This window comes from Cricetulus griseus, chromosome 8 (assembly GCF_003668045.3).
Source record: "Cricetulus griseus strain 17A/GY chromosome 8, alternate assembly CriGri-PICRH-1.0, whole genome shotgun sequence".
Taxonomy (NCBI): domain Eukaryota; kingdom Metazoa; phylum Chordata; class Mammalia; order Rodentia; family Cricetidae; genus Cricetulus; species Cricetulus griseus.
In genome coordinates this window covers 75,837,133-75,981,311 of record NC_048601.1, presented here as the reverse complement: position 1 = coordinate 75,981,311, position 144,179 = coordinate 75,837,133, and the positions used below count along the sequence as shown (strand labels likewise).

At 40.6% G+C, this 144,179-nt stretch overlaps 2 protein-coding genes and 1 pseudogene across 6 annotated transcripts; 2 read left to right on the top strand and 1 right to left on the bottom strand.

Annotated features, from left to right (window-relative positions):
• Positions 1–36,476: 36,476 nt before the first annotated feature.
• Positions 36,477–52,747, top strand: Serbp1 (SERPINE1 mRNA binding protein 1). 4 transcript variants are annotated; one of them, XM_027430238.2, is made up of 8 exons: positions 36,477–36,898; positions 40,310–40,460; positions 41,005–41,145; positions 41,273–41,344; positions 41,988–42,062; positions 45,614–45,791; positions 48,643–48,816; positions 49,932–52,747. In XM_027430238.2, the coding sequence occupies exons 1-8, from the start codon at positions 36,586–36,588 to the stop codon at positions 49,986–49,988; spliced, it is 1,161 nt and encodes a 386-aa protein (XP_027286039.1). In that variant the 5' UTR covers positions 36,477–36,585; the 3' UTR covers positions 49,989–52,747. The 4 variants fall into 4 exon arrangements, with proteins under 4 accessions (XP_027286039.1, XP_027286037.1, XP_027286036.1 ...); XM_027430236.2 differs by having other exon boundaries at positions 41,943–42,062; XM_027430235.2 differs by having other exon boundaries at positions 41,255–41,344; positions 41,943–42,062.
• Positions 52,748–58,866: 6,119 nt separating this feature from the next.
• Il12rb2 (interleukin 12 receptor subunit beta 2) lies at positions 58,867–118,298 on the bottom strand. 2 transcript variants are annotated; one of them, XM_027430232.2, is made up of 15 exons: positions 118,223–118,298; positions 116,310–116,594; positions 114,888–115,002; positions 113,824–114,008; positions 112,678–112,820; positions 110,257–110,407; positions 102,548–102,627; positions 87,365–87,581; positions 77,999–78,199; positions 72,560–72,658; positions 72,316–72,474; positions 67,358–67,495; positions 66,795–66,885; positions 63,342–63,441; positions 58,867–59,403 (listed from the first exon to the last, which is right to left on the bottom strand). In XM_027430232.2, exons 1-15 carry the CDS (start codon positions 118,296–118,298, stop codon positions 58,867–58,869), a joined length of 2,577 nt encoding a protein of 858 aa, XP_027286033.1. The 2 variants fall into 2 exon arrangements, with proteins under 2 accessions (XP_027286033.1, XP_027286035.1); XM_027430234.2 differs by lacking the exons at positions 72,316–72,474; positions 72,560–72,658.
• Positions 88,297–88,763, top strand: LOC107977833 (annotated as a pseudogene).
• Positions 118,299–144,179: the final 25,881 nt, after the last annotated feature.

The window sequence follows — 144,179 nt, the reverse complement described above, 5'->3', positions numbered from 1 at the left end:
CTATGCAAAAGGATAGATGGCTCCCTGAATCCCAGTCATCTCACCTGACTTTGTCTTTCTGCATAGGTCTAGTTACCACCGTCTGTCATATTTACATTGTCAGGCTTATTCTCTGCTCTGCCCTCACAATACAAAGACTATAAGGAAGGATTTTGTTTCCTCTCTATCCTCGGGGTCTAACACTGTGCCTGATGCATGGAGGGCATTTATGAGTGAGTGACCATGAATGGTCCTGTGAATGAGGTAGCATTGATGCCATTTTGTTGTATCAAATGCAAGGTTTGAGATGTGCTCATGGACATACATGTGACTGAGCTGCACTAGAAAGTCTAACACTGACCTCAAGCCCTCTGCCTTCAGGGAAGATCATGGAGATGATACTTGACAGCCATGGTGTGTTTCTTAGAAGAGTTGTGGTGGCAATGGGGAACGGATAAAGGCCACAGCTGTGTCTAAAGCATCAGACAATCGGGACCGAGTAAGTATATTCCAGTAAATTGTCCTTTTCTTCCCTTCTGATAAAAGTGGTCGCCATATTCAAGATGGACTGTATATATGTGTGCATGAAATGGAAAAAAACTATTCCAAGCAACAAAACAAAAGGTATCCCAGCTAACTTTCTTATTAGTTCTTACTAGGTAAGGAACATCAGGGCTCCAGCCTTCTATAACTTCTGTATTCACTTGCAGATGTCCAGTAAGGAGAACTAAGATAGGCAGCTTTACTCTTATCCCCACTACTCACTGGTGGAGCTACCAGCAGCAAGTACTTTTTTTTAAAACATTACTTTTTAAAAATAATTTACTTTTATTTCATTTGCATTGGTATTTTGCCTGCAGGTATGTCTGTGTGAGGTTGTCAGATCTTGGAGTTACTGAAAGGTTCAGGCAGATACCTAAGCAGCTTAAAGGGCCCTGTGTTGTGTGGCCACGTCATGGTCATGGCTACCTCACTCATTATAGGGCTGGGCTGCGTAGGGACTCTGTGCCCGTGTGCAAACTCCCCCTTTTAAACCTGTACCATTATTCTCCCCCCTCTCTCTTTCCACTGGTCGACCTCTCTCTCTCTCTCTCTCTCTCTCTCTCTCTCTCTGTCTCTCTCTTCCTTTTCTTCACTTTTGCTCTCTCTTACTCTCTGTTCTTCCATTTTCTTCCATTTCTCTCTCCCTCTCTCGCTCTTCCGCCCTATAATAAACTGGTTAATGTGCTCTCTATACTCATGTCCATCTCTCAAATTTCTAATTTAAGCAAAAGAAAAACAGTTACAGACAGGTGTGAGCTGCCATGTGGGTGCTGGGGATTGAACCCCGGTTCTAAGGACAGCCAGGGCTCTTAACCACTGGCTGTCCAGCCCCAACAAGTATTTTTTAGAAAATTTATTCTTTGTGTCTTTCGCATCATGTATCCCCATCCCACCCATCTGCTGTCCCCTCAAACCCACCCTCTGCCCCTGAAACCCCCCTCAAGAATAAAACAAAATAAAATTTAAGAGAAAAAAAAAATAAAAGGGAGAAAGGGGAGCTTTCTGCCTGCATGTATCGAGTAGTGCTCTTAACCCCTGAGCCATCTCTCCAGCCCGGAAAGGGGAAATTTCATCATGGAAACTGCAGTGTGACACAGTGAGTCACACAGGAATCCCCTTTATCCATTTTTCTTTTACGTTCAACGCAAAGAATCATTGGTTTTGTTCATGGTCCCTGGTCTCTGCTACACTATCCACACTGGCCCTCAGTGGAACTCTTCCTGGACATCTTGTTGCTGACCTGTGTGGTGATGGAGATCCTGTAGCCCTGGGTCCACAGGACCGTCCCTACCCCACCCCGGTGCTCCGGCAGAAAACAAATGGGGTGGATTTGGGGGTGGGCCAACACTTAACCCTGGTTCTGGGCCGGGGTAATTGTAGGGTTGGCCACCCCGCCAGCCCTCCCTTCTTCGCCCCCAGGGAGAACTCTCCAGCGTTGTGCTGGCTAGTTCACACCTCGCAGCGATAAGCAAGGGGTGGGTCAGTTCTCCTCCTTTCACCTTCGCAGGGTCTGTTCTTCCATCCCTTCAGGGCCAAGCCCTACCGTTTTGCCCAGGTGTAGGGGCCACTACTCTCCCGAGTGGGCGCAAGGATTTAAAACTGAAAGTTTGAAGAAAACTAATAATCAAGAGGTCAAATATCTGCTTCCTCTTCAACATTTTGTCCTACGATGATTCTCCTTGTGGGAAAAGAGCAGCGTTCAGGGCCAGTTTTTCTCAGTCCTCAAGGCTGAGAGGGGAGGAGGTCCTTGCCTAGGGAAGAAGGTTCTCTGCTAAAAGAAATTATCCTAGGAATGTGGTCGAGTCAGCATGAGAAAGGGACACTCTGGAAGTCAGAAGGGCAGGTAGTGAGGGAAAGCAATAGCAAATGCGCAGGTGTGTGTGCTGCTCCGGGAACACTGCTGTATGCCTGCAAATGAAAACCTGGGTTTGTAGGTAACATTTACCTTTCTCTATAGCAAGGGAGCTAACAAATAAAAAACGGCCAATGAAGCCTGGCAGTGGTGGCGCACGCCTTTAATCCCAACACTGGAGAGGCAGAGAGAGCCAATCACACCAGTAACTGAACAAAGCAGATGCAGTGGCCCACCGCCAAGCACTGGGCTGAGCTCCTAGAGTTCAGTTGAAGAGAGGGAGGAGGGATCATATGAGCAAAGGGAGTCAAGAGTACGATGGGGAAAACCACAGAGACAGCTCACCCGAGCTAGTGGGAGCTCACAGACTCTGGACTGAAAGCTGGGAAACCTGCATGGGACCGAACAAGACTCTCTAAATGTGGGTGGCAGTTCTGTGATTTGTTTTTTTGTTTTTTGTTTTGGGTGTGAGGGTGTTGAGATAGAGTTTCTCCATAGCTTTGGATGCTGTCCTCGAACTTGCTCAGTAGACTAGGCTGGCCTCGAACTCACAGAGATCCACCTGCCTCTGACCCTGGAGTCCTGGGAATAAATAAAGGTGTGCAACACCACTGCCCGGCTGCGACTTGTTCTGCTGGTGGGGGAGGGTTGGCAGTAACTCAGGTGCATAAACTGGCTTTTTGGAGCTCATTCCCTGTGGTGGGATACCTTGCTCAGCCTTCATACAGGGGGAGGGGCTTGGTCCTGCCTCAATTTGGTATGCCAGAGTTTGTTGACTCCCCAAGGAAGGCCTTACCCCCTATGAGGAGTGGATGGGGGTAGAGGGGGCGAGGCGGGCTGCCAGAAGGAGATTAGGAGGGAGAGGGAACTGGTTTTGGTATGTAAAATGAGAAATAAATTTTTTTAAAGAAAAAAAAATGGTCAATGAAGAAACCACGATGGGCAAGGCACACAACCACAAACAACTTAGGAAAGCCCAAATTTCATTTCTAAATTGCTATATATCTTTAAATGATGGTAAACATTTAAAGTCATAAAGTTTAATTTAACTATACTTAAAATATAAGCTAACTCTATATAACTTAAATTTAACTCATGTATCTTTAAATGATGAGAATCATCATAAAGGTCTATTTCAAATTAACAAAATATTTATACCCCTCAGTTCATCCTGTAAGCCATTTACAAAGGTGCAGCTTTTTATTACAAAAAGGGATTTTTCTCTAACTAAAGGCAAATATTTAACTAAACAGATACTAAACAGACAGTCCTCAAGTGCTCAGAGATCTAAAGAACATGACATTTAAAATGTTTTGTTGAAAAGCTTTTTATAACAGATAGATAGGCCAGCTGCTGGCTCCACCCCATTTCCTCCAAGAAGACTGATGGGCACTGAAGAAACTTCATCTCTAGTCAATGACAACACTGGTCACTGAGCAACCCTGCCCTTCACTTCAACTGCTACAAAGTATTCCAGACTGTGGACAAGTGGACAGTGGAATCGACTTTCCCCACGTTGCTTGGGCCAACAGTAGGCAAGTCTTCCTATAGTCTGTAATCCACAGGTCACATGCTATCAGCAAGAAGGCAGGTGTCCTGCAGCCCGCTACTATGGCTGGAGGACCTTGAGGATGGCTGTCCATGCAGCCTGCTGGCAAGTCTCTGTTATTCTTTAATCATTGATTCAGGTAAAATCTTATCCTTCTCAAGGACTCTGATGCTTTTGACGACTGGTAGTCTTGCCAGCTTAAAGCAAAACAGATTTCAGGAACAGGTATTTTGGGGTTTATCTATGTGAAGATAGAAAACTAAGGTGTATGGATGTAAGGTATGAAGGTCTGGGAATGTAGTCATGAAGGTCTGAGAAGTAGTTACAAAGTTCTGAGAATGGAAAGGTCTAACATGGTGGATAAATGCAAGTTATGAAGGTCTGAGAATGGAAGGTATAAAAGTCTGTGAATGAAAGGTATAAGATAGTAATGTAAGGTGTATGAATTAAAGTTATGAAGATCTGAGGATAGAAAGGCTTAAGTGATGATAAAGTGAGTTTTGAGACATTAAAAAGAATGAAATATGATCCTGATTTCTCTATTTCTCATGCTACTTATCATAGTCAGTTCTACAATACCACTGTATGATCATAACTACTAGGTCAAGATTAAGATGCTCTTCATTGTCTTAAAAAAAAAATCTGTCAATTTTAAAAAGTTAATGCTTTCAGCCAAGTTGCTTCTAACAAGAATATGCTGCTAATGTGTCTAATACTTATGCTTCCACAAACTCTAAGGATTCTTGTAAGTTCCAGGGAGCTGAATTGGATCCAAACAAACAGGTCTAAGAGGCACCAGGGAGTTTTGTACAGCCTGGACTGCAATGAGACAACCAGCTACCCCAGGACGTGGCAGCACCCCAACCTTCTCAGGTCCCCCAAAGATGGTCAATGCCCCCCACGTCAGCAGGAAGGAGTCTTGAGAATTCGACGCCCTTATACCTTAACCTGCCATGTCTAACACCCCACCTTTTTAAATAATAAGTAGAGGTGGGAATAAAAGGTTCAGGCTCTAATACTGATCAGCAATATCTCTTTAAGAGACAGACCCTGGCTCCTGACAACAGTCAGGGCACGCACAGGAAAACGTGCTATGTCATCACCACGTCACCCACCACGCATTACGGCCTGCTGAGGACTCTGGGCATGCATGGAACCTCAGTGCACATGCGCAGTCTTCCCTTTAAAAGTCCCAACTTCCCTGCTGCTCACTATCTTTACTCTTTTCTATCTCTGCTGTTTCTTCTTGGCTCTCTCTCACCTACGAGCTCTCTCTGCCTCTCTATGGTGACTGGCCATGGCGGTCAGCCATTACCTCAGTTCCTCTTCTTTTTTAGTCTCCCTACTGTGCCGGGCCCTATAATAAACTGAATATGTCTCATCTGCCTCTTTTTCTCTTTTTCTTAATATCTAATTTAAACAAAAACATAACAGATGGAAGGTAGAAAGAAAGAGAAGGTTGCTGTGACCCTAGGCAAGACCGTTTATTCACTGCAAGGGGGCACTTTTGTCACCCACACATGTGGATGGGATGCTTTTCTCCTTGTGGGAAAAACACCTACAGAAGAAGATGCGATACACCGCCTTATAGGCATGGAAATGATTTCCATAAACCACAAAGGAAGTTGGGAAATGTAGTCTTTTAGCAGGAAACAATCATTCCTAACTCTGAGAGGATATATAAAAATGCAGGGTCAGGGTGTTATAGTTCTTTTCTGTTGATTCTATGTCAGAGGGTGTAGTTCTGGGTCCACTGAAGGGGGTGTCCTCTGGTTATGTAGAAAGGGAAGAATCCTAATTTAATCAGCTGTGATGGCCTAGGCAATTGCTGCCCTGTATTCTTGAAGAGACTTGGAAATAATTATTAGAAGCAAATGATTTGACTGCAAAAAGTAGAACTGAGAGATTTTCTGGGAAGGGTAGAGGAGGGGGAGCAGTGGAGCTGGGAGAAACAAAGTAGGCGAGTGATAGACAGTGGTCATAGAGCTGACTCAAAGTGTCAATGACTGATCCCATGGCCAGAACTGCTGCATAGATATGAGCTAGCAGGAGTAGCAGAGAGCTGCAGAGCATCAAGGGAAGGGAACAGGATAAAATAGAGGACTAATGTAAAGAAGCAGATCTGACCTTCAGTGAAAAGGATGGAGGCTCCATCAGCATCTCCACAGCATCTAAAAGGTGTTTGCACATGTATTGAGAACAACTGGAGGGAGCTGTTGTAGGTTGAAAGCTATTCAGAGAGCTTATGTGGAACATTTTGTTTGGATATAGGGTGAAGTTCTGTAAGTAAAATATTTAAAGGACAGGGTAAAAGCATAATTATGAGGATAATAAAAAAGAAAGGAATGATCCATGGAAGACCCAGAGAGGTAGAGAAACAGAAGCCCATGCACAGGAGGAAATTGTGGTTGAATTTTTGTCTGGCTCATGTCTCAAGTCACCATCTCAAACCAGTTAGGATTTGTTGGGATGGAAGCCATATTGTTCAAGGAGAAGAGTGAAAATCTTAGAGTCAAGGAGTTGAGCTGGTCCTGAAGGATGTTAAGCAGATCTGAGCTGATGAGACAGAAAAGTTAGCTGACACTTCAGTACATCCAGATGTTTTAGTTCTGAGTCCCCCAAATAATGTCTAGAGTGCCTATAAGTGGGTTGAGTTGGATGACCGATGGCCCATTAGTCACTTGAACTGCTTTTGGGGGTCATTGATCTCTCAATAACTGCTTCAAGACTGACAGAAGAGTGACCTGGGGACAGCAGTTAGAGTACATCAGAAGAGAGTCCATCCAGGAGGCCATGAAAAAGCTTAGCAGTTGACAAAGATCCAGAACATAAGTAATAATGTACAGCTTTGTGTGGAATGTTAATAGATGAAATTACATGAGGAAAACATCTATATCAACATTAAGGTGGGTTAAACGCAATTGTCCAACTAGCTGGGCCATGCACCAGAGCTGGTCAGGCCCACACAGCCAGAAATGGGCAGGCCTACACAGCCAGGAATGGGCAGGCCTACACAACCAGAGGCAGAAATAGCAGACTTATGGGAGGTCTTATTTCTCATGCAACTGTGTCCTGTAATGAGGTTAACATGAAATTTACTCTAGTGGGATGGTGCTGCATCCAAAAGAACTACTTGAGCCTGGGGGTTGCCTATTATGCAAGTGTATTGTAAATTTAACCCATTTTACTCAGGCATTCAATTTTTCATAACCAGTTTTTTTATATATCTCATTTTTAATATTACTCTACAGTAAACAAAGTTTACTTTAAACTTGCCTTTGAGTTACTTGCTTTGACAACATATTCAGAAGGCTGTATAATGGTAGATATAAATTGGTCTAACCCTCTAAATTTGTCTCTGTAAATAAATTACATTTGTTTTCGAGACACGGTTTCTCTGTTGCTTTGGAGGCTGTCCTGGAACTAGCTCTTGTAGACCAGGTTAGTCTTGAACTCACAGAGATCCACCTGCCTCTGAGTGCTGGGATTAAAGGCATGCACCAACAATGCCCTGCTATAAATTATATTTGTACTTAGCATGGTTTTCCATTAACTTGTATATCTTAATTATCTTTAACAGTTTTCAACATTTTACAAGATTAGGATTTTGCACTTTTATCCCTGGTAAATTTGAGCCTTAAATATTACAATTCTTGAATTAAACATCCTTTAGTATTAAAATAAATTTTAACCATTAATACAATTCACAGAGAGACTAGGAATCTCATTTTTATGATCCTTTTATAGTGTATTTTTACAAAATGTCAATTTTTTATGACTTATTTTCTCCAAGTAACTAAAACTTAACAGAGATAGCAAAAATATCCATTTTTTATGACTCAGTTTTACCAAATAGCTAAAGCTTAACAAGGAGCAAAAATATCATAGTTTTCCTATATGACTCAGTCTCATCAAATAGCTAAAGCTTAACAAAGATACCATAAAGAAAAAAAATCACAGTTTTTATATGAACCAGTTCTAAAACAAACCATCTGGGCATAGAAGAGAAGTGTAGAGATACCATGTGATCATCTTAACCAAGATGGTGGTAAAGTTATATGGCCTGTTTCCATCCTGATGTGGCCATCAGCCAAAACAGTGACAAGCCACATGGTTGCTGCTCCGTCAGCCAAGATGGTACCCCAAGGTCAGCCCACCAGGCACATACCATTTCTTAAACAAGAGCCGATTCCAAGTTCCATATATGGTATTTATAGCAAACTTAAATTATCATTTAATCCTTTTAAAAAACATACTCAATGAGCTTACAAATCCTAAAATACAGAAGGCTAAAGTTTCACACAAGTTTTCAAGATAGTAAACAAAACCAAGGAAAAGTGGGGGAAAATTCAGAGTTAAGCACCTTGTCATTTGTAACCTCGATGAGAAATATTTGACTTTTTGCTTGTTCTCAAGCACAAAGTGTCTTTCCCTGATCATTCTGTTTTGCTCTCACCCTCCCTGTCATAGAGTCAGGTGGCCAGACTGACCCAAACTTTGAAGGAAATTTTTAAACAAGCATGCTTGGGCCTGGAGCAGACAGGCCAAATTCCCACTCCTGAGCCAGCCTTTTCAGTAAAGTAGAATAGTTTTTCAATATTATCCATACCACAAAGACATTTAAATCTCTGTAAACCTGAACTCAGTGATTGACATATCTATAAACAGTTTGTGTTCGTTTCTACAGATAGGAGCCAACAATCTGTAATATATTTACCTCTTGTCTGTTAAAGATACAAGCAGGATTTTCCAGACCTGGAGAGGCAGACACACAAATAGGCCAAAAGCATAAGGCAAAAGAGGCACAAAGAAAAAAGTGTTCTATATTTCCTCAGTTAGAAATAATTGCAAAGGTTCAAGTTTAGAGGCCCAGCAAAAAAGATGGGCATTCTGGCTCTGGGTGAGAAAGATTAATGTGAACTGTGAGTCACGTGGGGGGAGGGTTCTCAACCATATTAGCATTCCTTCTTGTGGAGTTACCTACATCAATTTAATTATTAAAAATCAAAGCTCAGAATTTGGGCAAGGGGTGGCCATTTGTCCAATATATATATATTAAGGCCTGTTTGGACTGAGACCTGAACAAATGAGCATCCCCAAGCCATTACAATTCCGGGGTTAATAAGCCACAGGGCCAGCGGAAGGTTCTCAGGACTTCTGGCTAGTGAAAATATAAGACATCAGAGAATTCCCAGAATTAGGATTCTCAGCCAAACTCTCTCACATTGTTGAGTGGTATTCACCAGAGAAGACTTCTTGGACATGGGTTTAAGCCAAAAGAAAATCTTTATTAGCGGGCTGGCAACTTGATATTTGGGATCCCAGTGTAGCCCTGAGCCTTCCTCAGGATGTGCTTTTAAGCACACAAAATGATTGAAGGAAACTTTTAAACAAGCATGCTTGGGCCTGGAGCAGACAGGCCAAATTCCCACTCCATATCTTGGGTTGACCTAACTCAGTTAACAAGAACAGTTAGCCAGAGTCAGAACTACAGAAGCCAAAAAGCAAGGTTAATACATTTAACGATTTCTCCGTAACTATAGACTTTTATAGATTAGGTCTTTGTTTTGTTTTGGCAGTGTCTACATGCTGAGTTTTACAGCCTGAATGGTACTTCTATCATGGAGTAAGTTGTGCAGGTCTGGAGTTCTTTTACTGCAGCCAATGGGAAGTCTCCAGTGCTGTCAACTGAGATAGTCTTAAGAAAGAAAGAGAACAGCTCTAGTGGGCTTCCAGACCTAACTAGAGTGCCTTTGCATTGGGCCTAATGTATTCCCTGGCATTTTGCTGTGTGCATATGTGTTCTGGTTGAAGGCAGCATAGTATTGCACCTTGAAAGTCTGAATGTGTCAGTGTAAGGCAGTACAATGAGAAAGAAAGGGCAGGGAAAGAGAGTGGAAAGTCAACTTAAGAGAAATGGGTGACCCTGCCTCAACTTCTCAGGGTGGGGCCAGGTCTCATATGAGAGCCAGGGAAGTTTTCCATGGGTGGGCTTGAACCCCTAGTAGGCTCAGATTTCCCATCCTGGGTTTCAGCACCATATGCTAGTTTATTTTAAAGCAGCTGCAGAAATGTAAGGTGGAAAGCAAAGGTTGGTCTGATCTTAGGCAGGACCATGTTTATTCATGGCAAGAGTGCACTTTCTTCATCCATGTGTACAGATGGCCAAAATGCCTACAGAAGATGGGATGTTGTTCCTTACAGGGGCAGAAATGACTTCCATAGTCTATAAAGGAAGCTGGGAAGTAGTCTTTCAACAGGAAACTATCACCTATAGATGCTGGGGAAATTCAGCTAAGACCCTTATGATATCTTATTCTGGACCACCTTTGTGGCTAAGGCCTGACTTTTGTCTACCTTCTCTCAGAGCATAGAGAAGTCCAGGTCATGTGTGAGCTTGCTTGCGCACACTCACACACATACACCTGTGGTATTAAGTGGATTTATGTTGGGAGGCCCTCTTGGTCAGAAGTTGCAGTCTACCATGGCCTGGCAGCTCTCTCTGAGCCAGGTAACATAGAGGACTCCCTCCCTGCAGCAGAGGGCTTCTGATCTCTATCTGACCTTATTTGAAGGATGTCTCTATCCCCCCACCCCCACCCCCATGTCTGCTTACCTCTAGTGTGACCCTTGACACAGTTCCCTGAAGACGCTTTCCCCCTGCTGCCCATATGGTAATCAGACATCATGTTAGGAGCTTTATGATAGGACCCTGCTGCTTATGATAGTTTCGTGCTGTTGAATGCAAATTAAGTGATGCTCCAGCCACTGTCCCCAGCCTTTGTGTCTTCCCTCACTCTGGAATAAAGCTGAGCTGTAAAGCTGAAGCAGTCTCCCAGAAGGCTATTTCCATTGTGCTCACAGGCCAGACAAGGGCCCGCCTGCTGTGTCTGCTCCCTTTGCCCCCATTGCCCTATGGCCAATGAACCATGGGGAAAGAGGGGAACTGCAGATTTAAGAAATATTTTTGTTAAAGTTTTGTAAAAGTAGTACATGAAACAATTTGATGATTGCTTTGTTAACCCATAATATGAATTGGTTCTGCATTACAGGAGGTGTAGAGCACAAGTTTCAAACTGCATGATGAATAAGAACTTCCTGTAAGACTTAAGGACAAATATACAGACTCACTTGAGAGCATGCCAAAAGTCTGCCAAGGAGGCCAGGCCCCTGGGCAGTCTTTGACGGCTCTCATTCTAGCCTCTAAGTGGGGCTGCCCAGTAATCTTTCGCTTTGTTGTCCTAAAGCTAATCTAGCAACTTCACAGAATTCTACTAAAGCTATCCAAAGCTGATTCCTTCAAGCATAGGCTTTCTTTGTAGTATATATTTCTAGTGCTCAACTTATATTATTCATATTGACAATGATGCTAAAGCAAGGGCGTCTACAGTTCAAGGTCAGTTTTAGCTGTATAAGACCATATTACAGAAATCAAGGGTTAGGAGTGCAGTTCGGTGGCAGAGCATTTGAAAGGAAAAAAAATTAGTCTGTTGGGGAAAAGGCCATCTTCTGGACCAGGTGGGGCTTAAAGACTCTCCTGATGCCTAAAGTCCCTTTCCTTGTAGGTAGGCTTTTTTGCCTCTCACTGCAACTGTTCCCTTGATAAAGGAGCCACTTGTCTTGGATCTCTGGGGATTGGATATAGGCAATTAGCTTCAGACTTTTTGATGAACTACTTTACGGTCATCCCATATGGGAAGTGATTATTACTGTTAGCAAACTGCAGAGTACCTTCATTCAAATCGACTCTTCATTCTACTGGGCTAGGGAGTTCACTAAATTTAGGGTGTTCTTATTATGTAGGAATAACAAGAACAATCCCACAAAACTGTTGCAGATACCCTGGACTAGAAAAATGGTAAAAGCAGCATTTCTATGGAAAAGCCCCTTTGATCAAACACCTAACAAGAGGAGTTTGTCTCAGTGGACTATTCCTTCCAACTTTTACAGTGTTTATAAGTGTTGAAAAACTTAAAATAGAGACCTTGGAAATCTATGGGACCTCTTGGAGTGGATCAGTACTTATCCCTAGCATAGGAATGGACTTTGGGAGTCCATCCCACCTGGAGGGATACAAGGGGGTTGGCCTAGGCCCTATTCCAAAGAATAAGACAGACTTTGAAGACCCCCATGGAAGGCCTCACCCTCCCTTGGGAGCAGATGGGGGGTGGGTAGGGGAGAAGGGGAGGGAAAGGGACCTGGGATTGACATGTAAAATAATTTTCTTTCTAATTAAACAAAAAACAGTTTTGAATGTATTTTTGTAAAACTACACATACATATATTTATAAAAGGGAAGGTTAAACAGGAGATAAAGAGAAGTGTATTTGTTTTGAGCATATTGTGGATGTTTTTCTTTTAAGAATGAGAATTAAAGATAATATTTAAGTAAAAAAAAAAGAAAGAAAAACTTAAAATTAGCTGGGGGTGGTGGTGGTGGTGGTGGTGGTGGTGGTAGTGGTACATGCCTTTAATCTCAGCACTCAGGAGGCAGAGGCAGTGGATCTCTGAGTTAGAGGCCAGCCTGGTCTACAAATTGAGTTACGGGACAGCTAAACTCTGTCTCAGAAAAAAAAAAAAAAAAAAAGGAAGAAAGACAGACAGACAGACAGACTTAAAATACAAAACACCTAAGCCAGGAACAGCATTTTTTCTTTTCCTCAGTGAATTCATAGTTTTTGGTAGATGCCTTGAAATGTGTGGCAACTTCAATGGTAAAAAGAAATATGGCCAAGCATGTACATGTCTAGAATCCCAGCACTGTGGAGACTAGCAGGCAGGATGATCATGAGTTTGAGGCCAGACTGCACTACATGGTAAGACACTGTCTCAACAAAAACAGAAAGAAGGAAGGAAGGAGGAAAGGAAGGAAGGAAAGGGAAAGAAGGAAGTCAGGCAAACAAGCAGAGAAAGAAGGTCACTGGTTAAGAACATTTGCTGTGCAAGCATGAGAACCTGAGTTCAAACCCAGCACCCATATAGAAAGCTGGATTTGACTGTGCACACACCTATAACCCCAAGGTTGTGGTGGGCTGAGACAGGGAATCACTGTTGTTTAATGGCCTAACTCCAGATTCAGCGACAAGCCCTGACTCAAAGTAAAGTGATAGTGCAGGACAATTTACAGTCTCCTCTGTTCTCTAACATATGTATAGGTACATGCACACACATCATAGATACACACACACACACACACACACACACACACACACACACACACACACACACACAAAGAAGATAAAGAAACTAATTCAAAGAATATTTTCTTTGGGTGCTCTGTTGTTAGAGTAGAAAGAAATTCCTGGTCAAGAGATTAGAATCACTGGCCTGGGTGGAGACCTAACATTCCAGTTGTGCTGGTTCAACCACTTTTGCTAAGGGACTACCCCTAGAAAGGTGGGCTTAATTTAAGCTAAAGAGATAGATGGAATAATTAGCTCCTTAATGAGATACTGTACTGTTCCTTCCCAGAATCCCCACCTGTAGTACAGGATCTTATGGGCCACAGCCACATAGGGTCATGAATATGCCTGCTTTTCTGAACTATTCAGAAAAGCCTAGTGTTTCTTTTTCTTTGATCTATGAAATTTCTAAGCATGCGTCTTACTTAGGCTTCTATTGCTGTGATAAACACCTTGACCAAAGCAGCGTGGGGTGGAAAGGTTTATTTGGCCTCCATATCCTGAGTCACAGTTCATTGAGGGAAGCCAACACAGAATTTAAGACAGGAATCCAGAGGCAGGAAGTCATGGAGGAAAGCTGTTTACTGGCTTGCTCCCATGGCTTGTTTAGCCTGCATTCTTACACCACCCAGGACCATCACCGTCAGCCCAAAAAAGGCTCCACCCACAGTGTGCTGGACACTCCCACATCAGTCATTAATCAAGAAAATGCCCTACAGAGTTGCCAACTGGCAATATGATGGAGTTCATTTTCTCAATTGACGTTCTTCTTTCCAAATAACTCTAGTTTGAAAAAAAAAAAAAAAAGACAGCATATTTTCCTGGACACTTTGGGCTTTCCTCCAAATTTTAGGCTTCCTTGCTCTCTCTGAAGCTTCTCTCCCAGTCCTCTGGCTGCTTGTCAACCATGTGTCTGATCTGTATGGTAGCTAGGATGGCATGTCTTTCCCCTGCATTCTCCTTGGGACAGAATCTTAGATTTTAGAGTTTGCCTACCCTGTAGGTTTTCTTTCAAACTCTAATAAAATTACATTGATATTTGAGTCCATTTTCAAATTTTGTTATTAGTGAGTCTAAGACTCCAAGAGGAGACTTGTTTCCCCTGTATCATTGTGTCTTCCATAATTTATTCTCAATGAATAAACTTTGTTATCAATATTTGCTCCTTTAGTAATTCACAACCTATTCTATCATGCTTTTTTTCTGAACAGTTTATCACTGAGTCTTATGATTCTATAGCTTGATTTGTCCTGGAGAGTTCTCACTCCAGGTCTCTTGAGTCCTTTTAATCAGTCTACTTAGGCCAGGGCTGGTTTCATGATCCATGACCTAGGCCATACACAGGGCCCTCTGTTTAGTAGGGTCTCAGGCCTGGCTCAGAGCTCTGCTCTTTCTGTCTTGCATTGCTTCAAATTTTTAATGCCAGATCTGTTACTTTTTTTTTTTTTTTTTTTTTTGCTGGGCCATGTAATTACACTGCTGGTCTCTGCTGCAGCTGTTCTCTCTGAAAGTCTGACTACTCTGTGCTTCCAAGATGTCCCATTCACACAAGTGGCAGATAAGGCTAACTATTGCCCCGAACCTCACTGTGGTTGCCATCTGGAGTCAATGCTCATGACTTGTCTGTGTCACTTAGGTTTATCAGAAAGACTATCTCAAGATTAAGTGGCTGGAGAATCACAGGAGAAGCTGAGCTGCTTCCCATGCGCCTTCTCAGGAGACCCAGAAAGTCACTCACAACACATTCTATGGATATGGAAATCTCTGAGGACCAACCCAGGTTCTAAGTTAAGAATATTAGGCTTTATTATTGTCTTTAAACTTTAAAATTTTATATTACTGAAGTGTGTGTGTGTGTGTGTGTGTGTGTGTGTGTGTGTGTGTGTGTGTGTGGACAGCTTGTGGGATTTGGGTCTCTCTTCCTACCATTTGGCACCTGGGGGGTCAAACTCAGCTTGTCGAGCTTGGCGGCCATCACCTCAACCTGCTGACCCACTTGCTTGCATTCTACTTCAGTTTTTAAAAAGACAAATAAAATGGACACACAATTATGATGTTCAGTATTTTGATATACATACATTGTGTAACACTAAATTTAGCCAGATATCCCATTTCTTACTTCACTTACTTATTTTTTATTCATTTACATTTTTTTGGTTTATTTTTATTTATGTGTGTGTATTCATGCACATGTAAGGACAGATATCCTCAAAAGCAAAACCTCAAAAGAGGGTGTCAGAACCGTAGAAAATGGAGTTATAAGTGACTGTAAGCCACCTAATGTCGGTGTTGGGAATTGAACTCCAGTCCTCTACAAGAACAGCAAGCTCCCTAACCACTCAGTCATCACTTCAGCTTCCTTACTTCCTTTCTGATTCTCTGCCCAATCTGGAGGTGGAGGCATCGATTGCCATATGTGGATGAACAAAACAAGCTTCAGACTATTCGCCCCATCTTTTGATTTCTTTCTACTATGATTAAAAATAAGTCTTGATCAGAATCTCTTCAGACTAAGCATGTGCCTGGTAGAAGTATCACTCTGATCTCCAGCTGGGGCCATTAAGCATTGAGGGGCATTACTTTTTGAACCCTTCCTACCACTTCACATTGAGGAAAATACTAAATTCTCTTAGATTAAATGGCTAGTTCCTGGAGATTTCTTCTCTGCAATGTCATGAAAGCATATTTGGAGTTTGATTCTAGGAATAAATCCCAGCTCTACTACTTACTTTAAGCCTCTGAAGCCTTCAGTTTATTTATTTTTACAGTGGGAAGAGTGACCAGACATAATGGCACATGCCTGTGATACTTGGAAGGTAGAGGTGGAAGCACTGCTGTGAGTTCAAAAGCAACCAGGGCTACACAATGGGCCTTTCAGGGCTACCCGTCCCCAAAAGCAACAAGAAAACAAAACAAAATGAGCATGCAAACAAAACAAGTGGTGGAGATGGAACTCCCATGTGGTTTTTGTGATGACTCCTTGGGTAATAGTGGTGTTCAGAAGGTGACAGGTATCAATAACATATCACATGCTGTTAATTCAACTTATTTACTTTCACGGATTAACTCTTGCTCTCCTCCCAAAACCTTATGGTTGAGTACTGAACCTGCCCAGATTCTCTGGAACAAGTTTGTGTTGCAGACATCATGGAAACCATCCAAGGATGGCATACTCCAGAAATTTGTGTACTAGAAATGGAGACGGTGTTGTTTCCTCCTATAGACATAAAGATCATGCAGCACTCTTCATAGTGATAACTAATACTTGAGCAGATTACTTCAATGTATTAGTGACATTTTAATTATTCTAGTTATTTATTTTTATTTTGGACATCCAATCTCAGGCCTTGGGCATGACAAGCTACCTACCATGAAATATACCCCAGCCAGGAACTTTTGATGGTTCTCCCTTTGTGCATTGAGGATTGTTTCATTCTCTCTCTCTCTCTCTCTCTCTCTCTCTCTCTCTCTCTCTTTCTGTGTGTATGTGTGTGTGTGTGTGTGTGTGTGTGTGTGTGTGTGCACGCCCATGCAGGTGTGCTCACCCTATGTATAGTTCTGGAGGCCAGAAGTTGATATTGGATGTCTTCCTCTATTGCTCTCTACTATTTTTGCTTTTTTAAGACAGGGTTTCTCTGTGTAGTCTTGGGTGTCTTGGAACTCACTCTGTAGACCAGGCTTCAAACTCACAGAGATCTGCCTACCTCAGCTTCCCTAATGCTGGGATTAAAGGAGTGCACCGCCGTGCCCGGCCTCTACTTTATTTTTTATTTTTATTTTTTTACTTTTTATTTATTTATTTTACTTTTTTTTACTTTATTTTTTTAATCGGAAGCTTGCTGTTTCAACCAGATGGGCTGGCTAGGATGCCCTGAGTTGTGTTATAGATGCTTGCCACCCCACCCACTTGGCTTTTACTATAGGTACCAAGGATCCAAATTCAGGACTTCATACTTGCACAGAAAACACTTAACTCAATGAGTCATCTTCCTATCACCCATTTCTAATTTTAATGACAAAATATACAGTCTACGGATGTAACTCATTGCTAAAGTACTTTGCTTAGCATGGATAAGTCTCTCACCACAAAATAATAAATATAGTAGCTGGATGAATTTGAGCAATTTGTACAAAAACTTCAAGGTGGTAAATTATGCCCAGAATCTAAATTGAAATCTCTTTGGCTCAAGAGGAGAAAGAAAAGAACATGATGACTGAGAAAACAGGGTCCTTAAAATAGTTCACAGAATTCAGAATGCCAGATGGGGATAGTGGCACATGCTTGTACTCATAGCACTTGGGAAACAGAGGTAGGATTGCTACAGTTTGAGCCAACCAGGGCTGCATAGCAAGACTATGTCTGAAACTAACAAATAAACAACAAAACAAAACAAAATAACAAAATGTCCTTAAAATAGATTAAAATTTTTTTTGTTTTGGTTTTGTTTTTTCTTTGACAGGGTTTCTCTGTGTAGCCTTAGCTGTTCTTGGCTGTCTTGAAATTCAATCTGTAGATCAGGCGGGCCTTGAACACATAGAGGTCTGCCTGCCTCTGTCTCCAAAGCGCTGGGATTAAAGGCGTGCACCATCAATTCTAATTTTTTAAGATGCTTAAATTCCTCAAAAAAGGGTGTTCTGTTCTCTGTGTAGTCATGCATCTCTTGATGACTTGGGGGAGGCTTCCACTTGCTTATGTGGTGTCCTCAACATTTCCTTTAAGTGTTTCTAACTGAATCCCCCCATTCACTGAAGAAAAGCTGAACTGGCTCACTCTCAGACTTTCTCTTCCCTTGCAATCATTTTGAAAAGGTGATGGAAGCTAATCACAAACTAATAATAGGATGTCTTGACTCTTGTTAACCTTTCAAAGGGGAAAAACAGTTTACGTCTCCCTTCCTTTCTCCCTCTCTTTCTTTTTTACATTAAATATATGCCCCAGTTTTTTCTTAATTATTAATTATTTATTTTATTTTTATGTGTATGGGTTATTTTGTTTGTTAGGTTGGTTTGGTTTTTTCAAAACAGGGTCTCCCTGTGTAGCCCTGGATGTTCTGGAATTCACTCTGTAAGATCAGACTGCCTTCAAACTCAGAGATCTGTCTGCCTCTGCCTCCTGAGTGCTGGGATTAAAGACATGAACATGACCACTACCTGACATATATGATGGTTTGCCTGCATGTGTTGGTATGGGGAATCCCACCAGAGATGACCAGCCAAGCACAGTTTATTGAAAATACTTATTCCAATTGGCTGGGACTATATTCAAGTGTTCAGGACCCAAGTGTAGCCCTGAGCATTTAGACCACGGGGCTTTAAAAGGTAAAAAACATACCCTGAAATCTAGCTCAGCAGCTGTAGGAGGAGGTTTGCATAAGCAAGCAGTTTAACAGAAGTTAAGATAAGTTAGCAGGGGTATCTTGACCTCCGTTTCCTAGAACAGAATTGAATAATTTTCCATGGGATTCTCCATCAAGGATATCAAATTCCAGTTAAACCTGAAATGGCCTCAGCTAGAATATAGGATGGAGGGACCTCTGCATTGTCTTGACCTGACACATTCCCCCACTGGTTCTATGTGCATGAATCAACTTGTTGATTTGTTCTGTTTTACTGGGGTATAGTTGGTCCTAAGGACCAGCAGCTTAGTTGGTCATGCAGTCGAAGATGCCGGGTCCCACCATTAGTCCAATCAGAATAAGGATCGAATAAGGATCAAAATCTAGCTAATGCTGACAGCCATGGGTACCAGATAAACAGAGACTGATACCAGTTATCTGATATATGTATCCTTTCTTTCCTTCCTTTGAGGTTTCCTCTGACCATGCAAGGTTTTCTCTAATTACCACTGACTGGTTGGTGTAGAAACAAGTCTCTCTCAAGGCCATACAAAGTCCTTCCTGTAGGACCACCTTTGTGAGGGAGTTAACTTGACTCTCCAGTCTGGAAATAGAATTCCTTAAATGGCCAAACTCTATCTAGAAACTGAGTTGCCTAAGTTTTGCTTCCCCAACAATCCAGGTTGAGGTGGCTATGGCAGTTGTATTGTCTATTCCTCTCCTACTAGGATCAAGACCAGAATTGGGGCCCATTTGACCTTAATATTTAGTCAAGGCTAATATGAACTCTCCCCTCTTCTCCATTATAAGCATATGCTTGGGGGATAATGTAGACCTATATACATGGAGTGGACTTTCCAGTGTGTCAGAGGGGGCACATTTAGTCAAATAGTTAATTAGTACAAGCAAACTAGTAATTTGAGAATATGATGATGATGCAGGTACCTTATCCTTGTCAGGATGATCCACCATTGTCAGGGCATGCATAAAATCTTAATCCCTGAAGGCCTTTTTCTAGACTGTCTTCTTCACAGCCTGAGTTATTGAGCTCTGTCCTTGTCCTAGACCTATAAATTGTTCCATCTCTGGAAGAGACATAAGAGAGTTACTCAATCCTGGTTTTTCTGAATGCTCAGGTTTGGAGTGGATGGGAATTGTATATCCTAAGTTAGTAAACGCTGGTCAGTCTTACTCTTAAGGGGGCCAAGGTCTGGGGTCTGGGGTCCAAAGTCCAAGTTATGGTTCATCTGTCATCTTCTTCAGTGGCCTTTATCAAGGAATGAGAGCAGCTACTTTGACAGCAGTTGGAGTGGTGAGTTTGACTTGTTAGGTCCCTTCCAGACAGGTTCCAGAGTCCAGGCAGGGATCATCTTTATTCAAACCAACTCTTCTGGATAGTGGGTGGATTTGGAATAGGAGATGACAGGATTCCCTTTACAGTCTGATCAATGGCCTGGCATGCTTCCTGCAAAGCTTGTAAGGACCAGAGAATGGAGTAATTAGACATTTCTGTCTTGGGACTATCTTGGATTTGGGGGAGGATGGTTTCAAAAGAGGAAACTCTTCCCAGTAAGGAGTATATCAGGCCCTGAGCATTGCAAAGGGGAGGAGGTTGACCCAATTTTTTACGTTTCCAGTACCAATTTGGTCAGGATCTCTTTAAGAGTTCTATTCATCATTTCTATATGTCCTGAGCTCTGTGGCCTATATGCACATTATAATTTCCAATTCATATTTAATATCTTTGTCATATTTTGAGACACTTTGGCTATGAAGGCCAGGCTATTGTCAGACCCCAAAGGTAAGGGCAGTCCAACCCTAGGAATTATTTCCTGAAGAAGTTTCTTAGTAACTGTTGGAACAGTCCCTATTCGGATGGGATAGATCTTCACCCATTCTGAGACAGTATCTACAAACTCCAGCATATATTTATAGCCAAAACCAATAAACCTGATTTCAGTAAAGTTCAACCCCAATGTCCCCAGGCCCATTTCCTGCAATCCAACTGCAATCTCTTGTGGGATTTTCCTTCACACTTAGGGGTTTACCTGAGCACATCAAATTTGGAACATAATACCTGGGTATGAACAATTCAGCACTTTCCTTGGCCCCTAGGTGGGTGGCTTGGTAGAGATCCGTAACCACTTGCCTTCCCAGGCCTGCAGGAAGGATTGGTCTGCCATCAGGCACCATCCACCATCCTTGTTTATCCTGTTTGGCTAGTTCTTGTTTTGCCCAGTCAATTTTATCCCAGGCAGACCAATAAGCTGGGCTTCAGCAGGGCTACTGAGGATTGGAGAAGTCCCACTAGCATCAAAGCCACTTCCCATGTGGTCAAGTCAGCGGCACTGTTGCCTCTGGCTTTGGAGAGTCCCCTTTTTGGTGTCCTTTGCAATGGACAATAGCCACCCTCTTGTGTAACCAAATAGTTTCCAGTAGGGCTAAGATTTCTTCCACTGAGCTTAGCAATCTTCCCCTGTATATACCTCATGGACATGGTTCATGGTGAGAGCATATTGGCTATTCAGTATATATAATGAAATCCTTGTCTTTCCCCCAGCAGAATGCTTGAGTCAAAGCTAAAAGCTCAGCTTATTGAGATGAAATTGTCCTGCTTAAAAATAAGATAGTCTTATCTGGGGTCACTACCACTGCCCCTGCATACCTAACCCTGTCTTGGGTGAAACTACTCCCACCTATGAACAACACCTTGTCTGGTGTCACCAATGGGATGTCAGTCAGATCAAGGCCTGAGAGACTGGATCAGGTCAGTTACTTCAAGTCATGCAGAGGACCCAGGTGTTTGTCATCTGGCAAGAGACTGGTGTGATTGGGGGTTGATATTCTATGGAACTGAGTGCAGGGTTGATCCAGAAGCAGAGGTTGGTATTGGGTTCCTTGGGCATTAGACATCTATCTCTCAGGTGCTCCCCTCAAAGAACCTCAATAGAGCATGGTACTGTCAAGAATAGTTTGTGCCCTAATGTTATTTTGTCAACTTCTTTTACAAGCAGGGCAATAACATCTATGGCTCTTTACATGCTGGCCATATAGCTGTGAGCAGGTCGAGTCTCTTGGACAGATATGTCACTGGCCTTTTCCAAGGTTCCAGGCTTGTGTGACCCCTGAGCAATGCCTCTGGCCTCATCCACGCACACATGGAAGTGGAATGGAATTCTCTTGGAGGCTAGGACTGGGCAGACGCCAGGGCCTTTTCAAGGCCCTGAAAGTCCTTTGCTCAGCCTCAATCTATTCCAAAGGCTGCATACCCCTGGGGATGGCATAAAGGTGCCTGGCCATCTCAGCAAATCCCAGTATCCATCGCTGGCAGTACCCTATCACCGCTAGGAATTCCCATGCCTTTTTTTTTTTTTTTTTTTTTTTTTCCTGATATGGGAATGGGGATTTGCAGGATGTCTGAAATATGGTCTAGGCAGTAACCTAGGTATGTAAACTGAGGAAGGCACAGCTGAGCCTTCTTGGTTGAGACTCTGTACCTCAGGGCTCAGAGGGCTTCTAATAGGCTTTCTGCTTCTCGTCCACATTCCTCTTAAGTGGTCAGAAAGATGAGGAGGCCATCTACATATACACTAGAGGAGGGTGATTTGTGAGTATTTTTGTCTAAATTCAAATGATACTGGTGAGTGTCTGAACCCCTTCTCCTGGTCTATTTCCCTTGTTTCCTCTCTTGTCTGTTTACCCAAGGACAGCAGTCACTACATGGCAGAATTTCTTTCTTTTTCAGTCTTCAGCTGAATCTCAGCTGTTGTAAACTTTCTGAATTATTTCCAAAAGTTGGGACCTAATCAACTCTTCAAATCCCTCTAAATTCCTGGAGCTTTCTTCTTATATCTGGGGCCAGCTGCATGACAAGGGCAATAGGCTGGTTTTGGTGGCATCTGGATCTATGGGAGTAAATACCCAATATATATCACAGAGCTTTTACAGAAACCCAGTGGGCAATTCACCAGGTCACTGAGTAACCTCACATACCTTGTATATGTTTTCTGATGGCCTCTTTTAATCCTCCCAATGTTTGGTGAAAAAAGTGTCTAGTGCCCTCTTACCATAAAACCGTTTCCAACAGGCTGATAAGGGCCTGCAGCTTCTCTGAAATGGAGGATTTGGGAGGTCTTCCAATTATACAAGTCACTGGTAGTAAAAGAAAACAAGCCATGAGTGAGTAAGGAGTTACTTCCACTCCCCACCCCTCCCCAGTCTGGATATCCTAATTGTCTAATGCCTTACAGTCCATAGGTCATGCTCTCTGCACTTGTATTTTTTTTTTTTGATACAGGGTTTCTCTGTGTAGCTTTGGAGCCTGTTCTGGAACTCATTCTGTAGACCAGGCTGGCCTCGAACTCACAGAGATCCTCCTGCCTCTGCCTCCCGAGTGCTGGGATTAAAGGCGTGTGCCACCAACACCCGGCTGCACCTGAATTTTTAAAAACATATATGACACCAAGACAATGATAGTCAAAATTGTCCTCTGGTCTCTATATGCATATACATGAGCCCATGTGTATGTGCACCCTCCACCAAAGGCTCCTGTAGAAGGTTGAAAGGATTTTATTCATTAATTTCATCACTTGACAATCAAAGACTCATGGGTGATGTGGAATAATTTTAGGGGTGTTAGGAACCAAAGAACTTTGTTTGAATTGCAGCCTTGCAGATCACTTGCCCAAGGTTACAAAACTTAAAAACTTATTATTTCTACTTTCTGTGTCTCAGATCCCATAAATAAAAAAAAATAAGAAATGATAATGTTGTCCTCACATAGTCATTATGAGTTTTATAACCATGTGAAATATGTAACAACATGGTTGGCATTCTAAAATTTTAGTGAGCCAATATTTAGGAACAAGAAAGAAGCTCAGAAGAAAAAGGACAGTCTAGTTTCCACTAGGAACCTTGGTTCAACAGTAGACACTTCTATATACTAAGCACTAGAAGATGGGAATATAATAGCTAGACAACACTGCCAGTATTTATAAAGTGCTGAAAGAGTCCAATAGAAAACCAAAGAACAGCAATGCAGTATAATAAGTAGTGTAAGTGAGGTTGGCATCTGGTAATTGGGCAGACAAGGGCGGCTTATCACAAGAAGCTTTCCCTCTACAGATGATGTGATAAAAAATAATACTAGCTAGATGAGATCTAGAGTCACTGCTCCAGTTCCATAACACTCCCGTTGAAACTTTAAAGGTCTTCATTGGAATGTTGACCTCAGTGATGGAAAAATGATGTGTAGAAGACAAGAGAGTTATTGGACTGTAATGATTAGTTAAAGCTAGCTTTGGAAGGGCAGTAATATCCTAACTTCTGGAGTTGGGAAAATAGTCCAGCAGTTAGGAGTGCTTGCTTCATTTGTAGAGGAACTGAGTTCAGTTTCCAGCACCCACATCAGACAGCTTACAACTGCCTACAACTCCAGCTCCAGGGCATCTGACACGTTTGAACTTTCATGGATACACACACACACACAGCAAAACTAATCTTATTTATTTATTTATTTATTTATTTATTTATTTATTTATTTTAGTCTTGACTAGCCTCAAGCTTGCTATATAGACAAGGCTACCTCAAACTCATAGAGATCTGCCTGCTTCTGCTTCCTGAGTTCTGGCACAAAGATGTGTGCCATCATGCCAGATCATACTGTTTTTTATTTGTTTTTTCTCTTAATGTCTTCATCTCTCCCTTCCTCCCTCCCTCCCTTCTTCCCTCCCTCCCTCCCTCCCTCCCTCTCTCCCTCCCTTCCTCCCTCCCTCCCTCCCTTCTCTTTTTGTGTGTGTGTTATCTGTGTCTGTATCAAGTTAGCCTTGATCTCCAGCCTCTACCAGTCAACTACACCACCATGCCTGGCTAAATATGGGCCCTAATTGCTCTCTGTAATCTCAGATTTTTACTGCTTCCAGAGGAACTAAGTAAACGTAAGTGAGACAAACTCTATGGATGACATTCACAGTGGAGATTGTCTCTGGAAACTTTGGAGCACATCATGTGCATATCAAAGATGTCAGGTCAGGGGTCTAGATTACAAGGTTTACTGCACATCCCACATGCGTCCTGCACTGTGTGTTCTTCCTTTGGAGTCAATTCTATAGAGACTGGGTTTGAATTTACTAAGCATAATTTAATCTGAGGTCACATATCCTAAGTCGTGAATATTTTCAAGAAAGAAATCACTTTCATCAAAGCAGCAGAAGAATCTCAGAGCAAGCTTACAGACAAAAAGTAGCTTAAGCAGGGCATCTTGATGCACACTTGTAATCTCTTCACTTAGGCAAAGGCAGGATGGGTATGTTGGCATATGCCTTTAATCCCAACACTCAAGAGATCTCTGAATTCAAGGTCAACCTGGTCTACAGAGCAAATTGCAGGACAGCCAGGGCTACACAGAGAAACCCTGTCTCAAAAAACAAACAAAAAAACAACAATAGCAACAAAAACAAAACAAAACCCAAACAAACAAAAAAGAAGGCAGAGACATTATCAGGAGTTCAAGTCCAGGAGTGTTTACCTGCATTACCTAACTAGACCCTGCTTTTAAGTTGTTAATCTTAGGGGATAAAATAAAATAAGTAAAAGGAAGGCAGGAGGGAGAAAGATGGAAGGGAGAGAGGGAAGAATGAAGAAGAGATGGAAAAGGGAAAAAGTGGGGAAGACAGAAAAAGAGAAGGGGCATTGGGGAAATGATGGAGATTGCTAAAAAGGTATGGGATTCTTTTAAGGGCAAACAAATGTTCTAAAATTAGAACCTAGTGATGGTTGCGCAAGCCCATGAGTACATGGAAAATCACTGAACTATAAACTCAATTTTGGTGAATTCCATGCTATATGGTTTCTATCTTGATTAAAAATTTATTGTAGTATTTAATATAGTCAAAAGACAAAAAGCCATCTGCTATCTAGAATTAATTCTGACTAGGCATATTTTCTTTTTTTAGTTTTCATGTTTTTGTGCAGACAACAAACTTCATAGTTTGTTATGACTGTTGATTAACTATATGTAAAGTGCCTAATACAGTGCCTGACACATACTAAACATTCATAGTGTGGTATTTTTGAATGTTCTGAGATTAGAAAATAAATGTTGGCACCAAGGTTGAAGGGACAGGTCAAAAAGAAAGTGGGAAGAATGTAAGAGCTGAAGGAGGAGTAGGAGTGTTTCAAAATGCAACTTTCTGTACTTGACATGGCTATAGCACTCTGACACTCACACCAGCTGGGGTTCTTGCATAACATCAATCTGGCCAAAACTCCAGCACAGATGGGGTAGATGATTCCAAGCCTCATCCATTACAGAGGAGCTACTGACAGTTGATAGCTTCTGTGGGAGGGAGAAATTCACACCTGTAAACTTCTCAGATGGCTAAGAACTTGGGATTAAATAGGCCATTTTTACTATATTGATCCTACATATCCATGAGCATGGGAGATCTTCCCATTTTCTGATATCCTCTTCAATTTCATTCTTTAAAGACTTAAAGTTTTTGTCACAAAGATCTTTCACTTGTTTGGTTAGAGTTACTCCAAGATATTTTACATTGTTTATGGGCTATTGTGAAAGGTGGCATTTCCCTGATTTCTTTCTCATCCTGTTTATCATTTGTATATTGGAGGGCTACTGACTTTGAGTTACTCTTGTATCCTACTACATTACTGAAGGTGTTTATCAGGCATAAGAGTTCCCTGGTAGAATTTTTGGGGTCTCTTTTGTATACTATCACATCATCAGGGAGTATCAAAGTTTGACTTCTTCGTTTCCAATTTGTATCCACTTGATCTCCTTTTGTTGCTAGAATTTCGAGTACTATATTGAATAGATATGGAGAGAGTGGGCAGCCTTGTCTTCTTCTGGATTTTAGTGGAATCACTTTGAGTTTTTCTTCATTTAGTTTGATGTTGGCTGTTGGCTTGCTGTATATTGCCTTTATTATGTTAGGAATGTTCCTTGTATCCTTGATTTCTCCAAGACTTTTATCATGAAGAGGTGCTGGATTTTGTCAAAGGCCTTTTCAAAATCTAATGAAATGATAGTGTAGTTTTTTTCCTTTCAGTTTATTTATACGGTAGGTTACATTGACAGATTTTCATATGTTGAACCATTGCTGCGTCTCTGGATGGAGCCAACTTGATCATGGTGGATGATTTTTCTGATGTGTTCTTGGATTTAATTTGCCAGTATTTTTATTGAATATCTTTGTATCAATGTTCATAAGGGAGATTGCTCTGTAATTCTCTTTTTGAGTTTCATCTTCGTGTGGTTTGGGTACTGTTATGTTTTTGAAGAAAAAGAGGAGAGCGGCACAAGATGAGACACATTGATTAGTTTATTATAGGCCGGGCAGAGTAGGGAAACTAAGAGAGAAGAGGAACAGGGCTAATGGCTGACCGCCATGGCCGGTCACCACAGAGAGGCAGAGACAGTGTGTAGGTGGGAGAAGAGAGAGTGAAGCAGAAGTAGTGAGAGGGTAGAGAGTAAAGACAGCAAGCAGCAGGGAAGTTGGGAACTTTTAAAGGGAAGACTGCATATGCGCACCGAGGTTCCACAGGTGCCCAGAGTCCTCACGCAGGCTGTAATGTGTGGCGGGTGATATGGAGATGACGTAGCACATTTTCCTGTACATGCCCTGACTGTTGTCAGGGGGCAGGGTCTGTCTCTTAAAGAGGTAGAGCCCATCAACATTAAAGCCTGAACCTTTTAGGTACCAGAGTAATTGCCGCCTCATAAAAAGAGTTTGGTAATGTCCCTTCTGTTTCTATTGTGTAGAACTATTTGAGGAGTATTAGCTCTTTTTCTTTTCTTTTTTTGGTTTTTCGAGACAGGGTTTCTCTGTGTAACTTTGGAGCCTATCCTGGCGCTCTGGAGACCAGGCTGGCCTCGAACTCACAGAGATCCGCCTGCCTCTGCCTCCTGTATGCTGGGGATTAAAGGTGTGCGTCACCAACACCTGGCAGTATTAGCTCTTCTTTGAATTTCTGGTAAAATTCTGCACTGAAACCATCTGGCCCTGAGCTTTTTTCATTTAGTGTCATGAACTTTCCTCTTAGCACTGTTTCAGTATATCCCATAAGTTTGCATATGTTGTGCAGTTATTTTCATTGAATTTTAGGAAGTCTAGTTTTTGTCTTAATTTCTTCTTTGACCCAGTGGTGTTTCAGTTAAACATTGTTCAATTTTCATGTGTTTGTGGGCTTTCTGAAACTAGTGTTGCTGTTAAGTTTTAACTTTAAGCAAAGGTGATCCAATAAGATACAGGGGTTTATTCAATTTTTTTTTTTTTTTTTTGTATCTGTTGAGGTTTGCTTTGTTACCAAGTATTGGTCATTTTTTGAGAAGGCTCCATGAGGTTCTGAGAAGAAGGTATATTCTTTTGTGTTTGGGTGGAATGTTCTGTAGATGTCTGTTAAGTCCTTTTGAGTTATAGTATCTGTTAGTTCCCTTATTTCACTATCAAGTTTCAGTCTGGTCGACCTGTCCAGTGGTGACAGAGGTGTTGAAGTCTCCCATTACGAGTGTGTGGGGTGTAATGTGTGATTTAAGCTTTAGTAATGTTTGTTACAAATATGGGAGTCATTGTGTTTGGGGCATAGATGTTTAGAATTGAGATTTTCTCTTGATGGATCTTTCCTGTGAAAAATATGAAATGTCCTTCTTTTCTCTTTTGATTTTTAGTTTGAAGTCTATTTTGTTAGATATTTGGATAGCTACACCAGCTTATTTCTTAGGTCCATTTTATTGGGAAAATTTTCCCAACCCTTTACTGTGAGGTAATGTCTGTCTTTGAGGTTGAGGTGTGTTTCATGTACGCAGCAGAAGAATGGATTGTTTTCCTATCTAATTTATTACTCTGTGTCTTTTTATAGGCAAACCAAGTTCATTTGTATTAAGGGATATTAATGACCGGTGATTGCTAGTTCCTGTTCTTTTTGTTTTTATCATTGGTGGTGGCGATGTGTGTGTATTTCCCTTCTTTGGGATTTGCTCCTGTGAGATCATCTACTGCCTGTGCTTTTGTGGATGTGGATGACTTCCTTGGTTTGGAGTTTCTCTTCTAGTACTTTCTGTAGGGCTGGGTTTGTGTATAGGTATTATTTAAATCTGGTTTTGCCATGAATATCTTGTTTTCAATGTCTATGGAGATTGAAAGTTTTGCTGGGTATATTAGCCTGGGCTGACATCTGTGGTCTCTTAGTGTCTGCATAGTGACTGTCCAGGACCTTGTAACTTTCATTATTTCAATTGAGAAGTTGGTTATAATTCTGATAGGTCTGCCTTTATATGTTACTTGGTCTTTTTTCCTTTGCACCTCTTAATATTTTATTGTGTATGTTTAATGTTTAGATTATTATGTGGTGAAGGAACTTTTTTTTGGTACAGTCAGTCTATTTGGTGTTCTGTAAGCTTCTTATACTTTCATAGACATGTTCTTATTTAGGTTGGGAAAGTTTTCTATGATTTTGTTGAATACATTTTCTGTGCCTTTGAGATCAACTTCTTCCCTCCTTCTGTTCTTTTTTTTTTTTTTTTTCTTGAGACAGGTTTCTCTGTGTAGCCTTGGAGCCTATCCTGGCACTCACTCTGGAGACCTCACTCTGGCTGGCCTCGAACTCACAGAGATCTGCTGCTGGGATTAAAGGTGTGTGCCACCAATGCCCCGGCTGGTTTTTGTTTTCTTTATTGCCTCTGTTTCAGTTTTCAAGTCTAGAATCATCTCCTTCACTGTTTGATTGCTTTTCCTTAAGGGATTTGTTGATTTCTTCCAATTTTTTGTCTTTTCCTTTATTTATTTAAAGGAATTTTTCATTTCCTTTTTAAGGGCCTCAATCGTCTTCATAAAGTTATTTTTAATGTCATTTTCTTCTGTTTCATCCACATTGGGATCTTCAGGTCTTGCTGTAGAAGAACCACTAGTCACTGGTGGTGCTTTATTGCTCTTTATGTTGTTGAGTGTATTCTTACTTTATTGTCTACCCATCTCTTCCTTCAATTGGTATATGTAGACCCTGTACTTCATGGGGGCCCTCTTCCTCCAATTGGTGTAGGTGAGGGCTGTGGCTCTGTGCAGGCAGAGCAGATCCTCCAGTTATTGCTCCTCCAGATGCAAGGGGGCCCAAGGTCGCTCCTTGAGGTGCAGGTGGGACCACAGCTCTAGTGGTGCTCCTCCAAGTGGAGGTGGGGCCACAGTTCTGGTAATGGCTCCTCTAGGTGTAGGTGGGGCTGAGGTTCTGGTGGTCACTGCAGCAGCGGGGTATCTTGGACCAAGAAATGGCTTTGGATGCTGGCTGGGACACAGGTGCTCTTTCCCAGAGGAACTTCTTTCAATAGCTTCTGGAATCCACTGCTGGAAGCCACTGCTGTCCTCCCTCCCAGCAATTGCTGGCCTCTGACGCTCCCGGGTAGATCCCTTGGGCCTCTCCTGCTAACCCTACCAATGCTCGATCCTGTCCCCAGACTGCATCCTCAGATTGCTTAGACTACACCTACTACTCCACTACTACATATTTTCAAATGTAGTAGAATTCTAAACACAAATATCCAGTTTTAATACAGAAAGTAAATCTATACCGAGTAGTGGTGGCACCTGCTTGTAATCCTAGCACATGGGAGGTGGAGGCGGAGGCGGAGGCGGAGACGGCAGAGGCAGAGGAGGCGGAGGAGGCGGAGGCTCTCTGTGAGTTTGTGGCCTGGTCTACAATGAGTTTCAGGATAGTCAGAGCTATACAGAGAAATCCTGTTTCGGAAAACGAAACAAAAATGACAAACCACTGGGTGGTGGTGGCACACACCTTTAATCTCAGCACTTGGGAGGCAGAGGCAGGCAGATCTCTGTAAATTTGAGGCCAGCCTGATCTGCAGAGCAAGTTCCAGGACAGGCTCCAAAGCAATGCAGAAAAACCCTGTCTCAAAAAAAGAAAAAGAAAGAAAGAAGTAAATCTAAGGATATCCAATTTTGTGGCCAGTCTTGTTGTCAGAGGACAATTTGTCAGAGTCAGTTGTCTCTTTTCTTGTGGGTCCTGGAAATCAAACTCAAGTTGTAAATTTTGACAGTAATGCCTTTACCCATCTTTTTAGCCCTTGAATAATTTGAAAAAATAGAGAAAAGAAAGTAAAAAATCAGTGCATAGAACAGGAGAAAACGTTCGCAGATATTATATCTGACAAGACAATCATCTAAAGCATATGAAGAAGTCCTACAACACAATAATAAAAAGATAAACATAGAAATTAATAAAAGGCAAATAATCTGAGCAGACATTTCCCAAAGAACATGTAAGATGGGCTAATAAGGAGGAGCAAAGGTACTCAGTTCCATAAGCTAATAAGGGAAGTGCAACCTAAGATACACAGAGCCTGTGTCGTCATATCCAGTAGATTGGCCATTACCAAAGACAGAACAAGCCACTGCAAGGGCATGAAGGTCTGGGCTTCCTTCATTGTTGGTGGATCATTAAGTTGAGTGGCCTTTTGGGAAAATAGTTGAGCACAGTGTTACTATATGATTAGAAATTCTAATCTGGTATATCCAGTGACAAATCCCAGAGAACTGAATACATACAGTCACACAAAAATCTGTAAACCAACACTTATACAGCATTACTTGTAAATGTCAAGAAGTGAAAATACCTCAATTTTTGCCAACTTGAAGAAGAGATAAAGTTAAGTCTGTTCTTGCAGTGGAACATTATTCAGTCAGAAGTAATAGAGTATTGATTCATGCTGCAAGTGTAAACCTTGAAAACATTACATAAGTGAGAGAAGGCAGCCAGTGATGAAAAGACACACATTGTATATGATTCATGTATATGTAGAAAATGAACACACACAAAGAAAAGCACCGTATTAATTGCCTAAGGCTGGGGATGGATGGTCTTAGTGATATGAATACACTAAATATACATGTAACAACTGCACAACAGTACCCATTAGAGGAATGGATTTTATGGTCAATGAATTATATCTCAGTAAAGTTGTTTTCTGTTTCTCTTTGTTGTTTTATTCTTTTGAGACAAAGTCTCACCATGCAGCTCAGGCTGGCCTTGAACTCATGGCAGCACCCCTACCTTAACCTCCCGAGTGCTGGGACTGCCTGAGACTAGAACACTAACTTTGTGGATTTTGTCAACAATATAATTTTTTTAAAGAGCATAATGGAGGACAAAAAGAACTAAAGCTTAAACTCAAAAAGCTTATCCTTCAAAGTAAGTTTAAGATAGCAAAATAGGGAGTACAATGTTTCTGTTTTTACCTCCTATGATAGTCCCTAATTTAACCAGAACTCAGGCCTGCAATATTATGCTGAAAGCATTCCATCTTCATATACAGAAGATTGGTCCTTTTCTTAAGAACCATCTTTAATGTGTTTGTTTTTTAAAAAATGAATTATACATTAGGCAAACACTAAAATGTATCAATCTCCTATTCAGTTTTATGTGATGCCTGTTTCCATGTGTTCCATTAAAATAGAATTACAGTTTTATTTTGGTACCTGTGGTAGCAATGTAAACACAGACTTTTTCCTGGTCTATGGCCCTCATAGTAATAAAGGTTGGGCTACTACCAAGGTGTAAGATCAGACTGCTTGGGGTTGGAGAGATGACTCAGCAAATTAAGGGCGCTTGCTGTCTTCTAAGAGACAGGATTTAGTTCCCAGCACATTCCTTGTCTCACAACATTTGTAATTCCAGTTCCAAGGGTTCCAGTGCCCTCTTCTAGCCTCTAGGTACACATGTGATGCACATGCATACATCCAGGCAAACATCAATACACATAAAATAAAAATAAATAAACCTAAAAAAAGATCAGACTGCTTGGGCTCTTTGTCAATGTGAATTATGGAAGTACTTAAACTCAGTTTCACTAAACATAAAAGAAGGGGAGAGGGGCTGGAGACATGGTTCAGCAGTTAAGAGCACTCGCTGCTCTTCCAGAGGAGGGGTATATATGTAGTCAATTCCTAGCAAGCACATGAAGGCTCACAAACTTCAGAAACTACAGTACTAGGGGATCTGATACTGTCTTCTGGCCTACAAAGGCACCAGACACACAGCTGGTGCCGAGGCATACATGCAGGTAAAACACATATACATGTAAAATAAATTAAAAATTTCTTAATTTTTAAAAAAAAGATAGAGGTAGCAGTACTATTTAATGTTATTCTGATAACTAAAGGAAACGAGGCATATAACTACTTAGCACAGTGCCTAGAACACAGTGAATGCTAATGTAATAGCTGTTGTAACATGGGATTGCGGTTATTAAGATATGTGTGTCAATAAAGTGCTTGCCACAAAAGCATGAGGACCTGAATTCAATCACAAGCACCTCTGTAGAAGTTGGGTGTACTCTTACTCCAGCATCGAAAAGGAAGAGGAAAGCAGATCCTCTGGGGCTTGTTAGCCAGCCAGTGTAGCCAATCAGTGAGCCTCAGTTTCAGTGAGAGATCTTATCTCAAAAAATAAGGTGGAGTAGCAAATGAGGAAAATTCCCAACATCAACCTCTGCCCCCACTTGTGCATGCATGAAGGCACATGCACACATGTACACACACACAAAAAAAAAAATGGGTGGAAACAAGATTGTAGTGTGGCTGAGAATTGAGTACTAGCATCAGAAAAAAAAAACAGCAAGTTTTTTCTGTGTTTTACTATTAGGCCAGTGTTCAACAAATATACTGTATATTTAGTCATGGTATTTGGATAGTTTTCACATTTATCGACAGAATAATCTTGAGAAGCTTGCTATGCATTAACTGTGATGCTGCATGAGTAGAGACCATAATGTGGCTCAAATAATGCTGCAGACCTGGAATTTGAATGGGAATGTTGCAGAGTCTCCTGTTCTTCTTGTGAAGATTATCCACCAATATTCTTAGGGATACTAGCAACCATTCTTTTTAGAAGTTTTCTTTTTAGAATATTTTTATTGTGGTGTGTGTGTATGTACCACAGGAGTGTGGAGAATAGAGAACAGTGGGGGATTCACTTTTCTACTTCCATCCTGTGGCTGGCTACAGAAGACTGAAGTCAGATTGTCATGCTTGGTGGCAAACACCTTTGTCTGCTGAGTAATCTTGCCAGCTCAGTATTTTAATATTTTAAAGTCTATATATGTGTATGCTTTGTGGATGTGTGGTGTTGGGAATGAAACCTAGCATCTTCTACATGCTAACTTAATGTTCCATCACTAAGCTAGCTATATTCTTGGTTCTAAAGATCACTTTAATTTCTTAGGATAAAGGCAAAATTGGTACTAATAGTTATGAAATAATAACTCTTTAGTACATTTTAAGATGCAAAAGATTGAACACCCTGGGCTTTATTTATATACTTTAAAAATGGGCTTTAAACTTTTCTTGGATTAACCAAATTCTAGATTTACAAGTTCTTTGAAGACTGTTCTCTCAAATGTTTATTCCTAACATTTGAAGTTACTACAACAGGTAAATTCTCTGGAGTAGGTTGGTCTTATAGATTTCTAGGTAGAAATTTCTATATATAATCTATATTCTTAGGATAAACAATGGCATCTGTGAAAATCTGTTTGCTGAAACTAATGAACTGTCAATGAAAAATGACCAAGCAGAGGTCCTCTCCATTTCCTATACTAGGGTATAGGAGAGTAACTTAAAATCACTGTGCTTCATTTTCTTCAGCTTTCTCCTCCCCCACGTTCCTCTAGGAACTGAAATATCTCACACCTCCTAGTGCTCTACCACTGAGCTACATCCCCAGCCTTCATTTTCTTTACTGTAATACTTACAGAGCCAATGAGGAGTAAATGGGGTCCCATATATAAAATGCATTAGGAACATAATACAATACTGTTTTAGTTATTAAAATTGTTATTGTAGCAGTAGTCAGAAAAAAGATCAGTTTCTGGAGATGCCTCACAACTACAGATAGTTACTATACTTGTTGGAGAGAAAGCATTTTTTAGAGTACGACCTTGTAAATTGTACTTGAGCTATTTCAAAGGGTGGAAAGAGTTGTGGGGTATTTGCCAGAGAAGACTGATCAGATATGGGGTAAGCCAATAGAAAGTCTCTATTAGCAGCCTGGCACTACCCTGAGTGTTTGGGATCCCAGCGTAGCCCTGAACCTTTCTCAGGATGAGCTTTTAAGCACAAAAACCATATTCTGGGTTGACATAGTTCAGTTAGCAAGAACAATTAGCCAGAAGTGGACCTACAGAAGCTAAGAAGCAAGGTTAGTACATTTTGAGACTTTCCAAGAACTATATGGGCTTTGATGGATTGGATCTTCGTTTCAGTTCTGGCAGGTGGTGCTGTCTGTCTACATGCTGAGTTTTACAGCCTGAATGTATTTCCCTCATGGAGTCAGTTGTGTGAAGGTGGGGGGAGGGTGGGGGGCGGGACAACACACCTGTTATAAAGAGTATGTCTAAGAGCAGCTTGTTTAGTATTGGTTAAGAGCCATAGGCTGTGGGAGAGAGAGGTGTGGATGTGTGGGGAAATGAAACAATGGGGAAATAAATAATTCTGAGGCATTAAAGAGGATAGAACATAAGAAAAGCAAGAGGCATGCTACTAATGCCTGTAATAGAACACTGTATTCTAATTTCAAGGCATTGTCTAAAAATATGCTCAGAAATTATTACCTTCAACCATGTTGTTTAAACTTGAATAGTTATCAAAATTTCAACACTTGTCTTAACTTCTAGCAAGACGAGATTGGTTTACAGAATTGATGTGGGCAGTCTAGGTGCCACTACCATTTAACATAAGTGAGAACTTGGTAAGTCATATCACTTCTGACATGATTTCATCGCTTGTGAAAAGGGGACAATTGTTTTCCTAAAAAGATGTGAGGGTCAAGCATTCCTAGCACCTGCTACTTGAGAGATACACTTTCTAGTACACTCTGTGTCAACGGGAATGGTTTAAAAACTATACTATGTATTGGCACTGGATTGTCTTAATGTCAATGTTTTCAAGTCTTTACTAATTACCTAAATTAATTTTCCTTCCTTCATACATAATACTCAATGTAGTATACAATATTTCTTCTTGAGCACATCTTTTTTTGGGGGGGGTGGGGGGCTTCAAGACAGGGTTTCACTGTGTAGCCCCTGCTTTCCCTGAACTTGCTCTGTAGACCAGACTGCCCTCGATTCGCCTCCGGAATGCTGGGATTCAAGGCATGCGCCACCACCTCATGGTTCTTGAGCACATTTTTACCAACACTACAGCCTCAAAAGCCTTGGGTGGCCAGATAATGATGGATCAGTTAATCCGATTGATTCTAGAAAGCGTTTCCAAACACTGCCTTTTGGAGGCTTGCCTGGCGTCCAGTGCTGCAGTCAGGAGTTAACAGCTCTGAAAGCATGGTCGCAATGACCGGAAAAGGCGCGCAACCCAGACAGTCAACTCGTCTTTTTGATTCGTTCTGCCACCCAATGTCTCGGTGCGAGCAACCCCGGAATCCCGTTCCACTTTGAACCGAAGTGCCTCGATTCGCTGCGAAGGGTGGAGGGCAGCTCCAGAAACCCACCCGCTAGGGATGTGCAGCCGAGCGGCCACAATCTGCAGCCTACCGGAGGTTAAGTGTGGCACCTCACCCCCACCCCCACCCCCGGAAGTTTTTGAGGCTTCAGTTACTAGGTCTGGGAGTCACCTTGACCCTCTCAGAAAGGTGGAGAAAGTCCTCGGCCGGAGACGGGGTGGGCGAAACCACAAAGACAGAACACTTTCGTGAGCCGAAGACAACCTCACGTTTCCCTGGTTTTCAGGGGGTAGCTAAAGACCGAGAGTTTAAGGGTGACAAGAGCAGGTGGCCGAACTCCGCCCAGCACACGCTTCTCCACCTTCGGCGAGCACGCTTCACTCTCTCCGGGAGATCCCGCCTCTGAGGCGCGCGCGAAGAGGTGCTGCGCGGCGCACGCTGGGAGTTGTGGTTCAGGAGTGGGCCGCTGCTTCAGGATGATCCGCTGTGGCCTACATACCCCATGGTGCTGTGCGGCGCAGGCCACTCCCGGATGTGTGCCTGGCGCCGGAAGAGAAGGCGGCCCCCCTTTCTCGGCCCGGCCATCTTGTGGGAAGAGCTGAAGCAGGCGCTTTTGGCTCGGCGCGGTCCGCTGCAATCCGTGGAGGAACGCGCCGCCGAGCCACCATCATGCCCGGGCACCTACAGGAAGGGTTCGGCTGCGTGGTCACCAACCGATTCGACCAGCTATTTGACGACGAATCGGACCCTTTCGAGGTACTGAAGGCAGCAGAGAACAAGAAAAAAGAAGCCGGCGGGGGCGGCGTTGGTGGCCCTGGGGCCAAGAGCGCCGCTCAGGCCGCGGCCCAGACCAACTCCAACGCGGCGGGCAAACAGTTGCGTAAAGAGTCCCAGAAAGATCGCAAGAACCCGCTGCCCCCCAGCGTCGGCGTGGCTGACAAAAAGGAGGAGACGCAGCCGCCGGTGGCGCTTAAGAAAGAAGGTAAAGCCGGGCGAGGCGGTGGGGAGCCCCGGGCTGGCGGGCAGGACGGGGGCGTGCGCGGCCGCTCGCTGGTGCAGCCGGAGGGGGCGCGGCGTGCGCGGAGCCCCGCACGGTGCGCGAGCGTGGCTGGCACCGAGTCCACGCCGCTCGCAGGCTCGGCGGGAGCCTTCCCGCCTCGGGCTGACTGAGCGTGCTCCGAGAGGGCGGCCCGGGCGTTCCCGCCGATTCGGGCCGGGTGTTGGGCGCCGCCTGGCTCTCGGTGCCCGGGAGCAGCGAGCGGGCACGTTTCCTGCCCGGCGTGCTCAAATGTGTGCCGCTGCCCGCCCTGGGCTCCTGCCCTGCCATCTTGTCCCACAATGGCGCGGACCCTCGAGGAAAGGCCGGGGCTCGGAGTTTCCACCTGGGCTGCGGTCTGTTCGGGGCCACTGTTTAGAGAGTGGAGGAAGGGGCTGTTTGGGTCCCGCATGTGCAACAAAAAAAGTTGCACCCTTTTGCTCCTGTGTTCAACTTAACTGTAACTTAGTGGCGGGGATGAAGCTGTTGGAAAGGGGAGGAATTCGGAGCCCCCACTCGTTTTCGAGGGAGTTTCTGAATGGAGACTGGTTATCAGCAGAACCTTTCTCATGTCGCGAGCCCTTCTTCAATACCTTGAAGCCCCCCCCCCCCCCCCCAGGTGGATTGGGCTTTTCCTGTTTTGGGCTTCATGGGTCGAATGAGTGCCCAGCCTGTCACGTCCCCGGCAGCAGAGTTCTTTGGAGTCTGCAGCCTTTCCTCCGCACGTGCGTGAAGCATGGTCAGGTCCTCATTGGCGGTTAGTAGACTTCCAGGGCGCTGGAAGTTTCCTAGTTGTTTTTTGATTTTAGCATTCTAAAATACTGGCTTATTGTGGGTGAAAAAGCAAAGCAATTAAGGGTTAAGAAGGTTTAAAGTCAATAGTAGGTCGGTTTAGAATCTAAACTGTGAGTCTTTAAAGTTACCATTATATGTAAAGTTGCCTCTTAGTGCCACGTGCTCATGAAAGGAATTGTTTGGGTTTTGGTTTAAGGTATCTTTTTGGGGGGGTGTCTTTTTTTGTATGGCTTGGAGTAAACATCCAGTACCTAGTTGACTGAATAAAAGATTTCTCGTGCTAAAAATGATAGATTTGGAAGGGCAGCATAGTCTGGATTGTTAGAAAACATCATTTGGGCAAAAGTACTCAGCACATTAAGCTTGACATCGTACAGTCGAATAAGGCATTTAATTCTTGTGTAAAGGAACTCTGGTTGGTGTATTTTAAACTGTTTACCTCTTTGATGACACTAATTAAAGAAAATACATGAATAAGTTGTCTAAAACATACGATGTAGATGCACTCACTCATTAAATGTTCAAATCATGAAGCTTAATTTAAATTACTCAGTTTTCACCAGGAATCCTATCTATGATCTTACCTGGAAAGTAACATTGTAAGTCATAAGTGTGGGCAATTTTATTTACAGCCCGGATTCTTTGTCATTTACTTAAGTCATTAGGAAAACTTTTTCACATTGCTTATCGACATTTTCCCTTAGTATTTCAGAAATCTTTTTTTGTTGGTATCGGGGATTGAACTCAGGACCCTTAAATCACTCTAAAACCAGAGTTGCTTAAAACAAAGTTATACATAAGGAGAAATTTGGAATAAAAATGTCAGTTGTCCTCTGTATTGGATGGTACCTCTAAGAAAGGAAAGAATTGTTCATTTATGGTGTGTCCTGTGTCTCGATAACACAATACTGGAATGTAATGGTGTCCTTACATCACTTTTGTAACTTTTGTCTATTTGAAGAACTTGAGAGTTGGTAAAATGTTAAGTGTAGACTAGGTTTTTGGATTAAACAAACACCTGAATTCTACTGCAGTTGGCAATTCAAGTATAGGTAAGTACATGAAAAGAAGCTTATGCTTTAAAAAGTATCAACCATTTTTCATTAGATGAGTTTACTTTTTGTGGTGGGTGATATTGGTAGAGCCCAGCATTTTGCCCACTAGGCTTAAGTATAAAGTAGCACTCACTGAGCAACATTCCCAGCCCCATGATGAGTTTATTAAGTTTTTTTTTCTTGTTATGTAGGACTCATTGAGTATTGGGTGGGGAAGCAAGCCATTGTTCCTTGGGTGTGTTTAGCTTGGTTATCATTACAAGGACTGAACTGGTTCCATAGCTCCACCCTAACACACTGTACCTCTGATGAAATTTATGTAAATGTGTTGGCATAAGGTCTACATTTAGGGCTTGTCCTGAGAATTTACAAAGAATGAGATTTAAGTATTAAAGAGTTTTGTCTTTATGACTAGTTAGAGGTATCTTAATAATTGGTATATCCTGATGATCTTCCATTTCCTTAAACTAAGTCACATTACTTGATTTTACAAAAACAATTTCTGAACTGTTCATTGACTGTGGTTTGGTAATTAGAGCATACTTGAAATGGTAGGCATATATTTAACTATCAACTTGTCCTTAAGACTATGAATTGAATTCATAGTGATTTCTTTTTTTTTTTTTGAGTTTCCTGTATTATCAAAAGAAATGAAAGCAGAAAAATTAGTTTATTTTAAATGTCACTTAGTGCCATGAGTTTTCTATTTTCTTTTTTGAGGGTGGGTGCTGTGACTGAACTCAGGGCTTTGCATGTTACTAACATTCTGGACAGTCACAGCCTTCTTAGTACACAATTGCCGAATGAGGACCTTTCTGTGTGTGGTTTCTGTGTGTGATTTGTGAAGATGCTTTGGAAACATATTTGCAAGAGCAGACCTAGAAAAAGCTTTCTATTCATGCTTTCTATTCCTAATGGTTACATAATAGTGTTAAACGTTAGACTATGGAATATGTAGAGAGATGTATATGCATACTTGGATTTTGAATGTTAATGAGGAAGGTGGTAACTTTCTGGTTAAATAGCTCTGTTTGCTTATTTGGGGTGGAGTTGGGACATAGTCTCTGTAATCCAGATTGTCCTTGAATTTCCAAACCTGCCTTACCTTAGTCTTTTCCAGTGTTAGTGTTGTAGGCACCATTTAAAATAGCTATCGTGAATCTCACTGTTTTTTGAAGGGCATATTTAGTGAATACTCAGTGCTTGGTTATTAATGAATGGCTACTGGTATTAGCTTTAACGTCTTTAAAGCAAAAAAAAATGTCACTTGACTGAAATATTTGTAAGATTAAAATTTTGTGGGAGGAGACTTTGACTTCTTAGAAAGTAAAGTGTGATGGTGCCCAGTGATTTCCAAGTATAGCTTGTAGATGAAGTGTGAGATGTTTACTGTTGAATATGAATGTCGTAAAGCCCCACATGGGTGATATGCCTACCAGCCTTAATAGTGTAGCCTAAACTTTTGTATTGTAAAAATGATTTGCTTATGCTAGTTATTTGTTATAAGGAATAAGGCGAGTTGGAAGAAGACCTGATCAACAACTTCAGGGTGAAGGGAAAATAATTGATAGGAGACCAGAAAGGCGACCACCTCGGGAAAGAAGATTTGAAAAGCCACTTGAAGAAAAGGGTGAAGGAGGTGAATTTTCAGTTGATAGGTAAGCATTAAACAAGATTTTCTTGCTTTGTCCCCTTAAAGCTGTAAATTGGGCATAATTGCCAGGTAGCAGTTGGGGGTGATTATTTAGGTATATCTCAGAAAAATGAATATGTGTTGTTGCATTTGTGTTTATGGATAACATGTTCTAAGTTAGATCTTCTAATAGTAAATATTTTAATTGAGTCAGTGACCAGTCAGTGACCAGTTACTTCTTCCTTTGTCCAGATAGTGAATTTAGAAGGACAGTGGTATTATCTGTCATTCATCATGCAGGCTAGATATGATTACTGCAGTATGACTGATTCAGTGAGTCAGTAAGTTACAAAGCGTGTATTAGCAGCAATGCTTTAAAGAATAGCAAAAAGTTTCTATTTCTAATTCTACCCTTTATATATGAGTAGAAATAAACTTGGAATTTTCTATACCATATATTTAGTTGTTGGGTGTGAGCCAGTAAGCATATTCTAAATTTTTGAGCCTTGTAGTAGATTTTTCCTGTTTCTGGAAACATCAGAGGTACAATTTTAAAATTTGTTTTGTAGACCAATTATTGAACGGCCTATCCGAGGCCGAGGTGGTCTTGGAAGGGGTCGAGGAGGCCGTGGTCGTGGAATGGGCCGAGGCGATGGATTTGATTCTCGTGGCAAACGTGAATTTGATAGGCATAGTGGAAGTGATAGATCGTAAGTATTACTGATTGTTGTATGTTTTAGATTTGAATGTGCTTGTTTAATAAAAAGTAAATTTGAATTTCTAGAACTAAAGAGTATAATGTTAACTCAGTTTTGTTAGTTCTTTTTCACATTACAGTGGCCTGAAGCATGAGGACAAACGTGGAGGTAGCGGATCTCACAACTGGGGAACTGTCAAAGATGAATTAACGTTGGTATTCTGATTTTTTTTAAGTTAAATAATTTGAAACCAAAACTCTTAATAAATATATGACTTATCAATATTTAATGCTTTTTCCTGAGATAAGAATGGATGTTCTGTCTCAAATTGATAATCTTATGATATCTTAATGGGATGTTTATATTTTAAAAAATAGTTAAATAAATTAATAGTTTTATTTTTCTGATGGATGTGTGTAGCTTTTCCTGAAGCCCTGTGATGAAGATACTGGGAGTATTGTAACTTTAATAGTTTGAAGTCTATTGTAATCTTGTCTTTACAAAATCTGATAAGCCCCACCCCCTTTGTTTTTTGTTTTAATTTTGAGATGGGTCTTACGTAGTCTAGGATAGCCTTGAACTTGTAATTAATTACAGCTATCCACTACTGTGTCTGACTTAGAAAGCCTTGTTTTAAAAGTGTGTAATTCAATAATTTGTTTTCTCTTAGAGGTCTACTGGAGAGTAAAATGGATAGAAATAGATAAAATTAGTAGAAATACATAAAGAATGTAAACGTTTTTACCTTGTTATGAAGGACTTTTGCTACATGTAAATGGACCTAGATGCCTTTCTTTTTCTTTCCTTAGAGAGTCTCCCAAATACATTCAGAAACAAATATCTTATAATTGCAGTGATTTGGATCAATCAAATGTGACCGAGGAAACACCTGAAGGTGAAGAGCACCCAGTGGCAGACACTGAAAATAAGTAAGTGGTTTTGTGTGAGGATGTACTGCTGCAACAGGGAAATATGTCTGGGTTTACTAATAAAGTGATTGATACAATGGCAGTTATTTGATGGCACAGATATGAGACCATCTTGTTGTGAGACATTGTCTTGCTGTGTAGTTCCAGATGGCCTGGAACTCAGAATTCTCTAGTCTAAGTCCTGCGAGTACCATACCTGATATAGTGTTGTTGATTAATTTTACTGTTTTCATACAACTTAGAAAGGTTAAGGAATATCTGTATTTTAAGTAAAATCATTAAGCCCTACTTACTCACTAAAATAACATGTTGTTACGCAGGGATGAAGGAAAGGAACAAAGTACCTTGCATTTGAACTTTAGGAAGGATAATTCTAGTGACAGCTGTCCTATTCTGAGATTCTGAATGGGTGTAGTGTGCTTAAAATGAACCAAGCTGGACAGTGGTGGTGTGCAGTCAGAGGAAGGTAGATCTCTGAGTTCAGGGCCAGCCTGGGCTACAAAGTGAGTTTTAGAGCTACACAGAAACTGTCTTGAAAACAAACAAAATTAACCCCTGAAAAAAACCAACTGGGTCAAATTGTTGCTATAAGAGTTATTTAGTCATGTGTTAAGTCATGGTTCAAAGTAATCTCAACATTATCAGTTATAAATACCGAAACTAGACAGAACTTGAGAAACAACTTTGAAAAAATTAGCTTCAAACCATGAAAAGGAATGAAGAGTGTTTGCCTCCCTGTGTGTTAGGTGCACTGCATTCATGCAGTGTCTACAGAGACCAGAAGAGGTATTGGATCCCTTGGAACTGGGCTGTTAACTAATGCTTCAGTAAACAACAGGGTGTGGGTGTATTTTTGGCGTACTGATTTTATTTCCTTTGGGTATGTTGTGGAGCACAATCTACTGGGCATGCATGACATGAGTATTGCTGTCTTGAAATCATGGCAATAACCATTCACCCATGCTCCTATAAATAGCTAAGGAAACTCACTGGTCCACCAAGCAGGTGGAATGATTTTCACCCCCCCCCCCCTTTTTTTTAAAGTCAGATGATGTTTTTTGTTTGTTTTTGTTTTTTGGCTGTTGGGCTGTTTGCATTTGTTACTTTCTACTTTCTATTAGTCATTTGATGAATGGGTTACAGGTATTTTTCATCTGTGCATATTGACTTTTAGTTTCATGTAATCCCATTAGTCAGATCTTGCTTTTATTTCTTTGCCTTTGGGGGTTCTTTGGCCAGATCAATTCCCTGAAGTATTCCTTCCATGTAAACTTCGTTAATTTTAACCTCATGTCTATGGATGTTTTGCCCGTATGTGGTACCCATGGAGGACAGAAGAGGTTATTGAATTTGATCTGGATGATAGCCTGTATGTAAGTGCTGAAGTTTGAATCTGGATATTTGGGAAGAGTGGGTAGTGCTCCTAACTGCTGAACCATTTCTCCAGTCTTGTTTGGTTTTTGAGACAGGGTCTCAACTTTGTTGTAGTGCTGGCCTAGAACTCTCTATGTAGACCAGGCTGGCTTTAGTTCTCAAGAACTGCTTAATTCTGTCTCTAGTGCTGGGATTAAAGGCATATGCTACCACTCCCTATTCAAGTCATGTAAAGTTTTTAACCATTGAATTGGAACCTCTGAGATTATATCCAAAAAAAAGGAAGAAAGTAAGAAAGAAATGTGAAGTGCTATTTTGTTGAACAACTATTAATGATGAAGGGAAGCATTGTATTTTGTAGGCTTGTTGGAATAAGGAAAATAATCACTAGAATATATAAAAAGTAAATGGGATTAAGTGGTCACTTGGCACTGAGAATTTGTGTGTTTTTCTTTGGAGGGGTAGGCATAATGGGTATTAATGGTACCTCACAATACTCAGCACATCTTTTTCCTTTATTAAATGTAACCTGTCACTTTCAGAGTGATTCTCAAAGATTGTAAATGTTTCTCAGAAGGAAATGTTATATTCATGGGATATTAGAAAGGATTCCTCTACCCAGGGGCATTTGGGAATAATTGTTCTAACAAAGATAATAGTCACCGCTTCAGAGCAGTCTATTATAAAGAAGGGGGAAATGGAATGTAGTCTTTTATTTGCAGGATAAGTTGAAGAAGTAAAACTTCAGTAGTCTTTAAAGGTATGTATCACTTACTGTCAGAACTGGTAAGTCACTAAGACAGTTTTCCAGCACTTTTAGTTCTATGATCTGTAAAAATGACTTGATAGACTTGATGGCCAATGTCCTATCAAGATTGAATGTAAATTTGTTTTAGGGAGTTGTAAGATAGAATCTGCCCAAATATAAATAATTACATAAAGATATTTTAGCAATGATGCTAAACTAAATCACTTGCTATTTTTGGAAGGAAGCAGAGCTCCCAAAATAGCAAATGATTTGTCTAGTGACATTTGGAATTAGACTAAGATCATGGATTCCTAGGCCTGTGCTTTATGTGGAAAGGGAAACAGATAGTTAAAATAGTTAAAATTTGGGAAGTAATTATTTTGATATAAATGTTGAAAACTAATTTGTGTTGTGGACACTTCCATTACTAGTGAAACCTCAGTACCCTGTCTGTCTGTTAGAGGTTGGTTTGGGAGTTGGAGTTACATAAAATTTCAGATTTGTAGAAATCAGTATACTTCACTAGAGTGCTAGTTACTAAATTAGAAGAGCAACAGATAGTGGTCTCCTTTATATATGAAATGAAAACGATGGTGTTTTAGTCAGTAAAGCATCTGCTGCTCAAGCTTTAAGGCCTTTCTCTAGCCCCCACATAAAAGCCAGACATGGGTGCACAACTGAACAACCTTAACCTTCACAGTGGGGGTGAGAAGATATTTCTAGAACCATCCAACCTCAGCAGTTGGGGAGCTCCAGATTCAGTGGAATATCTGGTCTTAAAAAGTAAAGCAGAGAGTAATCATGGGAAACACCAGCCTTGACCATTGGCTTATCTTTGTAGGCACATGTGAACACTGGTTTAAGCACCATTTACAGTTACAATGAAATTACGTGAGAGGGATACAGTTTCTAGTTTTAAAGAAATGTGTATTATGGGTTGGTAAGGCCAGTTCTTGTAAATAGTCATTTAAGAAAGCCAGTTGTAATCTGTATTCACAAATTAGTATGCAAGTGAACTAGTTTCTTCCATGCTACATTACATGGTGGTTGCTGGGTTATACAAATGCTGCAATTCTTCTTTGATGGTCTTTCTAACATACTAACAGTCAAGGTCAATTTTCTTACTATTGTAATTGGAGATTATGTATATTGAAACATTTTTTATTTTATGTATATAGATGTTCTGTCTACTTGTATGTGTGTATCATTGGCTTGTCTGTTGCCTATGGAGTTCAGAAGAGAGCTCCTGATCTGGAATTGGAGTTACAGGTAGTAGTGAGCCACCATGTGTGTGCTGGGTGCTGAATGAGCCTCAGTTCTCTGGAAGAGTAGCCAGTATTCTTAATCTCTTAGCTATCTTTTCAGTCCCCCAAATATTCTACAAATTAGTAACAGCCATTAGGAATAAATTTAAATATCTTTTTCACAGGGAGAATGAAGTTGAAGAGGTTAAGGAAGAGGGTCCAAAAGAGATGACTTTGGATGAGTGGAAAGCTATTCAAAATAAAGACCGAGCAAAAGTAGAGTTTAATATCCGAAAACCAAATGAAGGTGCTGATGGACAATGGAAAAAGGGATTTGTTCTGCATAAATCAAAAAGCGAAGAGGTAAAGTTAAAATTGTTTGAATTTGTTCATATGTGGCTTGTTTATATGTGGCTTATAATTTTTGTAGTAAATTTCATATGGATAACCACACACACACACACACACACACACACACACACACACACACACACACACACACACACACACACTCACTCACTTAGACAGGGTTTCTCTGTTTAGCTCTACCTGTCCTGGTGTTTTGCTCTGTACACCAGACTGTCCTTTACACTCACAGTGATCTGCCCGCCTCTCTGCCTCCCAAGTGCGTGCGCCACCACTGCCGAGCTAATACAGATAACTTTTACACCTTATCATAGACTTACTTGGTGTAGATAATTTTCTCAGTAAGAAAAAAATAATAATCAGGACTCAGAAAATGTTAGTATTCTTCCTAATTATGGAAGTGTCTTATAAACAGTGTTTTTTAGCTAAAAAACCATGAAAGCTAATATAAATACTTGAGAAAGTCCAGCTGATGGGGACTTGTTATTTTTTTTTTTAGCAGCTTTTGCTGGCTTTTTTGATGCCTGTATTTATTAATGTCATAAATTGGGCTGTGCTAGAAAATCAAATCCTGCTATCCCAAGGTGAAGTTTAAATGTTAGGAGGGCAGCCTATAACTTAGGAGATGTAATAAGATTTTGTTCACTTAGTTTTGATACTGGGGATTGAACCTAGGGCTTGTAATGAATGAACTAAATATTCATTTTATTAAAAACCATTTATCCACAGGCTTCATCTTTCCTGAAGCTCTCTCTTTTTCTTTTTTGGTTTTTTTCAAGACAGGGTTACTATGTGTAACAATCCTGGCTCTCCTGTAACTTGCTTTGTAGACCAGGCTGGCCTCGAACTCACTAAGATCCTCCTGCCTCTGGCTCCCAAGTGCTGGGATTAAAGGCACCTTAAATCTCTTTAAGAGGACAAATTTTAAAATTTACTCCCCTCCCCAAAGACAGCTCTTGCTGTCCTGGAACTCACAGAGATCTACCTGCCTTTGCTTCCCATATGCTGGGATTAAAGGTGCAAGTCACTACACTGGCTTAGAATTTCTTTTAGTGATATAAAACTGAAAATGCACAAAGGAATATAGCATTTATACTGTGAATTGTTGAAAAATTTAACACTCACTTTTCTCTTACTGTTAAGCATGTATTGTTTCATAAATAATATTACTTTACTGGTTATACTTTATAACGAATACACCTATATGCAGAGGTGTGTTTAAAAGCATCTGCAGACACCTCCAGAAACCGGTGCCCATGGTAGTCTACATATTACTACTGTGACAGTGTTAATTTTTTTTTTCGAGACAGGGTTTCCCTGTGGCTTTGGAGGCTGTCCTGGAACTAGCTCTTGTAGACCAGGCTGGTCTCGAACTCACAGAGATCCGCCTGCCTCTGCCTCCCGAGTGCTGGGATTAAAGGTGTGCGCCACCACCCGGCAGCTCTCAATTTCTTGATGCATTTTGGTTTTTAGACGTACAAATGGCTGAGACAAATATGGGAAACACTGTCAAATAAGTTTAGAGAAGGGATGGTTTTTAATATTTGCTTCATATAAATATAAATGAGGAATTTGTCTTAAATGTCAGGTCTTTAAAAAAAGTATATTTTGTTTCATGAGAATTTTTTTTTAAAGATTTTATTTATTATGTATACAACATTCTGCTTCCATGTACATCTGGACACCAGAAGAGTAAAACTGTATCTTCATTGTGTATACTACCTGCTCATTAGTTAACTAATAGCTCATATATCCAAAAAAGAAGTGTAGGGTATACTGGTTTTAGGAATCTTAGTGAATTTTATTATCCAGCAAATATTAGGGACTACTGTATCATGCAAGGTAAGATACAAGAATTTTTTGAAAATTATAAAATGTTCATTTGCAAGTCAACTTATATTTAGATTCATACATTTATTATAGCTCTGTGGTGTGAATACTTATTTAATATAGCCTTACTGATTTTAGCATAGACATTACCTGTATGACAGATAATGGGATGGTTCTGAGGTTAGAATGTGGTTTGGAGGTGATAAATTTTATCTCTGTACTGACAGAGCGTTAAGCAGTATTCTATTAATTCTTCCTTTCAGGTTGAAACATGAAGCTTGTATATAAAGACCATCTTAGTTTTGTAATGCCCCTTTTATTAGTAAAGTGCTTCTAGTACATTTAAAATATGGATTTATTTATAGTTCTTAGAATCACTTATGTAAAGTTTATAATGTGTGACTTTTGCAGTTGGCAGTTTGTGTGGAAGAACAACGAAGGTTGAGTAATCCTTGACTGAAATGTATGAAACTAAACGTTTCAAGTTTGGGGATATTTGTCCAGAAATCCCAAATTTGAAAATCATAGAGCGAAAAAAATTTTGTATTTGAGATAGGCATGTTTGTTCTACTTATAATTGTATGTAAACAACAATATTCCATCTTGGGTAGGAGGGCCTAGTGTGGGAAAATACAACAAAAACCTCAGATTTATCACCAGTAGAAACTGCATGTCTTTTATCCAAAGACCATCAGGAATTCACATTGGAATTTCAATTTGGACCTGTTTCAAATGTCACATAGATTAACTGCTGAAGATTTAGGACTAGAGTGGGAACACTTAGATAATATGTCATTAACCAAGGACTGCTGGCATCACCTGCAATTCAGAGCAATTTGTAGTAAAGTTAAAAGAATCATACTTGAAAGTCACTACCTGGCCCCCAAATGAACTTATTACCTGTAGAGCTAGAAGTAGATATACAAGATTGATAATTGGTCTTTTAGATAGAAAATACATTTAGAAATTTTGCAGCATTACTTTTATGTTAACACAAGGGCCTTCACTTACATTTTAGGCTCATGCTGAAGATTCGGTTATGGACCATCATTTCCGGAAGCCAGCAAATGATATAACGTCTCAACTAGAGATCAATTTTGGAGACCTAGGCCGCCCAGGACGTGGTGGCAGAGGAGGACGTGGTGGACGTGGACGTGGTGGACGTCCAAACCGTGGCAGCAGAACTGATAAGGTAATTTTAAGATACATTTTTTTCTGTTTTAAGCAATTTAGGACTTGTAAGCAATTACTGGCTGGATATTTTAGAGGGTGGGGGGATAAATAGAACTGAAGAAAGAAGTGACTTATTTTCAAGAAACATTTTGTGGCAGTTGCACTGTGTGACTCCAGCCAGCCTGGAGCTCAACTAAGTAGACCAGGCTGTCTTTGAACTCTTATCTGCTGTGGAGTGCTAGTTAGTATTAAACACATGCACCACCACACCTGGCCTTAGTTCTTAGACATAATGACAAGAGTAGTGCTGGCCAGGAGTAGAATTAACCATACTATTGAGTTCTTACTTTGTGTTTGTCAGGGTGCTTTTTGTATTTTTTTTTTAACTCTGGGGATATCCTCACTGCTGAGTAAATTGATGTATAGAAAATTCTTAGGATTGCTAATCCCTGAAACACTAGTCTGCCATGATTTAAGAGTGGGATACAATGTTACTTTTGTTTTTGGGTGTTACCTATATCATGCTGTTCCCAAACTTCCAATCAGGTCTCACCCTCCCTAAGGACGGTGACTTGTAGGCCCTTTATACCATGTCTGGCTCTAAAACAAGTTCTTAATGAGAATTTTGATAGATGCCAAAGAGCTGATTTTGAATTCAGAATTATATTGACAAAGTATTAGGGTTAACCTTAGTGTCTGGCTTGAAAAATGAACCATAGAATCCTGAAGTCTTGGTCTTTTTTTTTTTTTTTTTTTTTTTTTTTTTTTGAGACTGGGTCTCACTACACAGCCCTGGCTATCCTGGAACTCAAGTGGCCTTTGCCTTCCAACAACAAAATCTTTTCGGTGGGGTGGGAGGGTTGCAGCAAATGTAGCAAACTGTGGTAGAGCACTTAACCTAGCAATGTATAAGTCTGTATATGATTCCTGTTATGTCTGATAATTAAAGTACATTATTGGAAATATGCATAGTTTTAATATGATTTATAATTTGTTTTAAAAGTAAAAGCTTTGATCTATTTAATGTAGTGTTTTAACAGGAAGACTTTAGAATTCAGTAGGCACTAGCAGGCTATTTTTAAGATTTGAGAATTGTAGTTAATTGTTTGTTTTTGTTTTTTTTTTCCTCCTCAGTCAAGTGCTTCTGCTCCTGATGTAGATGACCCAGAGGCATTCCCAGCTCTGGCCTAACTGGATGCCATAATACAACACTGGTTCCTTTGTGGACCCTCCTGTTCAAAGCTTTTGCATGCTTAAGGATCCCAAACAACTAAGAATTAAAAAAAAAAAGACTGTCATTCATACCATTCACACCTAAAGACTGAATTTTATCTGTTTTGAAAACGAACTTCTCTAGCTACACAGAAGTAACAAATATGTTAGTCAGTTTTGTATTTAGAAATGTATTGGTAGCAGGGATGTTTTCATAATTTTCAGAGATTATGCATTCTTCATGAATACTTTTGTATTGCTGCTTGCAAATATGCATTTCCAAACTTGAAATATAGGTGTGAACAGTGTGTACCAGTTTAAAGCTTTCACTCATTTGTGTTTTTTAATTAAGGATTTAGATGTTCCCTCAATTACAAGCCGGTTTTAAATATTAGCCAAAATACTGGTTTTAATATCTGCTTTGCGTTTTCACACATGGTCAGCTGGGACATGTAAACTTCTGATTTACCAGATTTTATGCTTCATGGAATACTAACCACTATGTATTTTAACTTTATTTTTATTTGGGAGTTGGCATTTTTTTCCCCCACATCTTATGATAGTTGATATATACTAAATCTTTATACAGAATTATCAGTACTTGAATGAATTCAAAACACATTGGTTTATTAACTCTTGACTCATGCATGGTTTATTAGGTTCAAATTATACCTGATTCACCTATATTTACTTTTAAAATGTGTGGCTTCCCCATTTTAAAAGTAGAACTAAACACTGCTTTTGGAACTTGTGTAAGCTACTTCTTGTTGACAGATATAGCCTGTGTTCAGTGCAATAGTTCTGTGGGTGTGGGTTTTATCTTCTCTCCAACAAAGTGGGTGGAGTAAGTTAATTTGGTTAATTCCTAATAGTTAAACTTGTGTAAAATAAGAGCCTGGCCATTTGGTATTTGTGTATGAAAGGCCCACAAATCAAGAGGGTTATCTGTAATCAACAATCTTCTTGATTTAGAAGAATCAAAGGGCACTCATTGGTTAGTATGCTGAGATGGAAAACTATCTTGTATTTCAAAACCAGCTTTACTTTTAGTTTGGAACAACACCACATATAAAATTACAAAATAAGTATATTGTTGATGAATTTCCTATATATTGTTATGATTTTTTTTCCTGAGTTAATAGATAAATGTTTCATGGAAAGTGTTAAGTATCAGTTTCCATTTCCTCCATTAGAAAATTAGGTAATTATTTAAACAGAAGCATTTATTAAAAAGTATATATATAGAATGCTCAAAAAACAAGTTTTCTAGGATATTTTTATTCACATTAATTAGCCAGGGAAGGAATTTTATTCAAAGCTTTAAGACTTGTCAGTATTTTTTTTTTAATCTGTTATAATTTTGGGCATATTGGAGATCTTAAATTTTACATTTGCTAGTTAGATGGTTGGTTTTTATGTGCACATCTAAAAGATTCATTTAATTGCATTGACTGGTTGTGAGTCTGATGACTTGGAAAGAGGGGTTTTTTTTGTTTTTTTTTTTTTAAATATATGTGCTGATACTTAACGCTGTTGCCTGATGTTTCACATGTTCAGATGCCTCTTCTCCAGAGGTAAGGTTAGTCCATGTGAACTTGTTGGCCCTTTGAGATTACAGCATATGCACCCTTAAATCAGTATATTTAACCTTTCAAGTATTTTAATTCACTTTTTAATAGTAACATCTTTATAAATCCAGATTACCACCTCTTAGAAATACAGGTTCTACTCAAGAGTCACTGGCACCAGAAAACACATAGGGCATTTGCAACATTGTTGCAATCTTTCAAAGTAGGTTGAAATTGAAGAGGAGGTAGGTTTCTTCTGTCTGGTACCTGTGAATTTCCTTTCAGGTTTACTTTATGTCAAGAACTAAAGGTAGACATTCTGTTTATTGAAAAATAACAATTTATTTTCATGCTCATTTCCTGAAAGATATAAAAGCAATATGTTCCTTGGCTTCCCTTTTTCTGATCTCTGCACTGTCAAGATAATGCAACTTTTAAGGTTTTAAATGTTTAAATATCATGTGAGGTTTTAAATGAACCCGATAGGTCCTGTATTTCGAGGAATACCTGTCTTAATGACGAAATTGGGGAAGTTAGTACAATAATTTCAAAAGTGGTTGTAATAGTTGGCTTAAATGCTTTAAATATAAATGGCATCAGTTGAAATTTTTAGCATAGTTCCAGCTTGGATTGAAGGAAGGATATAGTTTATTAGTTAAACGATTTGGCATTGTTCAGAGATCTTAAATGTACCAGCAAGTACTACAGTTCAAGACATGTGATTTCCAGAGTTATGAATGTATTTGGTTTGTTTTGGAGAGAGATTATTGCATATTCCTTGTGATTGTTATTTTTATAATTACCAGAAATGATTGATGACATAGAAAAGATGTTGTACTTAGTTTGCAAGTAAAATGTAAGTATTTTGTGTTAGATTTTTAAAAACATCTTAAGAGCATTAGCAGGTTGAAGAAACCAGGTAGTAAAAATTAAAAATGGAAAGCTGCCAGAACCTTACTGATGCTGACTTTAAAGGTAAGACAGTGCAGGCACATCTGGACAGGTGGCCCAACATGACCTAATTGCTGTAGTACACCTATGATGCATGCCATTTTGCTTCCCTACCCACACTCTCTGGGTGCTGGGTATCCGTGCTCAGCAAGTATGCTGAGCTTTAACCGAAGCACCACAGTAAAGGAAGTTTAGAAAATATATTCTAGCCCAAACGTTTGTGATTGTAATGAGATTAATATGTGAATGCTAAATCTGAATGTCATATCTCCACATTAGCTAAAAGCCAGAAACCAAACTACTAGTATGCTTTGAAGAGTATGTCTAATAACAAGGCAGTAAATATTACCTTGTTGAACCGTCTTAATAATTTGTCTGCATAGGCAAAACTAATTTTCAGGTGTTTTTTTAAAGCTGATTTGAAGTGCTAGGGATTTGTGTATTCTAGGCACATGTTCTGCTACCAAGCATTCCTCAACCCAAATTGATGGGTTTTGTTGGGGAAAAATTAGTGACTGCTTTCCTAAGTGTGAGTAGGTTTTGCTAGCTGTGCCCTTCCTGACTGCTGTTCCTGATCATCCCAGGCCAGAATGTAAAAAAAGCTCCTTTAAAATAAAAATTTACCTCTAAGTATCCATTAAGTCATGCTACTCTTAAAAAAATCTGTCACTTTAAAGTGTGGGGTTGAGGGTGGTGTCTATCTGGTAGCTACTTGCCCGTAGTCTAAATACTGTAGAGGCAATATCTGGTAGTTAATTTTACTTTTTTAAAGATTTGTGTGAGAGAGTGAGCGAGAACACATATGCCCATTCAATCCTGAAGAGGATTGATTCCTTAGAGCTAGAATTATAACTCTAGCCCCTGATTTTGTTGTTCCTTTTTTTTTTTTTTCTTTCTGAGACAAGGTTTCTCTGTGGCTTTAGAGACTGTCCTGGAACTAGCTTTTGTAGACCAGGCTGGTCTCAAACTCACCTCTGCCCCTGCCTCCCAAGTGCTGGGACTAAAGGCGTCCGCCACCACCACCTGGCACGATTTTGTTGTTCTTAAACAAGATATTTTGCTTGTATTGGTTCAACTGGTGCTAATGTCTAATTTGTAGAAATTTATTTTCATACACACAGAAAATGGTAAATGCCAGGTTAATTTATTTGACTAGAATTTTGTCGTGGACTAAATGCTTCTAGCCAGTGAGTACCAAGTGAGACAGCTTATTTTATGTCCTTTTCATTCCCAAAGTTTAGAGCATGAACAAACGTTCTTTTATACCTGGAATCCACAGAGACCTAATGTTTGGTTTGTTGGCAGTTTGTGTCGAGTTTCTTCCTGGGGCTCTTGGTCATTCAGTATTTACTAATGAATTTTAAGGATAGGCTCAAGAAGATTATGATAGCCTTTTCCCATTTTATACATGAGCATGCTGAGGTCTCCATGATTTGTGAAATTAGATTTATGTTTAGAGATAGGCAATTGGGTGAGATTTTGAGTGTTGTGTGTTTTTTTTCTAGAGACAGTGATTTTTGCTCAGGATTATAAGCTGGCGTGAAATTTAGGGTCTCCAGTCTAGGTTTTCTGGGTGCGTTTGTAGTAAGACATTACCATGCTTGGCAGCTCTTCTATATTATTCCTGAATTTCAGAATTTCTACTAGCTTCAGCTTGATTTTATATACTTTTTAAATTGTATTCCTTATGTATTCATGAAGGGCTATGTGGGTGTTCACACCTAACATAAAGTCAGACAACTTTGCTATATGGTAGTTGATTGTCCTCTTGTCAGCGTTGAGGGTGGAATGGTGAATCCATACTCTCAGTTATGTAGTATGTGTTTTTTATTTGTCCGTAACAGTTTATGCCTTCCAAAAAAAGTGACACTTTGTCACTGTATCAGAAAGAATCTAGGTTAATTTATTAGTAGTGATAGGTAGGCCTAGCTTGCATACATGCCATTTTAAAAGGCAAGAGGTAGAGGTAATTTTTCCTGAAGTAGAGGATGTTGCCAGTAAACTTGACTGCAAGGCTTTACTGGCAGGATAGCACGGATGCTTTCTTTTTTCAGCGTAATCAGTCTCTTGATACACAGTTTATTGCACTTTAAAAGTGCTCACCTCCCTGAGAAAGGTAGAAGAGATAGAAACAATTTTCTAATTGTTTACAGGAATTGAAAAGAATCTAAAAACAGATTTCGGGGGAAACTGTTTTAGGGAAAGAAAACAAGTGGTCAGTAGTCTTACTTTGTGATGGAGTAAGTTAAGTTCTGTTTCTAAGTGAAATCTAGTGAAAGGGATGATTAAATCTGAAGCTTAGCAAATGAATATGGTAGCGTTTTTGTTGTTGCTTATATTCAGTTTTGAAGGTGTTGCAGTTTTATAAACAAGGTTGCTGGCTGGGTGTTGGTGGTGCACACCTTAAATCCCAGCACTTCGGGAGTCAGAGGCAGGCTAATCGAGGCCATCCTGGTCTATAGAGCAAGTGCCAGAATAGGTTCCAAAGTTACGCAGAGAAACCCTGTGTCAAAACTAAAAAAGGGGAGGGGGGTTCTCTATGAACTATGTAGGCAAAGACCAAGTTGGTCTTGAGTAGTGGGATTAAAAGTATAAGCCACTGTACTCCGGTGTTCTAATGAAAATATTCTTGAGTTATTTTGAGAAGTTTATGAGATTTAATCTTCATAGTGGTACTTGGTTATCCATTTTCTAAAAAAGTATCCATAAAGAATAGCCAATAAGTAGAGTGAATTAGCCTTTTTTTCTGACTTCGAAAAATTTATTCATGGCACATATTAAGACATCTCTTTTTGGAATTAGGAGGTGGAAGATTATTCTGTTTCAGAGGCAATTCTGTGCTTGATGGTACTTAAGGCTGTAAAATTGAGCTGAAGGTTTTAAGGACCTACCTTAAAAAAACCAGCTTTCCACACCTCCCAAGAAAAACAGCATGGTTTATTTTATCAGTGTGATAGGTTTTTTGGTTTTGTCAACTTGACACAAGCCAAGTTGTCTGGGAAGAGAGGGCCAATGATTGGGAGGTGCCACCTCTGTATTCCTGGGTTGTATTTAAAAAAAAAAAAAAAAGGGCTGAGCATGCCAGTGAAGAGTTTTCATGGTGCCTTGCTTACTTTCCTTAGTAGTGGATGGATGGATGGTGATTGAAATGTGTAAGACAAAAGAGCCTTTTACTCTCAAGTCTGGTTTAGGTCACAGCAACAAATTAAACTAGGGCATAAATTTGTACCAGGAGTGACAGACAGACCTACCTGGCCCTGTTGCTTTGGGGAAGATTGTGGACATGCTCAAAGCTTAATGGGCTGTTGTGTGGGAGCTTGGAAGGTGAGTGCTCAGAACAAACAGCGTTTCTTCATGGTCTTCACTCCTTCCCTGGCTTCTCTTGGTAATGGTCCACAATGTTTTACCATACCAATAAAAGCAAACATGCGGAAGTTGGTACCAGTAGTAGAGTTCGGATCTATACAGACAGGTCTAATGTATGGTCATTGTGCTCCCCCATCCCCAGGTTTATCGTGTAGCCATTCTATGTAGATGCTGGGAATTAAACTCTGGTACCCTGCAACAACAGTGCATACTTTATTACAATTTGTTACCATTTTCTGTGTGTTTTACATATTAACTATGCACTGCGCATGCTGTAACCATGGAGAAACAGCTACTATCTGTTAAGTGCAGCCTGTGACCTTCAAAAGAGCAAGTTGCTCTAAACCACTGAACTGTCTATGCAATATACTTTTTCATCAGTTTCATGCCCTGTCTTATTTAGGGGTACCAAAATGTGAAAGGCTAAGTACCACATCCCTCTAGCATACACAAGGCCACAGTTTTATTTGTACCACCACTAAAAAAAGATGTAAGGCAGAAACCAGTGGCACAATACAGTTTAGTTAGAATTTTGTTTGTTTAGAATTCAAAATCAAGTACAGTCAAATTCCTTGAAATCTACAGTATTTTATTGTACAGATAATACTTGTTTTCTAGTACCACCATTTTAATTTACTGTTTAGAAATCCTGTGTTCTTGGGACATTAAGCTAGTCTTGGCTATGTTGATGAGAATTAAGTTAGCTGTTGAACATTTTCCAACTACCCCTCAGAATTGGTCCACTAACACAGATTCTCTGACTAATAATGGCTAACTTGTTTTGTAATGTTTGCTAATCAGTACTTGATTTGCTTATTTTTCTTGTTTGGTTTTTGAGACAGGGTTTCTCTGTAGACCAGGATAGCCTCAAACTCACAGAGATCACCTGTGTCTGCCTCCGTCCCCTGACCTGTTTTGCATTTATTTGCCGTACTTTGTGTACAAGTGCCTTATTAAGGGACCCATTTTCTATTGGTTTTGTAGTAGTTCTATTCTGTTAGAAGGTTATTTTGTTGTAAACTATAAATTACAGTTTGATTCTTTCTATCACTCAGATTGCAAATCCTACCTCATCCCCTGCTTGCGGGGAATCCAACCCAAGTTCTTATGTGGTAGGCTGCTGCTGTATCTATCATAGAGTTATGTCTTTTAGTCTGAATTGCTTTTCTATTTTAGGGAAGAAAGGTGGTCTTTATCTGAAGGTCTTATCTGAAAGTGTCTTGTTCTGAAAGTTCTACCTTCTCAAGGAAAGTTTTCATAAAGTGGGCATGAGTCTGTAGGCTAGACGGAAAATTAACCTTGGAAGGGCTTGATCTTTGATATTGGAGGACTTTCAGGTGACTCAAGAATGGACCCTACTTAGAACAAGAATGGAACACAGGGAGTAGCTAGTGGCATTTCTTTTCCTGGCTCCAGGACTTGTGTGTGCTGGGGTTGTAGCTATTAGTGGGAGCTGAAAAGTGTTGGTGGTAGGCTTAGGCCTAGGTGGAAAAGGGCGAGGATTAAGTTTGACATTCCACTTGTCTGCAAGATAGGACTAGGATGTAAAAACTGGCTTCTGGGAAAGGGACATTTTCGGGGCAGTTTGAGGGTTCCTACCTGAACTTGAGGTCTAGACACAGAGTTGTCTAACAAAGTCCTGCATCCCACCCTCACACCTTCAAAACAAAAGAAACCAAACTGAAAGGAGATTCCCATGACCTTGGCATTTAGGTTCCAGACATCTGTGGAATTTTAATTTAAATATATTCCAAAGTAAACTAAAAAGTAGTTTACTTTGGAATATATTTAACAGTTTAAAAATACCAAGGAATGAAAGACTCAACTATTTGGAGTTTTATCTGGGGGTCAGAGGAAGAAAACAAATTGCAAAACTTACAGTTGCTCTGTGACATTCATTGAGAACTCTCAAATCTCAAAGTGACCCATGCTTAATGTATCTTAAAAGTATGAATGCCCCTTACGTGGTTTTGTTTTTTTGTTTTTGTCTTATAAAGTTTATGCTAGAGTAGCCGGCGGGAAGCCAACAGAAGTGATGACAGGTGACATGACCAGGCACTATACTGGGGGACATCTTGCCAAGTTGTCTGTAGATTAAAGTGAGAAGCTTGATGAAGAAAAGCATGGAAGAGGCATTCAGCCTTACCCAGAACCCTTAATGAGTTGGGAAACGTTGACAAAAGAGTTTCACTATCATCCGTGGCTTTGGTGGATGGGGTGGGGGGAGAAAAGCAGTTTGAAGATAACTGAGGAAGACCACAAGCAGTAAGAATAATAGGCTGGCCTGTTTTTGAGAAGGTGGCCTTGCTATGCAGTCAACTAGGGCACTTGATGGGTGCAGAGATGCCAAAGCTGACAACTGACCAGTACTAAGTAGGGTAGGATAGAAATGTAACAGAGCCTAATACTCTGAAAAGGACTGGAAATTAAGTCTGGAATCAAGAAGCAATTATGTTTATGAGCAGACTTAAATGCCTTCAATTTCTAGTGCTACATAGGAAACAAAAGCTGATAACAGTTTACAGGACTGGCTTATATGGGCACATTGCTAATTTTGGTAGGTTAGAAAAGGAAGTGCAAATTTGCAAATAGATAAACTTTATTAAACGAAAGTACCAAATACACGAAAGTAGTCACTGGAGAAGACAGGGTGGGGGTAGAACCAGGCTTTGCATTTTAGAGTGGCACTTGACTTCCCCAGTGGTGGAATAGGAGAGGATGCTGAGTCAGGCCATAGTTACACAAAGAAAAAACATCGAGGTCCAGGTTGTACATTGAGGTTTTAGAAAGCAGCAAGACCCTATGGTGAAGCTAACTTAATCAAGAGAACGCTAGTTTGACTGCACTGTCAAGCTACACCCAGGCCTGATACTGCCAAAGATGGTGGCCACTGGAGAAGGGACTGGGTAAATAGATGTGTTGTGCTGTTCTTGTAATTATATTAATGGGCACACTCACTGCCTTTCTAGTTATCAAGACTCATTACTCATGAGAGAGTCATACCCCATCTTTAACTGATCCAGAGTCAGCCTCTCACCACAGAAGGTAAGTGGGCGAAGAGAATTTGATGCAAAAATGGAAAGAGAGATACGTTGGTGCTCCAGTTCTAATGAATCAGGTGGAGAATCCTCTTGTGAAGGAAAGTCTCTGATGTTAGAGGGTAAATAGCCTTCATGACTAGGAAGGTAGTCCACTGCGGTAACTGTCAAGGAACTGGTCAGATTGCCCAGTTTTGAGTCGGGTTCTCTGCTTCCCAGTACCTTGTATAGATTCACTAGTTGCCTTGTATCAGCTGTGAGAGTTCCTGTAGGTTGTGGACTGGAGGAAATGTATATTGTGTCTTCCTTGGGGGTAGAGTGACCTTGGAACCCTTGACCCCTTTTGGGGCAATAGGGTTGTCTGAAGACTGGGGCCATTTGGTAAAGGACCTCATTGATGATCAGGGGCTCAGGCTCTTCTGGAATGGGCCAGGCCATTGGGAGACAGTCCATGGGTAGCTGGGTCTTCTCCTAGGAGAAGGAAGAATGGATATGTAGGTTACTTTTAACAGTCCATTTCTCTGGGTTTCCAAAACCTCATAACCTGCCCAGACTCAGCCCTATGTGGGAAGCTGGGCCTTTAAATTTTGGAGGTGCCAGAGCCAGACATCCACACCCCACTCATCCTTGCCAGTCTCCAGCTATGGACAGAATGACTGACGTAATCTTCAGTCTGAATCAAGCTTTTTTTTCCTACTGGCAAGGGTGTGGAGGTGGAACAGAAAGGCTAGAGCAGAGTCTAGGGAGAGATGGAATGTTTTTCGGGTTGAAAGTGGTAGAGGAAAGTTGGTTTATTGAGCCTCCAGGTTTGTTGCTCCCCATCCTTTATTGCTGAGAATCAAATTTGGGATTGTACATGCTAAAGCAAGTACTTTACTGAATCACGTCCCCAACCCTGTTATTTGTTAGAAAAAGCAGGATTTAGAAGTGGGTTAGACTACTCATGAAAGACATTTATTAAAGAGACAGCATCATCAATATGTAGCCCTGGCTAGCCTAATCTCAGCCTCCTAAGTGCTGGGATTAAAGGTATGCATCATCATGCCATTAAGGTCTTTTTAGGGCCTGCTAAGGAGTTTGGGCTTTTATGGAATTACATGGATTCAAATAAGGTTCTTGTCATATTGGCATTTTAAAAGAGACTACTTGATTGGCTTTCCTGTAACAGATTTTCATCTTCCTCTTTAGCTAGTCTTGATAATTCATTACTAAATTTTTCTGTTAACTTTCTCAGCATTTCTTTGGTGTATTCTTTTCTAAGTTTACTTCCAGTTCTCAAGTCCAAGTCCTACCAGGCTTTTGTTGAGTTCTTACATCTTACTGTTTCACACAGTTTGCCTGGGCTTTCCAAGGTAGAGCTCCATGCATTAACACAGCCTCATGTGATAAGATTTCGGCCTGCAATCTGTTCCTTTCTGTATCTGTTTCCTGTTTTACTTCCATATTTCTTCTCGGTGTCATCCACACATAATGGAATTAGTTCCCTATTCAAGTTGCACAAGAGAGTCTTGGTATAATTAGTCTCTGATATGACGACCTTTGGGGGCATAATAAGTGTCAAGAAAGGAGTAATGACACTGTCAAGAGTTACATGAAGGGCTTTCATCATTCTTTTAAAAGACAGCCCTCCCCTGGTCATCCTCAAGCTGGTCCTGTCATGTAGGCTTGTCTAGGAACATGCATATATGTATGACAGCTGTGCCAAAGCAAGGTTACCACTTGTGGGAGAGATTAACAGGATGGGAGAAGGTGTTTGTTTTTACTAGGTGAGTTGTTCTGCCTCTGTGGGGCAGTACTGAAGACTCCTCCCCTGCACTTCCTTGGGGCTAGCTTCTAGAAAGCCCCAGGTTCCTTTAACAGGTTCAGTAACACCATAGGCACTGAATTTAGCTTGTATAAGATAGACAGCATTCCAGTGATCTTCTGTGTGGTTTGGCCTTTTCCTTCAGAGCTTTAAGGTATTTCTTAAATACCTTAATTTAAATACCTTTCTAATTCTATTTTCTGTCTCAGGCCCGAAGTACAATATGTTTTTTTGTTTTTGTTTTTTTGGACTACCTATGTACTTCAGAGCTCAAAACATCTGAGCTGTGGGAATTTCTCAAAGTCTTCATCAACTAAAATTTTAAAGGCTGTTTATTAAATTTTGTGTGTATGAGTGTTTTGCCTTCATGTATGTTGCGTACCACATGTGTGAAGTACTGGCAGAAGTCAGAAGAGGACATTGGACCCTAGAGGTCGTTGTGAGCTATTTTTTAGATGCTAATAATAACTGAGTTCAGGTCCTCTTTAGCATGAACAAGGGCTCTTAACCATTGAGCCATCTCTCCAACCCCTAAAAGCTACTTAATTTTTTTCCAATTGACTCGAAAAAACAAATAACATCAACAACAAAAACCCAAATAGTTCAGAAGTCAAAATAAACTTGTAATTCTCAACTTCTCTCCAGAGGCAGCTACCATAATGGGGTTATGTATTTGGCAGGCTTCTATAAGAGCCATCTCCCTCATACCCATGAAAACTACGTTAAGCAATTGTTAGAAACTTGGCTTTTTGTGAGACTCATATCTCACATTGCTCCTCCTGCTTTAGCCTCCCCCAGTTTAGAGGTTATATACATGTACCCTTTACCTCCTACTTGTAAGTGGGTTCAAAACCCACATACAGGTCTGTCTCTTCTTTATGCATGTTTTATTTGTGCTCAGATTGTTGTGACAAATGTATTTCTGCCATGGGGCTTTAGGCATGTGTTTACTGGCACTTTACTGTCTCTAAACTATTGTGCATCTTATTTGGCATTTTGTCCAGCCTTGTAGCATCTTCTGAGTGTCTCTGTTTTCTGGTGAAGGTTGTGAAGGTTAGTATTTTCACCTATCACAGAGCTGCCTTCCACTGTGTTTTAGGCTTAGACTGTCAAGCTCAGTTGGTTCAGTTCCTGGTACTTGATCCTCTCTAATGCCAGCATTTCTAAGACCTCGTGGCTCATTGTGTACTCCCATAGATCATTGTCAACCAGTGAGGGCTAGTGTGTGGACACCTCCCCCTAGTGAGTGTTCAGCTCTGAGGTATGGTCCACTAGAACACTCCTCAAACTCTGCTTAAAGGTCTTTTGTAAGGTGCAATGCTTTAATATCCTGCTTGGAAATGAATTTAGGATTCATTCTTTATCACTGGTATTGGGGAAGTTATTTGGTCCTTTGCTTCAGTTTCCTCATCTGGAAAATTAGAAAAATGCTTTGATTTATAGCTGCCAATAAATTGTTGATACATGAAATTAAAAGTGCTTGCTACATAGGAAATAATATGTAGGTTATATATAATTATAGTATGATGCACTATAATTATGTACTTGACTAGTACATAATATATAATAATACATCTATTATTGTCGACATTCTTATTATTATAATTTAATGGAAACTAAAATCCCCCAATAGAGAGAAGTCTATGGTTGTGGACATGGTGGATCCCATAATCCCAGGACTTGGGAGTCTGGGGCAGGAGGGTATCTGTAAGTTTGAGGCCACTCAGCTGCAGAGTGAAATACTATCTCAAAAACAAACTCCAACAGAAAAGTAAAAGGCATTTGCTTCACATGCTATCTTATTTACTCTTCAGTAATAAAGTGTGAAATGATGGCGCTTGGTATTCACATAGTTGGGCAAGATACCCAAGATGCACACATAGTAAACAACAGGAGGCACCTCCAGAATCAATTGCAAAAGCTGCTGAACTGCAGTGAGGGGACTAGGAACAGTTCCTCTAAGCAGAGGCTGGGCTACTGTCTTCAGGCTTAAGGAAGTAAATCAAAAGAATCTTGAAAACAGGCTTTCAGGACTGACAGCAACAGGAAAAATTGGCATGTGGCTTCATTTTCCTCTTGCTTTTAGATGCCACAACTTTCAATTCTCCAGAGATACCCACCCCATCTTGCTCCCTCCCATATGCAGTGGCAAAGTCCCTTTGCTGTTTTATTGCCTGTGTGCTCTCATTTGTATGCTAAACCATCTCTTCTTAAATTTTATTTACATAATGGATTCCCACAAAAATCAAAACCACGGGTTGCTTTTACTTCTGTGCTCCCAACAGGATTGGGAAAGTTAAATTCAATTTTGCCTGAATTTCTATCAGCCAATTATAAGGGTACTCTTCCAAATGACAAACCCCAAAACAAAACCACTTGCTTTCTTCTTTGAAATCTGTTGAAGTGAGGAGGGGAATGAAAGCTCATGGAGCATAAAGTCAGGTAGGTCTTATGCTCATGGGCTTCAGAAGTTCACATGTATGGGCTGCTCTTGAGTCCAGAAGAAAACAGTGATGACTCATCAGTTCAGCTGATTCACAGAATCTTATTTCTGGGAAGAATAAGCTAGCACTATACTAGCTGCCAATGTGACTTTGTACCTTACCTCCACAATGGGGTACTTCTTTACCCAAGTGCTATTTGCTGGATCTGGAATGGTTCTGCAATACCATTGAGGTCTGAGAGTAGAAAGGAAAGCAAATACCCTATAAATAAAACAGTGACATTTGGTTTAATATGTGTGCAAAGGCTCAGACTCAGTGTAGTTATTTTAGGGGACAGGATTCTTTTGTACGGAAAGAGTAAAAGACAAAACCCTTACAGAAGCATTGTTCAAGTACAATAAGTCAGGATGCAACCACTTAGAGTTTGCTACATAAACTAAAAATTTTTGCTTCACATAATTTTTAATAGTCTCTCACTATTTAGCCATGCATTAATTCAGCAAATAACATTAAACTAAACTTAGCATTAAACATGCTAAGAATAGAAGAGCAAAGTAGAAGATACTGTTCATATGGTTGGGGAATCTTACCAATAAGCTGATTAAAATATTTACAGAGTTTGTAATACATTATAATGAAGATTTAAAATAGGACATAGAATAGTATAATATCTTGAATATAATCATATTAAAATGCCAAGAAAAGGGTATTCTAAAGAAATACATATTAACTGGTTACACTTTGTGATCAGAGAAAATAAAGAACTCTTATAATGTGGCGAAAAAAATTTGAGCTTATAAGTGCACATGACTTAAACTATTGGCCATTAAAGAATCAAAATCAGTCAGGCAGTGGTGGTGCACGCTTTTAGTCCCAGCACTTGGGAGGCAGAGGCAGGAGGATCTCTGTGAGGTCAAGGCCAGCCTGGTGTACAAAGTGAGTTCCAGGACAGCCAGGGTGGTTACACAGAGAAACCCTGTCTCCAAAACAAAATAAACAACAAAACAAACAAAAACAAGGCCTGGAGAGATGGTTTAGAGGTTAAGAGCACTGACTGCTCTTTCAGAGGTCCTGAGTTCAATTCCCACCAACCACATGTGGCATACAACCATCTATGAGATCTGGTGCCCTCTTTTGGCATGCAGTTGTACATGCAGGCAGAACACTAGAGAATAAGTAAATAAATCTTAAAAAAAAAAAAAAGTCAAAACCAATACAAAGTTGTTCGAAGACCAATAAACTTTGATGAAAAGGGGCCAGCTATGATTTAACTGTTAGATCAGTGATTCTCAACCTTCCTAATACTGCAGCCCTTCAATACAGCTCTTCATGTTGAGGTGACTTCATAAAATTTTCATTGCCTCTTCATGATTGTAATTTTGCTGCTGTTATGTATCATAATGTAAATATCTGATATACAGGATATCGGATAAGCAACTTCTGTGAAAGGGTTGCTTAACCACCAAAGCGTTCACAACCCTCAGGTTGAGAACCACTGTGTTAGATAGCTAGATATGCTGTGTGGTGATAGCGATAGCTTGGATGTGATTCTCTATGACTCCTGAGATAAACTTTATCAATATATTTTTAAATTATTTGTTTTTGTCTTTTTATTTGTATGAATGTTTTGCCTGGTGTCCACAGAGGCCAGAAGAGGGCATTGGATCCCCTGGATCGAGAGTAACAGACAGTCTGAGCCACCATGTGGGTGCTAGGAAATGAACCTGAGCCCACCACAAGAGCAATGGTGCTTTTTAACTGTGAACCATGTCTCCAGCCCCTTACAAAGTCTCTCCAGGTAGAGCTACCAAAGTGCACTGGCTGGCAGAATGCCAAGCTAGTTGTATTTGGCACCCATTACTTGTTATCTGAAGAAAGTTTTGTGTTGAAAAATGAATTCATTTTTCCTTTGTAAAATAATGTTTTTTAAAATTAATTTAAAATATTATTTTGTATTGGTGTGGGTGCACGTGTCCTATCATGCACGTGAAGTCAAAGGGCAACTTGGTGGTGGTTTCTAGGTATCAATCTGTCATCAGACTTGGTGACAAGTGCCTTTACCCACTGAGACATCTGTCTTGTCAGCCCAATTTTTATAAAATAAATAGAAATAAAGTCACGTATGGTTTATTCCCAGATAAAACCACCATTTAACATTGTGTTGTGTATCTTTGGGGCAGAGTGTTCATCACCACTTAATATTCTATTTCCTCCTTTTTCCTCAGTTCAGGATCTCGATTTATGGAGATGACCATGAATGCAACTAAAAGACCATAATGTTAGTCACTCTTGCCACACTGAGTGCTGTCTGTCGAGGTATAACTGCAAGTATCATGTACAACTTTCAAGCTCCTTAAAAGGGAAGATTTGATACCTTTATCCCCCACTCCCCATTGTAGAGTACAATAGCTGTAGTACCCACAGCCATGAGATCACAGGGTAAAAGGTCATGCAGAAACTGTACGATGACATACTGCAAGATATCATCCAAATCAAGATAGCGCAATAGACAATTTGTTCCTATCAACTGTAGAGCTACCAAAGCAGCCCTTTACCCAGGTGAGAATCTGCCACACAGCTGACATAGATTCAGACTGATCGAGTACACACAACCAATTACTTGTTGAGAGAGCTTGTGTGGAGGTTCTAACAAGGGAACATAACTGCTCATATACTCTTGATGGAAGAACAGTCTTGTACCTTTGGGAGGCACTGCAGAGAATGATGAGGGAGAAAGGGTAACTCTTTCTAGTTAGCCAGAGGAGCTGAGTCACCCTAGTGATTAGTGGGGTGTCAGATGTTGTAGCTAGATTGCCTTCTTCTCAACTGTGTATGTGACATGTTTCTGTGTATGTATTATTTCAAAATTTAAAAATACTGTTTGCAAAATTTAAAAACAAATGTAACATTCATTACATTTAACTTCAATATTTAGTGGATAAATAGTAAGTTATTTGCATGTGTGAACCAATTTAGTCTCACTGAGTATAGCATGTAGGTTGTTTGAAATATTTTCCTTACAAACAGTATTTCAGTAAGCATATTTTTCATTAGCCATATACATACAAGCTATGATATTTTGAATATATTTGTTTGGAATTTTAAAGCTAAAAGTACACTTTAAAAAATTTATCACACATTCAGCCAAAAAGGTTGAATAAATTTATTCCACTACCAGCAATGTATCCACCTGACCCAAGGCAGCAATTGCTTATATTTTTAAAATACATTTACAGGGTTGGGGAGATGGCTCAGTGGGTGCTAGTATTTGTTGTATAGCCATGAGGATCTGGTTCACTTCCTTATATCTCACATAAAAGTCAATTATAGCCAGCCATGTGTACCTGTAAAGCCAGTGTTGGGGGAAAGAAACAGGACAATCCTGGGAGCTGGCTGGCCCACCAGCCTAGCTTAAGTGTCAACCTTAGAGTCAATGAAAGACCCTGAAAGGGAATAAGGCTGACAGCATAATGGAAGGCACCCAATATCCTCCTGTGCCCTCCACATACCTATGGATAGCTGCATGTTTCCCCATATGTGCATACACATACATATAATACACATACACACACAACACATGTATTAAATTGGGGGGTGTAACCAACTCAACTCACTTTTGCCGGAAGGGGCGAATAGAGAAGATGCCCACTGTGATGATAGCAATGCAAATGCTTGATGCCACAAATGCTTTCCAGTTGGCTTTGCCTAGAAAGTTAGCACATCTTGTTACTGTGTTATCTTCGGTAAATACTTGAAAAGTCTGACTTTTGTGAATCCTCTGGACCTTAACCCACAATGCCTGGGTAGTTGGACTTAGAAACAAAGCCAACTCATTTTTGACTATTCAGTTAGAAGGACACTATGGGGACCCAATTGTATATTCTAAGAGGTTCTCCAGCCCTACAAGGGCTCCCCCAGCTCACAGGTGGAAGGGAGCATGCAGTGGTGGATAGAAGCCTCACAGGGCTTCCTGGATGAGGGGTAGTATTTCTACTGCATTTTGAAAAATGAGTTGACACTCTCTTCAGGCAGACATTGCTGTGGCAGGGCAACATACAGGTTAACAGCAAGTGTGAACTAACTACCTGCAAGAAAGCCACTATTGAGGTCAAAAAAGCCCAGTGGGAATGTGTCTATGTCAGAGTTCACAGTGGACTGGCTGTTTTTAGTTTCTTACCCTGTAGACAAAATTCCCTTTCATTTCCTTTGGGACTTTCACCAGCAGCAGTCAGAGCTGTCATCCATAAGACATATGTCACTTCAGGCTGCAGGCTGCTTATTGGATATGAGTTTTGGGAGTGTCTGTATGGAATCTCTAAAAGGAAGATAAAGGAAAACATGGCTGTGTAAAGAAAATAAGCAATGTGGATACTTACCTATTTTTATTTTTAATGTATCATTTAATTTTAGAGAGAAGCATATTTTAACAGCATCAAAATTCATCAGCACTTCATACTTCAATAGGCATTTATGAAGCCTTATTACTATAGCTAACAGTTTTTCCATGGTAAAGATATTCTGAAACAATCATTATTTTTTTCTCAGAAATTATTTAGCTGAAGCAATTCTTTTGTTTCCTATGTCTGTATTTTTAATAAATATTAGGTCATTTTAGAATTACTGAGGAAATTAGTATAAAATTATTTTTAAGATAATAGTTTGTTTTTGTTTTTGTTTTTTTGAGACAGGTTTTGGTGTGCATTCCTGGCTGTCCTGGAACTCACTCTGGAGATCAGGCTGGCCTTGAACTCACAGAGATCCACCTGCCTCTGCCTCCTGAGTGCTGGGATTAAAGATGTGTGCTACCACTGCCCAGACTAATAGAATTTTTAAAAAATATAAGTATATCAGTTAATGAAATATTTACCTGAAGTTTTTTACATTTGTCTTTTATTTAAAAATTGGTTTCATTTAATTTTATGCATATGGGAGTATTGCTTTCATGTATGACTGTGTACTAAGCGTGTGCTTGCTATCCTCAGGGGACAGAAGAGGGCACTGAATCCCTGAAACTTGAGGTGCATGCAGTGGTGAGCTGCCATGTGCATGCTGGGAATTAAATCTGCATCCTCTGAAAGAGCAACCCATACTCTTAACCGCTGAGCCATCTCTCCAGTCCCCACTTGAAGTCTTTAGATTTTAGTTGTTAGGCTCTGGTCTTGAACTTACAGTGCTTAGCTTCAGTTTCACATAAAACTATTAAATCTAGAGACTTCCTTGCCTCTCAGATTGCAGTTCCTTATGTTGTCAACACTCCTTTAGCTTCTCTGCAAGGTAGAGTGTTTGGAGTGATGTACTATGCTGCTTTTCTCTTCCAGGAAGCATGAGTATTGGTAGCCTTTAGTAAACAGACAGTCTTCTGGAGTGTTCTGGAGTGGGTTTCAGGGTGACCCTTTACCATGCTGAGTACGGTGGCACAAGCCTGTAATCTCAGCATTCGGGAGGCAAAGGAGAGGACTGGAAAATCAAGGCTAGAGGGGATAGTCTACAGCTTTGTTAAGAGGGTTTGCCTCCTGTGTTCAGTCTCTGGGTTTCATCTTCAGCATCTGCACAGCCAGAACTTGAAGAGTAAGTAGCTGCGGGCTCTCTCAGACAGCCTGTGCCTATGCTGAGAACAGTAGTGGCAACTGGAATTTAGCACTGTGTCTGACTTCATAAATGGGCCCATTTACAGTCATGGATGTGTGCTGGCTGCTCTGAACACAAGGCATCACCTCTGAGAATTCACCATATAACAGGAAGAACAGGCATTGTCTACTCTTCTGTTTCCACTTCCTATGGCTAGGTGGTAAGAAGCAGCCCTGGAATATTTCCTCTGCCCCACTGAAAAGGGTTGAGGCCTTAACAGATCATTTCAAAGCACTATCAGAATAACTGCTGTATTTTACAACCTGTTGAGAAAAATATCTTGGGGAAAATTCCAAGGTTTTCGATAGCCAGTGGAATTGCCTATACAGTCTTAAGCAATGTGATTAAGTGTGTGTGTGTGTGTGTGTGTGTGTGTGTGTGTGTGTGTGTATCCCTATTCCTAAAGGAAGGGATTAAAATTTTTTTAAATTTTTATTTATTTTTTATTTTTTTTAGGAAGACCTTCTGTTCATCTTGTAGGCAGCCGGGAGTCAGCTGTCCAATTGTGCAGAGGTGTCCTGAGCTGGGGAATTGAGATGAGACACTGGAACCGGAAGGGATTTCTATGATTTGCTGGGCTGGTAACGTTCATTCGCACATGCATATTCAAAGAATAAAAATAGCCGCAGATGTGGGGAGGTGAGAGTGGTGGAGTCAGCAGTTTTGTTGGCCAAACAGGCTGAGTTGTGTAATGAGAGACGTCAAGCAAGAAAGACTGGTCCTGCTGCCTTTGGGCTGTGATCCCCAGGAGAGATAAAGGGGTCGCTTCAAGCCTCAGTGGATGGAAATTTTAAACTCGGGTGGTTCAGTGATAAAGGGATGAATTTAGAAGGATGTAATCGCTGCCAACCATCTGAAAGACTGTGTCTATGAAGGTCAAGAAGACCAGGCTGAACAGCTACACTGATACTGGGCATGAATTCAACCATTTGTTACTCAATGAATACCATGCTTAGTAAGTGTACCTTCCATCTCTCTGGCTGTGTACTAGAGGAGAGAAATGGTGATCAAATTACCATAGCTGTGTCCTTGAATGCTTAGAATTTGTTGGCAAAAACAGCCAGTGTCATGTGTCCTGCAGAAGGGAGGTGTGCTTATTGTTGAAACACTAGTTCGTATGGCCATGCCAGCAGATATCCAGACAAAAGGCTGTGCACTGAATGCTGGGCACTCTTAATTCTTCATCTCACTTCACCTGTCCATGTAGAGCCAGTGACAAAGATCTGATATTTCCACATGTGTTTGCACTGATCTCTGGGACTGAGTACCTAAACCAAGCAGATAGGGTTGAGCCCCTTTTTCTTGGCACTGGCAACATTTTTCCTGCTATTGGGACCATTTTCTTTCTGGGTGTCTTGTTTTTCCTTGATCTTTCCCATCATCTAGAATGGGTCTTGAATTTAGTGCTTTCTGGTTGCACCGTCCTACTGTAGTGGTTGTTTAGACTTTTCTAGAACACTGAAGACTCTGAGGATAGGGAATGTATGTACTTACTGGAGTAAGTGCAGATTTAGACTAGTATAAAATCAGGCTGTGAATCTTGCCTTTTAGCTTATTTAAAAATACCCTTGTGTAGGCTCTATATGCATCAGATATGTGACAAAATATAGTAGATTATTTTCAACATCTACAGCAACAGCTACAAAAGACCAACTAACCATATTGATCTTTGTGGTTGTAAATTTTGGTTTAAATGTTGCTGAAAGGAAAATTGTTTCTGGGGTAAATATTACAGGAAGGATTCCAAATAGCCCATGAAAAGGCCAGTTGATTTGCCAGCTTTAAGGAGGCCTCTCAGAACTCTTATTCTCACAGGCCTGGTGACAGATTAGCTAGTAAATGATGGTAAGTCTACAGAGCTGTTAATTAAGAATGAGTCAACTCACAGAAGACAGATGTGGAAAAATTATTGAAAGTGCAGGTACATAGAGAAAGATCCCAAACATACATACATACATACATACATACATACATACATATATATATATATATTTTTTTTTCCAGAGTTGCCGAAGAACTTTTATTTTCTCTCAATACTAATTTGAGAGTCATAATTGAGAGAAAGCTCAAGAGATAAGACAACTTTTCTTAAGGTTCTGAGGCATAAAATTCTCCCGTGGCAACACTGTGGAGCCTGCTGCTCAAGCAGTCTTAAATTTCTGAGCCAACAACTCCAATGAAGGGATAAAAATGCCCCTTCTTTCTTTTTTTTCCTCTTTTTTTCCTGTTCTTTTAAAATTTAATTTAGAAACAATCTTATTTTACATATCAATCCAAGTTCCCTGTCCCTCCCATCCCAACATGCCCCCAACCAACCCACCCACCTATCTACTTCCCAGGGAGGGTAAGGCCTTCCATGGGGGAATCATCAAAGTCTGTTACATCATTTGGGGAAGGGCATAGCCTCCCCCCGCTCCATGGGGAATGGGGTTCCAAAGTCCATTTGTGAAAATGCCCTTCTTTCTGACAAATGCTCCGGAAAGAAAGTCAACTGCTTATGAAACAGAAGGCCAAACCAAGAAACAACAAAAAATAAAAAACAGAAGAGCTTTGATTAGATCAAAGATCTGAAGATCAGATCTCACAAGTGACTAGTTACTGAAGGAATGATTCATGAAACCATTTGAGATAGTGCTCCAGCCAGAATTTATTATAATTGTTTTGCTTCTTCGGCTATAGAGCAATTACGGGCTATAAAAGAGTTATCTAATCTGTGCTATATTTTATCCATTCCAAGAAAAAATGGTAATTCCAGATGTGAAGAGTTAAAATCATCTAAATGTTTTGAATCTCAAGGAAGTATATAATTAGTTGCCAGCTCTTTTAGAATCAACCTCATCAATGCCATTATAATTCTTTTTTTTTTTTTTTTTTTTTTTTTTTTTTCCGTGACAGGGTTTCTGTGTATCTTTGGAGCCTATCCTGACACTCACTCTGTAGACCAGGTTGTCCTGGAACTCATAGAGATCTGCCTGCCTCTGCCTCCTGAGTACCAGTATTGAAGGCGTGCACCATCATTGCTAATTCTGAGCTTTCTTGAGTGTCATATTCCTCCTATTTGCTTAAAAACTCTTGCTAAACCATGAGTTTTGGGTCGTAAAACTGGATTTCTTTTTACCTTTTACCTGTCTTTATGTGTTTGTTCATCAGTGAACAAAAACACAATGTTACTGTTTGTCATTTGTTTTGAGACAATGTCTCACTGTGTAGCCCAAACCTTACCTACCTCTTCTTGCCTTAGCCATCCTAGTTTGGTCTTTGTGAGCAGGCACTTTGAGAGCCTGGCCCACTCACTTCATTTCTTTATCTTTAACAGTTTGCTTAGCATATAACACATACTCAATAACTTTGCATATGCTCATTTAGGTGTCTTTTATTTTTCATAATTCAACTCATTTCACAAGTGCTGACTTAGAGCTAGCACTCGTGTGTAGTGAAGACCTGCCCAATTTGTGCTTTCCCAACATCTAAACAGGAGGCCCCACAGCACTTGGTTTTCACACATACCACAGAGCTGAGGCTGCGCAGTAGAGTCTCGCTCTTTCCAGTATATTCTGTAATGGAGGAGGCAGCCCATCCACTCTTGGACTGGGATATGGGACCAGGAAATAAAAAGGCTTGCCTTTTTCTCTTCGATGGCAGTGATATGAGGGCCAGTCAGTAGTGCTGGGGAAAAGGACACAAGAGGTTTCTGTCACCCTCCAAATGCAAACCTCTAACAGAAGCTTGAGTGAAAGATCCTCAGGGTCACCTTTGTGCTTGGAGTCACCCAGGATGGAACTGCAACCTCCTTGGTCCTCTGACAGTGCGTGTACCCGGATTTCATAACAGACGTAGGGACTGATATTCTCTGCACGGGAATGGGAATCATGTTAATACCTGTATCTCAAGTCATTTTTAGGCTTCCTTAGTTTGGAGATCAAAGAGCAGTCTGGACTGAGAGTAAAGGGGTGGCCTAAGTTACAGTTTCCCAGAATCTTATTTTCTATGATGTCAGCTTCTAGGTACCACTTCCAAAAAAAGTGAGGGATTTTATTTACTTTTATGTTAAATTCTTTCTATGTAGCCCAAACTGGCCTCAAGTCCTCAGCAGTCCTCCTGCCTGAAACTTCTTAGGCCAAGAGTTCAGGCATAGATTACTATGCCTAGTTTCTTTATTTAAGAGAAGAGAGTAATTGCTCTTAAAAGGGAGATAAAGACCTTTAAGAAGCTCCATTGAAGATTTAAACATATCCATGCAAATACAAGCATACAGAATATTGGATTCTACAAGGGAGTCACTTGTTTGTATGGAGCTGCTGGAGTTTTGCAGGAATAGCGTCTCAGTGGCTTTCCTATGGCTCACTGGTTTGTGACTAAGGAGTACATGTGGTAGAGTCCAGCCCCTGGTTCCTGCCCTTAGCTCTCCTCCAGTTAGATCTTAGTTGCCTTACAGCCTCAAAGATTAAGGTGACTTCCAGGCATGTTAATGCTCTAATCTAGCTTTGAAATGCTATACTTTGAAATTTTCTGTCAGTCATGAGGAAAGTGAGTGCCTCTTCCCCGCCCAAAGTCTTCCCAAAGTACTCCCTGGGAAGGACAGTAAAGTCCTTATAGCACTGCTCATGATGTACCTTTAAAATTCCAACTCTTGCTAGGTGTGGTGGCACACACTTGAATCCCAGCACTGGGGAGGCAGAGGCAGGTGGATCTCTGTGAGTCTGTGGCCAGCCTGGTCTACAAAGCAAGTTCCAGGATAGCTAGGGCTATACAGAGAAACCCTGACTTGATAAACCAAACCAAACCAACCAACCAACAAAACAAACAACCCACCTCCAAATTTCAGCTTATTTTTTTGTTTTATATATGTGTGTATGTGGGTTGTGTGTGTGGGTTGGTTGGTGTGTCAAGGAAGCCAGAATAAGGTAGGCATCAGATCCCCTGGAGCTGGAGTTACAGGCTCTTGTAAGCTGCCTAACATGGTTCCTTTGGGAGAGCAGGAAGTGCTCTTAACTGTTGAGCTATCTCTCTAGCCCCTAACTTCCAAATCTTTAAGGGACAAGAGAGATGACTCTCACTAGGTAACTATAGTGTCAAGTACTTAGTGCCTCCTGGTGGCTCACTTGGGTTCCCTATACTGATAATTGACTAGGACTTAATGTCTTTTGGGGGCAGACAGGAATTTACCTCACACAATTATTGATTAAATTGTGAGTGTTTGAGATAAAAGTCCATTAAATCATCACACAATCATTGTTGGAAGAGAACCTGACAAGATTCATGTGAAAGTGGGCACCAACTTGAGTTCATAAACCAGAGAAAGTGGAGAAGACATTGCCACCTTAGTCTGAGGAGTGGCCATGGGACTCCCAACTGAAGGGCATTGAAGGATATGGAATCATACTTCTTTTGGAAAGGTCTAGCAAGTGGCTCTTATTTCCAGTGTTTGGTTCACTTTCCTGTCCCAGGTCTTAGGAAGAGCCAACTAACCCACTGCCCTGTGGAGACCCAGAAGTTTCTGATGAGCCTTGCAAAGCAAAATGTGAGTGAGGGCACTACTTTACCAATTGGAAGTTGTGGCTCTTCCCCCTGTGAATCGACTGCCCTTGGTCAAGGAGGAAAGGCAGATACATGTCTGTGTATCTTCATTGACATTTTCCCTTTGAAGAAGAGCAGAGCCTTCCTGGCAAACTTTTTCCTGATTCTGGCCCCAAGGAAACTTTTTTTTGGTCATTTTGTATGGACAGACCCCCCACCCCCGAGTGTGTGTGTGTGTGTGTGTGTGTGTGTGTGTGTGTGTGTGTGTTTGTGGGTGTCTGCTCCCCACTTAAAGAACCTTAAGTGGAGGAAGCCCACCTGCAGACGACTCTCATTTCCTTTGCAATATGGCCCCGTTTCCAAGCTCATTTCATGTTACCATGTTGACCTATATGCACAATGCCCCTGGGCAAAGGCCTTGGCTCTCGTTTATAAGTTATTTTATGAATTTTTTTTCTTCAGAGATTTAGTTTCACATCAGGTGTGGGAGAAAGTAGACAACTCTTCCATGAATAATGTAACCAAGAGTCATTCTGTACACACTGAGACTGGCATGTGGCAGAGGGACTCAGGTACTCTAGGTCTCAGGGAAGAGCTTCCAGACACTGAGATACAGTAGGTAGACAGAATGGGGCTGATAGTCTCTAGCTCTGCCATCCCAAGTCCAGGAATCACGTTTATTCTGACTCATTCCAGGACATTGTGACTGACCATACAACCAAAGTCAGAAAAAGCTTGTAAGCACCTAGTGGCACTGGGAATGACATTTGAATTCGTGGTAAGTAGCAATCAGTGAATTTTTCAGTTCAACAGGAAGTGATAGCAAACCGATTATTTCCAAATGGCAGAACAATCTCAATCAGTTATTTTGCAACTTTATTAAGTTGGTTTTATTCAAATGCATAATTCAAAAGTAATTCAGAAATTTTCATTTTACTAAGGAGGGAGAACATGCTTGTCATTTACTTTCTGGTATTTCTATAGAATTATCTGATTTCCAAAAGAGAGGCAAGGTTCAAATTGTCCATGAGGGATGAATCTTGATATTACCTCCCAATTTAGCCACCACTTTTCCTGTCCGTGTGTCATTTAATTTGATGGATGTGATAGCCCTCAAGGGAAACTGGTAGTACAGCAAAGCCTCCAGCTATCCCAGAAGTCACAAAGCTGATCCCAAATTTGATGCCTCCTGCACACCTTCAGTTCTACTACTCAGGAGGCAGAGGCAGGAGGATCTCTGTGAGTTCTGTGCCAGCCAGGACTAGAGTGAGACCCCGTTTCAAACAACAGCAAAAATTGATGCCTTCTTTTCTTACCATTTCCTTTCAGGGTTTGAATCTTGCTTTCCTGAGAAACCATGGAAATACACACATACTTTTGGATGTATTTATATTAAACACAACAACAATAATCAAACTGTTTGCCTCATCCCTTCTAAATTCCTCTTCTATGGGCTAAGTGGTTTCCAAATGAAAAGTTCTAGATTCTCAGTGGCTTGCTTTTCTTTCTCTGGATGCTCACTGTATGCGCCTCCTCCTTAAGGGTTATTAAAGAGATCATAACCCATTAGAAGTCTGGGCAGGCAGGCCATACAAGAAGCACACTGTCAAGGACCAACTTAAATGTTATTGTATAATATAAACCTTATCTTAATTGGGTTATATACATTCCCCTAGAGAGATATAATGATTTTCATGGTAGAACAACAATACAGTTTAGTGTTTACAGCTTGTGAGCCTATTCAAGTCTTTTTCTTTTGTTTTCTTTCTTTCTTCCTTTTTTTTTCTTTTGGTTTTTTGAGACAGAGTTTCTCTGTGTAGCTTTGGAACCTACCCTGGCATTTGCTTTGTAGACCAGGTTGGCCTCGAACTCATAGAGATCCACCTGCCTCTGCCTCCTGAGTGCTGGGATTAAAGGTGTGTGCCACCAATGCCTGGCACCTATTCAATTCTTATTTCTGACACATTTAATCATAACCACTTAGCTAAATTATTCAGTACTTGAAATAAGCTAAGCACTGTTCAGAACATTCTCCATATATTAATATAGTCAGTCCTCATAACCACCGAGATGAGGAAAGAGGGCCATAGCAGAAATCTGCCTAAGATCTCACATCTGTTAGTGAAGAAGCCAGGACTCACACCTGGGTGAGTCTGTATAGCCTGACCACGAACCACAATACAGAACTTATATTGACATTAGGTTCTCTCTAATCCTTTTAATGTGTTTTCAGATACTTTCTCTCACTTTATTACAAACTCTGACAGAAACCTCACTTAGGAATAGAGATCCTAATTATATAATAGTTCAAATACCAAATAGCAGGATTGGGAATAAGGATTTCCTGGTTTTGTCATCTATATGATGGGTTTAAAATAATGACTCAATGAACAAAAATTGTTTTAAGTTAAATGGCTCTACAAAGATAAATATTGACAACAAAGGTTTCTGCCATATTTACTCTGTTCAATTATTCTTTCATCTTATTGGGCATGGTGCCAGAGGATATAATTCTTCCATCAACGAGACTTCTTTAGTTAGTTGGTCCTCACATTAGTCCTGAGCACAGTCTTTTTGTTTTTTCAAGACAAGGTCTCACTATGTAGCTCTCGATGTTCTGGAACTCACTATGTAGATCAGTCTGTCCCTGAACAGAGATTCACCTGCCTCTGCCTCCCAAGTGCTGGGATTAAAGGCGTGCACCATCACATCTGATTTACAGGGCAGTCTTGATGGACTCAAGGTTCCCACTGTTTAGGACTTTAGTATGCCATGTTACCCTCTGTAATTGAAGACAAAATTGCTTAAAGTCTCCCTAGATGTCTTAGGGTTTCGATTATTATTATTATTTTTTATCACTAAAAAAAAAAATGGCTAAAGGCAACATGGAGAGGAAAGGGCTTATTCCATTTTACAGCTTGTAGTCTGTCATACCAGGAATTCAGGGCAGGACCCAAGGTGTGATTCTGAAAGCAGTATCTGATGCAGAGACCATGGAGAAATGCTGCTTGTTGGCTTGCTCCCTACAGCTTGCTCAGCCTGCTTTCTTAAGGCAACCAGAACCACCTGCCCAGGGGTGCCACCACTCCCTGTCGGTTGGACCCTCCCCCATCAGTCATTAAGACAATACCCCGAGAGAGACAGACACACACACACACACACACAGAGACAGAGAGAGACAGAGACACAGACACACACACACACACACACACACACACACACAGAGAGAGACAGACAGACAGACAGAGAGAGATACAAACACACACAGAGAGACAGAGACAGAGACACAGAGACAGAGAGACAGACACACACAAACACACACACAGACAGAGACAGAGACAGAGACACAGAGACAGAGAGACACACACAAACACACACACATACACAGAGACAGAGACAGAGAGACAGACACACACAAACACACACACACACACGGAGAGAGAGAGAGAGAGAGAGAGAGAGAGAGAGAGAGAGAGAGAGAGAGAGTCATGCCTACAGGGCAATCTTTTATTTATTTGTTTATTTGGAAACAATCATTTCTACAGGGCAATCTTATGGAGGTATTTCCTCAATTGCTTTGATTCCCTCTTCTCAGATATCTCTACCTTGTGTATCAGGTTGACATAAAACTAGACAGTACACCAAAACAAATGGGATGTGAGCAGTGAGGTACCTGAAATCAGAGCAGACATGTTGTAGGGAGGAATCCGAAGCCAGTGTGGGGGAAACGTCATGATGCTTCCTGGTTGTAGAGCCCTCCATTCCACTATGTACTCCCGAACAGCAGACACAGCTTTCCTGGGAGGCTGCCAGGTCACCAAAATGTTGTCCATGTTCCCTGACTTTGCAGATACCCAGTAAGGAGCCAGCAACCCTTTGGTGGTGAGGAAGAAGGACAAAAATCAGAATGGATAAAAATGAAAACAGGAACTGGAGAGACAGCTTAGTCAACCGAGAATTTGAGGACACGAATTCAATCACCATAACCCACTGGGGGAAAGCAGGCATGGTTGGTATGATAGTGCACACTTGTATTCCCAGTTCTGGAGAGGTGGAGATAGGAAGATCCCTGGGGATCTCCAGCTAGCCAGACTAGCCTATTAGTAAGCTCCTGGCCAGCGACAGACCATTATTCTTATTTTATTTTTTTAAACAACAAACAAAAAAAATAAGGTAGATGGTGCCTGAGGAATGACTTCTACCTAAAGTTAGCCGGTGGCTACACGTGCACATATGCATCTGTTCATACATGAACACACACACACAGACACACACACACACACAGACACACACACACACACACACAGAGAAAGAGAGACAGAGAGAGACAGAGACAGACACACACACACACAGAGACACAGAGAGACAGAGAGAGACAGAGACACAGACAGACACACACACAGAGAGAGAGAGACAGAGAGAGACAGAGACACAGAGACACACACACACACAGAGAGACAGACAGACAGACAGAGAGATACACACACACACACACACACAGAGACAGACACAGACACAGAGACAGAGAGACAGACACACACAAACACACACACACACACACACACAGAGACAAGAGACAGAGAGACAGACACACAAACACACACACACACACACACACAGAGAGACAGAGACAGAGACACAGACAGAGAGACAGACAGACAGACACACACACACACACATACACAGAGAGAGAGAGACAGAGAGACAGAGACAGACACACACAAACACCACCAACACACACACACACACACAGAGATAGAGAGACAGAGAGAGACAGAGACACAGAGAGACAGACACACACACACACAGAGAGAGAGACAGAGAGAGATACACACACACACACAGAGACAGAGACAGACACAGAGACACAGAGACAGAGAGACAGACACACACAAACACACACACAGACAGAGACAGAGACACAGAGACAGAGAGACAGACACAAACACACACACATACACAGAGAGACAGAGACAGAGAGACAGACACACACAAACACACATACACAGAGAGACAGAGACAGAGAGACAGACACACAAACACACACACACACACACACACACACACAGAGAGAGAGAGAGAGAGAGAGAGAGAGAGAGAGAGAGAGAGGATACTCTTTAGGGCCTTCCAGGTCAAGGTTTAAGGTTATGATTTTCAGTTCATGGAGGATTAGCCTCAGCAGCTTGTCCTATAATCCTGTGTAGCTTTCTTTGTGGATTCCTCATTGAATTAATTCACTTACTGCATTTACTTACTGCATTCCCTCAAAGGTAATGTAATATACACCAGGGTAAATGTAATATACACCCTTTTAATGACCTCCCATTTGTCTCCTTAGACACAAATGTATGACTGAAAAGTACTGTGACCCTTTGCTTGTGTGTCGTATTTTCACAAAATATGCTATGTTTTGTCAAACCTTTTCACTTAGCTCTCTGTTTCTGGGATTGATTCCTTCTCCTTCTTTATGTAAACCTAGCTCACTTCACACTTCTGCCTAAGCCCTATTCTCATCTGTTCTCCAGTGACCAGCAGGAGTGTCCTGACACAAGGACACACTAACTGTTCGTTCTCTGCATCACCTCTCTGCATGTGCGAGACCATTCTGGATGCACATGCACAAAACCGATGAGTTAGGGAGTGGCCTTCTGATTGACCTCCCAAACAGATGGATGGGAGGGGGATGTAGCCCTTGCCCAGTCTGATTGAGGCACTGTACACACCCACAGAAGGTAAAAAAATTTAATGGCACATTGACACTTCACCACAAGTAGCTAGCTTGGGAATTCTCACTTCACCTACTTCATATTTCCCTTTCTATGTTTATCAATTTGATAGGCATAAAAAGATATGGGATTAAAGGTTCAATTTTCATGTTTGGTTTCATAAGGCCAAGCTTCTCACTGACTCTTCTGTGACTATTGTAAACTTGTCTCGTTTTTCTGTGTGTTTCTGCTGTTTTCTGATTGGCAGGTAGCTTTGGTGATCCTAATTACTTTTCAGTTTTCTACTCTGAATGCAGCCAGTTAGTTCTCTGACAACTTTGTTATCTACAGTGGTGCTGGTAAGTTTACCACAGTTTTGGTTTTGAGTACTGTTTGCAAAATTCCACCACCCTAGGGTTATGAACACATTCAACTACATTGTCTTCTATTGGCCATTACTTCTGCTTTTTATGCTTTGGTTTTCAGTCCAAAATATAAGCTAAAAAGGTTATTTTTTTTAAAAGGGAAATGCTATTATTTATTTATGATTTCCAGGGCCGCCGTGTTTGCATTGTAACCTGCACAGACACATCCTACCTGCTAATCCTTAAATATTCACCTTTCCTTTCTTTTCCAGGGTAATGGTAGTGGCTTCCTTGGGGTTTTACTTCTCTGATGGGTTAAAGAAGAATTGGGGTCAGGCAGTGGTGGCACACGCCTTAAATTTCAGCATTCAGGAGGCAAAGGCAGGTGGATCTCTGTGAGTTTGAGGCCAGCCTGATCTACAGAATGAGTTCCAGGACAGACAGGACTGTTACACAGAGAAACCCTGTCTCAAAAAACAAACAAACAAACAAACAAACAAAGGAACAAAAAATTGGGTAATGGGAAGAGTAAGTATGATCAAAGTACATGGTAAACATGTATGAAAATGTCATAATGAAGCCGATGAACATACTCTAATAAAAATAATAGAAAAACTCTTCTTAAGTAGAAATGAAAGATACTTTTTGCTAACCCTCCAATTAAAAGTAGAAACATTACTAACTAGAGAAAAAAGCCTTTATGCCCTAAGAATGAAATGTTTAATTAGAACAATAAAAAACTATAAAGCAAAAGGCACTTAATGACAATAAAAGTAGTTTCCAATGTACAGACATTTATTTCTATCTGCAGTGAGGGTCATGAGGAAGGTAGGAGGAGGAAGAGGATTTTGCCTTTTTAGTTTGTCTTTTTTTACTTGTTTGAGGACAGAGTCATTTTCAAATGCTGTATATGCTTAATTGGAAGTTGGAACTATTGGCACTAATTTTTTACTATATGTTTACATAGACTTAAATTGCCAATAATTTTGTGTCTGTATTCACAAGTGATTTAAACAATAATCTTTCCTGTACTGTCTTTATTTGCTTTTATTAATAAAATAAAATTGATCGTAAAACAATTGACCCCATAAAACAGATTGGACAGCGTTCCTTATTTTCTGTCTTCTGCCGGAACTTGGATAAAATAAAGTTATGTATTTTCTCAGGGTTCAATTGTAAAGTGGTTTGTGCCTGGGAATTTTTTAAAAAGCATAGAGGTGGGGATAAGTTAGCTCTAACTTTCTAAATGATTATTATGGCTGCCTTTATTTTATGTGTGTGTTTTATTTCTTATGTGTGTGTGTACTTACACGAAAGTGTCGAAGCCTGTATGTGGAGGTCAGAGGACACCTTGCAGGAGTTGGTTCTCTCCTTTCACCATATAGTCTCAGGGCCAGAACTCAAGTTGTCGGGCTTGACAGCATAAGACCTTTCCTGCAACTCATCTAGTCAGTCTGAGGATTTTTTTTAGAATTTTTTTTTCATTACATAAATATTGAGTGCTACAATTTGCAGGACCTTTTATCTGAGGTTGCACGAAAATGCCCCCAAAAACCCCTTTCATCTCTACTTTATCTGGAATTTGCTAAGCAAATCAGCCTGCATCTCTCAGATTCCTTCAGCCTTTGGGTCATTATCTGGGCATGAGGCTGTAATTCCTTCTCTAGGATGTCTACCGTGGTCTTCCCTTCAAGACTCTGCTAATGCCTCACCTTCTGTCAGTCACCTTCAGAATCATCCCTTTATGTGAGGCACGGATGATACACACCTTTAATCCAGCAGTCGGGAGGCAGAAGCAGGTGGAGCTATGTAAGTTTGAGAACAGCGGGGGCTACAGAATGAGACCTTGTCTCAGAAAACAAACACAAAATGAAATAACTTCCTTAGCTTCAATCAGAATATCCTATCTCCATGTTTCCCAAGATCCTCTCTGTGGAGTTCTGATGCTTGCAAGGTACCACCTAAGAAAAAGGAGGCTCACCTTTTCTGTCCTGCTCTGTTGCTTGCTGGATGTTTGATCTCAGATTGCTCCGATTATTCTCATTAGTGGTTTACTTTGAGTCACTAATAATGCATCAGTATTGAATTGAGGAAAGAAATAAAACACTTCCTCTTGGAGTCATTTAACCAAGAGCAAGAACAGATTTGAATTCTCTACTTCATGTTCTCTATCTTCTGTTCTTTGTCCATGCGTGTCTGTCTGTTTTGTATGTTCTCTGTGTGTCTTTTGTATAAGCTGTAAGTGTCTCTGTGTCTGTTATATGACTTGTGTGTATATGTATGTACTGTGTGTGTCTCTGTCTGTGTGTGAATGGTGTCTGTTTTACTGTCTGTATGTGTGTCTGTCCTTTCACTCTGTATTTATTGAACAGCACAGAAAGCATCACACCAGGAAGGAATGGGATACTTGACAGAAATCGTTAACAGAGTTGTATAAGGAGTCGTCTCTGGCTGCAACTGATCCCAACTGATCCAGATAACAAATATCATTGTGTATCAAGCAATATCCATACACGATCACTTTTAACCTTTATAGTAGACTTTAGGAGGTTGCCTTCAACTTCTGTATTTGCTGCGTTTAGAAAATGATACACAAGCATTGTCAAGGTCAGGGGCATGGAAGAGTACATGATTTAAGATTATTCCTATGCATTAGCTTAGGTGCTAAAAATTTATTATGTGGGAAATCCAAAGCAAGTAAAGTTGGTTGTTACATTGTTTTTGTAAAAGTCAGGTTTTAGTAGACAGTAAGCTAGCAGCCTTAAGTGACTTCAAGGTGTATTATTAACTCTGGCCGTGAGGTTCAGCAGAAGCACCAGTCTCTCAGTATGCAAGAGAGAATATCGCATCACTGGGTGTTATTTCACCTTCCTGAGCCACCGTCTCTGACATCTGTGTGAGCCATTGTGCTGGCCAGTGTTTATGTCAACTTGATACAAAGTAGTGTCATCTGGGAAGAAGGCATCTTTTTTTTTTTTTAAGACTTACTTATTAATGTATTTTATGTATATGGGTGCTCTACTTGCATGTAAGCCTGCATGACAGAAAAGGGCATCTGATCCCATTATAGATGACTCTGAACCATCATGTGATTGCTGGGAATTGAACTCAGGACCTCTGGAAGAGCAGCCAGGTTCTCAACCACTGAACCATCTCTCCAGCCCTGGGAAGAAGGAGTCTTACTAGAGAAGATGCCTCCATAGGATTGGCCTTTAGGCAAGAATATGGGCATTTTGTTGATTCATGTGTGAGGGTCCAGCCTATTGTAGGTTGTGCTACCCCTGGGCAGGGGCTTTTAGGGTGTATAAGAATGCAGGCTGAGAATCTATGAGGAGCAAGCCAATAAAGAAGTATGGTCTTAGCATTCCTGCATGTCCTCTGCTTTAGCTTCTGCCTCCATGTTCCTGCCTTGCTTGGACTTCTGTCCTAACTTCCCTCAGTAATGCTCTGTTACCTGTATCTACCATTCAGTGCATACCAAGTCACTGGATTTTATATGTACGTGCATGCTTTCTGTTCATGTTCATATATGTGCAGGAATGTGCACATGCACTGTGACTGATTTTTATGTACCGCATCTTAAAAACAGTATCTTACTACCATAGAATTTGCTTTTAGGAAAATCTTGTATACAGGAGCCAGAAAGATGGCTTAGCAGTTAAGAGTAATTACTACTCTTGCAGAGGATCCAGGTTCAGTTCCCAGCACTACATGGCAGCTCACTACCATTTGTAACTCCAGTGCCAGGGGATCCAACTCCTTGAGCAACAAGCACAGTTGTGGTATACATACATACATATGTTTTACATAGGTAACACACATATAAAATAAAAATAAATCTTTAAAAAATCTATTACAATACTTATCAATGGAGGAGAAACATTAAATATAAAAAATAACGGGGGCTGTAGGATGGCTAAGTAGGTAAGATGCTGGCCATTAAGCCTGAGTTTGATCCCTAAGATCCACTTGGTGGAAGGAGAGAACCTACTCCCAAAAGTTGTCTCTGACCTACAGGCACACAGTGACATGAACACAAGCACACATACTAAATCAATAAATGGAAAAAATAAAATGTTTATTTATTTATTTTGGCTTTTCAAGATAAGGTTTCTCTGTGGCACCCTAGCCATTCTGGATCTCGCTCTGTAGATCAGGTTGGTTCAGAGACCCATCAGCCTCTGCCTCCCAAGATCTGGGATTAAAGGCATGGGTCATGATGCCCAGCTTAAAAAAGATTTTTTTTTAAAGGAAAAAAAATACCCAAAGGGGGTGGAGTTTGAAGAAAAATCACCTGTAAATCCACATGATGCAAAGATGACCTCTGTTAATATTTCCATGGCTTCTGCTAGTCTTTTTGTTTTTAACTTAGGAAAAAAAATCTGCTCATATACATGTAGATTTGAAGTGAAATTAAATCCTCCCCCATTTTGGTGTGTGTGAGGTATCTCTCTATGTGTTCCCGAGTGGCCTAGAGTTCCCCATGTGGACCAAGCTGGCTTTGAACTCATGAGGTTCTGCTTGCCTCTGCCTCCCGAATGCTGGGACATGTATACTTTTAAAAGACTGCTTTGTTGCTTGTAATGTAAAATTTCCCATGGAACAGTTAGTGACATGTTAGTGTGTGATTAAGACAGACAAAGGTCAGATTTAACAGTCTATTCTCTGTTGTACATTTAGGTCAGCTATAGTATTATGCTGCTTCAGGAAATCTTTTAAAAAACATAATTATTTATTTGTGTATGTTATATAGCACAGGTTTGAAGGTCAGAGGACAACTTGAGGGAGTCAGTACTCTCCTTCCACCCTGTGGGGTCTTGGGGATTGAAATCAGGTTATCAGGCTTGGGGTAAGTACAAGTCAAGTCAGTCTGACTTGATTTTTCATCCTTTTTCAAAATTTGCATCACCTTAATTGCTAGCTATGTTAAACATTTTCATATCTCTATTGTTGCTTTCATAATGGGGGGTCATGGAGATGCAATGGGAGCAACCCTAGGGCCTGTGTATATTAAGAAAGCACTCTCTGAGTTATACAGACTGGGCTCTCATACTTTCTTTTTTGAGTTGTGTGTTCATATCCCTGATAGCCCATATATTTGAAAAAAGTACAGATTAATTAAAAATTAATTTTAAAACATTAATATAGACAAATTTATAGACAATATCAACTCTATGCTAAAAGATGATATATAAATATATCACACATGTATAATATATATGTTACACACATATATTTAAGCTATTATTTGCATTTTATGCTGTACTTGCATTTTTTCTTCTTTTTGAGACAGGATCTTACTATAGAGTCTACACTGGCTTCTAGCTTACAAACATCTTTCCTAGGCCTTCTCTTTGGGTTACAGGTATGCACTATCACACCTGCCACTTAGGGCGTTTTTAAGATACACTTATTTCACACTGTATGAACTTGGAAGTATTTCCCCATAGTTAGAGAATCCATTTTTTCCTTCATGTTTCTTTCTTGAGTGTTTTTCCCACAGGAGGAAGGGATCATCCATTGCCTACCAAACAACTTTTCATCTTCTTCAGGAAGGGAACGTGGCTGCCAGAAATGTGCTTCATGACCCTTCTTTGCAGCTAGGTGTGGTCAGGTAAGTGGTGAGGGCCAGCAAGTGGCAGCAAGTGCAAAGTTGCTGTGCACTGGGGTGAACTCCTGAAGAATAGGGCCACTCCCTTTGCCTCCTCTCTGTTCTGCTGCCTACAAAGAAACAGCTAGAGCTTTGGCAGCCTTTTGGACCACTTCCATGTGAGGATGAATGCCAGCTTTGGCAGAGGGAAAGAGAGAGGAGCCTGGAGCAGTGATGTCACCATCCTGAGCTATCTCTCTGTGAACCTCCTTCATGTGAGAGGGCTAATGCGCCATAGCAGTCAGACCTTCAGTCAGACCGACTCTGAGGAGCAATTCCTAACACAAATGCTAAATCAAGGCAATACCCATGTTTGCTGGTATTTCCATCACATGTTCTTAAAACAAGATTTACTGGTGCATCTAAAACAATAATGTTTTGGGACTAGAGCGATAACTGGGTCATTAAAAGCACTGGCTCTTCTTCCAGAGGACCCATGTTAGGTTCCCAGCACTCGCATGGCAGCTCACAACCAGTAACTCCAGTTCCAGGGGATCCAATGCCCTCTTTCAGCCTCCATAGGCACTGCATGCAAATGGTACATAGACACCCATGCAGGCCAAAGACCTATACATATAAAATAATGAATAAATCTTAAAAAATAACATAATCTTTTGGCAGAAATTTCTTCAAACTGATGATTGCTGGACCCATGTATGTATAACATTTGACACTAAATTATAAGAGAGGGTCCAAGTGTTTTATCTTGCTTAGACTTTTTTTCAGTGCAGAACTTGAGACATAGCATACGATTCTTTTTTTTTTTTTCAGCTAATAAGGTTCTTTGAGGAGGTAATTGTAGAAGATATGATTATAAATGAGAAAACCTACATCTAGTTGGGATTATTTTTCTGAAGACAATTATATACATATTTAAATGTATGTAATAAAGAACAAAATTTTATCACAGTTTCACTAAGGTCAGAATTTTATTTTAATTCTCGGTTTTAAAATATAAGTCTAAACTTTTTTTGTCTAGAATTTAGCAATATATATTATTATTATTATTGAATCTATAAAATTAGTATAATTAGAAAATATTATTCTAATGTAACTTTACTAATACTTATATAAGATTATAGTCACAGTGATTTGCAAGACAGTAAGTGCAATTTCCATCTTACAAAGAAATTGAAGCTCAGAGGGTTAATTTTAATTCACTTGCTCAAGGTCATCCCCAGAGTAACAGGAACAGACAGCTGTTGACTCCAAAGTTTAAACTCTTGGCACTCATACCACGCTCTGGCCTGCACCTGCAGGAGAAAAATGGTGAGGGATACAGTTTCCCACAGGCAGTGTTAAGGTGACTGGGTACCTACCAGTACCACACAGGTCCACTATGTTCATAAGAGTGGCTGCAGAGGTGCCTTTCGAATTGGCTGCAGACACAGATGCAGTCCAAGCCCCCATTCTGGGAATGACCCCAGTCCAGGAAGTGTGTTCTGTAATGTTCTGCAGGATGATTTTCCTTGTCACCTCCCATAAGGTCACCTGATAGTGGAGGATTTCTCCCCTTGCCTCTGATGGACTCAGACTCTGCAAGAAAACATATGAATATCCTCTTACTCTCAGACAACAGCATGGATGCTCTTTATGCCTGCACCACCTGGCCCAGTTGTAGGAGACTCTGTCTTAGTGAATATTTTATGTTTTTTCATCTCCACTGTACACTTTCATTCACATCCTCACAGCTTCTTTTTAGTTAAAAAAATGTTTAACATTTTAAAAAGATAATTCTGAAAAACATTGAGTTTCTTTCTTGGTAAACACAACTGATTGGAGAACTGTGGAATCTGCCTCTATAAACACTGGCTCTGAGCTGTGAATTTGCCGTCACTCAGATCTTGGGGCAAGCACTCAGTTCCTCTGGGTTTTTATTTTAAAATTTGCGAAACATATTCATAGAGAGACACACAGAGACGTTCACAGAGACACACTCACAGAAAACGCATGGCCATGGGTGGGGGACAAGGGGCACAGGGGGACAGGGTGCCTTTTTGTTTGTTGGTTGGTTGAGACAGTGTTTCTCTGTGTAACCCTAGATTGGCTTCAAACTCAGAGATCCACCTTCCTCTGTCTCCCAAATGGTGGGACTAAAGGTGTGTGCCACCACCAGCCAGTAAGGGTACCTTTTTAGATATAGAATGTGCAAGGCTGCTTAGAACATCAAAACCACCACTTTCGCTTTTCCCCTGCCACCGCCGAGTTCCACGGAGGCAGAGGTTCGGATGTGTTGAAGATTCGGCCTCACCCGTAATCCACCGCCATGGCCGAGGAAGGCATTGCTGCTGGAGGTGTAATGGACGTCAATACCGCACTCCAAGAGGTGCTGAAGACCGCCCTCATCCATGATGACCGTTCCGCAAAGCTGCCAAAGCCTTAGACAAGCGCCAAGCCCATCTCTGTGTGCTCGCATCCAATTGTGATGAGCCTATGTATGTCAAGTTGGTGGAGGCCCTTTGTGCTGAGCACCAGATCAACCTAATTAAGGTTGATGACAATAGGAAACTAGGGGAATGGGTCGGCCTCTGTAAAATTGATCGAGAGGGGAAACCATGGAAAGTGGTTGCTTGCAGTTGTGTAGTGGTTAAGGACAATGGCAAAGAATCTCAGGCCAAGGATGTCATCGAAGAGTACTTCAAGTGCAAGAAAGGAATAAATAAAAATTTTGGCTCAAAAAACAACAAAACAAAACAACCATAACAACAACAACAACAACAACAAAACCACCACTTTGAGACGCCAAACTAGTAAAATGAGACTTAGGGACTTGAATTAGCCATCTGTGCTAGGAACCTAGTACCAATCTGCAAAATTCTGATTGAGATCATTTGGGAGCAAAGGCACAAAGTGAGCAGAAACTGTTACTTTTCTCTTGTTTTGTACAATGGCCATGGCAAATGGAAGCATAGACCTGAAGAGTTGTGAAGTTTAACCCTGGCAGTGCTCATCCCTGCCTACTGCAGGAAGAAGGCTTGGCTAACAGATTTAAGTGGCATAGTTCTCTGCCACTCTCTATCCGTTCATGGCAGGAGACTGTTTACTGGAAGACACACTCGTGGGCCAGCAATTGCCCTTGCTCTGGTTCCTTGCTTACCAAGAGGCTAAGTCATTTGGTTTCCTATGTGGTTTATCTGTCAGAACAGTTTGGGCATGAACACCTGGCACACTTCAGTTCTTTCACTTTAAATGAATAAATTGCCTTCCTGATTATAATTTGGATTCCGAGACATTTAGTACTAGAGAATGTTCTGTTTGCAGAGTCAAGTCTTCTGATTGGCCCAGAAGCTACATTCTTGTAATTAATCATTGAGCTCTCAGCTCTGTATATTGCCGTTTCTGGAGCTTAGTTAAGGCAAGTCTGTTGGAGGAAACGTTTGGTCCACAAGTCCTAAACTAGATCTTAGCCTGGCCCAGTGGACTGGGTGAAGACAGTGCTGGTGGGGAACATTTGGCAAATATTCAGCATCTCCCTGAAGTTATCATTTCAGGTGTCCATTACGTCCACCACAACCAATCTCATTGCCTGTTGTGAGGATTACATAAGCATTTTCTTGTTTTTAATTATCTGCCCCTTTTTTTGTTTGTTTTGTTTTGTTTTTTGTTGTTTTTTGAGACAGGAACTCACTGTGAAACCCTCAATGGCTAAGAACTAACTACATAAGCCAGACTGACCTCAAGTTTTGCTAGTGCCCCTGCCTCTGGGATAATAGGTGTGTGCCATTACACCCAGCTATGAAAATGTTTTCAAAAGTTAAATGTTCTAACATTGTATTAATAAACCTGGCCTTTATCTGAGGAGAAAAACAGCATAGATGAAACAAATGCTTGTCAGGGAAGCCATCCTCAGGCAGAATTGGGAGCTGTGTGAACAGTTAAATTCTGAGGAATGACTTTATGTGGAGAATTTGGCCCAGTCTATGTTAGATACACTTATCTCTGAACCTTTAAGGCTGGCAGGGAAGGATGGAGTAAGAGATAGCCAAAGGGGTGCCTTTCCGTAGCCAGCACTTGCTTTCTTCTATAGTGTTTTTCTCCTTCTGTTGTGATGTGTTGTTCCTCAGGCTCGGGACAGGGAGAGGCTGCAGCAATTGACAGATAGAATCCCAGTCACCCTCCCAGACCAAAGTTGCAAAGCGACCTTCTCCAGCTGTGGGGTTATGATGCATTCTGACACACAGCGTCAACAGAAGGTATGCATTTAGCAATTTGGGAAGGGAGGGACATAGTTTTTCTCCAAGAGCCAGAAGGCTCTGAGTCACGGGAGACAAGAGGTGAATTCTGAAGATAGCGATCCTGACAAACCAACTGACTCTGCAGATAAACATATTTGTACTCCAGTGCTGCTCACTTGAGGAGGTGATAAGGGAGAAAATAACATTTGCTTAACCATGTGCTTTACATTCCTTGTCACGTTTAGCTCTCGCTTCCCTTTCTGAGGCTTGAGCCCAGGCTTAGAGCAGTTGAGCAACTAGCTCAAGCCGTACCCAGAAAGAAGACATATGAGTTTATAGAACGCCCCCTGGTGGATGTCAGGGAGGGGCCTTATCTGGAATGTGCAGTTGCTAAGCCTGGTAGGGTTTCTGACACTTGGCTCCTTTCTAGAAGCACCGAGTACAAACAATGAAAAGAAGAAATGCTAGGTAGCTATGCGGCACAGCAGACAGAGCACTGGCTCTAATGACAGAAAGGGAAGGCCATTAGAGTTTTACTCATGCCAAAGAAGAGCAGCAGTAATCAAGACCCCTTTGAAAGCTCAGGCACTGGACCTGTCAGTCACAGCTTTCCTTTCCTTTCAGCTTTGGATTGCTGCTGGTTTTGTGCATGGTGATGCTGGGGATTGAATACAGGCCCTGTGCATGCTAGTATGTGCTCCTCGCACTGAACTGAATCCCCACCCTTCATCTTAGTAGGAAGGACCTTTGAATTTTCTCGCTTCTCTGTGTAACATCTGGTGCACAGTTATTTTATCGCTCTGAGACATAATATCCATATTTTCAAAACAAGGATAATAAAAACTCTTGGCTATCCCTTTATGGCAGCCTCATGTGCATTAGTATTATCTTAAGTTTCCTCATGAGGATAGTATGGGCAGGGAGGCTAAAACACCTTGCTCAAGAACATGTGAGGTACTTCACCATGTAGCTGCAACAGAACACATACAAAGTCCTGCTTGCTCATAAGGTCAGAAGTTAGCACCCCAGCTAGCCCTGGCATGCCCCTCAACTGCCACAGAAATTAGTAGAGCACTTAGTTCATTAGGTCAGCATCCAGCACCTTCTTGTTCCCAGATTCCCCAACTCCCAGTCATGGGAACCCATGTAGAGAACCCATTTGCTTGTCTGGTCAGTGACCAATGCCCCTTCTGATCCTGAACGCCACCACCTTCCCGGCCAGCACATGGAGATCTTGCCTGCTTTTCATTTCAGAGACTGACACTCTAGCACCTCATCCTCAGCTGCCTTAGAACCTTGTAGTGAGTTAACTCATCAGATCTAAGGCCAGCACTCGTGATGGTCGTGATACCCCACCACTCTGCTACCACAGAATTGCATAGAGACCCCATGGGCTCATTAGGTCAAAGGCTAGCATCACAGCTGACTCTGGCATCCTGTCTCTTTGATTCTGCAGAATCACATTGAGTGCTAGCTCATAGGTCAGAAGCCACACTCCCACTACTCAGGAATCTCCCTTGCCAGCTTACACAGGTTATCCACTTGGGAGGTCAGAGGTTGTGCCCCTTCTAACCCAGCTAGTGCCGCCTCAGCTACCCATCACATACCAGTACTTCGTGTTCCCATGAGTGAAGTTCAAGCATCACAGCTGACCCCAAACCAGATAAGCTGGGTGAATTCCAAGCAAAGATCCAAATAGTCACCAACACAGGTGGGCTAGACACTCAAACCAAAGCAAAGCCAGTGAACAACACCAGATATAGAAATTCTAACTCAAAAAAACAAACAAACAAAAAAACCCTAGACAATATGTCTCCTCCCAAAGTGGCCAATCCCATAGTGATGGTCCCAAGGGGAGCAACTTAGGTGAAATTCCAGACAAAGTGTCCACAGAATTACAAATATATTCAAAGAATTCAAAGAGGATATAAATAAGCTCCAAAATTAATTTCAAGAGGACTGGAATAAACTCCTAAATAAATTCCAAGAGAATTTGTTTGCACAAATAGCTTGAATAAAATAGTCAATTCAGGATACAAAAATAAGTTCAATGAAGAAATAGAAATATTGGGAAAGAAGCAACCTGAAATGAATAGAAATGAAAAGGTAAGTAAGTTAGATTTAAAAAAAAACGAATCTTAGTGGAAAACGTCACCAGAATAAGGGACCGTGATAAGGATATACTCTCAGGGCTAGAAAACAAGGTAGAGGACTAGATCCTTCAATTAAAGAAAATTTAAAGACTTGTTTATTTTATCATGAGTTTTTGCTTGTATGTATGTGTGTATACTGTGTATATCACATGCATGTCTTGTGACTAGGGAGGTCAGAAGAGGGTATGAACCCCTGACACTGTCGTTACAGATGGTTGTAGGCCATCGTGTGGTGCTGGGAACTGAACCCATTTCCTCTGCAAAAGCACCAAGTGCTCTTAAAAGCACCGAGCCATCTCTTCAGCTCTATTGATAAATTTTACAAGCATATGAACAGATATGAGAGATCTTTGTGACACTGTCAAATGGCCAAATGTATGTATATGGGAATAAAGGAAGGAGAAGAATGCTGTGCCAAAGGCATAGCAAACATGGAAACTATAAAAGCCAGAAACAAGAGCCAGGCAGTGATGGAGCACAGCTTACATCCCAGCACTTGGGAGGCAGGGGCTGGAGGATCTGAGTTTGAGGTCATTCTGGTCTACAGAGTGACAGCCAGGGCTGTACAGAGAAATACTGTCTTAGAAAAACAAAACAAAACAAAACAAAATGAAACAACATCAACAAAAAGCCTGAAACACTTAGAAAAATATATTTCAAATTATAAAAGACCACAGATGCCAACCAAAGAGTACCTATGCCTGATAAAATTATCAGTCAGAATTGAAGAAAAAGAGAAAAGTTTCCCTTGAAGAAAAGCAGGCTAAGGGAATTTATAAGCATTAAGCCTCCTCAATAGAGGATATTAGAAGGAATATTATGGACAGAAGAGAAAGAAACACAATCAATAGGCTTTAGGGGATGGAATAAATGATGCTAGGACAGTTGTTATACATATAAGGACTAAGAAAACATTGAGCACTGCACAACCAACAAATGACAAGAATTAATTTACACCTTTCAATAATAACCCTAAATATTAATGGTTTCAATTCCTAGACTAGAAGAATTGATTAGAAAACAGAAGCACTCTTTTACTAAGAACCACACTTCAACATCAAAGGCAGGTGAGAGGATGGAAAAAGGTATCCAAAAAAAAGGGAATCAAGAAACAAACAGGTCCTGCTATTGTGATACCTGACAAAATAGACCTCAAAACAAACCTAGTCAGAAGAAATCAAAATCACTTCATACTGATTGAAGGGACAACTCATCAAGGGTCATTAATAGTTCTAAGCATATGAGCACTGAATAGAGATATACTCACTTTCACAAAACAAATATTACTAGATGCAAAGGCATATACTAACCACAACACAGCAATGGCAAGTGACTTCAATATCCCACTGTCACCCAAAGATAGGTTATGCCAAAAAATAGAGGGATGCTGGAATTAACTGACCTGTATCTGACAGAAGTATATAGACACTCCACCTGAACACTACAGAATACTATTTTGTCTAAGCAGCCCTTGAAACTATATAAAATAGATCATGTATTAGGACATAAATCTAAATAAATATGGGAAAATAGAAATAATTTTTTGCAGTCTATTTTATCACAGTAGATTAAAACTAGGAATCAACAGCAAGAGAAACTATAGAAAATATGCAAATTAATAGAGATTAAACAACACACTGTTGAATGATGAATGTGTAATTCAAGAAACCAAGAAGCAAAACTAAAATTTTTGAAGTAAATGAAAATAACTGAATCCAAGAACACATTAAAAAGATCATCCACCATGATCAAGTAGGCTTCATACCAGAGATACAGAGATGGTTCAACATATAAAAATCTGACAATGTAATCCACCATATAAATAAACTGAAAGAAAGAAAAAAAATCGCATGTTATCTCATTGGATGCTGAAAAAGCCTTTGACAAAATCCAAACCCCTTCTTGATAAAAAGTCTTGGAGAGATCAGCGATACAAAGGACATATGTAAACATAATAAAGGAAATACATAGCAAGCTGATAGCCAACATCATATTAAATGGAGAGAAACTCAAAGCAATTGCAGTAAAATCAGAAGCAAGACAAAGTTGTCTACTCTCTCTATATTTATTCAATATAATACTTGAAATTCTAGCTAGAGCAATAAGACAACTAAAGAAGATCAAGGGAATACAAATTGGAAAGGAAGAAGTCAAAGTATCACTTTTGCAGATGAGATGGTAGCATATATAAGTGACCCCCAAAATTCTACCAGGGAACTCCTACAGTTGATAAACACCTTCAGTCAAGTGGCTGGATACAAGATGAACTAAAAAAAATCAGTAGCTCCCCTATATACAAACAATAAATGGGCTGAGAAAGAAATTAGGGAAACAACATCCTTCACAATAGCTATAAATAATATAAAAGATCTTACTGAGTGATGGTGGTGCATGTCTTTAATCCTAGCACTCAGGAGGTAGAGGCAGTTGAATCTCTGAGTTCAAGGCCAGCCTCGTTAACAGTGAGTTCCAGGAAAATCAAGGTTACACAGAGAAACCCTTTCTCAAAAATAAAAAATATCTTGGTGTAACTCTTATCAAGCAAATGAAAGACACATATGACAAGAATTTCAAGTCTTTTGAAGGAAGAAATTGGAAAAGATATCATAAGATGGGAAGATCTCCCAAGCTCATGGATGGATAAGATTAACTTAGTAAAAGTGGCCATCTTACCTAAAGTAATTTACAGATTCAATTCCCATTAAAATTGCAACACAATTCTTTACAGATCTTGAAAGAACAATACTTGAAAGAACAAAAAAGCCCCAGGATATCTAAAACAATTCTGTACAATAAAGGAACTTCTGGAGGTATCACTATCCCTGATTTCAAGCTTTCCTACAGGAATGTAGTAATAAAAACCTTACAATATTTTGCATAAAAACAGACACATAGACCAATGGAATCAAATTGAAGACCCAGATGTAAATCCACACACCTATGGGCACCTGATTTTCAACAAAGAAGGCAAAATTACACAATGGAAAAAAGAAATCATCTTCAACAAATAGTGCTGGCATAACTGGATGTTAGCATGTAGAGGAATGCAAATAGATCCATATTAATCACCCTGCACAAAACTCAAGTCCAAGTGGATCTTGGACCTCAATATAAATCCAGATACATTGAACCTGATAGAAGAGAAGGTAGAGTATAGCCTTGAATGCATTGGCACAGGAGCCAACTTTCTGAAAAGAACACCAATAGGACAGTCACTAAGATCAACGATTAATAAATGGGACCTCTTGAAGCAGAAAAGCTTCTGTAAGACAAAGCTTCAGTAGGACAAAACTGCAGACTACAGAATGGGACAAGATGTGCACCAACCCCACATCTGACAGAGGGCTGATTTCCAAAGTATGTAAAGACTCAAGAAACTAGACATCAACAAGCCAAGTAATCCAATTAAAAAATGAGGTACAGACCTAAATAGAGAATTCTCAACAGAAGAATCTCAAATGGTGGGGAAACAGAAATATTATACATCTTTAGCTATCAGGAAAGTGCAAATTAAAATGACTCTGAGATTCCATTTTACATCTGTCAGAATGGCCAGGATCAAAAACACAAGTGACAGCTCATGCTGGAGAGGATGTGGAGCAAGGGGAACACTCCTCTATTGCTGGTGGGAGTGCAAACTTGTACAGCACCTTGGAAATCAATATGGCATTTTCTCAGAAAATTGGGAATCAATCTATCTCAAGACCCAGCTATACCACTCTTGGGCATATACTCAAAGCATGCTGAGTCATATCACAAGGACAATTGTTCAACTATGTTCATAGCAGATTTATTCGTAATAGCCAGAATGTAGAAACAATCTAGATGTTCCTCAAAAGAATAGATAAAGAAAATGTGGTACATTTACACAATGGAGTATTAGTTGTTAAAAACAATAAAATCCAAGGGCAAATAGATGGAACTAGAAAATCATCCCGAGTGAGATAAGCCAGAAAAATAAACATGGTACATACTGTCTTATAAGTGGATATTAGCTCTAAAGGATAGCCATACTATAATCCACAGACCCAGAGAGGCTAAACAATAAGGAGGGCTCAAGGGGGACACTGGGATTTCCTTGGGAAGGGGAAATACACGAGGTTTCATGGGTGAACTTGGGGTTGGTGGCAATGGGAACATGAGGAATCAGGTGGGGGTCAGGTGCGGGCAAGAATACTGAAAAAGCTGACTGGAAAGGGAAGAAGCATTTGGGAGTGAGGTAGAACCTGGGATAAGGGAAACTCCCAGGAGTCTACAAAGGTGACACTAGCTAAGACTCCCTAGCAATAGTGGATATGTAGCCCAAACTGGCCATCTCCTGTGACCTGGCAAGGCTTCCATCGGAGGGATTGGGACATCAACCCAGCCACATAGCCTTTGACCTACAGTCTGTCCTACCTATGGGGTGTGCTGGGGTGGTGCAAATTGTGGCAAATGGCCCACCAAATACGAGTCCACCCTGAGACTATGCCACAAGAGTAAGCCCACCCTTGACACTGCCTAAAGCACCAGAACCAAGGGGATGGATGGCCCAGAGACCTAGGATAGAACCAAACACAATTAGAGAAAAAAATATGTGATGATGTCTAATGATACTTTCCTATACTCATAAATTGGTGTCCAGCCAATAGTCATCAGAGAGAGACTTCATTGAAAAACTGATGGAAACAGATGCAGAGACTCACAGCCAAACATTAGGCTGAGCCTGGGGAATCCTGCTGAAGAGAGGGGAGAACAATTGTGGGAATCCGAGGGGTCAAGGACATAACAAGAAAATCCACAGAATCAACTAACCTGGGCTCAAAGGAACTCACAGAGACTAAACTGATGACCAGAGAGCCTGAATGGGACTGTCCTAGGCCTTCTGCATATATGTGACATTTGTGTAGCTTGGTCTTCTTTTGGGACTCCTAACTATGGAAGCAGGGACTTTCTCTGACTCTTTTGCTGGCTTTGGGACACTATTCTTCATACTGCCTTGCCCAGACTAATACAAGGCAAGGTGCAACTTGATCTTTTGTCAATATCCATGGAAGGCCTGCCCTTTTCTGAATAGAAACAGAGGAAGAGTGGATGGAGGGACACAGGGAGGTGGAGGGGGTGACTGGCAGGAGAGGACGGAGGGGAGACTGTGGGTGGGTTATAAAATAAATTAATAAATATCAAAATAAAATAGCAGCAAAATATAGATATACATACATGTAAACACAACACAACACACACACACACACACACACACACACACACACACACACACCAAAATGTATAGAATACAATGAAGATGATCCCAAGAGGGAAGTTTGTAGTTTTAAGTGCCTACATTACAAAATCAGAGAAATTCAAATATACAATGTAACAATAAATCTCAAGGATTTGGAAAAACAAGAACAAACCAAACCTCAAACAGCAGACAGGAAGAAATAATTAGCAGTAGTGCTAACATTAATAAAAGAAAAACAAACAATGTTGCAAACCAAATTCAAGAACATATAAAAAAGATAATTCACCTTGATCAAGTATGATTTATTACAGAGATTCAGGAATGGTTCAATAAATGTTATAAATTATATAAAAGGAGTTGAGGACAGAAACTACAAGGTCACCTTGATAAAGGCAGAAAAGACTTTTGTCAAAATTCAGCATCCTTTCATGTTAAAAGCTTTGCAGAAATTTGAAATGGAAATGACATATCTAACACAATACAGGGTTTATATAAGATATACCCATAGATAACATTGTATTCAAAGTGAGAAAGGTGCAAAGCTTTTCCACTAGCAATAGGAACAAGTAAGCATGTCTATTTAATCCACTTTTATTTTGCATAGTACTAGAAATATTAGCTAAAACAATTTTACAAGAGAATGAAATAAAAGGGATACAAATAGGAAAGGAAGAAGCCAAGGAATGCAAATAGAGACTAAAGATTCTACCAGAAAACATTTAGAATTGATAAACACTCATCAAATTGGCGGGATACAAAAATAACACACAATAGTCATTATTTTTCCTATATATCAAAGACAAGTAAACTAAAAAAGAAATTGTGGGAATAATCTCACTCACAATATCCTAAATAAACCAAGGAATAAACTAGGGATGTGAAAGTCTTCTATAATGAAAACTTTATTTTTCCCCTGATTTTTTTGAGACAGGGTTTCTCTATGTACCATCCCTGGATGTCCTGGAACTGTCACTGTAAATCAGCATGGCCTCAAACTCACAGAGATCTGCCTGCCTCTGCCTCCCAAGTTCTGGGATTAAAGGTGTGTGTCACCACTGCTTGGCTACATTTTTTAAGATTACATTTTATTTATTCATATGTGTCTGTGTATGTACAAGCCTGTGTAATATAGGTGAGCATGCCACGGTTTGTGTGTGGTGGCCAGAGCTTAATTTGTGGAAGTCGGTGCTTTCCTCCAACATGTGGTCCCAGTGATTAAACTAATGCCACCATGATTAGCAGGAGGCACCTTTACCCACTAAGCCACCTCACTGGCCCCATAATGGAAACTTTAAAACACTTAAGAAAGGAATTGACAAGGACACTAGGACAGTGGTTCTCAACATGTGGGCCGGAACCCTTTGGGATCAAAAGACCCTTTCACAGGGGTCATATATCAGATATTTGCGTTATGGTGCATAACAGTAGCAAAATTGCAGTTATGAAATAAGAACAAAAATAATTTTATGGTTGGGGGCTGGGAGGCTTGCCACAACATGAGGAACTGTATTAAAGGGTCAGAGTGTTAGGAAGGTTGAGAACCACTGATCTAAAAAATGGATAGGCTTCCTGTGCTCATGAATTAGAAGAGCCAATGTTGTAAAAATGGTCATCTACCCAAAAGCAACCTACAGAAACTTGCACACATGTTCATTGCTGTTTTATTTACAGTAGCTAGAAAATGCAATGAAACTAGATATCTATTAACTGATGAGTGGATAATGAAAATGTGGTACATATACATAATGGAATTTTATTCAGCTACAAAGAAAAAGGAAATGAGTAGGAAAATGGATGGAACTGGAAAGTATTATACTAAGTGAAATAATCCCAGAGAGACAAATGCTGCATGTTATCTCTTGTATATGAATCTTAGCTTGGAATTGTTAAATTTATGTGCTTAATCTGGATATCTGTAGAACTTAGAAAGCTGAAAAGGGCCTATGAGAGGGAGAGGGAAAGAGTAGAGGATATATGATCTAAAGGCAGAAGGGAGAATACTGGGGTTAAAGGCATAAGCAGGGATGGTACCAGAGGGACAGGAGACAGCAGTGAGTTTGTGTGGGTTAACTGAAACTAAGGATATGCAAAAAGCTCCTATGGAAGCCCAATACTTTGTAGGCTAATTAAAAAATATAGTAATTAAAAAAAGGAGCTTGAACACAGGTGCCCTGCATGGTCAGCAATGCTTCCATAGAAGACATTTATTAAATGAAAATCTCAGTGCCAGTTGTAGGATAATTCCTTATGAGTTATTGGATAAGGAGGCTCCAAATGTTCCCCAAACAGTAAAGGCTACTGATATTGCTCTTGGCTGCCCACCAGAATTAAGTGGGAAGACAAACACTTTGGTTATGGGATATAGAGAAATCAAGCTGGAACTGACTTAAAAACTTCCTCCATGCTGGTCAGTGTTCTAGTGTTGGAAGGTACTATTCACACAGCTGAGAAAAGCCATCTATGCTGTTTATTAGTGGAAAACCCTGCATGCTACAATGTTGACCTGCTGGTATGACATGTCCACTGGTGAAACAGTAACTTGAAGTTTATGAGGTAACCAACCACTTGGGGAATAGATTTGAGGCCTGTTCCATAGGAGTCAATTTATGCCTGGTATTGTAAACCTGGTCAAAAGCTCATGGTTAAGGGCGATCAAAGGCCCTAGAGGGACCCTACTACTGTTGTCTTGATAAAGGGACATGTTAAACTGGCTTCTAAATATTTATGCACAGATTAGTGCTGTCTCAATCTTGTCTCGAGAAGCATTTCTCTGCAGTGGTCAGCAGAAGAAGCAAAGACTCCTAACTGGTCAAAGTACTGAAAATAAGTCACTGTTTAGTTCTTAGATCTAAGTGTGACATTTGTATTGACCATATGGCCAAGACTCAGTAAACACTACAGAAGAGGTAGAAAGAATCTAAGAGACAGAGGATGGTAATGAATACTGCGAAATACTGTCTTCTGACATTTTATGCATGAACAGGCCATTGTATGCATGAACTCACTGTAGTGACCTGCACAAGACCTGCACAGGATCAAGCCAACACTATCAATCAATAGGGTACTTATTGTGTTATTAAAGAAGAAGGGGAGGACATGAAGTGGGGAGGATATGTGATGGTGCCTGGGGGAATTGGGAGAGGGGATAAGAGGACAGATAAGCTAAAGATACACTGTTTACATGTGTCTTAGTTAGGGTTTCTATTGATGTGAAGAGACCACAGAAAATCTTATAAAGGAAAACATTTCATTGGGGCTGGCTTACAGTTCAGAGGTTTAATTCATTGTCATCATGGTGGGAAGCATGTTGGCATGCAGGCATACATGGTGCTGAAGAAGTTGCTGAGAGTTCTACATCCAGACCCAAAGGCAGCAAGAAGAGATTGCCACTCCTGGCCTGGCTTCAATATCTGAGACCTCAAAGCCTGCCACCTAGTGACACACCTCCAACAAAGCAACACCTATTCCAAAAAGGCTACACCTCCTAATAGTGCCATCCCTATGCATTCAAGCACTTAAGTTTATGGGGGCCTTTCCTGTTCAAACCACCACATTCCACCCCCTGCCCCCAAAAGCTTGTTGCTATAATACAGTGCAGAAATGCATTCAGTCCAACTGCAAAAGTCCCCATATCAGTCTCAAACTTGTTTAAAAGCCCAAAGTTCAAAGTCTCTTCTGAGATTCACGCAATCTTTTAACTGTAAAATCAAAATTAAAAAGCAGATCACATATTTACAACATACAATGGTACAGGATTTATATCATTATTTCACAAGGGAGAATATGAGGAAATATTGAACCAAAGCAAGACCAAAAACCAGCTGGGCATTTTTTATTTTTATTTTTTATTTTTTTTTGAGACAGGGTTTCTCTGTGGCTTTGGAGGCTGTCCTGGAACTAGCTCTTGTAGACCAGGCTGGCCTCAAACTCACAGAGATCCACCTGCCTCTGCCTCCCGAGTGCTGGGATTAAAGGCGTGCACCACCAACGCCCGGCTCATCTGGGCCTTATTACAAAGCATCCAAGCTGGATTTTTCATTCACAAAAAAGTCTCTCAGCATATTTTACTTTGAACACTGTTCTTGAAAGCAACTGCATTTTGAATTGCAATGTCAGTTTCCAAGTGAAGGACTTCGTCATGATGCAACAAGTTATTTTTAATAGATTTCTCTTACACCAGATGCTGTGTGTGTGTGGTGGGGGGAGATCTGAGAAATAAAATATAGTACACCTCACCTGGAAACCTTGTCCTGTGGGCCCGCAGTCATAGCTGAGTTCAAACAGAATTTTGACTCAACGAAGTAGCAGAAAAAAGTTTAGAGAGGCTCTAACGTCTCCATCTCCATTTAGCGGTGAGATGATCCTAGGCATGCACTGCCTTTCTCTGGTTTTTCATCTGGTAGGTGAACTATCTAGTGCCTAACCCACCACATTGTGAGAACTGAATGAGGTAGTCACAGTGGCTTTCAGCCCAGGTGCAGTTTTGGGTCTTTATAACAAAGGCAGGCTCTCATTTTCTGTTGTTCATGATGGGGGGGGGGTCTCTTTCCATTACCATTTAGGTTATTTTCAACGTTTTAAAACCTTTGCTCTTTGAGTAACTGTGGGAAAAATTCTTAAACATCCACACTCACAATTTTCTCAACTTTTGACACCGGGAATGACTCATTAAGAAAGAAAGTCTCTGTTGAGTCCAGTTTTGGAAGAGTTGTGGCTAAAGGGGGAGCACAGTTCAGAGGCAGAAACTCTGGGCGTGGAAGTTGGCTGAAGCAAGGACGTGAACACTGGGAGGGAACTCAGCTGGAATGCTGACGACACGCGGTCAGGTGTCATGGATTGTCTGAGCTCCCCTGTCCCTAAAGTGCCATACTGAAGCGACAATGGAAGCAGAAGGACATGTTCTCGCACACAGTTAAGTATATACTGTCGGCGAGTTTTAAACTGAAAGCTTACCTTCCAGAAAAGGGAGATCTGTTGTCTGTTACAGCTGATGTTCTGTTTCATGTACCAGATGTCTAATGTCCCAACAGGCTCTGATGAGAGGGAGGGGTGAAAAGCATATTTTCACATAAATATGCATATATACAAAGTAGAAAACCTTTGGAAGTCAATAAATAATTCTGGAAATAGGATTATAGGATAATTTCAATTTTCACTGTAATCTAATATTTTTTGCTTTCTTTTACTTAAAAGCAAACATGTATGCACAAAAGTAAAAAAAAGATTGATAATTTGAAAAGAAAAAAATTAAAAATATTAAGGAAATTTATTCCTAACTTAGCTTTAAACTGTATTAACTTATATTTTTTTTGTACATAGGTATTTAAGTTAAAAACTCAGATATGTGTGATTATTTCTTTTTTATTGGATTTTATGCAGGAAAATAAGGACAAAAAGAAAACCAAGGTATTAGAACATATAGCACAAGTACACATGGCAAGGATTATCTTTACCCCAGTCCTAAACTTAGACTGAAGTGTGGTTATTTGGTGTTAACTACTTGGAGCAAAGACACATCTCATTTACTTAACAATCACAATGCTGAGGAGGGTATCTAGGATGTAGTTAGTGTGGTTCAGTGATGAGTGCACAGGCCAGGCAATGCTATTCATTTGATGTTCAAACACAAGCTGAACAAATAGAAGAAATAAGCATCAAACTACGAGACAATGGTTAGAAAGGCAAACACATTTGAAAAAGAGAATAGTCAACCCCATGCTGAGAGAGAGAGAGAGAAAGAGAGAGAGAGAGAGACAGAGACAGAGACAGAGAGAGACAGAGAGGGAAGGAGGGGGAGGGAGAGGGAGGGAGAGGGAAAGGAAAGGAGTGTGAGAGGGAGGGAGAGGAGAGGGAGGGAGAGGGAGAGGGAGAGGGAGAGGGAGAGGGAGAGGGAGAGGGAGAGGGAGAGGGAGAGGGAGAGGGTTCTCTACTACTTGATAGATTTGCTTTTAGCCAGGAGTGCAGTCAATCATTACAAACAACCACTGGAGTCAACTGCCATTGCTCCAACCCAACTTCCTTCACAGGGAAACTGGCAGTGTGTTTGAGGTGAGGCTGCACTGGGATTCCTTTTTTTTTTTTTTTTTTTTTTGCTGGGGTTCCTTTTTGAATAATGCTCTTCTCAGCCAGAACAAAATTTCTAGAACAGTAACACCTACTACCTGGATAACAAAAGCTAAACAGTCAGGGAGAGACAAGCAATGGGGAAAGGGAGGGCAAGCCAGGGCAGGCCTGTTTTAGTAACATCTCAAGGGCTTACTGGGCTCTTCTCAGCACCACCTCTTCTCCTCCATGTCCTGCTCGGACTGTAGATTCAGTGCAAGGGTTACCAAGGAACTAATCTATCTACTACAGAACCCTGCTATGTGATCTTTAACAAATACGCCTTTTAGCAGGTTTCCTCATCTGTCAAATGAAGTTGGCAGCTCTATATCATGGAGGCTGTTTTGAAAATTTAGATGAAGAGTGTGGCCACAGGGTAAACTGCTAGTAAATTTAGCTTGCCATTTTTCTCATTTGAAAACTGGGCTGCTGAGCGCTTAAGAAACTTAGAATTAATAGTTATGGAAGTCAGGTTCTGAGCATGGGTCTATTTGATCCTATAACCTTTGCAATGTGACTTGGTTCAGAAAAAAAACAAAAAACAAAAAACTGTGACTTCTCTATAAAACCCACATTCCCCATCAGGTGGATCTTTTCTGGGAGACTCTCTCTCTCTCTCTCTCTCTCTCTCTCTCTCTCTCTCTCTCTCTCTCCTACTTTTTTTCCACCTAAAGCATTTTTTCTTCCTTCTCTCTTCCACTGAGGGTAAACTGCCCTTTTGGCAAGGGCAACAAGATGAGAAAAGCTTCCAAGAAGCAACCGGAAATGCTTTCAGTTCTGTGAGCAGTGACACAGGAACAGAGCCTGGGACTTTGTATCTGATAGTCCATGTACTCCATGTACAAAGTGTTAAAAAGTACAGGCTGCTGACACTAACCACTCTGAAGAGCAAGGTAAAGTTTAGACACTGCTGTGTACATGGCCTCATTGAGCCCTCCTCTGATATAGGAGGCTCACATGGTAACATCTACTGTACAGCTGTGGACAAGGAGGTTGGCAAAGACAAGATGGATAAAAGACAGAGCTGATAAACGGACAGCTGAGACCAACTCTTGCTATCTCCAAAAAGTTTGCTTTTCCCATTGTAGTTTTCTATATTGAACAAAGATCTATATTGGACATTCCACAAATTACATAGTCCAGGAATTGACCACGTAATTAGGATTGGCTGCATTCAGTATCAAATCAGTTGACTTGCTCACAGCAATAATGCTTTCAGCTAATTACATATTAACAACAAATTAAAGGCATTGCTCACTAGACTGCTTGTTAAAGATCCAGTACTTAACAGACTATTACAGACTAGGAATCAAATTCTGCACTTATGCTCCTTTTACAAACTCCAGAACAAATGCAAGTGAAGTTTTGGTGGTGCTCTCCTTCTAAGCAGGCCTAAGACTGCCTTGCCTGGATCCTTAGACCTTTCTCATTCTCTTGCAAATACACTGCCTTGTGTCTGACGCCCAAGGAAATCCAAGGAATTTCTGAATACCATATACTTCTCAACTACTGTCCCAATCTCTGTCTTTCACACAAAGTTCATCACATTTCTTAGCATCCCAGGTCAAGAGGTTGTTTCTTTTCTATTTTTCTGATGCAAGCATATTCCTGGAGACATGATCATATGTGAGAAAGTGGTGAGGGAACAAAGTTTTCTAGGTCTCTCATGGTGATTTATCTACCCTACTATGAAGGAATTAGAGTAATGATGGGAAAAGTGGTTGTAGGTAATACAGAGAACGCAACTTTCATAAAGCTCAGACAAGGAAAGCTAGATGTTTGTAGAGACACATGGATAAGAAGTACACAGCTCAGGACAGTGCTATCAGTGTGAAGACATGACAGGAATAAGAACATATTGGTAATGTGACAGAATTTAAGACAAGCATTGCATTTGGAAGTGCTAATGTTGTTCTACTTGTAATAAGATTACAGATGAGAATGGGAAGACAGCACAGAGACCAACAAAAAAACCAAGATTATGAGATTTCTGAAGACTCAAGCACATTACGAGTTTCAAGGGGGCAATTGTCCCTTTCCTCACTGCAAGACCTTGAAGGCTGTAAATCCCAGACAAAGTACCTGCTGTTAACCAAAACTCTAGAATGGATGCTTGAACAGCACACATCTATTTGTATGCTTCTAGAGGCTGGGAAGTGAAGATCAAGGTGCTGTCAGATCTGATGCCTAGTGAGATCCTGCTTGGTGTGGCTTCAATCTTGCTGAATCCTCACATAGGAAGAGGAAGTGCTTTCCTTTACTTATGATGGCTTCATACTCATAACCCAATTATTGGCAAAAGTCTCACCTCCCAATTGTATCCCATTAGGGATCAGGGCTTCATTATATGAGTTTTGTGGGAACATGAACTTCAGTTTTTAGCAGGAAAGAAATGTAAAAAGCCTCCCAGATTCCTCCTGGGTGTTAAGCTCCCCCAAGAATTTTGATGTATCCTTTCAAGATAAATTGGAACTCCTGGCATCTGGTCTGAAGTTCTGACTGGTTGTTGTTACGCCCCAGCACAGGTTATAGCTACTGATGCAAACACATTTGTTGTAAGCCATGCTTTCTATTTCAAGGGAAAGAACTTTCCAGTACTGGAGTGGCCACCATGTATCAAATAACTGAGCACAGGCATTTTTTCCTCAGGGATAGGGACAACCTTAGGGAAGACTGAAGAAGGGGCAAAGGTCGGACCACTGGCTAGATCAAAAATGACTAATGAAATATTTGCATGGGAGTCCTTTTAGTTGCATACAGAGAGCTTCATTCTCATTTTCTCCAGCCTTAGGCAAAGAGATAGATCTCTGATCTTATTCTAAAGGTTGACAACCATGGCTTGTGGCCCAATTTCAGCCTGATTCCCATTTTTGTATAGTTGAAAGCAATAGTAGTTGCTTGGCATTTTAAAATGGTTATAACATCAGAAACATCATTTTTAGTAACACATTGAAATTATGTAAAATTCAAATGTTGGTACTCACATATGGAGTTTTTTGGAACCCAGTCATGTCTCTGGCTGGTGACAATGGCTGCTTAGACACTTCAAGAACAACTTTTAGTAACTGCAGAGACTAGATGGTCTACAAAGCTACAAGTATTAACTTCCTGGATCTGCAGATAAACTGCTAACTCCCGAGCTTCACTGTGTTGGCTTGTTTTCTAAGATGTTAGAGTAACTCTAGTATTTATTTGTTCACATCTACATTAGTGGTGACAATAGGTTAGTATAATATATGAATGAACAAATGAATGAATCTCTCTCTCAGGTGTCTTTCATTCATCTGTGCTGTCTCCATAACCTGAGGCACTTCTTTGACACTCTGGTGGGAAGATCAGCATGCCATGCCTCCTTAATTAGTTCTCCAAATTAACTAAGATATCACTCAAACCTGTAAACAGAGAGTCACATACATAAAAGAAGGCCTATTCATCAAAGTGGAGCCTTTTGATAGGTGTTACAGGGTTGAATGTGCACAGGCCTGGATACTTTTAAACTCAAATTCATGAGTGTTTTCACACTAGAAAGAAAATATGGCTTCGAGTCCCCAGAGTCAAGACTGCTTTTGATGGATGCTGAATTAGAGACTGTTTCTCAAAAAGTGACATGGTTTCCTTTCTCCTCCCCCTCCTTAGTGGTCATTTCTCTGAAGATCATGACAGGAATCAAATTTAACACCAAAGGAAGGGCCCACGTGCAGTGAAGAGAGCCTTCACTCAGCTGGAACGACACAAATAGCCACACCTGGACCACCAGGGGACACCATGCTCCTCCCAGGTTTTTGAAACTGAGGCCACAGAAAAAGAGTCCTATCATAAATCATTCACAGTTTCAGAGACTAAAGCAAGTTACGTATGACTAGACACTTAAAAGGGTTAAAAGGAAGAAGTGTTAAAAAAATTTCACACGTTTAGGTTTACATCAGTTAGTGTTTCAAAAAGAAACTGATGACAGAAAGGAGTGGTGAGGGGTGTAAACCACAGAGCTTAAAGTAAGAGCAGGAGTACAGGACAACCCACAGAAAGATCAAACAAGAGAAGCAAGATGCAGACACTGAAAGGAAGTGTACGGGTGAGGTAAGCCATGCCTCAGGGCTCTGAGCCTGCTCTGCTCTGAACACACCAGCTCCACAGTGACTGGTGGCCTATTTATAGCACATTAGAGTCACTAGCTTGCCTTGGAGGAGTTTGAATTTATCAGGTATTTGCTAAAAAACATAAGAAAAGAAAATCCTTTCCAATTCATCTAAGTAAGTCATTAATCTGTGTATAAATGACAAGGATCCATAAATCTTGAGTTTCCGCGGTTTACAGCTCAGCCCCATGAGGTCATAATGTAGCTTACAGACGTCTAGACACATATACTATCTTGGATTTGAATATCAAATATGACCCATTTGAAAAATCTTATTTTCACTATGCAAAAAATCTAATCCACAAGATTATATATATATATATATATATATATATATATATATATATAAAATCACTTTACATGGGTGGTGCATGCCTTTAATCCGAGCACTCAGGAGGCCCAGGCAGGCAGATCTCTGAGTTTGAGGCCAGCCTAGTCTACAGAGTGAGTTCCAGGACAACCTCCAAAATAATACAGAGAAATCCTGTTTCAAACAACAACAACAACAACAAAAACCCCCAAAAACCAAAAACCAAAAACAAAACAACAAACAAACCCCAACCCCCCCAAACAAACCAAAAAACAAAACAAAATAAAAAACAAACAAAAACAAGCCAACTATTAGGTGCTCAAAGATGGCAGCCCAATCAAAAGGGTGTTTCTCATATATACATATGCCCACCTTTGCAAATAACCACTTAGGTGCTCACATCAGGATTAGAAAAACTCCAGCTGGATATGGAGTGCACATTTTTAATCCCAGCACTAGGGAAGCAGAAGCAGGCAGATCTCTGTGAATTCAAGGCTACCCAGGTCTACATAGTGAGTTCCAGGGCAGCAAGTTAGAATTTGTTTCACAAAACCAAACTCTAGATAGTAATAAGCAATTGATTATATTTCTGTATTTTTCCTTTGATGTGAATTTACATAAAGTAACAGAGCTCCAGACCTGAGTAGGTTCCTAACCTTAACTGACCCCATGATGGAAATACCATTCAGACTGTAAAACTCAGCACGTAGACTGCACCACCTGCCAAAACTAAAACAAAGGCTTAATTCATCAAAGTCCATAGTTTTGGGAAAATTTCAAAATATCCTAATCTTGCTTTTTGGCTTCTGCAGCTCTGCTTCTGGCTATCTGTTCTTGTTAACTGAACTATGTCAACCCAGAACTACAGAATCGCTACACTGCGATTCTGAATATCCAGTATAGTCAGTGGCCAGCTAATAAATAGTTTCTGTTGGCTTAAAGCCATGTCCAGTCTTCTCTGGCAAATACAACAGTATGAAAAGTTCTATACTATGCCACTAACGAGTGCTTAAAAACAACAAACAAACAAACAAACCAAAATCAGGATTCTTGTGAATTCAAAGGGTTATTGGGAAGTGTTTTCTAGGCACAGCAGGACAGTGGCTCATTTGAGTTCACAGCAAGTTGAGACAGTGTGAATAAGAGCTGCACAAGCTCAAGCCAGACAAAATTCCAGCATGGACAGCGGAGGTGAACATAAAGTTCCTCTTCCTGCTGAGGAGCTATGGGCAATTGATGACTTCTGGGAAAGGGAGAGTCAGTTTTCTTTAAAGGTGTGTGGCTCTTAGTGGGTTGACTACCTTCAGTGATAGCCACACATCCTAGCATAAATGGGTAGCACAAATTGAACTTTATGGGTTTTTAAAACAGAACAAACAAACAACAGGGAAAAAAAGAAGACATACTTGTGTGGGTTAGTTATCGATCTGGTAGGATTTGGGGGAGAGAGTGAATATTATCAAAATAGATTACACAAAGCTCATAAAAAAACTAATAAAAATAGGGAACAATTTGCTAATATGATAGAAAAATTAAATGAATTTGCTTCTATAAAATATTTGCTTAAATTGCAATGAAATTGACTTCTCAATAATTATCGAAAGAAAAAGCCCATTCATTAAAGACTTGAACTTAATATGTTGCTCCTAACCCTGGTAGAGCAGGATAACGTCCAAGGCTTGAAGAAGTGCAATGCAACATTTGAGGAAAGAGAATTGATGGACATTACATTTTATATTAGATACTGATTTCAGAAATTTGTTCACACTTTTAGTATGGTTTATAGTTTCTAAATTATCGTTATAATTTTCAAGGAACCAAAGTGATAAAATATATCGAAGAAATGAAGTTAATTACTGGCTACAGTTTTGGGGAATAACAAACAGGTACTGAGATAGTAAGAGAAATAAGAACACATTTAACTGGACGGTATTCAAGCAGTAGTTTGACTGATGGGCTACAGGGGCAGAGCGGCCTCATGCAAAAGCTTCTTAGCATCATAAACTTACCTTCCCTGGCAGTTTCTGTACCGCATGCTCTGAAAGCATCTATTCCAGGGAAGACTTTGCCTCCCTTTCCTGATTCCCACTCCCCTCGGTTTTGCTGGATGCCTACCTTCCTCGGGTGTTCGTGTTGTCAGTGACTCACTCCAATCGCTCCAACTTCCTTTAGAAAGATGTAGCTTAGAGGAAATCTGAAATTCATATTCTGTAAATGGTGTCAGATCTTGTAGGCCGTATCTTCCTTTGGCATTTGTAGCATTAACCTTGAATCAGATGAGATTTGTTCCACTGAGATATGATGCTTGTGTATTCTTATAGAGTGGATTGTGGGTTGTTGACAGTTCAGTACAGGCAGAGGGTATGCAATGGCCAAAACAAGGAGATAAGGCCCCTCTCCCCACAAAACAGTAAGCATTGAGGCTGGAGAGATGGCTCAGTGGTTAAGAGCATTGGCTACTCTTGCAGAGGACCTGGGTTCCATTCCCAGTACCCATGGCGGCTCACAGCTGTCTATAACTCCAGTCTCACAGGCTCCTCCCTCCTCTGGCTTCCATGGGTAACAATCACGCTCAGTACACAGCACAGGCTGGCCTGGAACTCTGTCCTTCAGAGTACTGGGATCATAGTTATGTGCTATCATGCTAGTCCAAAAATCTATCAGTTTTTAAAGTCAGGTGGAAAAATTTCTACACCATATAGAAAAAGCATGTGATGAATTCGACATAAAACTGATTTCAGGAAAAAAGTATTAGTTATGTTCTCATGAGTTCCAACGATATGTGGAGCCAATCCCTTCCCATTATTGTAAGCCACCCGTACTTCACAAAAATTCTTGAAGGGATCATAATTCTACATTTTATATTATAAAAATGGTAGTGCCGGGTTGGGAAAGCAGCTCCGTGAGTAAAGTTCTTGCTGAACAAATGTGAGGGCCTGAGTCCAATCTCCAGGAAATGTGTAAATCCAGGCACAGCCGTTTGTAATCCCAGTGAGGTGCTGCAGGAGACAGGAGAAAGCCACAAGCTCATGCGTCCCTCACCTGGTGTCTGTATCTGTGACCAACAAACACACCACCCTGTTTCAAATGAGGTGTAATTGTAAGGTCCAGACTGACACTCAAGGTTGTTCTCTGACCTCCACATGCATGCCATGACACACACGTGCCCCCCAACGCCCCCACACAGTGTAGTGCCTCACATATCAAACTGCAGTCCTTTCCTTTCCATACCAGCCTTTGCGTACATACTCCTTAATGTTAAAAAAGAAAAGTGAGAAAGGGGATAGAAGAATAAGGAGAAACAATTGTTTCTTTAAAAAAGGCTTATCAATAAAAACCTTTGGATTAAGGCATTCAGAATCAGGGCCTGTGAAATGGCTCAGCAGGTAAAGATGCTGGCTGTGTTAAGTCTTATGACCTGAGTTCTACACCCAGAGCTCACCGTGGGAGGAGAGGACTGACTCCCAAAAGTTGTCTTCTGACCTCCACATACACACTGTGGCACACATGTACCTGGACACACACACACACGCACACGCACACGCACACGCACACGCACATGCACGCACGCACGCACACATTCACGCACGCGCACACACACACCAAAAACAGCAGTAAAATAAAACTTAAGGGTTGGAAAGTAGCACGGTGATAGAGAACCTGCCTGACACAGGCAAGGCCTTGGGTTCAATTCTCAGCACCCTAAGACCAACCAACTAACGAAGCTTGCTGCTTAAAGAAAAGACATTAAGGATGTCATGAGATGGCTTTGTGGGTGAAGGGCTTTCTGACAAGTCTGACATCTTGATTTTGATCCTCAAGATTTCCATGGTGGAACCAACTCCCATCAGTTGTCCTCTGACCTCTACTTGCCTCCTCTCCCCCCCCCCCATCACACAAATGAGTAAATAAACAAAAGTTATCAATGAAAATAAAATTCAGGCACACATCAACACACACATGCAGGAAACCCCAAACTTCCTCTTAGGGGCTGGAGAGATGGTACATGTGAACATGTATGAGCCTCTGTGTGGAGTCCCACAGGTTGATGTTGGGGACCCTTGACCCTTCTTTCACTTTGTCTCACTGAAGCAGGGTCTCTCAATTAAACCTAGAACTTCATCAAGTTGACTAGTTTTCCTTGCTGGCTTGTTCTGGTGATCTATGTCTCTGCCTTTAGGGTGGGTCACCTTTCCCACTAGCATCTACAAGGATTTCTGGGAGGTCTAGTCACGACGTTTGAGCAGCAAGCACTTTAACTCAGAACAATCTGCAACTCCAGCCTCAGGGAATCTGATGCACTCTTTTGGTCTCCAGGGGTTGGGAGTACACATATACATTCAGGGAAATACTTGTACACATAAAAAAAATGCAAAAAGTAGACAGAGGTATATACAGCATTCTGACAGATTTCCAGTATGTGTTTCCAGGCTAAAAGTTCTTAAGCTCCCTACTTTGTTGACATGATGAGATGAGTCTGTACAACAGTGTCAAGGACTCTTACTGATTTTTCCCCATCCCTCTAAAGACTATTACCATATTCCAGGACCCGCTGTTAAAAGGCCGGTATCTGAGTCGGTTGAGGACCACTTGCCCCTCATCTTTCCATCGCAGGGCACATCTGTTCCCAGAAGCATTTAGAAAATCGATTCTGATGTCCCACGGAGGAAGAGGCCTCACTAGTAACCAAGACAAACCAGAATGTGAAAGTCAGGCTTTATGATCAGCAATTGCTTTCAGTACTGACCTGGACTATTTCAAATGTTGGTTTCACTTCTCAGCCATTGAAATAATTGCCTTTAACTCAACCTTATCTGACCAAATAGTGAATGTGTTGACTCCATTTGCTTGATTTAAAGAAAACCAATATGCCAATGACTGCAAAGGCAGAGGTGACTAGTAGTGACCACTTCAGGAGAAAAAAATGTTAGGAAAATTCAAAGAAAAGCAAAAATAAAAGACAAACAGAAAAGCACAGGGAAAGAAGGTGGTGTAGACACAAATGGTTTTTAAGGAGACAGAAGTGGAGGAGGAGAAAGGTGGAGAGCAAATAGGAATGCAAATAACAAAGAGATACTATAGGAAGGGAGAGAGACATAGTGTGACTAGAAACTATAGGCAGGACAGACACCCAGGCCCACCTGGATGGTCCCAGGTCCATCTGGATGGTTGCCAGTTGGGATGCTTGAGATTGGCTTCTAATTTATCTAGGCCAATATTATCGTTCAGAAATACGCTGGGACTGGTTCATTCCAGTTCCCAGGGATGAGGGTTAGAGGTTAGCATTCTCAGAGCAGACACATTTACATCATGACACATTGTTTGCCCAGTGTGCACAGTGGGGGATAACCAGTGGAATAAAAGGACATCTATATAACCTCATGGGACATTCTTCAGTCAGTGGTGTCACTGGCAGCAGTTTCTGTCATGTGAAGGAGTCAGAAACTCTTATTTCTCTAAGAGAACAAAGTTTAAGGTGCCATTCTGTAGCCACTTCTGTAGCCACATGCCAGCCTTTCTTTTATATGTATCAAAATTGCTCTGACTTTGTCTATACCTATTCATTACTTTCCATCAGCTCTTCGCTCCTTTAAAACAAGTACACATAGGAGATTTGAGTGAGTTTTAAGATAATTTTCATGTGTCAGTAAACGACACCTGAAAAACTGCAATCAAACTTACCTATGTCCAAGAACGTGAACATAAATGGAAGTGAAGAAGAGTTTCCAAGGCCATTGGTGGCAGTGACACTGACTGTGAACTTGGATTCAGCTAAATCAGAGGTTAGACTGATTCCAAGATTCAAGTGATTACAATTCTGACATCTGCACTGGTCCTGACAGGTCACATTGTTTGGTCCAGTCAACCTGTAACCCAAACACAACTGTGTTAGCAATAAACTTTACATGCTGTCTTCTGCAATCACTACAAAAGAATAAAATGTTCTAACATCGAAAATCCCAGACATATTTTAAGGCTGGTCCTATTACTAGGGATATGCTGTGGGGATATTTGAATCCTGTTCTCATATAAATGACCATGTCTCCTCTTTACCCCCTTTTGTGGTACAACCAAAATCTTTTTAAATGGGTGTTCATATAGAGGGGTATTCACCTACACTGTTCATTTTCCCAAACCCTGGCTGTAATTGGCTCCTGAGGGCACTTCCAACCTTTATCCAAAGGCTATTTGAGCATCTGACTTCCATTGAATGGAAGTATGGTGTGAGCTCACAGTATGATGATAGGAAGACTCCAATCCTGGTCCCACTGGCTTTTCTGTCTTCTGCTCACCTGTGGACTTGTGATGGGTTATGGGATGTATTTAAGGAAGGAAGGCTCCCTGTATCCCCTCTTCTTGTGGGCTCTCACACCAGTCAATTGCAATTTAAAATGTAATTCCTCCAAGGAGGAGTTTATTTATATATCAAGATGCCCAAGAGTGTGGGATTGAGAAGGAGATGGGGTTTTATACAGCCAGTCTAACCCAATTGCAGGGAGACCATCTTAACTGAGGTCCTGGATGACCCCCTCCCCCAAAAAAACTCTTAAATCAGAATGTAGGACCAAGATATCAGTTAAAATGCCTGAGACAGCTCTCACAGACCCTGGGAACAAACAGTATTTAAACTCTAGGTGAGGAATCTATTGTTGCCTCTCCTTGGCATATAATAAAAAAATATTGAGTAGTGCTGAAAGTCATGTAAGATAGAATATATACAAACAGCCATAAATTCCCTCACTCACTGTAAAGTGTAATGGGTTTTCAGATGTCTATCTTGTCCAGGGTCCCAGGTGCAGGTCACAGTCCCATGTTCTCCTTTCTGGATGCACGATAGGTTTCGAGGTGGCTCTGGAGCAACTTTAAAAAGAAAGAGCAAGGCTTGGTGTTGAAATATTCTGTAGGTGATATCTAGATGTTATTTGCAGTATATTGATAATATCTTTCACGTGGCCCACAAATCTAGATGAAGCCATATTCTAAAGTGTTCATATTTGCTCCCAAGGCATGATTTTCTCTAATAATTAAAGCAGCTATGATGAATATTGATCACTTCCTGTAGCCCAAAACCTGTGCCAAGTGTTTTATGGCAGGTCTCAGCCAGAGCACTCCATAAAGTAGGTAAAATTATTTTTCATGTTTTCAAAGAAGAAACTAAGACTTAGGCAAAACATCTGGTCAGACTACAAAATTATGAAGGGAAGAATCAGGGCTCCAGTTCAGGTGTGGCTAGCAAGCCATAGTTCTACCCTTTCTCTGGAAAGACAACCATGTTTTGTTTTGTTTTGTTTTGTTTTTGTATTTCAATATTAACTCATCTTTATTAATTAAATTTATGGGTTTAGAGTCTTGATAGCTTTATAGTTTCATGCCATTCTCTGCCAAATAAAGGTAGAGTCTGTTAGTTCCTGCAGGACTTCATTGTTATTGTTCTTCCTTATTGCCTCAGTGTACTTGGAATACTGATTTGATATTAAAGGTCTCTGTTTGTCTTCACAAGAGCAAAATTCTTCCCAAGAACAGGCTTCAGGAGCCTTTTAAATGTGAGAATATGCTATTCAGAAGTCAGTTGTATTAACACTGTGGAGATGCAGTCTTGCAGTGTGCCCACCAGCCTGGGACACAAAAGTTGGAAAAGACACTCTCTCATCTCTTTAGGAGCTTATGACTTTGAACCAGTTTCCAAAATCAAGAGGGTATGGCAATCTAGCTACAGAGAGCCAAGGACAGAGAGAAAGCAAGTTCTCCCAATGGTCCGAGAAAGAGGAAAGGAAGAAAGAGAAGTGAGAGAGTCAAGGGCAAGAGGTGGGGAGAGACTGTGAGTTGCTAAATAAGTTGCTAATTCTGGTCATCTCTGGCCTTTTTCACACAGAGTCTCATAGTGCTCTCACAATAAAATACTTAATGTTATGGGAGAACAAAGAAGTCTGTCTGGTGTTTGGGCTTCTATTTACTTCATGTCAAATACACACACACACAGACACACACACACACAGACACACACACACACACAGACACACACACAGACACACACACACAGACACACACACACAGACACACACACACAGACACACACACACACACACACACACACACACACACACACACACACACACACACACACACACACACACACACACCGGAAGAGTTCAGAAATGAATGCTCACCACCAACTGAGATCTCTGTCCCACACACTGGGTACCGACCAGAGCTACAGTCCAGCTTGCAGACGAGCAGGGTCATACCAAGGGAAAGGTTGGTGACTTGCAAAGTGAAGGAATTACCGAGGTGGAAATGGACTATTTTGTCGTCCTTTAAGAGGACTAATTTGTTAGGACCAGGATTATTCAAACAGCCTTGTTTGGGATTCAAAGAGCAGGAAATATTGACAGCTGACCCAAGTGGAATCACAGGGGAAGGCTTGACAGTCACGGTGCCTTTCTTGCATGCATCTGAAGGAAGAGACAAATGCAATAACCTATATGGCTCAGGCAGCATTGGCAATGCTGGGGACCAGAAGACAGCCATACTACAATGGTTTGAATTACACATATGTTCTTCTCAAAACATCCACACTGTAATCATAACCACAAGAGGAAAGCAGCAAGAAAGTGGCATTGAAAGAACATTCTGGAATGCAATTCCAAAATCTCTCATGGGACTTTTGCATGTGCAGATTTCACTCGTGCTAACTACTTAAAGAGAGCTTCCCAGGATAAATTGCATGTTTACCAATGCTTTTGTAATTTAAAATGCTTATTTTAATAATTACATTAAGAAAAACTAAGACAATTTTACAAGGCCTTAGGAGCATATCTAGAAATAATTTCTTCTTATCAGTTGTATCAAATGAATATAACTTGTAACATCATTTTAAATAATTTTTCATTAACAATCAGTTGCATGAAATGAGTTAATATGTAATATCGTATTATAATAAAGAAATATTCAAAGGTTCAAGTGTGTTTTTCATTGGCATCAGGGGTAAAAATCAGAAGCCAGGTGTGGTACTTGGGAGTCTGAGATGGGGCATCATGAATTAGAGGCCAGACCAGGCTACATAGTCAGAGAATGTACCAAAGAAACAAACAAAAACCAAAAGGAAGTAGGTCCAATAATCTGTATTTTGATGTTTCTTCAAGCTGTAGCACCCTGGGCGGTATGAAGTAAATGCCATGCATGTTCCTCTTTTTGGATGACTCTTATGGATTAGTTACTATAGCCAATGACACCTTGAGCTCCTATTTAACTCACTTCCAAAAGCCTTCCACTAACACACTTCAGTAAAAAGAACTACAAAATACAGATTCATTCTCAATTTCTGATGTGATGTAAAGTCCCTACCAGAAGTCGTCTTTGAGGATAATTCTATGATAGGATCAATGTACATCAGGGGGAACTGGCAAAGAAGTTATTATTTACCTCAAGTAATTGAAACACTGAACAATCCTTTAAAATAAAACACTAATTTTTATGTTCAAAGATAAATGGAGTCTTGCTCCCTCTCTTATTTTTCTTTTATGTTTGGTCTTGGTTTCTTTGAGTCTTCATTATAATGGGTCAGAAAGCCAAAATCAAACTCTTACTTATGAAGCCAGAAAAAGGTAGCCCCCACCACATATGTATATGATATAAATGATAGCTGAATTTGACCATAAATATCCCTGATAAAATACACTTTAATTTTTATTTTATTTAACATTTACTTGTGTGTGTGTATGCACATGTACCACAGCACACATATGGAGGCTAAAGTGTGGGCTCACAGGATCAAACTCAAGTATTAGGTCTTGATACAGTAAGTGCCTTTACCTGCTGAACCATCTTTCTGGTCCTAAAATGCACTTTGATGTAAAGTATGCTTCTATTACATTTCATATTTCTTATCCAGTGTCTTAAGAGTAAATGCATGATTATATCCTTATACTAATTTTTAAAATAAATAAGGCAATACTACAGAGCCAGACTTATCCATTAAATGAGTGACCACAAAATCCATTTAGAATGCTTACCACGATTCATGGTTCATTTATATCTGAGAATTTAAACTTCTACAGACTAGGTTACAGAAATGTCTTACCTATATTTGCTTTAATCAACAGCCACATGAATAAAAAAATCAGTCCCAACAAACATTCTCTAACAGAGTGTGCCATGAGCAGTTAACTCCACAATGCAACTTGAGTTGTCTACTTGAAAAAGAAGACAAATTGATTCATGTTAAGAACATTCAGAAAATACCAGAACCACCACTTTCCAGAACAATTCAAGCACTACTGTTTCCCCATGTTGTTAAGACTGTAAAACTAGGAAACTGAAGGATTATAGCCGCTTTCTGTCCCCCAACCGCATCTCAGAGAAACACCTTGGTTCTGACATAGTTTCTTTCAATGATGTTCAAGTGTAAAATACAATGGGCAGAGACTAAGAAGGGGCTTGGTATCTCATTGTGTTCAGACTACTGCAACAGCTCCAGAGTGATGCTTAGGAGCAACAGAAAGCCCAAGATAAGAAGGCAGCAGCTTCAATGTCTGATAAGGACCTGCTTCTCAGTTCATAGATGGCCTTTCTGGACTTGCTCCCCATGGTATAAGGAGCAAGGCAGCTGGGTCACTAATCCCATCCATATGTGCTGAGCTCTGGGATATGATCACTTCCCCAAAGCTCCGTCTCCTCAAACCACTTGGGATTAACACTTAAACATGTGGGTACAGAGGGGAAATGAACAAAGCAAACTTTGAAGTCATTTAAAACTGGGTTTAGCCGAGTAGTGGTGGCACACACCTTTAATCCCAGCACTGGGAAGGTGGAGGCAGGGGGATCTCTGTGAGTTTGAGACCAGCCTGGTCTACAGAGAGAGTTCTAGGAAAGTCTCCAAAATTACAGAGAGACCTTGTCTCAAAAAACCAAAACCAATCGACCAAACAAACAAAACAACCCCCTCCCGCCAAGAAACAACCCCCCAAAACTGGGTTTAAATACTTTGTGACCATATGAAATTATTAAAACTGTCTATACCACACATAAAACTTGTTTTTCCTTTTAAAGAGGCTACATCATCACAATCAAACAGAACTTTTGACTGGAGATTTTCTAATCTCATTGTAGCTCTGAAAACAGTAGATTAAAAAATGGCTCACATCAGGGTGGTAGCATGAACACTATATCTTATTCTGGACATTTTTGCTTCACTGTGATTGGCATCTTTCATGGGTTTTCATTATTGTAGTAAAAACTTTAAAACACACTATGATAGAACTTTAGCCAGCAATACTAAAAGCACTGGAAAGATATCAGCCTCAAGAAGGTCATTTTTGTACAGAATATGGTAGCACAAGTGTACAACCCCCAGAACTCTGGAACTTGAGGCAGGAGTCTCACAAGTTTGAAGTCAGCCTTGGCAAATCCCTGTCTCAAAATAACAACAACAAAAGGACATCATTTTGATTTTTGTCTTCATTAGTTTTATGTCAACTTCGCATAAGCTAGAGTCATTTGAGGAAAGGGACTCTCCATTTAGAAAATGCTTCCCCCCATAAGATCTGTCTGTAGGAGACTCTATGGGGGCATTTTGTTAATTAATGATTGATGTAGGTGGTCCCAGCTCACTAGGAGCAGAACAACTTATGGGTGGGTGGTTCTTCGTGCTATAAGAAAACAGGCTGAGCAGCCAAGTGGAGAAAGCCAGCACAAAGTATCTTTCAGGGTTCCTGCTTCAGTTTCTGCCATAACTTCTTTCAATAATGGACTGTGATATACAAGTGTAAGATGAAATAAACCCTTACTTCCCCAGATTGCCTTTAGCCATGTTTTTTTTATCACAGCAATAGAAATCCTAACTAAGTTAGAAATTGGTAACAGAAGTAGGATATTTCTCTGACAGACCTGACCAGGTTGTTCTGGGGAGGATTGTGGACGGACTTGGAACTTTGAACTGGAAAAGTCATTGAGCATCTAGAGTTTAGTCAACTATTGTGGGAACTAGGAAGACAAACCTGTCAGCAGTACAGATGGTGAAGAGCTAGCTTCTCAAGTTTCAGAGGGAAGCAAAGGCTCTATCAGTGTTGTTTGAGTGATGTTTTGAATTAATAACCAGTAAGGTGAAATCTTTGCTTTGCTGGGACAATAGGTATAGTCAGTTGTGATTAAGAAGAGGCCAACATCATTTAGGTGAGATCTTCTGGGAGTATTTCCTCAAGGTCAGCACACAGAAGCTGTAGTCCAGAGGGTCCAAGGCTACATCTCATGCTGGCAGCCGAACTTGGTAATATGTAAGATTCACCTAGGTGGTACTGGTTTTGAAGACATGAAGGGGTCACAGTGAGCAGCTGAGACTTGTCATTGTGTGGCAGGGCAGGAATCCCTGAGGAGAGATAGGAGAGTTCATTAGTGAAGGTACAGCCTTCATTGCAAACAAAGTCCTAGGACTGAAGGTGTCATGGAGAGAAGTTGAGGCTTCACACAATGTGGCAGGACCAGGGTCCTTGAAGAGAGCCCAGGAGAGGCTGTTGGTGAAGGTGCAGCCCAGTTTCAGTGGAGACCCCAACATTTTGGAGATGTTAGTAACATGGGGTGATGACCAAGGACAGCAGGGGTTGTGTATAAAGTTAGTTTGAGCCTATAAGAACCAGTATGTGCTGTGGCATGTCCTTTAGAGCCTGGAAGACTGTGAGTCTCCAAGTCTGACACTCCGCTTTACAGTCGGATTTTGGTTTTGCTTTGATCTGATTGTGACTGCCCTGATTTTTCCCTCAGAGTAAAAATGTATTGAACTTATTTTTGATTTTAAAGGAGCCCACAGTTAAGAGACTTTGGAATTTTACAGAGAGTTTGGATATTACAAAGATACTTAACTTCTAAATGTTTTAGTTTTTAAAGACTGTGAGATTTTAAAAGTTTTATGTTATAATTTGAATATTGAGATAATCAAGATGAGCAAGAAAGGGAAGGTCATGGTTTAACAGTGAAGTGTTTATTTATGAAGTTGACTGGGTTCAATTGTCCTGGTTAGTTTTATGTTGAGTTGATGCAGGCTAGAGTCATTTGGAAAGAGAGATTTTCAACTGAGAGAATGCACATATAACACAGCTCATGTTGGTGAGGATGTGGGGGAAGGGGCATACTTATCCATTGCGGGTGGGAATGAAAACTTGAACAGCCACAATTCCTCAAGAAGCTAGGGATAGATCTAGATCCATCTGCAGTACTCTTGAGCCCATAAAGGACTCTACATTCTACTACAGAGACACTTGATTATCCTTGTGCTCTATTCATAGTAGCCAGATAATGGAAATGGTCTGGATTTTCATCAACTGATGAAAAATGAAGAAAATATAATACATATACACAATGGAATTATTATTCAGCTGTTAAAAAGAAGAGCATAAATTTCACAGGTAAATGGATGGAGTTAGAGAAGTTCCTTCAATGTGAGGTAACCCAAAAGACAAATACAGTGTATATTCTCTTATAAGTAGATGCTGGCTTTTAAGCCTTCATTAGGCACCCTACAATTCATATAACCACAGAAATTAGTTAACTAATAAGGGAATTGTGCAGAGGGTAGGGTTTCCCAAGGAAGAGGAAATAAAATATGTAGTTATGGAGAGACAGTGGAATAGGAGGATTGAATGGGGAGAAGAAAGGAAAAGGGGGTAAGGGAGCAAATAGTGAGAGGGAAAACACCAAGGATCCTTTGATGGGGTATAAGGAAACCTACTAAAGTGTAAGCCTCTTAAACTATATACGTACATAAAAGAAATCTAAATGGAGTCACCAAATGACAGAGAAGACAATGTTCTCTTTTGGTGCCAAGTGAAACTCAAGTGACAGGAATGGGTTACATCTAATTGAGTTGTTAGCCAAAGGGGTTCTCCCATGGACAGCCTCAAACAACTCAGGTCAAGGCTATTGGTAGCTCTCCACAAACTGATTGTAAAGCTCTATTGCTGAAGACAACATTTATATATCTCACTAAACATTAAGATGTTGAGCTGGTATCTGACTATAAACTTTACCCTTACTGGCTTGTGTCTAGGGTACTGGAAGGTATTCTGCATGGTACCAGAGGAGAAAGGTAAACAGCAACCCAGTTACAAACCCTGAAATCTACAGTGGTGACCTGACTACAAGACATTCTGGTGCAAACGTTATGAGAGTAAACAACCATTTTCTGATTGGATTTAAGGCCCACTCCATGAGATGGAAACACATGCTCAACATGGCTTGGGTGGCCTAGAACTTGAGATTAGGGCTCCTGCCGAGGGGAAAACAACATGCTGTCGTTCTGTGAAAGGAACACAACAATAACATGACTTCCAATGACATTTTTGCTATAGATCAGTACCTTGCTTAGCCATTATCAGAGAAGGTTTCTTTTTCAATAGATGGAAACTAATACAGAGAACTACAACTGGGAAATGTGCCAACCGTGAGAGACTTAGGAACACCCACTCCTAAATGAAATGTCTTTATCCATCTCATCCCCTGTGACTCTTGAAGCAACAAGGCAGAGGTGAAAAGATCGTAAGAGCCAGATATGATGGAGGGCAGTGAGGAAATAGTGCCTTCCAGATAAGCAGGAAGGATGCACGTATGAACTCACAGAGACCATGGTACCGCACATAGGGCCAGCACACGTTCAAGCTGGTCACCATTTTCCATCTCTACTCAAGAAACTATCCCCAACCCATTTGCAAAAGTAAAAATTATTTTCTCCAGTGGAATCCAACTGGGTATCTACCTTTATGGTAGATTGCATTCCCAGCAGTAAATGGATAACACAAAATGGACTCAATGGTGCTTTTATAGATTTTTTTTTTTATTTCACATTGCTGTGTTTAGCCATTTAAAAAAAATATTCTTGGTCTTTTGCTTGTATGTTTTGGGTTCTGATTATGTGTTTAATTTTTTGTATCTGTGTGTTTCTTATGCTTTTTTAATTTTTAAAATTCTGTTTTTTATTTGCTTGTTTGTTTTCTGAAAAGTCAAAAAGAAGGTGCTAAATTGGATGGGTGGGAGGCGGGGAGGGCCTTGGAGGAGATGGGAAGGGGAAATTGTGATTAGAATATATTGTATAAATTTTCAGTTAAAAAAGAAAAAAATTGTCTGTGGTGCATCTTCTTGATTAATGATTAATATAGGTGGGCCCAGGTCACTGGGGGTAGTGACACTTCTGAGCAGGTGGTCCTGAATGGTATAATGATTAAAGTAGGTAGACCTAAGGTCACTGGAGGTAGTGCCACCTCTAGGCAGGTGGTACTGGATGGTATAAGAAAGCAAACTGAGCAGCCGGGTGTTGGTGGTGCACACCTTTAGTCCCAACACTCGGGAGGCAGAGTCAGGCGGATCTCTGTGAGTTCGAGGCCAGCCTGGTCTACAGAGCAAGATCCAGGACAACCTCCAAAGTATACAGAGAAACCCTGTCTCAAAACAAAACTAACCAACCAACCAACCAAACAAACAAACAAATAAACAAAAAAAGAAAGCAAACTGAACAATGGGGAACAATCTGGTAAGTAGTACAACACAGTCAGGTAAACATATGCATTGATTTTCCCTGAAAACCAGGTGAAAACAATTCCATTTATGAGAAGTTCAAATCTCTCAACAACCTTCAAGTAAATGAAGCATCTTCCAATAAAATGAAACCTCATATGGGCTGTAAACATCCTTCACATAGCCTGCCTCTAAGGTCACTATCAAAACTACAGCTCTCTCATGAATCACAGAATGAAAGACTCTGTCCCTGACACATCAAGCATGGCTCCCAGACAGTGAAAACAATGCTCAGAGGGAGGCTATTGAAGGACCCCAAGCATGCCACCCAGCAGAGGCAGGAAGGCACAGCAGCTGCTCCCAGCCAGTCTCTGCCAGTCACCTCAGAGGCAAGCACAAAACAAGCAGCTTCTTGGAAGTCTATGAGCAGTCCTTGAGCAGACTATGAAAAAAACCCAAACACTTGGTCTTCCATAGGTGAGAATTTCTCCCAGATAGGAACACTTTGTATGTCCACATTTGTTTTCCTCTGTGGCACTGTAGTAAGCTGAAGGAAGAAGGTGGTATTGTGAGGGGGAAAAAAAAGGCTAGTAATTTCAGTTCTGCTGTATGCTGCTGTGTGTGAGAGCCTCATTTCCTCATCCCATTAGCAATGCCTGCCCAAACAAAGCTGTTAGGAAGATTAATGTGGTAGTGTCTCAGGCCCATGACTTACCAAGTAAGTTGTCCACCGAAGCAACTGTCTATTTCATTTTCTCTTTAGTCCTGGGTTGTATTGTTTTCTGAATTACTTTCAGTGTACTGGAATCGTACATTTTTCTGAACAAGGTAAAATGCTGAATGTTAGGCATTGAAAGAAGGCCTCTCAAAGGTTGACAGGTAACTGTCAAGGGCTGCTGTTTGCCGTGTCCTGTTCCCCCCTCTCCCCAGCCACCTTCTTGATAGGCGACATTTCTGTTCATCACTGAACTATCAAATGTTGATTCTGAATGTACACTGGGCTTGTTTTATTACAAAGTCATCCTGTAAATTAACAGTAGAGTCAAGAAAACCTGTTATAAAAAATAAAAACAAAACCAATTCTTTCCTAACTTTCAAGGTTCTAATACAAAATTTCAATGACTCGAAACTTTGAAAGAATACAAATATTTTTGTGTAGTTAAAAAAAATTGAGACATAGTCATATGTAATCCAAGCTAGCTTCATACTCACTGTATGTTGAGCATGATCTTGAGCACTTGGTTTAATCTTTAAAATTCTAACTTTCATTTATCATCTATCTATCTGTCTGTCTGTCTGTCTATTTTTCTATCTATCACCTATTTATCTATTTGTGCATGTACACCTGTGCCAATGGCAAGTGTATGGAAGTCAGAGGACCACCTGTGGAAGTTGGTTCTATTCTCCCAGTCTGTGGGTGCCAGGGATTGAACTCAGGTTGTCAGGCTTGGTGCAAGTTACTTAACCCATCGAGCCATCTCATCAGTCATAATTTTGAACTCTTTATCCTCTTACCTTCCCCTTCTAAGTGCTAGGATTATAGGCCTGAGCCACTACATCTTACTCTACTTGTATGCTACTAAATAATCAAAATACTAGACCTTTTATAAAATCAGTATTTAAATAGCTTAGAAAAAAGAAAGACAATAAGAAATCTTAGCATGCTAACTAACCAGTAAAATTTAATATCTAAATGATAATTAGAAAATAATGCTTTAAAAAGGAGGGAGTTAGAAAGGAAAGAAAGTCCATAATAGAGATCAATAAATTTTTTTATGGAACATATGTTCAGTTCCAAGATATTTCTGGGCTAAAACTTTTTTGGGGGGATAGGCAGGGTTTCTCTGTGTAACTCTAGATGTCCTGGAACTCGCTTTAGAGACCAGACTGGCCTTGAACTCACAGAGATCTGCCTGCCTCTGCCTCCTGAGTGATGGGATTAAAGGCATGTGTCATGCCTGGACTCCCAGAAAATATTTTTTTTTATAAAATAATTTTTACCAACATTAAAATGATCAAATTGGGGCAGCAGAGATGACTCAGTATTTAAGAGTACTGGCTGCTTTTCTGGAGGACTTGTGTTTGATTCCCAGTATCCAATGGTGGCTCACAATCATCTATAACTCCAGTTCCAGGGGATCTCACACCCTCTTCTGCCCTCACAGGCCCCAGGCATGGATGTGATGAACAGACATCCATGCAGGAAAACATCCACACACATAAAATAATAAAAATGATCAAATCACAAGGCTGAAAAAGAAAAAAAATAGATATGACACTATCCAGGTGCTCTGCAAGTGTGCTGCAAGTAACCCACTTAGGCTCTTCCTCTGGATGTTGCCTTTTCCCCCCAGTATGTCCCTCTCCTCTTGAGCAAACAATACAAAGCTTTGGATTCTCTGAAGCTCTCTGATACTACTCTTTTAACATCTGCAGATACCAAGGTTTGGGCCTTGGTAGTGTAAAGCTTTCTCTAGTTGCTACTGAAAAGAAAAATCCACCTCTTCTTGGAGTAGAAGATAGAGACGGTATAATTTTCATATCACTAGAAGAAAGTGATGGTGGCAGGCAGGAATCTTTTTGTTACATGTACTAGAAATTACCATTACCTGCATTCTCTTTGCTTGAGTCTAAAAGGCTTGCAAGCAGGGGTGAGGGTGGGTTGCCTTAAGATCTCATTTTTTACCTCTGCTGTAACAGCCACAGGATGGTGAGTGACTATTTCCTGCTGGGTGCTGGTCCCAGCCTGTGCAGCCTCATCTAAGTTTGCAATTTGTATGTCATCCCTGCCTCTTACCAGGCAAAAGCTGGTCACCTGGGGAGCCATCTTTGTTATGTTCTTGTCTGGCACAGAAATATTGCTTTACAAAGAGTCTGATCAGGCCTCTTTTCTGCTGCAATAGCTCCTGTTTGAAACACCCCTTGGACCTTTTGTGAAGGGTATGTAGGCCTGCACTGTTTGAAGAGGGTGGTCTGCTCCAATCACTTTATAGTTAACTGCTGTGATACCCCAATATCTAATCTTTTGGTTTGTTCTTTGATAATTTTCTGTATGGTGTCATAAACTTTAGTAAGTCAAGCTTTTCAACTAAGTGAAATTGAGAGAGCTAGACTTTCCCACCTTCTTCTGAAATTAGTAGGCAGTTTCTAAACCCACCATGTAGCCACCAATCCTTCTTCAGAGTTTTCTCTTTCTACCCTGTAGCTAAAACACCACTGATATGAACCAAATTTGGTGCGCACACACACCTGTCTTCCATCCTTGTGCAGCTGCTGAGGCACCACTGGATTCCTGCTCATCTCACTGTTTCCAATTCTGTGGTTTTCCTTAGCTTTTACCCAGGGATAGGGACTTTCTTTTCTTGCCTGAGTTTAGGAAACTCCTTAATGTTTGCTTGTTTGTTTGTTTGCTTGCTTGCTTATTTACAGCCCTAGAGTTACACAGAGAAACCCTGCCTATCCCCCCCAAAAAGTTTTAGCCCAGAAATATCTTGGAACTGAACATATGTTCCATAAAAAATTATTGATCTTTTTATCACTTATCCTTAAAAAAATCTTACCAGATTCATTCCTGAGATATATGGATGGCTAACCACATACAAGTAAATCAATGTAACACAGCAAATTAATGGAGTCAAGGACAGAAATCACTTGATCATTTCAAGCGATACAGAAAAGCATTTTAAGCAAAATCCAACATCCTTTCAGAGATTATGAATGGAAGGAATATATTTCAACATAATAAAAACTATATGCAACAAACATTGCCATAGTATGCTAAATGGGAAAAAAAAAAAGCTCAAACCTTTTCCTCTAAGATCAGGATCAAGGCAAGGGTTTTTACTTTCTCCACTCTTACTCAATACAGTATTTAAAGTCTTAGCCAGAGCAGTAAAACATGAGAAGGAAATAAAAAGGAAAGCAAATAAGACAGGAAGAAATCAAGGTGTGCTTGTTTGCAGAAGACATCCTTCTATACCTAAGGGAATTTAGCTCAGCATGACAGTCCTCAGGCTGATCTGTGTGAGTCAGAGGTCAGCCTGGTCTACATGGCAGTTCCAGCCCAGTTAGGACAGAATAGTGAGGCCTTGTATCCAACCAACCAACCAACCAACCAACCTAAAGACTCCACCAGAAAACTCAGAACAGATAAACACCTTCAGCAATGTTGTAGGATACAAAGTTAATATATAAAAATTATTACTCTTCCTATATACCTATTACAAACATGAAGACAAAGAAATTGGGGGAAACAATACCATTCAACACACACACACACACACACACACACACACACACACACACACACACACACACACACAGAGCAAATAATACCAAAACAAAACAAAAAATCCACCTTAGAATAAGCCCATGAAAAGTGCAAGTCCTCTTCAATGAAAAGTTAAAACACAAAAGAAAGAAACACTAAAAGATGAAAAGCCATCCCATGTTCATGGATTAGAAGAATTAATAGTGTGAAAATGGTGACACTTCCAAAAGCAAGTTCCAGGGGCTGGAGATATGACTCAGTGGATAAGAGCATTGGCTGTTCTTTCAAAAACAAGCTCCAGATTCAACAAAACCACCAATCAAATTCCATCGACATTCTTCACAGGACAGAAAAAAAAGATTCTTAAAATTAGTTTTTAAATACAGAGATCCCAGATATCCAAAGCAATCCTGAGCAAAAAGAAACACTGCTAGATGTGTCAAGTACCTGATTACAAGGTATAGTACAGGACTATAGTAACTAAAACAGAGCAGTGTTCACACAAAACAAACATGATCTATGTAACTAAAGACACAGATTCTAACTGATACAGCTATAGCCACCTATGTTTTTCTTTTAGCAAAGGTGCTAAAAGTATGTAATGTGGAAAAGACAGCTGTTTCAACAAGCAGTTCTTAAATAACTGGATATCCACATGTTGAAGAATGACACTAGGACCTCTACAAAAACACCTCCAAACAGACCCAAGGCCTGAATGAAAGAGCAGGAATCCTAAAACTGGTAAAGGAAAAGGTAAGAAGCATTCTTCCAGACGTAGGCACAGACAGGGATTCCTCAACTGGATTCTAGTCATGCAAGAAATAACTCCAATTGACAAATTGGAACTAATGAAGTGTAAAAGTTTCTGCACAGAAAAAGAAATAAAAAATCAAGTGAAGAGATAATCTTTGCCAGTTATACACCAGAGAATTAGTATATATAGAACATATAAAATAAAAAGAAGCCCTAAGCAACAAGAAATCAGATAACCCAGGCAATAAATGGGTTAATGACAAGGACAGTTGTGAAAATATGAAGTGCAAATAGCTAACAAGCATATACAAGGGTCCAACATTACCAGATACCAGTGAAATGCAAAGAAAAACCACACTGAGGCTCCATCACCACCGAGTCAAGATGGCATAAGGAAAAAACAAACACACAAAACTAAAAACAAACAACAAGAAGAGCTAGCAAGTGGTTCAGAGGTTAAAAGTGCTTGTGTAAGCCTGATGACCTGAGTTTGATTCTTGGGCCCCAAAGTGGAAGGAAACAATCAATGCCTACACATTTCCCCTGGCCTCCACACGCTAACTGTGGCAACTGTCCACATGGGTACACATAAACACATACTACTGCTGCTAAAAGATTTAAATGGCCGAACTAGGTAAGGTGGTATGTACATGCAACTTCAGTCCTCAGGAAGCTGAAACTGGCAGATCACTAGCAGCACAGGTGTTCAAGGCCAGGCTGGGAAGCACAGCAAGAAGTTCATCCAAAGGAAAAAAAAAGTCAATGTAATGATTCCTAATGACACCTTGATATACTCATAGACAGGTGCCTACCCCAACTGTCATCAGAGAAGCTTCCCCTAGCAACTGATGGAAGCAGATGCAGAAACATACAGCCAAACATAGGCAGAGCTTGGGAAATCTTGTGCAAGAGTAGGGAGGAAGGATTGTAGGACCCAGTGATGCCAAGGGCATCACAAGAAAACCCACAGATCCAACTAACCTGGACTCATAGGGGCTCACAGCGGAGCTGACAACCAGGGAGCCTGTATGGGACTGACCTAACACTCTACATATATGTTACAGCTGAGTAACTTGGTCCTCCTGTGAGACTCCTAACAGTGAAAGGAGGGGCTGTCTCTGACTCTGTTGTCTGCTTTTGGGACTAATTTCTCCTACTAGATTGCTTTATCCAGCCTTAACAGAAGGGGGGGAGCCTAGTCTCACTGTGACTTGATATACCATGACTGGCTGTTATCCATGGGATGTCCACCTATATCTGAAGAGAAACAGTGGAGGAAGAATGGATAGGGTGGGAGGGGAGTGGGGGTTGGAACTGGGAAGAAGGGAGGAAGGGGAATCTTTGGTTGGGATGTAAAAACAACAACAAAACAAGCAAAAAAAGGTGAAACAAGCTGGGCATTGGTGGCGCATGCCTTTAATCCCAGCACTTGGGAGGCAGAGGCAGGTGGATCTCTGTGAGTTCGAGGCCAGCCTGGTCTCCAGAGCGAGTGCCAGGATAGGCTCCAAAGCTACACAGAGAAACCCTGTCTCAAAAAACCAAAAAACCAAAAAAAAAAAAAAAGTGAAACAAATCAAACAAAATAGAAGAAAACAAACAAACAAACAAAAATCCTCCAAGAATATAAAACAGGAGCAAAGGAAAATGACCCCAAATAAAATCAAACGCAACCAACATTTAGTGAGAAAATTGAATCATAAGGCTTAGTGGTTAAGAGTGAGAATCAGTCTTGCAGAAAACTTGAGTTCAGTTCTCAGCACCCACATCAGGCAGCTCACAACAACCTGGAACCCTAGTTCCAGAGTATCGGAAACATCTGGCCTTTGTGGGCATCTGCACTCATGTGAACATATCCACTCCTCACCACCACACAGACACAAGATTAAAAACAACAATAATAAATCAAATCCCCTGCAGGATGTTTCTTATTTTTTGGAAAGAGCTCTGCTTGATACCTCAGTGCTGAAGTCTCTATGTGTGGTCAATGCGTGGAGGCTTGAGGTTTATTTCTGCCTTTTGGGAAATCCTGACAAGTATACGTCATCTTGTGACATCACCTTTGCATAAAATGAAGTAAACTCAAGACGAACAGCCATCCTGCAAGGTTTCTCATACAGAGAATTCAGCTGAAGTTTCTGCCCTAACAACCCACATGCCAACATCTCTGCCTGACATTTACTTAACCAGTTCCTTTCCTTGACATTGTAATGACAAAACACGGTTTGATTAACTTAAACTTGATCATCTTCTGGCCTTCACTAATATTTTCCATAATGCAGGCTCTATCATTTAGTTGTTAACCCTTGTTTTACTATACAAAGTAACCATTATAATTTCTATACTGTTGTTATTTTGTAAAAGTTTAAAAATTAGAAAAAAGAAGCCTCGAGACGGGGCAGGCGCCAATGGAACAGGAACCATAGAGTGTACATTAATCATAGTTTATTCCAGGTGGAGGGAGAGAGAGAGAGAGAGAGAGAGAGAGAGAGAGAGAGAGAGAGAGAGAGAGAGAGAGAGAGAGAGAGAGAGAGAGAGAGAGAGAGAGAGAGAGAGAGGAGAGAGGGAGGGAGGGAGGGACGGAGGGACGGAGGGAGGGACGGAGGGACGGAAGGAAGGAGGGACAGAGGAGAAAGTAAGAGAGACAGTGCGTTGGAGAGCAAAAAGGGCAAGGAAGGTAAAAGAACGTGGGGGGGGGTCTTTTAAAGGGGTCCTTTACACCTTCGTGGAGACTTAGTTCTCATGGAACTCTGGGCTGACCAGGGTACTGCCTGAGTGGATTCTGCCCGGTAACAGGGCCAGGCTGGCGTAATGCCTGAATTTTTCAGTGGTGACATGTGTCATGATCAAAATGGCACAGTAAACGTAGGAGCAGACTCAGAGCCACACTAGAGCGTGTCCCGTGTTTTCCTCTAACTCCTCCAACACTCTGGATGTTTGCCAACCTAACAACAACAAACAGTTCCTCTGATACTGCCTATTGCAGTTCTCTGAGAATTGGCCTATGCAGCTCATTTATTTTCAGTGAGCCTCAGTGCTCCCATGTCAGTACCACAAAGTAGCTATCACTTCAACCCAAGCTTTCAAAAGAGCCCCCTGAGCAACTGTGTTAGTCAAGAATTGAGCACAAGACCTGGGAAAGAGGCCGCAGTCTCAGCTGATAATTCTAGCTATGTGGCCTGTCTACAGAATGAGAAATAAAATGGTCCCTGCTTCACGTGACTATTGTGGGCTTAAAATGAGATGCTCTTAAGCACCGCACCCAGCGTACAGCAGTGCTGTACTGATGCTGAAAAGGAAAAGAACAACACATTTTTTTTTCAAGGACGTTGTTAAAATTCAGGTAGGTAGCTTGAACTTTTGGTCTCTCTTTAAGCATTCATCCAGTGCCACTGAAATATTAATTTAAGCATTCACCTAGGTGCCACCTCTTCGCATATCTTAAATGAATCTCTGATTTTAATTTTGAAGGAATGAAAAACATCTTCTCCTGGCTACAGTGTCCACCAAATGCAGTGAGAAAAACGGACACTCAAGTCATATTTTTGCCTTAAAAACAACAAAAACATTGTTGCCATATGCAAAGAGTACCAGAAACTTCCATGAGCAAAGGAAACCGTTGTTCCAGATCTCTTCAGATATTTGGTGGTTACATATTTAAAACAGTGGTGGGAAATATGCTAGAGAACAAGCCAGGTGCAGCAGTAGGAAAGCGATCCTGTTACTGTGAAATTATTAGCAACACTTAACTGTTCTAAGAGGATTCTTCTCTAAAGTCAGACTGAGGTTCAGAGTTTGCCAACCTATCTAACCTAACCACTGTGACATTCAAGAGGTATGAGGCATGAATCTGAGCGTACTGCTGTGCCTAACAAAGGGATAGAGGACTCATTGAATCAGGGTGGGGGGTCCCACAGAGAAAGGGGTGCTGTACCCATCCCTCACTAATGGAGAACAGGAATCCAATCTCTCTTTCCCCCTCTCCTCTCCTTTTAAGATTGCATCTCACTCTGCAATGCAGCCGTGATCCCTTGCCTCAGTCTCCCGATTGTGGATTGGGTAACGGCCGGCCCTGAGGTGTGGCTATCCGTCAAGGGCGCCAAGCACTATTCTCTTCCCAGGGAAGCCCGAGGCTCGCCCGGGAGGGTGAAGGAAGTCCAAGAGTGGACCCCGGAGTCGCGAGGCGGTCTTACCGGGTTCCCCGGCGCTCGCCCCATGCCGCCACTCACCAGAGGTATTTCCGCGCGCACAGGACGCGGAGAGGGATCCCCGCACCGCTGGCCGAGCGCCGCGCGCCGCGCAGGAGTCCGCGCGACTGCGTGGTTCTCCTGTGCTGTGGCGGCGGCAAGTGGCCCAGTGGGAGTCTCCCGCCCTTGGGGAAGTACCTCCTGCGCTCTCACCACTCCCCAAGCAAGCCGCAGAGGGAGGGTTTAAAACTAAGTGAGAAAGGAACCTAGGCGTGTGACACCAGCAGCTAGCACCCGCGTGCTTAGTGCGGTTCTGAGAAGAGGGGAACCGTCCAGTACAGGCGGCGTGTTCCAGAAAATGTGACAAGGCTGACGCGCGAACCGACCCAGAGCCACTTAGCAACTCGTCAACTAACATCTCATTTATTTAAACGTCCCTTTAAGAACAAACAAAACAGAAGAGGGGGAGCTTAAAACAAAATACACTGTGTAAAATATTTCTTATCTGTGGAGAACTTCACTTCAGATGCTGCTGTCCCAGTGTCGCTCCAGGACCCTACCCCCCCCCCGCCCCCAAATCCCTCCCTGCCCAGGCCACCAGCCCGACTTAGACTTCAGCTTTTCTGCCTCCTCTTTTGTCTGGTGTTAAAGTTAGGGAAAGCGCACGTCTAGAATCTACAACTTGCAAATCGATTGTGCCACATGTTATGTTCATCCTGTAATAAGCTATATAATGGCTCCAAATGCAGCTTTTAGATTTCAGAGTCAACAGGGCTCTGTAACAAGATGGTTCAGAGACGTGGAAATCTTTTGTAACAAGGTTAACAGAATTGTCTCAGTCTAAAGTAAGAAACGTAAACCAGGCTTTTCAACTGTAATCCTAGGCAGGGGGGCTTCAGGAAATTTCAGGCCCGCCTGAGCTATAGAATTAAGATTAAGTCACTATTGTTTCCACAGAAACAAATATTTCAACTTTGCTGATATTTCCATAAGATTGTCCATAATATGCTACCGATTTTTTCTGCAAAACATTAAAAATAACCCCAAACTTATAAGTTTTGTAGTGCCATCTAAGTAATGTTAGTGCCAAGCGAGAATAAGCTAAATAAATAGTGGATAAGTAAACACATAGTAGCTTCTGTTAGTTGAAAGGACAGCTGTGATACCAGAGATGATATGATATAAAAACTATAGTGGCCAGATATTGATGATAAACCCTCTCTGCTGAGTCTTCTGACACCAGCGACCTGCATGCCAGACCGAGTTCAGCAAAGGGATCTGAACACTGAACACCCAGAGACAGTCCTGCCTCCATCCGCAGGCCTAGGTGGGCTAGGAGCTATATCCTGTTCCTGTTCTTCACTGCTCAGAGTCATCTGACACCAGCGACCTGCCATCAGACATAGTTCAGCGGCTGGATCCAACACACCAAGGCCCAGTGGCAGTTCTGCCTCCAACTGCCGGCCCGGCAGGATGAAGCATGCACGAACACTGCAGATGCCTGGGTAACAGTGACACCTCCATCCATGAGAAGAGGACCAACATCAGAGTATTGGATCTGTTTGCATCTACCAGAAGAGATCCTTGGTCCCATGCCCACCAGGAGAGCAAGAAACTCCTGCTATACCTACCAGAAGAAAGGATGAGAACAGGACAAAGGTAAAGCACATCCAACAACAGAAAACCCAACATGACACCACTGGAGACTAGGAACTATACACCAGTAAGACCTCAACATCACGATGCAGATGAACCAGAAGAGAATGACCTTAAAAGCATCTTCAGAAAAAGGATAGAGGACCTCAAAGAGGACATGAGAAAATACCTTAAAGAAATGGAAGAAAAAACAAACCAAAAAATACAAGATATCAACAAATCTCTCAAGGAAACAGCTCAACACCTAAAAACTGAAATACAGACAATAAAGAAAGCACAATCTGAGGCAATGCTGGAAATAGAAAAGCTGGGTAAATGATCAGAAACTACAGATGTAAGCATAACCAACAGAATACAAGAGATGGAAGAGAGAATCTCAGGAGTTGAAGACACACTAGCAGAAATAGATTCATCAACCAAAGAAAATCTTAAGTTCAACAAATCCCTATCACAAAATATCCAGGAAATATGGGATACCGTGAAAAGACCAAACCTAAGAATAATAGGTAGAGAAGAAGGTGAAGAAATCCAACTCAAAGGCGCACAAAACTTACTCAACAAAATCATAGAAGAAAACTTTCCCAACCTAAAGAAAGACATGCCAATGAAAATACAAGAAGCCTACAGAACACCAAATAGACTGAACCAAAAAAAAAAAAAAAGACTCCTCGCCACATAATAATCAAAACACCAAACATACAGAATAAAGAGAAAATATTAAAAGCAGCAAAGGAAAAAGGTCAAGTAACCTATAAAGGCAAACCTATCAGAATCACCCCTGACTTTTCCATGGAAACTCTGAAAGCCGGAAGGTCCTGGATATGCATTCCACCTACACTAAGAGACCATGGATGCCAGCACAGACTACTATACCCAGTAAAGCTTTCAATCAATATAGATGGAGAAAACAAGATATTCCATGACAAAACCAGATTCAAACAATACATATCCACCAATCCAGCCCTACAGAAAGTTCTGGAAGGAAAACTGTAACCCAAGGAAGTTAACTACAACCAGAAAATACAGGCAATAGATAACTCCACTTTACCAACAACCAAAAGGAAAAAGGGATAGAATCCCACACATAATCTCACCACCATCACCAAATCAAAAACAAACAAGAATGAACAATCAATGGTCATTAATATCCATCAACATTAATGGTCTTAACTAGCCTATAAAAAGACACAGATTAGCAGAATGGCTAAGAAGACAGAATCCTTCCTTCTGCTGCATACAAGAAACACACCTCAACTTCAAAGAAAGACGGTACCTAAGAATTAAAGGTTGGGGAAAGATTTTCCAATCAAATGGACCCAAGAAACAAGCGTGGGGGGAGGGGTAGCAATCCTAATATCCAACAAATTGGACTTTAAACTAAAATCAGTCAAAAGAGATGAAGAAGGTCACTTCCTACTCATCACAGGAGAAATCCATCAGGATGAAGTCTCAATTCTGAACATTTATTCCCCAAATACAAAGGCATCCACATTTGTAAAAGAAACATTACTAAAACTCAAATCACACATAAAACCGCACACACTTAAAGTGGGAGACTTCAATATCCCACTCTCACCACTGGACAGGAACACCAGACAGAAATTTAACAAAGAAACAAAAGAACTAATAGAAGTTATGGTGCAATTGGACTTAACAAATGTCTATAGAACATTCCATCCAAACACAAAACATTTTACATTCTTCTCACTGCCACATGGAACCTTCTCTAAAATTGACCACATACTTGGCAACATAGCAAACCTCAACAGGTACAAAAAAATTGAAATAACCCCCTGTGTCTTATCAGACCACCATGCTTTAAAATTAGAATTCAAAAACAACACGAATTACAGTAAACCTACAAACTCATGGAAATTAAGTAACACCCAATTGCACAATTCATGGGTCCAGGAAGAAATTATAAAAAGAAATTAAAGATTTCCTAGAATTGAATGAGAATGCTGACACAACATATCCTCACCTATGGGATACTTTGAAAGCAGTGCTAAGAGGAAAGTTCATAGCACTAAATGCCCACATGAAGAAACAGGAAAATAATCACAATAGAGAATTAACAGCACAACTGAGAGCTTTAGGAAACAAAGAAGGCAATACACCCCGGAGGAGCAGATACCAGGAAATAATCAAATTGAGGGCTGAAATCAATAAAATGGAAACTGGGAGACCAGTACAAAGAATCAATGTAACAAAAAGTTGGTTCTTGGAGAAAATCAACAAGATAGACAAACCTTTATCCAAACTTACCGAACAACAAAGAATGAATATGCAAATTACTAAAATCAGGAATGAAAAGAGGGACATAACAACAAACACAGAGGAAATCCAGAGAATCATCAGGTCATACTTTGAAAACCTATATTCCTCAAAATTTGAAAATCTAAAGGAAATGGACTATTTTCTGGACAGATTTCACTTACCAAAATTAAATCAAGAACAGAAAAGCAGCATAAATAGACCTATAACCCCTAATGAAGTTGAGGCAGTCATTAGAAGTCTCCCAACCAAAAAAGCCCAGGGCCAGATGGCTTCAGGGCAGAATTCTACCAGAAATTCGAAGTACAACTAATACCAATTCTCCTTAAAGTATTCCACACAATAGAAGGAGAAGGGTTATTACCAAACTCTTCTTATGAGGCTTCAATAACCTTAAACCCAAGCCACACAAAGACACAACTAAGAAAGAGAACTACAGACCAATATCCCTCATGAACATTGATGCAAAGATTATCAATAAAATATTGGCAAATAGAATCCAAGAATTCATCAGAGAAATCATCCATCCCGATCAAATAGGCTTCATCCCAGGGATGCAAGAATGGTTCAACATACGAAAATCCATCAATGTAATCTACCATATAAACACACTGAGGAAAAAAAATCACATGATCGGGCTGGAGAGATAGCTCAGAGGATAAGAGCACTGACTGCTCTTCCAAAGGTCCTGAGTTCAATTCCCAGCAACCACATGTTGGCTCGCAACCATCTGCTATGAGATCTGGTGCCCTCTTCTGATGTGCAGATATACATGGAAGCAGAATGTTGTATACATAATAAATAAATAAAATCTTTAAAAAAATCACATGATCATCTCACTAGATGACAAAAAAGCCTTTGACAAAATCCAACACCCCTTCATGATAAAGGTTCTGGAGAAATCAGGAATAACAGGAACATACCTCAACATAATAAAAGCAATATACATCAAGCCGATAGCCAACATCAAATTAAATGGAGAGAAACTCAATGCAATTCCTCTAAAATCAGGGACAAGACAAGGCTGTCCACTCTCTCCATACCTCTTCAATATTGTCCTTGAAGTTCTAGCTAGAGTAATAAGACACCAAAGGAGATCAAGGGAATACAAATTGGAAAGGAAGAAATCAAACTCTCACTATTTGCAGATGATATGATAGTCTACATAACTGACCCGAAAAACTACCAGGGAACTCCTACAGCTGATAAACACCTTCAGCAAAGTGGCAGGATACAAGGTTAACTCAAAAAAATCTGTAACCCTACCATATACGGATGACACATTGGTGGAGAAAGAAATCAGAGAAGCACCTTTACTTTTGCCACAAACAACATAAAATACCTTGGAGTAACACTAATAAAAAAAGGAAAGACCTGTACCATATGAATTTTGAGTCTCTAAAAAAAGAAATTAAAGAAGATACCAGAAAATGGAAAGACCTCCCATGCTCTAGGATAGGCAGGATCAACATAGTAATAATGGCAATCTTGCCAAAAGCAATCTACAGATTCAATGCAATCCCCATCAAAATCCCAACACAATTCTTCATTGACCTTGAAAGAATAATTCTCAACTTTAAATGGAGAAAACAAAAGACCCAGGATAGCCAAAACAACCCTGTAAAATAGAGGAACTTCTGGAGGCATCATCATCCCTGACTTCAAGCTCTGTTACAGAGCTATAGTCCTGAAAACAGCTTGGTGATGGCACAAAAATAGACAGGTAGACCAATGGAATAGAGTTGAAAACCCTGATATTAACCTACACACCTATGAACACCTGATTTTTGACAAACAATCCAAATATATATGCTGGAACAAAGAGAACACCTTCAACTAATGGTGCTGGCATAACTGGATGCAAACATGTAGAAGACTACATATAGACCCAAGCCTTTCGCCCAGCACAAAACTTAAGTCAAAATGGATCAAAGACCTCAACATAAACCCAGCCATATTAAACCTATTAGAAGATAAAGTGGGAAATACCCTTGCATTAATTGGTACAGGAGACAGATTCCTGAACATAACACCAGTAGCACAGACACTGAGATCAACAATTAATAAATGGGACCTCCTGAAACTGAGAAGCTTCTGTAAAACAAAGGAGACAGCAAGACAAAACAGCAGCCAACAGCCTGGGTAAAGATATGCACCAATCCCACATCTGACAGAGGGCTGATCTCCAAAATGTACCAAGAACTCAAGAAGCTAGTCTCCAAAACACCAAAAAATCCCATTAAAAATGGGGTACAGAACTAAACAGACAATTTCAATAGAGGAATCTTAAATGGCTGAAAGACACATAAGAAAGTGTTCAACATACTTAGCCATCAGGGAAATTCAAATCAAAACAACTCTGAGATACCATCTTACTTCTGCCAGAATGGCTAAAATCAAAAACACCAATGACAGTTTATGCTGGGGAGGATGTGGAGAAAGAGGAACACTCCTCCACTGCTGGTGGGAGTACCAACTTGTACAGCCACTTTGGAAATCAGTATGGCGACTCCTCAAGAAAATGGGAATCAGTCTACCACAAGATCCAGCAATTCCACTCCTAGGCATAGACCCAAAAGAAGCACATTCAAACAACAAAGACATGTGTTCAACGATGTTCATAGCAGCACTATCTGTAATAGCCAGAAACTAGAAGCAGCCTAGATGCCCCTCAACTGAAGAATGGATGGAGAAAATGTGGTACATTTACACAATGGAGTACTTCTCAGCAGAAAAAAAAATGGATTCGTGAAATTTGCAGGAAAATGGATGGAAATTGAAGAAACCAGTCTGAGCGAGGTAACCCAATCACAAAAAGAAAAACATGATATGTACTCACTCATATGTGGATTTTAGACATAGAGTAAGGGATTACAATTCTAAAATCCACACTGCCAGAGAAACTAGTAAACAAGGAAGACCCTAAAAGAGACAAACTTTGTCTCCTGGAGTAGGGGAAAGGGTCACCATCCCCTGAGCAAATTGAGAACATGGGAAGAGGGGGGAGGAAGCTATGAGAGTGAGAAGGGAAGAAAAGGAAGGATGCAGAGGTCATGAGGAAGCAGAAAGGTTGAGTCAGGTGTAGATTAGAAGAAAGGACATATGATAGGTAGGATTTTAATGGGGGGGTGGTAGGGGAGGAAGGGAGGGAGAAGGGAATATATAAATATATAAAATATATAAATATATAAAATATATAAAAATAAAAAACTCTAAAAAAACCCTCTATGCTTTATGGGCTATGTTATTTTTCAGTAATTTTATTTAGCTTATAAACTATTCACTTATGCATATATAACGAAGGGCAGTTGAACATATATTGGAACTTTGGTCTTAAAAATCCCTTTTTCTTTTCTGATGGAATATAGTATAAAATGCCAAAAGACCACTGGATACGGACCTCCATCTACCTACAGCATTATCAGATGCCCATTGCTTTACATGCTCCTCAGAGATTTTATTAACCTCAGAGTAAGACACGAGAGTTTAAGAGTCAAGTTTAAACAAGACTGTGAAACAAAGTACAACAAATTGTGAGAATACAGTCTTCTTTGGTTTTTCTATTTTTCCAGAGTCAAATCAATCAGGTGGTCTTTCTCATACAATATAGAAGAATGTTCCTCATCTATGTCTGTCATTTAATTCAGGGTTCAGGTCAGCTGGAACTTGGGCTACTAGTTATGCATAAGAGTGCTTCTCTCATCCTACTTAGTTCCTAGATTTTATGTTTCAAGAACCCAAGGATCCTGTGTTCCACACTTGCTCTCTTGCCTCTAGCACTTGGCATAATGGAGGGCACAGTGTAGGAGGTTCAATAAAGTTTTACTGAGGTGAATTAGTCCTTTTCCAAAAGAGCTAACTCTCTTTGGTCAACCAAAATTATAGGTATTTAGAATTTTCAAAACTTTCAGCAGAGTTAAAAAGTTGTTGAAAAATGACAATACTCTTAGCAAGACTAGGACTCTGTCACCAGTGCAGAGCTGTCTATTTCCTCCCTCCACTCTCCTTCTCTTCCTCCTCATTCTAAGTGGCTGCTTGTCTAGTTAGAGAGGAAAGAGAGGCTTGCCGGTGCGCATTCTAAAGAGCAAGCCTAACACAGTGGAGGTGGTTCTTGTGAGGCAGCAGGAGCCCAACATGTGAACCAAATGTCAGCCTGTGCCTGTGACAGGGCCTTCCGCAAATGAAAAGCTCAGCTGAGAGCATAACCACAGTGACACTGACAGAGGCTTTTCTAGGAAACACTAGCTCAGTTTCCATTTCTGGTGATTTTTATTCCTTTGCATGCTTATTTTGGCTCACTGTTGACACTAAGTTTCTTGAATGTCCTTACTTGGGCATTCTAAGAGTAACTGAGTCCTCTGCTTAAAATGCCCCTGGGATAAATATTAAAAGGCACTTGTTGACATAGAGATTGAAGGTATTAGATAGTGCTGCTACTAATTAAGCATGGTAAGAAGGTGCAGTGGCTTGAAAGAGAATGCCCCCATAGGGAACCAGCATTCAGATATATAAGCCTGTGGAGGCCATTCTCATTCAAACCACCAAAGAAGGTGTCAACACAAGTTTAACATTTTATCGACAATGAGATCCAGATCTAAATTAGCCACTCCTCATTGTTGCCTTGCTTTCAAAAAGTTTTATTTTAAACAGTACTCATCAAATTAATTGGTTTCACTCACCACTCAAATGTTAAATCAACATAACTCCACAATAAGCTTGTGGTATTCCAACATTTGTTGGAAAAGAAATATCTCTCTCTATATATATATATCTATATATATCTTTTTCATTTTACATTTTTTATTCATTTTATATACTCCCCCTCCCTCCCTGTCTTCCACCCCTCCTACCTTCTCCCACTCCTATCCACTCCCCAGAAAGGGTAAGGTCTTCCATGGGGAGTCAACTAAGCCTGGCTCATCAAGTCTCTGAGGCAGGACTAAGCCCCCTCCCCCACCTCCCCATGCATCAAGGTTGAGTAAGCCACCATAGGGGCTGGGCTGCAAAAGCCAGCTCATGCTGGTCTTACTGTCAGGGGTCCCACAAACAGACCAAACCACACAACTGCCACCCACATGCAGAGGGCATAGTTTGGCCCCATGCAGGTTCCTCAGCTGTCAGTCCAGAGTCTTCGAGGTACCACAAACTCAAGCCCGCTGTCTCTGTGGGTTTCCCCATCATGATCTTGACTCCTCTGGCTCTGTCCTGCTTCGACTGGATTCCTGGAGCTCAATCCCGTGCTTGGCTGTGGGTCACTGCATCTGCTGCCATCAGTTACCAGATGGAGGTTCTATGATGACAATTAGGGTAGTCACCAATCTGATTAGAGGAGAAGGCCAGTTCAAGCACCCTCTACACTATTGCTAGGAGTCTTAACCAGGGTCATCCTTGTGAATTCCTGGGAATTTCCCTAGCACAAGGCTTTTCCCTAACCCCATAATGGCTCCTTCTATCAAGATATCTTTCATTGCTCTCCCTCTCTGTCCTCCCCCCAACTCTATGTCCCATTCCCTTATGTTCTCATCCCCTATCCCCTCATCTCTACCCCACCCCCAATTTACCTAGGAGATCTTATCTGTTTCCTCTTCCCAGAGAGATCCCTGTGTCCCTCTTAGTGTCCTTGTTACCTAGCTTCTCTGGGGTTGTGGATTGTAGCCTGGTTATCCTTTGTTTTATATCTAATATCCATTTATGAGTGAGTACATATGTGTTTGTCTTTCTGGGTTGGGGTTACCCCACTCGGGATGATTTTTTTTCTGGTTCTATCCATTTGCCTGCAAATTTCATGATGTCATTGGTTTTTACAACTGAGTAATACTCCATTGTGTAAATGTACCATATTTTCTTTATCCATTCTTCAGTTGAGAGGCATCTGGGTTGTTTCCAGGTTCTGGCTATTGTGAATAATGCTTCTATGAACATAGTTGAGTAAGTGTCCTTGTGGTATGATTGAGCATCCTTTGGGTATATGCCCAAGAGTGGTATTGCTATATTTGGAAGTAGACTGATACCAGGTTTTCTGAGAAGCTGACACACTGGTTTCCAAAGTAGCTGTACAAGTTTTCACTCCCACTAGCAATAGAGGGGTGTTCCCCTTACTCCACGTCCTCTCCAGCAGAGGCTGTCATCAGTATTTTTTATCTTAGCCATTCTGGCAGGTGTAAGATGGTATCTCAGAGTCGTTTTGAGGTGCATTTCCCTGATAACTAAGTATGTCGAGCAATTCTTTAAATGTCTTTCAGCCACTTGAGATTTTTCTGTTGAGAATTTTCGGTTTATATCTGTACCCCATTGGATTATTTGTTATTTTGATGTCTAGTTCCTTGAGTTCTTTATATATTTTGGAGATCAGCTCTCTGTCAGATGTGAGGTGAAGATCGTATCCCATTCTGTAGCCTGCTCTTTTGTCTTGTTTACCATGTCCTTTGCCTTACACAAGCTTCTCAGTTTCAGGAGGTCCCATTTATTAATTGTCCATCTTAGTGTCTGTACTATTGGTGTTCTGTTCAGGAAGTTGTTTCCTATGTCAATACATTCAAGGCTTTTTCCCACTTTCTCCTCTATTAGGTTCAGTATAACTGATTTTATGTTGAGGTCTTTGATCTGCTTGAATTTGAATTTTGAATGGGGTGATAAATAAGGATCTATTTCATTCTTCTATTTGCAGACAGCCAGTTAAATCAGCACAATTTGTTGAAAATACTTTCTTTTTTCCCAGTTGTGTCTTTCTGGCTCCTTTATCAAAAATCAGGTGTTCATAGATGTGTGGATTTGTGTCTGGGTCTTTGATTCAATTCTAATGATGAATGAGTCTGTTTTTATGCCAATACCACGCAGTTTTATTACTATAGCAATGTATTATAGCTTGACATCAGGGTTGTGATACCTCTGGAAGTTCTTTTATTGTTCAGGATAATTTTATTTATTTTTGTGTGTGCATGTGTGTGTTTTCATATGAAGCAGAAAATTGTTTTTCCAAGATCTTTGAAGAATTGGGTTGAAATTTTTGATGGGGATTGTATTGAATCTATAGATTACTTTGAGTAGTATGGCTATTTTTTTTTCTATATTGATTCTACTGACCCATGAGCATGGGAGTTCTTTTCATCTTCTGATATATTCTTTAATTTCTTTCTTCAAAGACTTGAAACTTTTTTTGTTTTCTTGTTTTTTTTTGTTTTGTTTTGTTTTTTGAGTTTTAGAGACAGGGTTTCTCTGTGGCTTTGGAGGAAGACTTGAAGCTTTTATCATGTATTCTTTCTTTTGTTTGGTTAAAGCTATCTCAAGACATTTTATGCTATTTGTGGCTGTTGTTTCACTAATTTCTTTCTCATTTCATTTGCCATTTGTATATAAGTGTGCTACTTTTTTTTTTGAGTTAATCTTGTATCTAGCCACTTCAC

Bases quoted from the DNA above. Each gene is read 5' to 3' on its own strand.
- Serbp1 (XM_027430235.2), top strand. From the start codon at position 36,586: ATGCCCGGGCACCTACAGGAAGGGTTCGGCTGCGTGGTCACCAACCGA. The intron at 41,146-41,254 runs GTAAGTATTACT...CAGTTTTGTTAG, and splicing joins CATAGTGGAAGTGATAGATC to TTCTTTTTCACATTACAGTG. The intron at 48,817-49,931 runs GTAATTTTAAGA...TTTCCTCCTCAG, and splicing joins GTGGCAGCAGAACTGATAAG to TCAAGTGCTTCTGCTCCTGA.
- Il12rb2 (XM_027430232.2), bottom strand. From the start codon at position 118,298: ATGGCACACTCTGTTAGAGAATGTTTGTTGGGACTGATTTTTTTATTC. The intron at 112,821-113,823 runs GTAAGTTTGATT...CTTGGTTACTAG, and splicing joins GTTCACGTTCTTGGACATAG to TGAGGCCTCTTCCTCCGTGG. The intron at 63,442-66,794 runs GTGAGTTGAGTT...TTTTATTTATAG, and splicing joins ATTCGCCCCTTCCGGCAAAA to GGTATTTGCTTTCCTTTCTA.